This window comes from Toxotes jaculatrix, chromosome 18 (genome assembly GCF_017976425.1).
Source record: "Toxotes jaculatrix isolate fToxJac2 chromosome 18, fToxJac2.pri, whole genome shotgun sequence".
In the NCBI taxonomy this organism is placed as follows: domain Eukaryota; kingdom Metazoa; phylum Chordata; class Actinopteri; family Toxotidae; genus Toxotes; species Toxotes jaculatrix.
In genome coordinates this window covers 15,248,124-15,370,019 of record NC_054411.1, presented here as the reverse complement: position 1 = coordinate 15,370,019, position 121,896 = coordinate 15,248,124, and the positions used below count along the sequence as shown (strand labels likewise).

General features: G+C 40.8%; 1 protein-coding gene across 1 annotated transcript; it reads left to right on the top strand.

Moving 5' to 3' along the window:
* Window positions 1–7,241: 7,241 nt before the first annotated feature.
* Window positions 7,242–85,630, top strand: LOC121198458 (protein shisa-8-like). Its single transcript, XM_041062633.1, has 4 exons — window positions 7,242–7,807; window positions 42,653–42,768; window positions 76,005–76,121; window positions 85,134–85,630. Exons 1-4 carry the CDS (start codon window positions 7,242–7,244, stop codon window positions 85,628–85,630), a joined length of 1,296 nt encoding a protein of 431 aa, XP_040918567.1.
* Window positions 85,631–121,896: the final 36,266 nt, after the last annotated feature.

The following is a 121,896-nucleotide window of genomic DNA, read 5'->3' as shown; positions in this document are numbered from 1 at the left end:
TTCTCCTGTCTGCCTGCTTTCGATCACAGCCTCCTGTTTATCCTCACCTGCTTCTGTCTGCCAAGCCTAAATAAAGGTGAACTCTTGAACTTTTCATCTGTTTTTCTGAGTCGTGGATTTGAGTCCTTCCAAGTCTGAGGCGTGACGCTCAACCCCCCCCCCCAAGCCTACCAAATAAAAGTGTACAAACGTCACAGTCACAAGATGGAGTTTGTCATTTTGATTGGCTGTCAAGCTTCAAGAACTAAGGGTTTAAGCAATGTTCTACCTGACAAGTCGATTTGGATCATGAGCTGCCAAGAGTTTTGAATACAGTACATTTTAGCATGTCATCAGGTCTGGTTGAAATTTTGGCATAAAAGCTAAATCTCTTGTTGCTCATCATCAAACTAAATGGCAGTTTTAACAGCTGACTGGCGATATTGGATAGGCTGATTAACATAAGTCTAAAAAGACTTTATTTGTAGGGTAAAGCACAAATGAACACAGGGAGAAGAACAGAGTGTAACACCACTCCAAAGTTATCCAACCACCCCCCCAAAAAAATTACAACAGGAAATTCACGATGTCTCTATCAAACTGACCCACATTGTCTTACAGCGAGGTTAGAGCAGGGCCCTCTTTTCACAACAGGTCTTTTCCTTTTTTGGTCTGACATGAGGAATCGACAGGGTGAGCTCTTTGTGTACTTTCGATTGGAGAAGGAAAGCTGAGAGGGTTACAGGCAATGATGGATCACAGTACAAAAAGTGCTACAGCCAGGAATTAGACCCAGCTGGCTGGGGGGGGGGGGGGGCTTCATCCACAAATTAAACTTTTATTTAAAGAGCTGCAACGATGAGGCTCGGGAACATCTTTCAGCCTTGAGTGAGACAGTGTTACTTTCAAGAACTTTTTATTTTTGTCTTTAACCTTTGAGAAATCCTTAGATACAAATCTGTATCTAATGATGGACAGGCTGGAATTGTTAGCCCATGACTGATACCAATATCACACCAGTACAGTAAATATAAAGCTGCAGCAAGCAACCGGCTAACTTAGCTTAGTATTTTGTTGCCTGACACAGTGATGTCCTGGTGTCTTAGAGAACTTGAGAGGTGGTGGTAGCATATTGTGTTACCTCTAGACAAAGCCTGGGTAGCTGTTTCCAGTCTTGTTCCAGTCCGTGTGTGTGTGTGACGGTATTAATTTAAGTATGTGTGTGCCCGCTCCCAATCAGTGACAGGTATACGATGTCTGGCCCTGCAGTCAAGGACAAGGGTGTAGGACGGTAGTGGCTCAAGAAGGTGCTGAGCAGGGTAATGAATAAGAAAATAAAAATAAATAAATAAAACAAAGCAAAACGCTCTACAGCTATAACTGCAGACATCCATCAACCGTACAGATGTTGTCCAAGTGTTATAGACCACTGTAACCCTATCCCTTGAGCTATTTCTTTCACCCTTTGCTTTACTTGCCTTCATTTGTCCTCTTCATTTTTTCTATTCATTGCTCTCACAGTTTTACTTATTACTAAATTATTTCATCTTCCATCCCTTATTTTGCATTCTTCCATCCCTCCCCTTCTCCCTCCCCTTTCCCTCCTGTCATGGCCTTGTCTGACTTACCCTCATGTAACTCCAACCTTTTCCTCCTTGTTCGTCTCCATCCTGAACTAATCTATAATGAGTGACAGTCAGAGAGGACAGGAATGGTGAGCAGCTATAGCGCGCGAAAGGAAGTGACACAGAGTGAGAAGAAGCAGGCACTCCCACGAGGCGAAACAGAGTAGGAGTGACAGGCATGGCGTGGCGTGGCGTGGCACATGCGCTGGAAAATGAGAGACACAGCAGACAGTTTGATGAGAGGATTGGAAGATGACAGGAGAAATGGAGACAAAGCGAGGAAAGGATGGAGTGAAAGTTGAGAGGTGACATGGTTTGAAGTGGCAGTGGAGGCGGCAGGTGACATGGATGAAGACAAAGAATGAGTCTGGCTTTCAGAGTGTTTGACCTCCTTCAGTTTTCTGGAAGGGTTAGCGGGAAAGGAGGGGAGAGTTAAGGAGAGGAAATGAAGGTGGAAGATGAGAAGAAAGCAGAGGAGAAAGGAAGGACATGGAACCAAAGAAAGGAGACAAGTGCCAGAGAAAGGGGAGAGAGGCAAGAAGGAGGAGAGGATGGAAGTGGAGAGAGGAACTGGAAGAGAAGAGAGGAGAGAAAACATCCTGTTATTGTTTTACTGTATATGTCTCACAAAAATCCACCAAATACAGCCACCTGCTTTTAGCTGGAATACAGTAAAAGATTTCAGAATCAATAATATTTGCCCCCTTCAATCTGATAATTCCACAACAGACAAACGCTCATAAATGTAATGTCTGATATAGGCAACATCTGATATAGAACCTGTCCACTTCCAGTTTACATCTGAATACAGATATTTTTGTGACATAAACAGCTTTGCCTCACAACCCTAATATTAGCACACAAAACTACAGTGAGATGTGCAGGAGACAGAGAGAGAGTGTGTGCTATTAGACCACAGTCCAGCAGAAAAAGAGAGATAGTGAAATGATTTAAGACAAATCTCACATTCAATCTGTACTCTCTGCCCTCCATCTCTCCCCCAGGACTCCTCCTCCCATTCCATCTTTCTGCCTCTCCATTTCATCCCTCTTTCCTTCCCGTTTTGCTTTTCAGCCAACACCCTTCACTCCACTGTTGCACTGCCTCTCTGAGCATTGAGGTACTGTCTTTCATTCACAGCAACTTTGATTTCTTTTTCTAAATGAACGACCTGTTTTCCTTTTGAGAAAATGTGCTGAGGATACTTGTATAGTGTGTATTGGGATGCATGTTTCCTTGCATTTTGTAAGCGTGCATGTATGTGTTTTCTTGACATAACTCCTGATGCACTTTGCCAAACATTTTAAACAAATTTAGGCCAAGAGGCTTGGACAGAATACAAACCGCGAGCAAAGATGAGCTGCAACAGGAAAAAGCAACAGCAAAAAATACACAAAGTGTGGCTCAAAAAACAAACGGGTCTGTAATGACCGAGTGTGAGAGAGTGAAAAAGAAAACAGAGTGAGGAGAAATAAGAGAGATAAAACAAGAGATAGTGACAAGGAAAAAAAAAAAAGCTTTTAAGCTTTTATGCAAAAAAAGTTTGAAAAATGAATATTTAAGTTGAGCATTATGTCAGCCACTTAAAAAAACAGAATAAAATATTGAGCAGCATTTCCTTTGCTGCTTTTTTTCCCCTCCTCTGTTTCCTGATGAGGGTCTGACCATGAACGCCCGGTTCATGGTCAGACCCAAAGGCACCACTACTTCCTCTTATGATTATTTAAAATCTAGTTCACATCCAACATTTTATCTGGGATTATTCAAAATTCATAACAATTTCTTCATCTCTCTACAGTTGCTTTCCTGGGAATTTGGTCTCTCACACATTTTTCTCTGAATAATATTCCCTCTCTTTCTCTCTGGGTCTGATGTGTCACTTTCCCTTGGGATAGCTTTTCTTTTTTTTCCCCCTCATACCTGTCTGCACTTCCTTCCCTATCTATATCTTTCCCTGCTCCCTCCTACTATCCCTCTGTCAGTTCCTATTCCTCTTGCTATCCCCATGGTTCTTAATCCCCCTCCCTTCCCTGCGATAATTCCTCTCCTCTTTCCCTCCCCCTGCTCCTCTCTGTCAAGCCCCTTCTCTCTCTCCCCCTCTCCTTGGCAGCCCCTCAGCTGTCCTCCTCTCCTCTCCTCCCCTCCCTCTCTTCCTGCCTTCCTCTTCCTCTTTGTTTATCTCACTCTCGCTTCCTCCCTCCCTCTTCCTCTCCCTCCATCCATCCCTTTGGTCTCTCTCTTTCTCTCTCTCTCTCTCTCTCTCTCTCTTTCTCTCTCACCCCCTAAATCAGCCCCGATAGACTGCAGCACCACACATGTTCCAGGCATGCTCAAACAAAGAAGAGGATGTGCAGAGGTATTAGCTTGGTAATTACACACAGGCACAAATGCAAATGACTCACACACACGCACAGATACACATACAAACATGCATCATACATGCATGCCTGTACGTTACAACCCACTGCTCAGTCAGCACTAATGCTCTTATTTGTGGGACTGACAGGCATTTTGGGAAAGGAAAGTAGCACAGAAGAGAAAGAAGCAGAGAATCAGGGGAAGGATGAAAGGAAGGGAGGATAAAAGCTTAAAAATAACGGGAGAATGGAAAAAAGAAGGTATAGGACAGAGGAGGCAGCCAAAGAAAACTGAAAAGGTTAGATAGTCAGGAGGTAAAAAAGAACAGAGGACGGGAATGGAGGGAACATGAAGGAAAAAGGACAAGGAGTGATAGTCGGGAGCCAAAAACGAAAACACAAACGTGGGACAAAACTGAGAGGAGAGAGTGTCAGTGACACATGATGAGGGGGAGAGGAGGGGAGTGAAAGGGAGAGTCAGCAAGCGCTCATTTGCCCACAAAAGATGAGGGAGTGTGTCTGTGTGTGTGAGAAAAAGAGAGGGGAGGAGTGAGCGAGAGAGGGAGGAGTGAGCTGGGAGAGGGAGGAGTGAGAGAAACAGAGAGAGAGAGTGTATGTGTGTGTGAGACATTGTCATCCAGTCCTGCCAGAGAACAGCAGCAGCAGCAGCGCGAGCATCAACAGCGGACGGGATTCAGACGCACTGAGCAGACCGAGGCAGCAAGGAAATAAGGGAATACACACTGATGAAGAGGCAGCAACAAAGGGGGAGGATGGAATAAAAAAAAAATTAAGCATTTTATTGCTTCTCCTTGTTCTTCCCACTTCTGTTTGGATCATCCCACAAGCAGAGCACCAGTGAAAACACATACATATGATATATATATAAAATTCCTATACATATATATCAAATTATGCCTGTTTTCAAAGAAGCTGCAGCCGGACAAGGACTGAATTGACAGCAAAGTGAATCCATTGCATGAAAAAATTGGGGAGATAATATGCAGCATTTGCTTAAAAACTGTTGCATATTGATGCTTTGAGATTTTTTTGTCCATTTTTGCTCATTGGGAGAAAAAAAGACAAAAAAATACATTGATGCCAATGGAAAATTTGAAAAACTGGCAACTGAGTTGTTGAAGCAACAACAATCTCAACAACAACAAAGAGCTGCTGCTGCAGACAGTCCTATATTTCCAAAAGGGGGCTTCTTTTGAAAACAGGATATTTTTTGATCTGCTCTCGGTGCCACACTGCTGTTTGGCTGTCGCATCTCCACTTGTCTCTGTCGTCCGAATGGGCTGGGGGAGCATTATTCCAACGGGGCTTGTGCAAGTGCGCTGCTGAAAGTGCAGAGGGCAATCCACAGGCTCTCTGACCCCCCCCAAGCTGATATTTCCTCAGGGCATGAGAGGAGAGGGTGAGGTAAGTTGTGGAAGAGAGAGAAAGAGTCAGAAATATCAAAGAGAGGACAGATTGAGGTTAAGATCAGAGTGTAAACAAAGAGACGTGATCAAGAACTGAGCCGAAAGCAAGGAAAAGGAAACGAACCATCAAAGAACAATCCGTTCTGTGGGACACTCCACTCTGGTCAAGTAATTCCAGCACGTTTCTCTTTTTTTTACAGCTTCTATTGGATGCAGCCGCACTAAGACATTAAGTTCACAACATCAGCCCTCCCCCCTCTCGCTCTCTCTCTCTCTCTTTCTCCTCCTCTCTCCACCCCTTAGTCTTAGCACTTGTAGGGCAGGACTGAGCAGGCTGATAGACAGAGTACCCAGCTGGTGTCCCGGGTCTGTCAGAGACCCTGGGATCCACGGGGGGAAAGGAGGGGTTTCAGTGGAGTGTGCACGGAGCAGCAGCAACAGGAGACCTGCACACGCCGAGCACAAAAAAGCCATTGGACTCCTTGTGTGTCACTTAAAAGGTACAGAGTGACACTGACAGAGCACTGTCACCAGGGGGATTTGAGCTGTTTGTGAATGTGTGTGTGAGAGTGTGTGCGTGCGTATGTGTGCATGAGAGAAAACACGCCTCAGGAAATAAGCATTTTATTGCTTCTCCTTGCTCTTCCCACAAGAGGGACGCTTTTGGACTGTAATCACCATAGGATTTCAGCTTGACAAGAGCCTGGAGTAATGTTTTAAAGAGTACTGAGCAGCTGTTTTTACCTGTTGGGTCTTTGGCTGGAAATAGGAAGGAACTATTCTCTATAATCTTTACAAAATAAAAGCTGAATATTTAATATCACTCATAAAGACATCAGGGACTGAAAAACTGGAACCACACTTCACAAGGAAGGAGTCACATTCACCAAAGTGGACCAAGGTGGCAGTGAAAAGATGCCCACCACAAAAATAAAAAAGCTTCCTTTGAACAGTGACACTGAGAGTAGGAGGATGATAGATGCAAGTTAAGCTCTGAGAGGGAGAAGTGGCAAACACCGCACTCTGGTTAGACTTCTTCCTGGACATCAGAACTGATTTGACTCCAGACTTGAGCATTGTAGAGTTGTTATCCACTCGGGAATATGTGTCTGTCTCTGGAGTGAGAAGCCTTTCATGTGGAAGCCTGTGACTATCTGTGAGTTTGAGAGGAATCTGCCTTCTTTTTCTGCTAGTGCCATCAGGAAACCAGAGTTCTCACTTTTCGCGGATTATTCATCCACTCAGCGGGGGAGCTTATTGCTAGAAATGCCAGAGGCAAGTTCATTCGTAGGTAACACGCCCTCCTAAACTGGATTCCCTCCAAGCCACCAGATTTGGATTTGTCTACAACCGCCTCTGCTGTCTGCTCATGACATATGGCTTTGTGAAAGGTGACATTTCCTGAATTTTCGAATATTTATTCACTTTGATACACACACACAAACACACACCTACACACATACAGTAGACTGCCAGGGACTGTGATGTGTCTGTGCACGTGAGCCCCTGCTCACAAGGGACTCATTCACTCCTGTTAGAAGCACGTTAAAATGGGAGATTGATTTCTTTCACTCACTTGTTCCTCTGCCCTTTGACAACAATTTAGTTTTCTGTAACCGTATGTGGCAACACCAATTGAAAGCATGAATATAGGCTAAAATCCCTCTATTTGTCTTAACTGCTCAGTGTTTTCTGATACCCAAAAGATTGTGACTATAATTTAAAGCTTTGGACGTTTTTAACTTTCTTTCTTTCTTTGTTGTTCTTTTAAACCTAGGAGCTTTAATTTGGGCCTCTAATTAACAATTACACATCAGCACTGAACCATCACATGACACTGGAGTAAGTTCAAGATGGCCGCCTCCATGCATCCACTCTTGATAAGCCTCTTGCTGGCTGTTCTCTTGGGTTTGACCTCTCTGGGTGGACTGAGCTCTCGGCCCTCGGGTCAGGCTTTGGCCCAGGTCTCCACCAACAACCAGACAACAGAGCCCTCCGTGCTACCAGAGGCTGCCCTGGCTACGCCCACACCAGACGCCGAGGACCAAACAGTTCCAACCAGCGGGAACCGATGCTGGGGTTACTATGACGTCATGGGCCAGTGGGACCCACCCTTCAATTGTAACGCAGGAATCTACCTGTTCTGTTGTGGTTCCTGCTTCTACCGCTTCTGCTGCCAGTTCAAGGTTCACAGTTTGGACCAGACTTCCTGTTCCAACTATGACACACCTGTGTGGGCTAACACCGGGAGACCGGCGGCACCTGTCACAGAGGTCCACGAGGAACCAGACCGGGATCGGACCCACATGATCGTCTATATTATCTGTGGAGTGGTGGCCATCATGGTGTTGGTCGGGATTTTCACCAAGCTTGGGCTGGAGAAAAGTCAGGGAGGACAGACTGACATGACCAACTCCAGGTAGGAACTGAGAGAGGTGGATGGATGATATTGATATTGATACTGGGCACAGAAGCTAATGGATGTGATCATGATTGGCAGTTAGCTTAGCTTAGCAAACATGAGACTCTGGAAGCAGGAGAAACAACCTGGAGTTTTACACAAAGTTATGTACCAGACTATTTTTTTGGCCAGGTGTCCTGCAAATAACACCCTGTTACTTAGCAACGTTTAGTTTTTACACTTACCCGTGTTGCATAATCAAACACTGATATATTGCATGATAGTCTGGGAGATTTAGAGAGAGCCAGGCTAGCTGTTTCACCCTGTTTCCTGTCTTTATGCTAAGCTAAGATAACCAGCTGCTGATTCTAGCATCATATCTGTCCTATAGATATGAAAATGGTATCAATCTCCTTATCTAACTCTGGGCAAGCAAATAAGTGCATTTCTTAAGTCCTTGTCAACAATCAATCAGCTCATTTAAAAACATGCAAGAAGCTCATTAAAAGCTTTGCATTTCAGATCAACTTCTAAATTATCAAGAGAAGGGTATGAAATATTAAATTCCTCCATCAATATCTGGTTACTAAACAATAAAATTTCCCATGACAAAAAGTAATCACATTACTTCACTGCCACTCATTAAATTACTTTTGTGACTCAGCCCAGCTCCATCCAAAGTGCTTTCAAACAACTCCAAAGCCACTACACCCCACGTAACAAGTGGCCAAACTCTGTTTGTTAATGTTAATGTTAGTCCCTGGTGACTACACGCAGAGCACTCCTTTTGAAATATAGGTTTTCAGGTTCCAGGTTGCATATCACGTTAGTGTCTCTGTGTGTGTGTATGTGTAATATGTGTGAGTAGATGCCTGCATGTGTGAATGTACTTGCATGCGTTTTTTTTTCTGCATATGTGTGAGAAGGTCACCAGCTGGGTAATGAATCAAGTGTCTGAATCACAGTGAGGTGGTAATGGGTGTGATGTCTGTTTGAAAGCATGAGGGAGCAATGGACATAGCGACAGAGGGGAAGAGGGGGAGCGAGGGCCGGATGGAGGTCAGGCGGTAGGATGGAGATTCAAAAAGGACAGATGTCAGGTGATAGTAAGGGAGGAAATTGTGTTTTGTGTTGTGTTTTCTCTGTATTGGTATAGCTATTTCACATTGATGGGTGATTGATTGCTGTGACACAACTATGACTGTGGCAATGTGCGGCCTCCAGTGAACAATGAGAAGAGAGAGGGTGGTTTTTGGAAGGGTGGGATATTGAGCGGATCTGACTGGAGGGCAGCCAACAGCTAATTCTAGTACAGAGAACATGGATGTGTGTGTGTGTGAAGGGGAAAGGGAGTGTGTGACCGGCCAGCCTATCGGGTGTTAAGAGTTGGGCCATGGGGGCTCCTTTAAAATCCTGTCATTACAGGATCTCCGCTCAACCTTCCAGGAGGAAGATAGCAATGGACATCAGCACTCATTAATGTTATCCTGCACTGAACCACCCATAATACGATGAAAGCTGGCAGCTCTTGGCACATTTTATCCCCTGAATAAAATGAATATGTGAATTTTAACCCTTGATTCAAGAGATTGCTGTGGACATGTTTCTGATTTGTAGTTAACTGTCTTCACTAGATGCAGGTCGTACTGTCAAAAGAAATGTTCAGCATTTGTCTTGAAGTTTCCCAGGGGTGACGTGTGTATGCCTCCAATCAGCAAGACAGATGTTTGCCAGCGTCTGTCCTGCTGAAGTGTCCCGGAGCAAGACACTGAAACTCTACTCGCTTGACCATTCACTTTGACCTTCCTGGATGAAAACAGTTTTTTGTTTTCTCTTCAATTAAATAAACTATGAAATATATAAGAATTATTATTATCAGTCATTTTAAAATTCAGTACAAAATGTACTGCAACAGGGATACAGAGAATTTCTCAATAAATTTAAATGTTTGTAAATCAGAAATTACCGCACACTGTTACCCAGCAGTAAAAATTAAAACAGAGAGAATTTATTACAGTGCACTTGTGTGGATAATAGCAAACATGCAAAAAGGTTTATTTTGTTTGCTTTCAATTTTTATTCACTAAAAATTTAATTATCCATTGCATGATCATAATTTCTTCAACAGAACGTAATTTACATGCTCAAAATGTCCCATTGCTTTCTGAAAATTCTGACACGAGTATTAATAATTCCCCAGAATTGGGTGGCTGGTTCCTCAAAGTGCATGACTTTGACACGGGAAACTGTGGTTCTCATCCTGTACCCAAAGCTGGTTTCTTTTCACCATGATGGTGATGTTCTGATCATTTTAACCAGGTAGTTTGAGTCACATAAATTTAACTAGAGCTTAACCTTTGGAGTTGGAGTAAATTGTTGTTGAAATGTTCATTGACACTGATAAGCAACCTGTTTTGTCATTTTGGCAGTGTAAGTAAGGAAAACTTTGAAGTACTTGTACTTTACCTGAGTGTTGCCATTTTATGGTACTTTATACCTATACTACTTTACTGCATTTCAGAGAAAATATTGTACTTTTGCGCTATATTTATTTAACAGATAAAGTAAGTGGTTTTGAAGGTCGATATTTGAGAATGCTTGATGACGTTGTTAAGTTGAGTGGGATCATGGGAATTGTTGTCTTGACCAGTCGTCAGAAGAGGCAGATGTTAGGCAACATCTATGAAAACACTTGTCTGGGTGGACTACATTGTGGTATTGTCACTTTTCTTAAACAAAGGATCTCAGTACTTCATCACTGTATTTTAGAATGAAGATTTGTTGACTATATTTGAGTGTTCATACAGATGCAAATATTTCATGTGTATGCTAGAGTTTTATGAATCTGCTTCATAAACAGAGAAAAGAGGAACCCCAGGGGAGCATTTTTTTTTTTTTTTTCCACTGATAGGCTGTGAAAAGGGTCAGAGACAGAGTGACGACCATAAGGCAGGAGAAGAGAGGAACAAAACTGAGTGTGAGAAATACAAAGAAATGCCAAGAACAAAGGGATGAAAGAAGGATGCGCTGGGGAAAGTGAACACCAAGATGCTGCCGGACTCACATTTGTTTACACCTGTTAAAGCAGCTGTGTTTGTGAGAGAGAGAGAGAGGAGACAGAGACATTGTCACAAGAGCTAAAGCGATGTGGCCAGAGCCCAGTGAGAAAAGGGCCTGTGAAAGGACAGTGTGCTGAAGCATTAAGAAATGAGACATAAGGTCGAAGGGAGAAAGTTATAGTAGGAGGTGCTGATGAGTGAAGGACTAGGCTGTTATAATTATGCTGATTTGCCATTGAGAGCTGTGGGTGACTGGTTAGCTCTGTGACCAGGCACCATGGATAATGATTGTCTGAGCAAGTCTTCCATAAAGTATTTAAAAGACAGTTTCACTCTTGAGGGCTTTAATAGAACACCTTTGGACTGATTTTATAATGACTTTTACTTTTTTGACAATGGGGGTTGTCTCAAACCAGATGAAACACACGTTTCCTGTTCATTAGCTGTAAGTAGAACCATTAAATGCCTAAAATCCCTGCTTTAGTTGCCTAAAGTGTAAATAAAAATCTTCATGACTAAAAAAATAAAAATAAAACTAGAAAGTAAAGGTTATTAGATGTGTCCAAATGTGCTTGGGAAAGACAAAAACTCTGACTTTTGTTTCTGTAGATGAGCCCAGGTGATACTGTTTATCACTTTATCATTGCACTGGCAGCACATTTTTAAAATTCATTCTCAACCTGCATACATTTGACAGTGAGACATTTTTACCCATCTGTGAGTGGGAAAGCGTATGCGTGTCCGTGTGCAGTCATGTGTGTGTTTGTGCCCTGTGTGTGCACTCAACATATAAATCCAGCCATAAAGCTGCTAAGGTGGTAATGCGCTGAAACCTCAGGTCAGGCAATCACAACAGGCAGCGGCGCAATGATATATAGCACACACACACACACGCATATGCATGCACACACACAAACTTCTCATTATAACTGTACCGTGCCCCTCCTGTGTCCCCTCCATTGCACTGCTTCTCACCTCCCAAGCGGCTGTTTGTGTTTTTGTTTTGCTCTCAGTCTTTCTGCTGCTGCTTCTGTTGTGTGGAAACTACTGCAAAGCAAAATTAAAAATGAATTACATCCTTTGATACGTGATTCAGTCGTGGGAATTAATGTGGCGAATCAAGTGTTTGGCTGGACCGCAACAGCAGGGGCCAGCCCATAAAACAGGAATGTCTGTCTGACTGAGTGACTGACTGAGTGAGTGAGTGATGAAGTTACACCATTGGTCGGCCCGGCCGAGTGCTGGAGTTTCCCAATTGGCTGCTTCTCTTTCAATCTGAAGTGGTGGTAGGTAGGGGTAAGAGTGTTAACAGGCAGTTTTCCGACCCCTTTAGCAACTTTTTTTTTTCCACTTAGCAACAAATCTAGAGACTTTTGTAGAAGAGAGTCACCAGTATTGCCCAAGAGTGCAAGGTTGGGCTTTCCCTCTGCAGGGCCAACGCTCTTCAGTTGTAAATGTGCTTCTAACTTTCTCTCTAGGGATCATTTTACAATTAGTGCAGAGCAGGAGTTTGGAAATGACTTGGAAGCGACTGGTGGTTGACATGGCGTCTTAATCGGCTGCATTTCAGTCACTGTTTCATACTTATTCCACTGACTGACAACGGAAAGAGAAAAACAACATTATTTGGGAATTTGTTTGTAATAAATCACTGTATATGTGAGCACAGAGAGTCGGAGAAAAGCAAACAGATGAAAGGAAGCCATCTTGAAACAAATATGAAGTGGTGACATTATGAATATGCTAATTAGTGTATTAACTCAGCAACATTTAACGGCTTTTTGAGCAGGCTTAGAAGCTGTTGATAGCGGTAGTTTTTAACTACGTCCTCAATTTCACACATTGACCATATGTTTTGACCTAGTCAGCTCGGCTCATGATAATACTGGACTGCTGCTTCATTGAAGGTGAAGAGGGAGTAAAAAGGACGAGGACATAGGCAAGGGCCATTCAAGTTTGAGTATAGCGCAGTAAACAGGAGAATATAACCACAAATGCTTCAAGCTGACATTTTACATCAGTGAGGCTGCAAAACATTTAGGAACAAACATCCATAACATGTAAACAGGTGCCAAAACTCTCAGTGCAGTACCAGCGTGATCAGGGACGCCCTGCTGTAAAACCACCATGCACACTGCATTAATGTGATAATCAGAGCTGGAGAAATTAAAGTGTTGGCCAATAAATATTGTCCACAGAAACTTTTATAAAATACAACTGTAAAAATAGATTTAAAGAGCACTACTGAAAACACAGCTGCTGGTGCATTAAGTAATTTAAAGACAATAAAACAATACTTTACAGCCAACAGCATGAATAATCTAAATGCCAGGCATGAATTAATGCTTGGCATTTAGATGAATTAATGTCAAGTGAGCACAGCTTGAACAAACAGGTAAAGAAAAGCTTTTGATTGGATTGAAAATCTAGACACTCTTGCACACAGATGTGTACTTGATATATTACATGAACACATGTCCACCTACCACATCACATGCATGTCATCATGGCAGAGCCTGTATTACCATTAACTGTGGACAAAAGTAAGATCAAGAATTTAGTTTGGTATAAAGCCGTATGTTGATGGAATAAATGATTTTCTTGAAAGTAAAGGAAACTCAAACTATTCCTGTAAGATGCAGAGGTCACAGGTCAAGTGCTTTGTACACACACACTCTGCACTCCCACTATGCAGCATAACGTCCCTCTTATTCCCTTTAACAGCGTTGTGCCACTTATCATAAGTTATTCCATTGAAGAGCCATGTGTTCAAGGGCACAGGCGATTGAATGACCCACTGGGGATCTAAACAACCATTTCCATGGGCCATTCTATTCCTTTGCTGTATTGTGTTTCATCAACAGTGCTCTCTATTTCCGTTATTGTTCAGCCACAGTGGCGCTTTCCATCATTGCCTGTGACAGGTGTTTAGAGCCAAGAGATAAACATGTGCACACAGCTCTGCTTTTCCTCAAACAGTTACAGCGGTGGCCAGATGAACATTTCATAGTGGGCTGTGTGGTCCAAATTATGGCTTTTGTGTGTGTGTGTGTGTGTGTGTCATAACTTGACAATGGGAACTTTAGTTGTTTTTTCATTTAGAACAAAACTTATCACACAGCATGATTAAAAATATCAAATGCAAAGTGAAGAAAATGACTAAAAAATCAAGATCAAACAATTCCTCAAATTGATGTTGCACATCACAAAGAAACTCATCACTGATGTAAAGTGTGTCTTCAGGCGTCTAATTTCACCTCTATTGTTGGAGCTGTTGCTATTCTCACCTTGCTTTAACGAGAGCTCGTGTATTTTAGCAAAGCAGTGAGTCTCATTTGTGTTGTTAAGCTAACTTCCTCCCTCCGTGCTCATTCTGAACCCAAAATAAACTCTTTGATGCTGCAGCAGCGTGAAGAAATAGACTCTGACCCTCCCAAAGTGCACAGTTAACTCAAATCAACGAGGAACTAACTATTATTATTGTTTATGCCTTTTATTAATCTCTCTGCACCTTTAGGGAAAGGGTGTGAATATTTTCAGCCCGGGCTTTATTTTCGTGCCATCACAATGTGCTGAATATTTCATCACTGACTTTACTTTGCTGGCATCTCTGCTTCTCAAAGCACACTCCAAGTGCCAAAGTAATCTTTGGCACTTGGACTTTAAAAGCGATTAAAACACACATTTTCAGCTCAGTGCAGCTACTTAGCTGACTGTTGGCTTTCACGCAGCAGCCTGAAAATTTTCCTTCATGCCTTTTACTTGTTGGAGCACACATGTCCAAATGAAGGGTTTAACAGGGTTTTAACCAGCACCGTTGAGGTAAACAACTCAGAGAAGCAGCACTTCAGTGTAGGACGTCAGGTCAGTGTGTTTTATCCTTTATCCTGAAGATCACACCAAACCGGTCTGTCACATCCAGGCAAAGCAGTTCCAGTCTATTCAGAGTTTTATGGTATTCACTTGGCCACTCTAAGTTGTAGCATAAATGGTTGTTTGTCTCTTTATGTCAGCCCTGTGATTAGACCAGCGACCTGGTCAGGGTGTACCCCGCCTCTCTCCCAGAGACTGCTGGGATTGACTCCAGCCCCCCCTCCTCCGTGATAAGAATATAAGTATAGAAAATGGATGGACGGCACCAGTCAGCTGCCTGATGAGCACTTTTACATTTGATCATTTTTAGTACTTTTGACCACAGTACCTCTAATACTTGTGTAAATAAATGTGTTTGTAATGGAGTATTTTTACACAAGTATTGCTACTTTTACTTATTTAAAAGGTCTTTTAAATACAGGATGTACAGGCAAGTTCAGGTGTCTTTTTACATGCGTGTCCCATAGATGCTGCTGTATCAGTTGTGTTATGATTGTAACTCCACACCACACCTCAGTGCAGCAGAGCTCAGCGAGGCAGATTGCTGCAGAGCGCTGAAGTTCCTCAGCTCAACTGTTGCTGCAGTGGCTCCACACCACTCCAGCTGATCTCCATACTTTCTATTTTCCCCAGCCTATCCCTGTGCACTATATCTATTTATTCTCCCTCCTTCCTTCATTCGTTCTGTCTGCCGTTGTCATATTTCCCATTATTTCCTCTCCTATTTCTTCCTTCTATCTTCTATCTTTCTCCCCATGATCCCTTCTGGGGTGTCTTCGAATGAAACACTGCATGTGCCAAAAATCAGGCTGAAAGTTGTGCATGACAGATGGTCAGATTTAAGAACAAAAATGGCAAGATATTTTGCTAACGATTTATTTGTATGATCCCTGTGGGCACTTTAAAGCAGTGAGAATTGGAATTGGAAAATTCGATGATAAATTGTAATCCTATGTTTAACAAAACATGCACTCTTATTTCTTAAAACGTTAACTTAAAACATTTCTTAAGTCATCAAAGTACTAATATCACTACAGAATGTATGCACTACATCATAAGTGCTGTGAATTGCTCTTGATTAAGCACATTGCATTTCAAAAGCTGAACTTCCCCAACAGTAGTTAATTAATATGACTACTTGTGAGAGAAAAGAGGATGGGATGTCTTTTTCTCCTGTGATATTTAATGTTAAAATTTTATTGAACCGAGCTTGTGGAGGGTTTTAGAGATTAGAAAATACGTTTTTGCATACTAATGGTTCCTGTATGAGAAAAATCCTGCAGAGCAAAAGTGTCATTTTCACTCCTCAAAGTAAAAGTATTCTGTCCTCCAGCTCTCTCTATTTTTCTCCACCAAAAGTGTAACTTATTCTTTAACCTTTCCCACATCTTCCCCTTCTCTACAGTTATTTAAATAAATTTCAGAAATGCAACTGCCCATCTTGCAAACTCTTGCAGTTTGCAGCTTCCTCTTCTCCTCTCATCTCCTCTCTGCTTTGACTTTAATTTAGTTTCATGCCAAAGCAGCCAGAAAAAAGCTCCAAAAAGTCATGCCTCCTCTTCATCGTGCTATTTCTTCTTCTTTTGATTTTCATCAAAACCCATACAGCCCAAATTACCAGATATTTTCAATATGTCTTGCATAAGATAAGTAGCTTAAACATCGCTTTTCAAACATTTCACCTCATGTTTGAAAAGGAGACAAACTGTTGATAAATGAAGTGTGATTCCTCCACAACAAGGTGTTTATTTTCGAGCAGAGCTGTGGGCTGTTAACAAGGATCTGTGTCACTTTTGACTTTGCGATTTAGAGCCACTGTAGGAGGTTTGTGGGAGGCGCCGTTGTTAAAGTGTGTGAATACATTCCCCTCCACTCTCCAGTCAAACAAAGCTTTGCTAACTCCTTTTAAAAGGCCAAACTCTGTTGACTGTGTGTTACATTATCTATTTTGGTAGCTGTCCATGAATGCGTAAACTTGGTTGTGTACTTGTGTGTATGTGTATAGTCTACATGGAGATGGGAACATGCCGTCCTACGTGGGCTCCATTTTCACTTCAGTGATCCCGGTAATGGTCTTGTCCCGGTGTAGATTGACGCTGGTTCCAAGTCGCCCTGACAGAAAATCAACTGCTTACATGTAGCTGTTTGCTGGAGCGCGCACAGTAGCAGGCATTACCACTGTCTGCGTACTGTAGCTGGTCATTTCTCCATCTCCTCTAGCTCACCACTTACTCAGCTTTCTCATGCCTTTCCATCTCTCTCTCTCCCTCTTTCTATCTATCTATCTATCTATCTATCTATCTATCTATCTATCTATCTATCTATCCTGTCTATCTCATTTTTATTCATCACCATCCCACCATTCTCAGCTATTATGCATTTCTTCATTTCTTTACAATCTGCCCTTCAACCTCCTGGTTCCTTTCATCTTGTAATATCTTTCTGTCAGTGGATAGAAAAATAGTGAAATATTTCACCCAAGTAGAACAGATGTAACCTGAAGCAAGTAGAGTATTCAAATAATTAGCATGATCCTATTAATGTTTTTATTTTTATTTTATAGTTGTAGTTAATCCCACAATGCAAAGTGCCACAATTACCGTACATTTATACACCATCAGCAATGACACACAATGATGATGATTAGTATGTGTCTGAAATCTGAATTTACTGGTCACTACTGAGCAGAGTAGTGAATGCGTGAACCGGAGAACTGGATGTGTTGTCTCCACTTAGCCTTGGTGGCAGTTTTTCACAATGGCCACCAGTGGTATTGCTTAAAAAAAAAACTTGCAGCCCCAGAAGCATTGTCCCTATAGATGAACATTATAAAAAAGAGACGTCTGTAAAGCTGTCGACAGGAAACAAACAACGACAAACAAGGTCGGCCCAAATTTTTTGCATGTCCGATATTCCCAGTGTTGAACTTGATGTGAAAAATAAAAACAGTTTTATTTTGCAGCCGTGAGCAAATCCTCTCATCGCCATGAATCCGTTGGAATAAAACTGATTTCACTGTGAAATTTCGGCACTGCTGGTGTGACCAGACTTTATAACTGATCGTTATAACAAAGCGCATCTGTACTACCCGTCGCTAAACGCTCTCCTCAGTAATCATCCAACGCTTTTTTATCATCGTTCTCATCGGTGTATCTGCTGATCTTGACAGCACTGTTGCAAATGAGGAACAACAGGGTAATACAGCTCTGACTCACCACAGTGCACACAGTAATTTCTTACAGATTGTTATCGATAACACTAAGAAATCAATCGTTTTTCTTGGTTTTCCTTTTTACCTTGCAACGTTCAAACCAATAAGTTGTGTTGCATGTGGGTGCAAGTTTGTTTTTCCTCTCTTGCTTTCTTTCCCATCCTTTTTCCCTCCTTCCTCTGTCCGTCATGACTCTTTCATGTCTTAGTAACCACCTGTCAGCTCTTATCTCTAAACACAATCACATCTGCAAGAAAGATTAAACAAGAGAAAGAGATGTGTCCCCTTTGCCATTCACCTTCCTCTTTTCCCCTCATCCCACCATCCCTGCCTGTGCTTCCATCTATACCCATTCCTTTTCCCTATAGTCCAGAAAATAATTACCTGCTAGCTCGTATCGCCCAAGCCATCATACATGTTCAGTATTGTGCAGGAACAGAGATGAAAAAAAGAGGAAGATGAGTGTCGATGAGGGAAAACTCAGAAGGGAGAAGAAGAGGATTTTGCTTCTTTACTTTGCTCTCTACTTTCATCCCGTACCATCATCCTTGTTCATGTTCTGTTTGCTTTTCATATTCGTATGCTTGTGCTCGTCTCATTCCCCATTGGTCTCTTTCTTTGTCGCTTTTCTCTATTGATCCTTCCTTCTGTCTCTCCACTCTTTCTCCCACTCAGTCCCATTTCTTCTCCCAGCTTTTTTTTTTTTGGCATGATAGGAGAACACACACTGTGAAGTATGTAAAGCAAACACAATAACGCATAAAATCTTGTTGCGATAGGCGGCACAGTGCAGTTCCTATGTTGAGACCAAGCTCCCCAGTACGTTCTCACCATTTGGGCTGAAAAGCTGGGTTATTCATTCTACTTTTGCAATCAACCTGATATTTACTTAATCTCAAAAACCCGGTAAAGAACACACTGTGGCTTTCAGTATAAGAGGCAGATTGTTATTAGTTTGTTTGTGGTATATATTATATATTATTGTAATATCATATATATATTTATGTTGCTATGTCTCTACAGTATGAGATCAAAGGTCCCAGATGTGGCCATGTGCGTGTGTGTGTGCATGCATGCGTGTGTGTTCTTGCTGAATATTGGTGGTGTAACATTCCCCAACAACTGAGTAGGTCTGTGGTCACACTGGATTTTTGATACAAGTCTCCAGAAGCTGTAACACACAAAGAGCTACGTGGTTGGATTTTCCTGACTGGAAATTTGCATTTGAATAATAATAAAATACTGTAGGGTTATGTCAAACTGGTACACGATAAATATTATAATCTTTTGGAACAATGTTATATTTTTATTCACTAAGTTTGTTATTACAAACTGGTCTAAATAAATGAGCAGAAGAAGAAGCGAGCCATGAATCAGTGTGATACCAAATTCAAAAAGCCAAATACCTAGCTTCAGTTTGCATTTTAATATTGTTTATGTGAAGGACAGAAAAAATAAATTGTACTATGTGACCACTTTGAAGTTGTTTTTCCCTCAGACTAAACTCTTTGAAGGGATGAAATTGATAATAGACTTCTTGACTGACTCCTAGTAAAAACATAACAGTCAAAGTATTCCAGAGAAAGATCAGTTCAGTTCTGTTCAATGGTAATTCACTGATACAGAACAGCAAATTAGATTATTAGTGTTCCATCGCAGCTAAATGGGGGTTTAATCTGTATGTTGGTGGTGTAACATGTCATATGATGGATGAGACTGCGGGGGTGCAGGGCCCACAGTCAATAAAACCTCTCTATGATTTTGTCCTCTCCTCGACTCCCTTTAACCCCCCCCCCCCCCCCCCCCCCCCCCCCCCGCCCCCCCGCCCCTCCACCCCACCCTCCATACTCACAGAAATCACACATCCAACAAAGCAGCATCAACAACAACACCAACGCAGAGCTGTGCGCACCATTTGCACATTTGCAGTCTCAAAATAGAAGTTTTCTGTTTTACAAAAGGCGGCAGTTAGTTCAAAACAGACTGGAAGAGCACAAGATGTTTTGAGGGAATAGATGTTTTTGCATAATAACAAACATGTATCTGATTAACACATACTCACCCTCTTTCTCCCCTGCTGTCTTTCTCAGACACACACAGACACACACATGCACATACACACAGAAACATACCCACTCTTTCATTATGCCTAAAAAATTAATTTGTTTGTGCTGTTTTGCTTTTCACTCAAGAAAAAAAAAATGCCTGTCCGCTATGTACCCCCATCTCTTGGTTAGACACACACACACACACACACACACACACACACACACACACACACACACACACACACACACACTAAAGCTACTGGAAGCTAAAATCTGTAACTTATTATGTTGTCTCCCTCTACCTTCCAAACTAGTCCTGTTTTATGGATTTTAACGTGTGATTGGTTGCAAATACATCACTCAGCTTATTTACTGCTGTCAACCAGCAGCAGACTCATTGCAAGTGTTTTATGAAATGAAAACACTTCACCAAAGAGTGTAAAAGTGTGGATGTGTGTGTGTGCTAAACAGAAGCAGCAGCAGGGTAAACTGTATCTCTACTATCTGTGTACTGAACAGGATTGTATTTGTTCTTTGCACTCAGGATTAATAACACGTTGTTTGAGCTTTAATGAAAATCAATCAGGATCCAGCCCTGCAGTTACAACGCATGATGACACTATCATAGTACACAAGAGCTACTGTGTTGCAGGAGTTGTGGTGTCGCTGCTCTGTCTGTTGAGCCAACAGCACATATTAGATTCAATATGTTACCTGCATCTTCCTTCTAAGTACTTTGGAAGCCTCACATCATTGCTGGAGAAGTGCCCAGTTTTCTAATACTCTGTCTGTCAACTCTTTCCAGTTTTCATTTTGTTTATATTTTTTCCTGCTGGTCACAAGGATGCCAATGTTGTGTCAAGTGCTGTCCTCAATTTTTGCTTTTGTGCACAGGTGAATCATGCATTTTTGTTGTGTAATCCTCACAGCAATTATGCAATACCACCAAATATAAGTGCGACCAAATAGTGAGATAGTGAGACTCTGTTTTGTTTTTGTTTTTTTTTTACATTAAAAAACTAGAATGTCTTTTGTGTATGCAAACTTTGCTGCAAGTGTTTAACCAAGTGCCTCAAACACTGTTTTAAAAAGTCAGAGATGCTGAAAACTTTTGGAACAGGACTGAGCTCAGGGTCAAAAACTGCCATTAGTTTGAATGTGAATGGTAGAGCACGCACGCACACACTCAAACGTATGCACACTCACATCTGGCAGCAGTGAAGCAGTCGATATGTGTGTTCTAATTATACTGATGTTGTTTCAACGTTTCAATGTCAGCGTGACGCAACACTGACGGTAGCCAAGGGAACCCTGTCACTGCGAGGAGGGTGGAGGAAAAGAAAGAAAGAAAGAAAGAAGGAAAGAAAGAAAGAAAGAAAATAGCAAAAAGATGGACAAGAGAGCAGGTGAAGAATGAGAGAGAAAAAGAGATTTTAATGTCTTGCCCTTGAGCTGGAGTGAAAACAATATAATATTCCCCACGGGTGGCTGTGAAATAACACAGAGTCAATGGAAAATGACAGGGGAACTCAGATATCTCATCTCGACATGACAGCCATGATGGTCAAAATACAGCTCACCTGATCCATCCGCTCCTCCCTCTCTCCAGTCATCTCGTTTTCAATCCATCACTTTCATCCCCATTTTTACGCCTCTTCCCCTGCTTCCCTTTCCTCCTTTTCCCTCCTCTGTTATCTTCCTCATAAACTCTTCAGCCCTGCCCCTCTACACTGGTGTCCAACCCCACATTACTTGTTAATATGTCAACACTGAGGAGCTATGATTTGATCCAGTAATATTTATATATGGCTGTAACTTTGGACTCATCCTGTGGCTCTCAGTCAGTGACCACGCTGCATCCTGATGTCTTTAACACATATATGCTTGTCTAAATGCTAGAAATGAAACACTTGAACCTGCTGTATGCAGCCAATTAAACTGATGACCCCACTGTTTAGAGAGACCACCCTCTAACCGATCATCGACAGACTCTGGTGCCCTCAGGCTCACTGGCAGGCTGCTCGGAGGGTCGCAAACGGACATGTTAAATGCTGCTTGTACTGCAGGTCCTGGCCTGAAAACGTCCAAAAAGCCAGCACTGGAGGACTGAAGGGCTGTAAAAGGAACATAATCTAAAAAAGGCATGTCTGGAACATACTCAGGCTGCAGTGTGTTAAGCCATTTGAAAAGAATTGGCAAGTTGAGAGGGAAATGTTTTTCAGACTGGGGGATGTTATTTCTAATACATTTACAGCAAAAAACAAAAAAACAAAAAGCTTCTTAGTTAAAAAAAAAGTCTAGTTTTACTTGAATTAAATGCTGGTATGGATTCTGTTAGTTAAGCTGTTGCCAGTAACTTAAGCCCTGTTTTATTTTTAGTCAACATTTGTCTACAGTTTGGCAAATTAGCTATTAGCAGTTCCTGTCTACAGTGTGCCCATGGGTGTCCAGACAACTGTCACTGAGTTGCTTTGATACTGAAGAAAACATAAAAACATGATGATTCTCAGGCAAATTCTGGAGCAGAATTTTTTTTTGTGGTATTTTTTTTTTTTTTTCCTGAGGTACGACTCTGAGAAAGAGTGAGATTTTTGAAGCAAATCAGGCGAAAAGGGTTTTAACGTACCTTAAATACCAACATGAAGTGTGTGTCACAGCCAGCGTTGCTGCTCAAACTGCTGATTGTGTTGGTACACTGGCCAAATCAGTGGGCCAAACTACAATAACCAGACAAGAAATCAATTACTGGGAAACTTGGCAGTGGTTACCACACTAAAGAATATCCGCACGGGTATGATGGCTACAGAAGAGCTCATAATGTTAAGGTTGTTCAGTTGTGGTTTTACAGAGGCTGATATGAAACTAGCACTTTATAGTTCAGCTATGGCTCAAGGAAACAAAGTCACTTCATGTGCACTGCTCGCTCTTTCCTTCCGTCCTTCGTCCTCAGTGATGGAATAAAAACACTGGTTAGCACTAGTCCCCATAACCAATGAAAGCATCCCTGTTTCCCAGTGCTCAGCTGCGTTGTTTAACCACACAGGGTCCTTGCACTCCTTCCGAAAGTAGAACACGAAGGCACAGAAACACGGTTATGTAACACAGGACGAGAGAAGAGGGAGTGAGAGAGTTTGGGGAAAACAGAAGCAGAGAGCTTCAGAGGGGGAAGCAGAGAGCACAAAGATAAAGCAGAGAGAGAGGTGGAAAGAAAATGTGACAAATGTGAAAGAGGTAAGAGATAAGCTCACAGATGTAAAGAGAGAAAGACGGAAAGCTGAATAGAGAGAACAGACAACGGTGGTGCATTTAAAACAGTCTTCATTATTATGAGTGAACATAGATGAAGACAAGTCAGTTCAGGCTGTACCTTCATCGCAATATTTCAACAGATGACGACAGATGTTTTTTGTTTTTTTTTAACCTCTACATTCATAGAGGTTGTGATTAATTGAGTTAGATTATGAGAACGCAAACTGACTGTATTCATGTAAACATGTCCCCCCTGCTTTAAAGACACGTTAGAGCATTTGCCTTTCAAAATGACCCAAATTAGTGTTTTCTGATCTGACTCCGTTCTCAGGAAGACAACTACAAAACCTGTTGTTTATCAGTACTTTCTCAAATGACCCATATGACCTCTGCAAAAACACTGAATTGTTTTTTTTTTTATCTGTCATGTCTATGATAAAAGTTTGGCAACCAAAGCTACGCTTCCAAAAACTAATGTTGACTGTTGGTAGGAGGTGGGATGTGAACCACAGTTTATAGCAGGGGTGTCAAACCTGTCCACAAAGGGCCGGTGTGGCTGCAGGTTTTTGTTCCAACCAATGAAGAGCACACAGTTTGACCAATCAACTGTCTGAAGACTGAGATCAGTTGATTAAATGAGTCAAGTCTGGTGTGCTGCTGCTTGGTTGGAACAAAAACCTGCAGCCACACCGGCCCTTTGTGGACAGGTTTGACACCCCTGGTTTATAGTGTCAAAGTCAGACACTCCACTGAAACGTCACTGTAACAGCCTGGACCGCTTTAGGCCTTATTGAGAGACCTGCGCTCATCTGCAGAATCATCCACTGTAGCCCAGCCTCTTCTTCCCAGATAGTCAATAGCATTATAGTGAATATGTGAGTGAATGCAGCCTCTGATTTGCCCAGTGCACAGGTAGCTGCACTAATGTTAGATGAGCAGGAACAACAGGGAGGGAAAAAAAACTGGTGAAACGTCTTCAAGAATCTAAATCAAATCCAGTTGCCTTTTAACTGGTCCCTTCCAGTTATACTGTCACCTGGAAAACTGAGGATCTTTAAACGTAGGTCGTTTTAAGAATTTGAACAAATGATCATTGCTGTCGTTTTTATCAGAGGACAATCACTAGCCTGTTTGCCGCAACAGGGAGTATCCAGGACAGCAAGCGTGACCGCTTTGACCTGATGTTGTTGTTGATGTCTCTCTTTGTTCTTTTTTTAATCTCTTTTCAGCAGTTGAGAACCATTTAAGGGTCAAATCAGTTCTTTATGTGTGTGCTGTGGGATTTGATGCAAATCATTAATTAACAGATAATGATGTAGAAGTGAGGAAGCCTGAGATGATACAGATGACTTGAACCTGCAGCGCTATATTTACTGTTGTGTTTGCCTGCCAGCCGGATCAGTGTTTTCCTTAAGGGATCGAACCAGTGTTTTCTCTCTTTGCAGATGTAAATACAATGCACTCATCCCAGAAACTTTAACTCATCACATATGCAAAGCTGTAGACACACAAAATCTATTTTGACAGAGCTTAATTCTTATAGCAGCTGCAATTTTGTAAAATAAATATTAGAGAAAAGGGATTAATAGGTGATGAACAGCCAGCCCTCACGTAACCTTTCCCTCTGGCTTTTTTCTAGCCACACCATGTCCGTGCCCCTCTTTCATTTTTTCTTCTCTCCTCTCATTTCCTCTTTCATAACCTCCTTTTCTCCTCTTTTCACTGCTTTTGTACCCCGTCCTTTCACTCCCCTGTTCACTCATTCATCAGTCTATTGCTCTCTTTTCCATTTGGTGTGTTTATCAGTGAGAAATGTATAGAGACATTTACATTCCAGACACATGCTTCCTCTCCTTCCTACTGTTGTACAAATGAGTGTGATAAATCTTAAGAGAGAGGAGGATTGCTGTATGTGCTGCATACATATTGTGGTAGAAAGGAGGAAGACCGAAAACCAGATATTCACTGTTTCAGTGAACACTGCCAGCTCTGGCTGCAAAAGCCACCTTTACGTATCCACAACATGTGATGACATGAGTTTAGCGTTCTGTCATGACAGCTGATGGTGGAAAGTGACAATATGTAGGAGAGAAAGAGGGATTTTAGAGGATTTTAGCTCTCGCCAAAGTGTGGAAATCAGATGTATGTAGGCCTGCATACATTTTCGTGGGTGTTTTCATTTTCAACAAACATTTTTTAGTAGCTCCTGGCAAGGTACTTTGAATTTCCAGGTTCATTTTGCAGTACGGTCATGTTTTAGCCATGCTAATGGCATGGTAATGTCGACCAGTTCTGAGTGGCCTGAGAGTAATTTTGCACATAACAATGGTGTATGGCGTTCATCAACTTGTAATGGACATTTTAAGACCTGCAGAAGGTAAATACCTCTGTGTACATACCTTTTTGCTGTTTCAGGAAGATGCAGTGTGTTAACATGAGATGCTCATTTCATTTCGCAGATTAGCATGCTGACAATATCAGCACATATTTCAATGTGTCAGCAGAATATAATATTATGAGTTGCTAATGTGCGTTGATGTATTCAGTTAAAGTAAAGCTAAAACTAACTTGGACAGTAACTGAGAACGATATTGCATAATGTATGCAATATCATAAATGTGATTTAAATATTTGTTTTCCTCATTTAAATAATCTTATTTTAATTTTAAGTGCTAATTATATGTGTTATGTTTGCAATTCGTTAAGGTTTATTTGGAGTTATTAAAGGGGTTTTATAAAGGGAAGTAGTTAAAAATGGTTATTAAACATAAATGTTCAACTATTGTGCCTAACTGTTAGCTATATGGGTCAGGTGGTACAATATACCATTTTTGGTTTTGCTTGGTTATGGTAATTCCTGCCTCCTACCTCTCATTCAGTTACAGCAGGTAGCGTTAGACATTTTGCAATGAAATATAGAAAAAGGAATGTTAAAGAATCATTTACTGTATGCAGCACTGTGCATTAACTATTCAGTCTCTTGTTGAATATGATCATCATGGCAACGGGGAGAGCGATTTGCCATTACAGAGCACTGACATCCCACAGTGCAAACTGAAATGGCTTTTTAGGCTACAGTGACAATTCAGCTGTCTCTCCTCCCTCTCTCTTTTGCTGGCTGACTTGTCTTTTCCCTTCACTCTTCTTTCTTCTATCCAAGGCAATGGGAGATGCTTTAAAAAAAAAAAAAAAGAAGTTAGTTTCAAATGGCACTTTCTGACTGCTCTTTTGACAGTCCTCCAACACTTCTGAGAGAAGAAAAAAATAAAGCAGAGCAGCTACCATCCTGCATCATACTCAAAACACTACGCAGTGTCAGCAGGAAGAAACGGTTACAACATGATGGTGCAGGGATCTGTAGTTCTCCACCACAATTTACTGTACATGAACATGGTGCTTCTGCTTTTTAATGCAGTCTGATCTCTGTTGTCATCTCTTTCCTTCTCTTCAGAGTGCATGTGGTGTGTGTAATTGCGCGTGTGTGAACTGCATATGTACACGTTTGCATCCATGTAAATGTGTGTTTTATATTTATGAAAGACCCAATCAGTAGTTTTTCATCATTTAAACTGACGATAACATGCCCTCAAAGATTTAGGCTTAGGATTTATAGGCAGGGGGTAATTTTGCATGTTGCTCAAATGATTGCTTTTTAAAATAACATTAACCCAGTGTTTTTATTACAAACTTACATTTAGCAATAACTGTTGTTCAGTAATAGTATGAAATATATATACCAGTCAATCAAAGTTTGTGAGTGACAGCAGACAGACGCTTAATCCTGTGTTTTGAATGTTGGTGGTGGGACACCAGTCTGCAAAGTAATTCAGCCTCTCTTTCATGTGTCAGGAGACCACGGCCTGTGTGTGTGTGTGTGTGTGTGTGTACTGCAGCTTCATCTGTGTGAGTACAGGCATTAATTTACTCATGCACACGGGCACTCGACATATAATGAAGCACTTTCTGCAGTTTACATCCCCTCTGTCTGTGTGTCTATCTGTCTGTCTGCCTCCATCCATCTCCAGGTGACGAGCATCCCAGCAGCTTAGCTCATGCTAATATCTCCAGTCATTAAGTAGATTTATGGCCCTGCTTTTCTCTGAGAGCTATAGGAACCTTTCGAAGACTACCAAGCAATGCTCGTTCTCCCTACGTATGTCTGCTCGACCTGTTTTCATGAGAGAGAGAGGGGCAGGTAACAGCAACATGTAGGGAGGGAAGGGAGCACAGCACACACATGCAGCATGTTCATTTTATAACTGACTAAAATCCTCTCAGTTTAATGTTCAGTTAAATAAATGAAGTAAAAAAATTAAATAAATTATTTAATCAAGTGAATAAAATAAATCTAAGTTTTAGATTAAAACAGCGTGTGGCCTACTGTATTTACTTAATCAGAATACTTGCGGTACATTAACTGGACCATACCACTGCTGATATATGGACCTTTTTCATCTCTTTAAGATTCAAAGATCTGCCAGTAGCAGAGAATGGCCTCTGCTCCCCTGAGGCCTTAGAACGCCATGCACGTGTTAGCATAATACATACAAACAATGCCATACATGCAAACATACACACTCATCAACAACAGAGGGCATCCTTAGCATCCTTCGTTAGACCCTCCTTTTCTGATAAATTCCCACGACTGTCAAACTCTATACATCCCTGGGTTTTAAAGCACAGTGTATATTAAAAGTTTGAAGTCTCTGACCCTAAAGTGGGATTACCCTCATGACATCATCAGGGTTATTTTGTGCACCTATGAGTCAAGACATGATACACCTGTTTCCATAGGTTGAATAGTGAAAAATAAACTGATTTTCATGGGCTAAATTGGTGGAGTGTCCCTTAAATTTCTGTCTAAATAGGAACTTGTTTTTTTTTTCATTGTTAAAATGTTTGTATCATAAGAGCGTGACTTTTACCACTGTCATTTACATCGCGTGCACCGACGTAATCCACGAACACAGGCAGGATTCTGGGGACTGTATTCACATCATGACGCAGATAAGTTGACCAATAGACTAGTTGCCAAAAGACTCTCAGTGTATTCCTTAAAAAATGTTTGTACAAAGACAAGCCTGCAGGTTACTGCGAGCTAAAACTACACATCAACACAAAGCAACAAGCCAGTGAGAGAGTGAGGGGGGTGGTGGTGAAGGAAGGGGGGCTGATTCTGAGAATACGCTACAAGTGTGTGTGCTTATATGTGTGTTTCTGTGTGTGTGTGTGTAAGTGAATCAGAGGGCAGTTTGTCATGTTGCTGCTCCACATCCCTGATCCAAGCTGACAGGTGAAGCTAAGCGCAGCTAAACAGCACACGTAACAGAGAGGACGAGAGAGAGGGAGAGAGAGAGAGAGAGAGAGAGAGAGAGAGAGAGATGGAGGGAGCAAAAGGCAGTCAGGAGGCAGCGGAGATAAGGAGAAACCAATAGACAAAAAAATGGAGAATGGGAGATGAGGAAAGAGGGATGGACATAAAATAAGTGAGAGGAATAGAGGGATGGGGAGATAGTCGTCAGTTAGAGCCATTAAAAAGAGAAACAGCAGACTGGAGGGGGAAACAAGCAGAAGCCACGGTGGAAAGAGAGGGACGGTGTGAATTTGAGCAAAATGGAAAGCATGGGAGAGGCCGGAGTTTAGATTAACCGGTTAAAGAGATTGATTAATTGGCATTTTATCAAAAGAGAGGACAGAGCAAGTTAATTTTTTTTATACCATCACTCCATTAATCTGTCCCTGCCTCTTTTTATTTTTTTCTCTTTTCCTCTCCCTGTGGACGTGTGTGGGAACTGATTGAACATTTAACTGGGATTTTTTTTTTTTCTGAGCACATGAAAATCGAAATGAATTATTGTCCACTGAAGGTGTAAATTGAGTGATTTTGGGAACAAGACAGAAAAAAAAACAAAAAAATGGAAAAGATAGAGAAGAGAGGCAGATGTGCCAAAGAAGAAAAAAATGTGTATGCTGCAAATAGACAACGAAGAAAAGTGTTGAAAATCATCCAAAGAAGGACACCATCTATATCGAGCTCCAAAATGCTTTGCAAGCACTTCTTCAAATTACATTTTCGCTTTCTTTGTGCCCAATGGAATAACATTTTAATCCATTTTTAAATCCAGAAAAAGTGAGGTAAAGTGATTGTATACAAGAAAGGCAAAGAGCAAATAAAACTCTTTCCCAGATAAGTGAAAATTTGTTAAATTGAAAATGGTATTTAATCTTTCTCAATATCACTAAGAAGAGAAGAAGACAAAAGAAACCTAAAAAAAATTGAAAATGGAAAGAACACTATTCTGGAGGACGGACGTAGACAGAGATCAAAAAGTGAAATAGCACTAGTGAAATAGACAACCTCAACACTTCTGAGGAAAAATGGACACATAAAAGAAGATGTGGACAAAGACAGAGGTTGAGAGAACAAATAGGTGGGAGGTACAGAGACAGAGGGAAAGAGAAAGAAAGAGAGGAGTGTGTGGATGGAATTAGAAGTAGTCACGGTAGACAGGTTTACAGATTAGAGTCAGTGATGTGACCCACCCTGCAGGTAGGCTACGCACTCACTCTTGTGAAGGGAAAAGCTGAGTTCAGACTTATTGCACGTATGTGTGTGAGTGCATGTGTGTATATGATTTCATGACAAATGAGGAACAAGAATTGGCTGTGAGAGTTGCTTATCCATTAGTATATTATACCGCATTGTCAGAGTGTCCTTGTGCTTTCTGTAGGTGTGTGTGTGTGTGTGTGTGTGTGTGTGTGTGTGTGTGTGTGTGTGTGTGTGTGTGTGTGTGTGTGTGTGTGTGTATAAACCCTGTCACACACTACATATTGCACATAGTTTTGATGTCTGTGTATGAGGCTGAACCTTGAACTGAATGCAGTGTGAAGGGAATATCTGTGTATGTGTGAACATGTGTTATGAGCTAAACACAGGTTGACTCCCGGGCTCCCACTCCTGTTGTGTTGCACTCTGCAAAGCTTTTTGCCGCGTAGCTTTCTGTTGCATTACGTTGCGTTGCATCAAATTTATTGTACTGCGTGAAATAGAGTGGCACTGAGTTGTTTTGTTTCATCTGTATGAGCAGCAAGACTACCGTGATCAGATGAGGGTAATTTTGTCTGTGGAGATTAAATACAACAAGAGAGAAAAAATAATAAATATGGATAAAATACTGTATATATGCAGCTGCTTGGCATCAGAAAACACTGTAAGACTGTTGCCAAACTTCTGGTGCTAAGCCTGGGCATAGATTTGGGTACGGCCAGTAGGGACATCACTGTCAGGGTGTTGCTGAATTGTCTCTTGTCTTTATCCATCTAAAAAGAATCTTGCCATTTAAATTATTATTGGTTAGATCTATGCGTTAATTATGAGTTGCCATGTTATTGTGTTTTTCTGCAAAACGTTATTGTGATAAAGAGTGAAAGGCTTTTCGACATATTTAACTACTTCAAGCTGCTTTAGGCATTGTTGACAAGCTGCAGCCCAGCAGTAGCAGTTGTAGAGTTGGTGATGAGTAGTGGTGAACAGTAAGTATTTATAGTTTAAAGCTTTCAAATGTCTGGTCAAAATTAATATCAGTTGACATTATGTTTAAATTTCAGTGGCTTTAGCTAATTTGTGAGGAGAAAATGCCTCCAAAAGCAAATTAAAGACATCAGGCATCATTTTTAAAGAAGAACTGAAGTGTAAGTAACAGCTGAGCTCAGCTAATATGAGTGCTCTGTTATCAATCCAAACATTTATCTTCTTTGAAATTAGCTGGAGAAATATTTACTATTCAGTGAATGGATCAAGTTCTTGCTGCATGTGGGTCATTAAGACATGAACATTACTTATAAAGTAAATTAGCCACAGCTTGTCCAAATGATTTGTTTGTTAATGTCATGCATCATTTTATTGTGAAAATCCTCTTAGCCCTGAGGTGCACAGGCACACAGACAGGTGAGCTGCAGGCTCTCAGGTAAGCTCTGATGTTGTAGTGATCCTGCCTGAAGATCCCACTGGATGAGATTGAGCATCACTGTAGCTCTGTCATATGATAATACTGCAGCTTTAAAGCAGCTACAATTGATATTTTTATCAAATGATTGTTACAAGTCTCTCATAATGACGAACCCACAGAGAATTATCACTCTGCAGTTTCCCTCAGCTCAGTGTTTTAGCTTCTTTCAGCTCATTGTTTTAATTTTCCAGTCTTAAACTTTACTGTTTTAATTCACTTTCCCACACTTCTTCCAACAGAGTTGAGCCAAAACAGCTGCAACATGAAGGACTGTTCTTTTGTGGTTTAGAAGATATTGTGACCCTCAGACTGTTAAACACACTTGGGTAAACTAAACAACCACATCTTCATTTATTAACTTAACATTTTGATTTTGATTTTAACCCAAAAAACAGCTTAATGACGTGTTCATGCTCTTGTCATGAGAACTTAATATCACAACCGTGACACACACAACTAGCCATCGGCTGCCGACTGCAGCATGCACATTTTACACAAAAATAAGAAAAAGTGGCACAAAATGGGTGAACGCAATGATGTAAAGTTGAAGTCCTGCAGAATTTCCCATGTGGGAGACATGGAGCTGCCACATGCTGGCGCTAATACAAACTGCATCCAGAATGTGCACAGTTAAGATCTTCCACTCCTCCATCCATCCTGTTGTGTTCTTTGAATTGTGTGTGTCGTACCTTCCTGAACAGAGCAAACAGTGCCCTGGGTGAATGACCATCATAATGGCCATGCCAGTGCCATGTGTCAGTGCCTGCGGTTGTAATCCAAGGTTACTTAATTACTTAATTCCCTAGTTCACACACTGCTAACAACGTTTACTAGAGCCTGTCACAGTGCACAGATGATAGAGTGCTTTGGTGTTGTTAATTCATCAGTGCTGCTTGGACCACAACACATTTACTGTACATGACATATACACAGTGTGTGTTGGGTCCAATTGGGTGCATCCATACAAATCAAAAAGGGGTGAATTGATTATTCATTGCCCCTGTTGAAGGGGTGGATGATTGAGATGTTGACCCATCTGGGTAAAATCAAATGGCTATTTTAGTTTACATGTACTGTTATATTCATACAGTTAATTAAACTACAAGTTACAGTCTCAACACTCCGGCTATGAGTTATGAAAAACTAATTTCAGCAACATAATAACTGAGGCATTAGCTCATAGATGCAAATATTAATCAGACTGCAATCTATTCTGTTTGATGGAGACCTGTAATGACTTCTCCTACAACCCCCCCCCCCCAATGAAGGGTTCAAGCTGTGTAGACAGTAATAGATATCTGATAAAACTGATCAATACCTTTCTGTCTGTCTCGGTGTAATGATGGACGATGGTGAGATCGTACTGAGCGTACTGAGTACCTATATGTCATCAATAATGTCAAAGGCTTCACAGGGTGATGGATATTCTGCCGTCAAACGTGTCTGATGTGCGTCTGTGTGTGTGTAGGTGTATTCATGCATGGGTTATGTGTGCGTCACACTGATGAATGTTTGAGAACAAATCCCTTGAGGAGAATGAATCTTTGTGTGTGTGTGTGTGTGTGTGTGTTTTGTTGTTTCTAAAATAAAGATGGCCCAAAATAATGAGTGCAGGCAGTGACTCAGAGGTTGACATATGGTATTTTTCTGTGACATCATCTTTAGCAGCACCACAGTCTCAGCACTGAGATCCTGCCAGCAACTGGTTCATGCTTCTTCCAGCCTGCTGGCTTTGAATTTTTCTCTTTTTTTTCTATTTAGTTGCCTTTTTAGTACTCTGTTCACGTATGTTGATACATTAAATTACAGCTGCATCGATTAGTACCATATATTTTTTAAAAATGCCATATATTTATACATTTCTGCCACTCAAAACAAAAGATTTGTTGCTTTTCTCTGTCATATATCATGGTGAACTGAAAACAAACAAAAACTAGACATTTGAAAACGTCACCTTCAGCTAAGCAATTTTTTTCAGTGTTTTATAGCAAAACGATCAATTGTAAATCATGCTGCAACTTCGTAGGTCACACAAGAATTCAGTGCATAACAACAGTCAAGGCATGAGGAAACAAAACAATGGCTGTTTGCCACTTGGCAATGTATGAGAATGAGGGAGTGCAGGAGAAAACATTTGACCCATCTTGACACAGAGTTTAACAGTGTCTGAGGCTACTTGCAGGGTTCCCTGGTACATGGTATGCTGCTGAAGTGAAATTGACATGCTCAAATATTCTGCACTCAAAACTGACTTTTACTGAACCAATGATATTTGAATCATCTTTCTATTGATATTGATATTTATATTTTGATCGATCTTAAATATTGTCTGTGACCTTAACTTATATTGAATGCAAATATGTTGTTCGGTCCAAATGAGATGCAGTGTTTTGGAATGAAACTCTTCCATTGTGAGGTTATATACATGCAAACACACGATGAGAGGCTACGCATGAACACAAACAGGCCCTGGCACAGCATGCACTCAGCCATGCCAAGGGACATTATTTGGCAGCTGTCAGCTCTAATAGGAGTATGGCAGGGTGGGAGACAGATCCAGGCTCTGTACCAAGCCTACAAGGGTGCAGTATCTGGCAGCTACAGCATATCTGCTGTGTTTGTGTGTGTGAGCATGCATGTATGAGTGCATGTGTATGTGTCAGAAGGACTGGTGTATCAGATCCCCGCTGAGACAATGCTTACTACCGCTTGTGCCACTACAGTGTCCGTTTAGCCTACGATCTATGTATGGGGATCTGGTCTTGTGTGTGTGTGTGTGTGTGTGTGTGTGTGTGTGTGTGTGTGTGTGTGTGTGTGTGTGTGTGTGTGTGTGTGTGTGTGTGTGTGTGTGTGTGTGTATGTGTGTGTATGTGTGTGTGTGTGCCTCATTTCGACAGCAGTTGTGGGATAAAGTGCAGTGAATTACTGATAAACAGAGACTTCACGCATTGGCTCTGTCATTTCTTAACACAACTAGACACAGGAATGGAGGGAGAGATGAAAAGACAGATAAACTAACAGAGCGCACACACACACAGATCACGCTGCATCTGAATATCCGCCTGCCTTCTCCTCTCACTTACAAAGGCTTTAGTTTGAATTCTGGCTCAAACAGCCCATTCAGAGGAAACAGCTTTGGATCTCTATGAACTTCAGATTAATTTACATAACAATCACGCACTTCAAAAAAGCTGCAGAACTGCTCATTGCAGCCAACATGAAGGAGAATGGAAAATCATGATAATCATGATTATAGTTAAGTATTTTCCTAAATATGAAAAACAAAACATTCGAGCACAGTATGTAATATTCAATAAGTAGAGGGAACATCAGATCATTTGGCCACAAGGCCATAATGGAGTGTTTGTTGTTGTTCTTCTTCTTCTTTTTCTTCTTCTTCTTCTTCTTATTTGTTTTGGAATCTTACATTTCTAATTAATTTTTAGATTTTTAACGAAGGACAGAGAGAAACCAGCCTCCGCATGGTCATAAACTCTCAAACATCCTCCCGCATTCCCCATTCGCTCATTTTTTTACTTTTACTTTTTTTACTTAGGATTTTTTTTTTTTAAATCACTGGTAAAAAAACACACAAGACACATACCCAAGCAATTCCCACACACTGTAACCTCTCTAAATTACCACCCATGAGAATTAAAGGGTGAGTCACTCCTGTGGCATCAATTAACTCCCTCTTGGCAGAACTGTAGGTAGGAGACCGGCAGCTGTGTGTGTCTGTCTAAGCGAGCTGCCTCTGTTTAGTGTGCGTGTGCGAGTGTGTGTGAGCAGCATCTGTATTTTTGCCTTCGTGTAGGTTGGCTGGGTGGCACAACTATAGGTGGCAAGCAGCATAACACACAATTATACATCATTGCTGTCTGGAAACAGTGAGGCTATATCTCTATGCTCAGTTCCACGCTAGGTTACAGGCCCCTAGAATCATCTGTGGGGTGCCTTGTAATGTAAACTAACCTGCTGTGACAGTGAAGAGTGATTCAGATACAAAATACTGTGGTGTAGACCCAGGGGAGTAAATGTGTTTGCCTGTATTTGTTTATATGTGTGTGTGAGGTATAATACTGAATGTCTTATTACATGCCCGTGGGGTGTTTTTCTCACTTTTATTTTTAGCTCAAAACGCTCTTTGACAATTGAAAAACAAAAGTACACGTTTAGTCATACAACCAGGACAGGACCACTGCAAGGTTGTGTTACTCTAACAAACACAAACTGTGGTTGCAGCAACTTGGTTTCAGGGTGTGACAGTGTGACTCTGTTTTGGACTCTTGTTTGGTTTCTTTGTGTTTCTGCTTAGTGTTTCCTGTTTTATTTTGAAGTTACATTCCTTGTGCATTAGTTATGATGGTACTTCCTGTCTGTGTTTTCCCTTTGTGATTGTGTCCTCTGCCTTGATGTGTTTCACCTGTTCCCAGTTACCTCTGCCTCCTTTGTGGAAAGCCTCTGTTCCCTTCTGTCCTTGTCTGTGTTCATTTCCCCTTGTTTCTGTGGATTTCCTTAGTTTTTTTGTTCATGGAAGAGTTCCTTGATTTTCATTGAATTTATATCACTCTTGTACCTGGATTCTGTTCGGCCATCTTGTCCTCCTACTTCACCGTAAGTTTATTTAAGAGTTGCTACATTTATCCAGACTGCCTCTGCATGTGTCTGCATTTGGGTCCAGAAATCATTTAAATTGTAAGTGTTTGACTGCATGAATTTAAAATTTGACCACAAAAAAAAAAAAAAAAAACTCTTGTTGGGAGTTGTATGCCATAGAAAAATGAGTTTGACCCAAACAACTCAAATAAATTGATTTAAATTGTATTGCCCAACTGACATTACAAATGCAGGTTTTCATGCAGCTGAGGGAGGTTGAATTTTCTGTAAGCTACTACAGCGGTTCACATGGTAAATTCAGTTTAATGTGCATTTGCAGAGTTTTTCTTTTTTTGGAAATTTTTTTTATTCTAAATTCTCTTTGAAATTTATTCTTTACTGTCCTCCTGATTGATGTTGAGCCACCATAACAAAACCCAAAACTTTCGGAGGCAGGCTGCAAGACTTTAAATGTAAAAAGTCTGGAGGAAGTGTGGAGTTGCATTCATGGTAGCTTAACATCATTCAAGTAAAAACACAAAGTCGAATGTCTGACATGACTCTTGCTGTGCTGAGGCAACGGACATTATACTGAATTTATCAAGACAGCAGGTAATAGGGGATTGGAGATTTGAAGCATTTCCCTTAATCAGTAGTCCACCATGTTTACAATCAATAGTCAGTTAATCATTAACAATTGATGAGATGCAGTGGTCCTTTCCCTTTAATAAAATGTTCAGGCAGGTCCAGTAGCACTCAGAAACATGTATATTTACGAGTTTTTTCAGTTACTATGTGATTTTTAAAATCTCAACTCACTAAAAAACAGCAGCTTACTTTCATTTCAACTCTTCTCTATTTTATCATGCATGTCTTACACTCAGATGTTTTTTTTTGTTTTGTTTTGTTTTTTGGCTCCTTGTAAACCAGTAATCTGTCTGATCAAGCCTAGACTGTGTAGCCTGGAAAACTCACATGCAGGAACCAACAATCTGAGCTACCACCTTATATCCCCTGATACTTATATACCCTAGGACAAAGTTCTTTCATAAATACTCACAGGGGCCATACACCTCTCTTCATATAAAATTTCCCTTTTCCATTCGAATGGAGAACATTTTAAAGAAAATAATTTAAAGAGGGAGTTTTTGCAGCTTTATCTTTCACAAAAAACATGCTTCAGAAAAAAAAGACATTGCTGAATTGTCAGACTCTAATCAAACACCACATGTTGAGAAGGTTCATGCTGCGTGAATATCAGCGCGGTTTTCAGAGGCTAATCGTGTTTCCTATAAACGTATGAATGATCACTAATTGCGGACCACAGAAAAGATTCCACTGTGGTAGATAGCTGGCTCCGTTTGAAGCAATTACTACACATATTAAACTGCTTCACTGGAAAACGCACTCATGCTCAGTCAGTGGGCTCATAAGGATTTTTAATTTGTCACTGTTATCAGTTTGAACAGCACCGTGGCTGCTGCTGACTTTTTGAAGTTTATATGTTTTATCAAATCAAATTTTGGGGGATACCAGGAGTAGCTTGGAGTGTTTTGTGTTTTCTCACTCTTTAATGTTAAGCAAGTCTCAGTTGGGACAAAGCTGAGCATGTGCTGCTTTAAGCCTGTCAAATCGCCTGGAGATGTTTCTTTGGAGTTTTCCAGAAGTTCCACCAATCCTCACGGGAGTGAAACCCTCTGTGATGGATATTTCCTGCCTTCTGCTGATTCATTTTGTTTGAGAGTTTGGAGAAGATCAGTCTCAGAACATCAGCTTTTATTCATTATTTAGTTCATATCCCGTCTTGCAGGGGAAATGGATATTTTTTAGTAATTTAACTGTAAATGAGACTGATCCATGGCCTTTTGTGAAAGCAAACATCATGAAATTCATTAACAATATCCAATCTATACAACAGCATTTGGTTTTAACAACAGGGGGCTTTTCATATGAAGGAAGCTGACCCAACTTTAACAAAATAGCAAGAAATAAAAATGAGAGAAAAAAATATTTAAATAGATGTGATGAGCAAAAAAAAAACAGATAAAAACTGCAAAATGGACAGAAAGAGAGCGAGCAATGGATGTTACTGTACTTTAAAAGTCACAGTTAAATGAAACATGACAGACTGACTCATATGATGATCCCAGCAGTTTGACCTCCTGAGGAAAAAAAAAGCATATTTTTTGTGTTTGTCATACTAGTAGTCATAGTCACAGTGAATACACACATATCCATCAGTTATCTACATATACCTGCTCACCTGTGTAAGGTCACGGTGGACTTGAGCTTATCCCTGCTGGCTGAAAGGTACATTCAATACTGTGCTGTCCAGTGGCCAACTGTTTTTTGTTTTGTTTTTTTTAATTATTTTTAATTTATAACATGCTCATCATAAGGGGCACTCCAGCAGTTTAGTTGTTTTACACTTCGACGACAGGGCACTCACAGGAGAGGTTTTTGAAGAAATGGTCAGAATTTTTTTCTCGGTGAAAATGCCGAATACAGTAAGACCCTAACGAACAGAGAACTAGGGATTCGACACAGTTTTGAACATTTGATAAATTCATATGAAGTAAGCACATGTGTGACAAGTTGCCATTTTTCTCACTAGTTGCCTTACTGGTCTAAGATGTCTCAAAAATAATTTGGTAGTAATTTATTGTCTGATAGTTCTGTGTTTGTAATTTTTCCAAATCCACCCAGTTTGCAACTTTATACTTTACACATTTCAAAGAAAAGGTTGGTTTAAACTTTGGACATAAGACACCTCAATTTGCATTATGTCCAGATTTTGGACAATGAACTGAATCACCTGTAGAATTAAGTAGATATGTCATATGTACTGTATGCATTGCAACTGCTGTCCTCATTCATATCTGTACTAGTGTGTGTTGTTTGAAGTGCTGCATGTCAACACTTTCCGCACCCCCTGCTTATCATGAAAGAGCCAGATTTCCCTCGGCATATAGACTGGATGGATGCTGGGGTTTACACAGTATTTGAATTTCCTTGCAACTTAAATGATGAAGATTTGCATTTTTTTCATACGTTTTAGGCATTTTAGCATTTTAGCTGTGCCTTTTCCTCATGCAACTCAGTGTAATGGTAGAGTAAGTTGTTTGGTTACCAGTTCTGTAGACAGCTAATCGTTAGCAGAGGGGAAAAATCATGTGACCCCAGAAGCATCAGTTGCAAAGATGATAGAGGTAAAAGTGGTTTTGTAAATTATGACTTTACTTTAAATTATGTAATTTATAGTTTGAGCTCCCACCCCCTCTGTGTGTGTGGGTGTGTGTGTGTACATGAGTGTGAGTGTGTGTGCTGGTACTGTGTTCTGATTTCACCATATCACTCTGTATCATTTCAACAGTGCTAATATTGCAAGTTGGAATAGTTTATGTGACAGTTTCCTGAGGGAGGGGGAAGAAAAAGGGGGAGGAAAGGCTGAGAGAGAGAGAGAGAGAGAGAGAGAGAGAGAGAGAGAGAGAGAGAGAGAGAGAGAGAGAGAGAGAGAGAGAGAGAATAGAAATTGGCCCAAAGGGTGAGGGACGGACCAGAGAAAACAATGAGAGGGAGAGTGCAAGACAGGCATAATCAGAGGGCTGAGAGGAGAAGAGAGTCAGAGATGGAGGGTTGAGGAGGCGATACAGGGAGAGATAAAAGGCTCGTAGCAACGAAAATGACGAAGGGCAAGAGATAACATGGGGGGGTGGGGGGGTGTCGAGTCAGACGCAGGAAGTTGAGAAGATTAGACAGACAGGATTAGAAGAGGAGAGAAAGAAAGAGAAGATGTTTCCAGGGAGATAGAGGGTGTAGAGAACAACAAGTACTCAACAATATTGCTCTTAAGCATTCTGCAGGGGACGAAGGCAAGAGACACAGAGCGGGTGGTGGGAGGGGGAGACGAGAGAGTGACGGAGATGCAGCTTCAGCTCACTTTATTACCATTGTGTGTGTGTGTGTGTGTGTTTGGGGGGGTGGAAGACAAATGAAGTAGAGGAATGGAAGTGGACAGATATTAATGAGATGAGAGAGAGAGAATAGATTGACTAGCAAGCAGAAAATGCAAAGGGCAATTGAGATGTATGTGTGGGTACAGTCTGTGTGTGTTCCTGTAGCATGCACTGTCCATATCATTCAGTTTGTGGAAACATTTATGAGTATTTATTAATTTTGCAAGTCCTATTTAAACTGTCAGTGTCCTAATTACCCCGTGGAAGTCACTACAGTTTCATTAAATCTCAACTTTCTGGTTTTACTGCAAGAATAAATTTCATTACTGACCTTGTACGTATTTGCAGGGTTTTTTTTCTGCCAGAATAGAGATGATGTGTCAGTCTCAGCAGCAATAAACTTTTCCCTAACATTAATTTATCCTGGAGAGGTTTTGCTGAGCTGAGAGTTTTTCTAGCAACACTCTGCTTCACATTGACACCAGGGAGCTGCCCTCTACGGCCACAGACGACTGGCATGTCGCTGTGTAGCTCCACTGGAGCAGCTGAAGATTGCTTAATGGCACCTTCAGTGAGAATGTCAAGGGAAAGGAACGAAATACCAATTTAATTTCATGTTTTTGCTACCTGATACATTTCATTTTGTGCTTTTCTGTGCGGCCCTTTAAAGTCTCCTCCCTTCTCTGGTGAATGCCCACATCTTTTAAACCCCACACGTCCAGTTTGTCGCACATTATAAAGCCAAAATATAATCTTGATGGTATCACCACTTTCTCAGACTTGACAAAGCTCCTCCAGAGTCACAGAACACATTACACACCTGCTTTCACTGGGTTTTCATGTGCAAAACTGGTGGAGTGCCCCCTTAAGTAATTGTATGTTATACCTTGATATATGGGGATTGCTATGATGGAGTCATAGGCATGAGGCCAAGTGCCAAAAGTCATCATAGCAATGTCAGAGTTAGAGCAGGTTCCATTTTGTGTTCATGCTGTTTTATCCTTTCATTTGGGAACAAATGACACAAAGACACCTTCACCAAGGTACATAACACTTAGTGCCTTTTTGCCGGTCTGCTGTGTTTGATTGCATTACATTGTTCATGTTTTTATGCTTACTGCTCTCGTGACCACAGGCAATCATTTCACTGCGGGCTAATAAAAAGACAGTTGCTCCATTGCATTTTAGAAGGCTGTGCCAAGGTTTCAACAGCGAGATTAACAGTGAGGAAATATTCATGGGCCTCTTGATAGCAGCTCTCAGGTCACAGCTGATTTGTTGACAATGTTGCTGTAATTTCTTTGTCAGTGGTGACATGGTGATGGTGAGCTTTTACTTTTAGTCCTTGCTAATATGTGCAAACACTGGAAAGTTTATAAAACCAATTAGAAACTTTGCGGTCAACACTCTAAAAGGGCAAGCAATATCACTTGGATTCCATCAGGGATGTTTGTCGTAGCAATTAAACTGCGACCACACATATGGCACTGATGCAGCTTTGTGTGAGACAAATCAGATTACCATGGCTGAGACCACCACTTAAAAACCTTATTTGTCCTCCACCATCCTGCACAGAATATCAAAGAGAATGGATCTGCTTCAGCTGAAAGATCATAGTCCTGAGTCCAGAGTCAAACCTCAATGAACAATACACCATGCAAAATCTGAAAACATTTGCTGGCATAAGGATGCACATTACTGTAACATGCCCCTGCTTCTTTTTCAAGTTATTATTTTGCTGTTTAACAAGAAGATTTGATTGTGTCGCTTTTTTTTATCAGTCATAGCCCCCACAGGCCCATTAGATGATCATTATTAACCATTTATTTCTAACACTTGTAAAAACTAAACTAAACTATTTATTATTAGTTTTTATTGTTAGCTGTCAGCTTTAAGCTCATTATTTTTCAGCTGTCGTTTAGCTGTGATTTAACTGTTTATCCATTAGGCTCAGATATCAATGTCGACATTTTATGCACTACTTTTAGTAAACTGCTTGAATTATTTCAGCTAACTGTGTAGAGGTCTTTGCCTGTTTGATAGTAACACCTGAACATGTGGTGTTCAGGTGTTACAGCTGGCTTAATGTCTGTGTGTATATGTTTTTTTGTAGTTATTGAGCTATTCCACAATCTTTCCTACCCCTGGTTCAGAGTCATGGCACTAAATGTAAGAGATTTAAGTAGAATAGTGTCCACTAACTACCTTCTATCTGATACAATACACAGCCCAAGTCTTTGCTTACAGCTGCAGGTTCTGTGTGCTCCTGCATAGTTAAGTCTATACGCTGGAAGGCCATTTCCTGCCCGTGTTCCAGTTTTGAGGAGGCATCAGAACTTGTTCAAAGGCATCAGACAATAAAAGATGGCAAGAGGGGATGTTTCTTTCTTTTTTTTTTTTTCTTAAATAAATGATTGACGCATCCATTTGGCAAACATCCAGAGACTCATCCTTTTCATCCTCGATTCCACTGCCTTGAATTTAATTCGGAGCCTTTTCTGTTTGGGTTTGTGTTTTACAGAGATGAACAGCCATGTGTCATACTTGTCTTTATCCTCAGGTAGAGCTATTAAGATGAAGGCCGATTTTTCATATTTTTAATAATGGATTTTCACATGAACGTGCATCTTTTATCATCCGTCTCAACTCTTTCCCATCACGTCGATCTAACACTTTCCCTTCGGTCCTCTTTATTTCTGCGGTTCCTTTCACTCATTTGCCTGACGCCACACTCTTTCTCGTCCCTATGTGTTGATTAGCATGAGTATATTTGTGAGAGCTCACAAGGTTCTAAGCCTTGACTACTTTTCAGTTTGCATGCAGGATGTGGTAAATTTGCATTTTTTTTCTTCCTCCCTCCAGGACTCTGACGGAACTCTTGAAGCAGCCAGGGGAGGCAGGAGCAGTGGATGGAACCGCGGTTCATCATCCTATAGGGACCAATGGCATCTCCGCCAGGTCGCTACGCTCCAACAATGGTCAGTCTTCAATATGTGAGTCTATGTTTCTCTATGCATGAGTTAGCATGTAAGCGAACTGAGCTGATGTGAAATGACAGACAGAGGTTTTTCAGTTGTGTCACAAATAAGCAAATCAGCCACAGGTTGTGCATTTATCAAGGTCCTATTGAAAAAGCTATTGTTTTTTTATTTATATGCTGTATATGCTCTATAGTTTTATATTTGTGTAGTTCAGATCAGCAAAATTAGCCGGCACGTCTTAGAACGATGGTTTCCCAATGTTTTTTGTCAGACAACGCCACAGTTACTCAAACTTCCATTTTAGCTGTTTTGTATTATCATTGATATCATTATTATATTATTTTACACTATCTGTAAACTGCCTTTCAAGTATTTATCCATAGATTCTAAATTAACCGTTAACCATTTGTCAATACGTGTAGCTAATCATATTTCAACTACCTATTACTTTAGGCTAACTACTTCTCCATTACTTTACCTAACTGTATTTCAGCTGTTTATCCTTTAATTTTAGCTATTAACCATTTATTCACCACCTTTAGCTAACCTTTTGGACTTGTTTGCTTGATAATTAGTTTTCACATTCCTTGTTCTTCAACTGTGTGTTTTTAAATTCAAATTATAATTTTTCACAATTAATTTTTTTACAATATTTCCACAAACTCTCTGGTAACTGCAGAAATGCAACCTTGGGTACGGGTACACCCTGGTTAGGATTCATTGTTTTAGAGCGATTTTTAGAGCGATTAAGAAACAAAGACGAGAATTAACTGAGAGGTCTGGGACAAAGCCTTAAAATCCACTGTGAGACACTGTCAAGATCCCAGACATGCACATTGGCCTACTGTAAATTTACTATATTTCTCCACCAGTACTCTTCATCTCACACCGACTTTACCCAACACACACACATAGGTGTCACTCTCTGTTGCTGTCTCTCTGTCAGACAGATAAACACACACACACACGCTCACATGTGCCATCCATGGACGAGGAGGCGCAGGGACAGACAGGTCATATTTAATTAAGATGTAATTAGCCGTGTTCCAGCTCCAAAACCACAGTGGGAACACTGAGTGACCCATCTGTCTGCCTCTTTCTCTAGATGCTCTGACCACACACACACGCACAGTACACACATAGACACACACACATATACATACATGCTCAATATAACCCTGTGCTTCTTCAGTGCATTGAGGCTCAAATTAGTGGACATACTTCCTGAGGGCTCATTTGTGACAAGAGTGATGGCATGTTTTAAAGGACAAAGGGCCCCGTTGCCTCATAATTTTGTCCCCGTCCTCAGGCACGGCAGAAAAAATGCGAGCTGTCCTTTAGTCCAGTTGTGTCTGCAAACAGGTAGACTTCTGTTACTGCGTAGATAAAAGCCATAATGAAAGCCATATGACATCAATTAGCATGACTCAAAAGCACATATACTGACATAGATATCAGCTGTTCCATATGCTCTGGTTCATAAATTATTCAAGTACAATATTTCATTTTTATTTCACACTGTCAAACACATGCACATACTCACACATGCAACATTTATCCACACATACAGACAAAAGGAAATTGCTGAGGCTTTTTCCCTTTTCTTTCATCTACCCTCCATTGCAATAAACAAGTTTTTGGCCTCCTTTTCACCCTGTACTGTGCTTATTAGCACTCTGTTGTCTTCTGTCTTGCTTTCCCTCATTCGTTCTGTTTCTTCCCCTGCTATTAAATCCCTCCGTTACTTCCTCTGCTCTTCACCATCATTATCTAGTCAACCTTTCTGTGCCATGCATACGCGTTTTAGTGCAAAAACTACATAGTATGATAGCATTTTTTTCTTGGCCTTGAATAATTTTTGTATGAGACATGACTATCTTTGGAGTTTTTTTTTTTATAAAATAAAACAAGCAAGGAAATAACGGAAGGAGGAGTGAGAGAGGTGTCAAGTAAGGGATAAACAAGGCGGACATATGGAGGAGAAAGTGTCTCTGTGTGTGCTGGGGGATGAATGGGGGGTACAAATGACAGTCGGGGCCAAAGGGATGAAGCCATCCTGATCCTGCTGTGTCAGCCGTCTACACTTAATCACCTCTTAATTAAACACATTTAATCCTCCATGCCACTTAGACAGAGAGAGAGAGGAGAAACAGAGATGAAAGGGAGTGACGGGGACAGACAGGAAGGAGAAAGGATGGTAGACAGATGGGTATAAATGTAGATGAAATGTTTATCACTTCACAAGTTAGAGTAAAAAAAAAAAACTTTTCAGAGGAGGTTGTGGCTGCCTAAGCTGTTCTGTTTCTCCATGATGTGAATTTTGAGTTTCATCCAAAAGATTCCAGGCAATAGGAAAAACTTTGTTACACCACTTGGTCCATTATTATTTTGTGATTCAAACTTATAGTCAACACCTACAGTAAAAAAGCACTTATAATGAGATAATGACAACAATGTTGTCTTTTAATGGAAAAGGCATGTAAATTGAATGTCTAAACTAAAAGCAATTTGTCACCTAGAAATAGACTCTGCACTGTAGCAGGATTGAGCCATGATGTTCAGTTAGTGGGTCCACCACAATGGAGTTTTACAAACATTCAAGGTCCCAGAGGATAAATCCCACTGGTTTGACATTAGCATTTTGCTTTTTTTTAAAACTGATTTTAAACATCATATGGGTGAGGAAATTCAGTCACATACAGCACCATGTATCTTTAAACATCTTGAATCCTGTCTGCAACCTTTACTACATATTAACTTTTTTATTAACATATTAACTTGTCTTTTTCTGTGCTGTGGATTTTGAAACGAAACGTACATTTGTAGTACAGTATTAAGTAATAATTGTTGTTAACTCATGTAACAGTGGTCCTTAGCTTTTCTTATTTATTTGGCCACATGCTGACTTGCCTCCAGTGCAGACATAAATGCACTTACACAATACAATTATGATCAGTGCATTGCCTTTTAAAGTAGTTTCTCTATATTAAGACTGTGGGCTGAAAATACCCATTATTTGAAAAACAATGCAAATTTCATTAAGATTTAAAAAGCACGAATGCCTTCCCCATTCACTGCAAGGTAACAATGCACAATATACAAGTTTGCTCTACATGTGCTGTGTATTAAAACACTATGTGCATCAATGCACTGTGGCTTGCAATAGACCGTAGCTGCATGAGTTAGAGAGCAGTGAGAGACTTGAGTGCGGCTGATTAGGATGAAAATACACCGAACAAGTTCTGAGCCCGTTCCCTAATGAAGACAGCAGCCAAATCCTCGTGTTTCCTCTCTGAGAAAAGAATGATCTGCCTTCCAATCCTCTACAACTCTCCTGCACTCATTTTCAAAGCAGATATATTTTTAATACCATGTAAGAGATGAACTAAGGGATAAAAGTGGTAAGATGTAAAGTCTAGGGCTGGCAGATTTGACAGAGAGGAAAGTGGGAGAGAGTGGGGAAAGAGGAAAAACACAGTGAGGAAAAGTATTGAGGTCATGGCGGTTACAATGACTGAATCAATGAATTCCGAAGACAGGAGTTTTGGTGTGGTTATAAAGGACAACTGATATGATGGAGAGAAAAGAGAGGATGACGGGTTGACAGAGAAGTTACTGAACAAAGTCAAAGAACAAGGTAATGGGGAGTAGAGAGAGAGACAGGAGGGAGGAGATGAAAATGAGATGAGGTTAAAAGAGACATACCTTAACAGTGACATTACCGAGAGGGGGATCAGGAGGACTAGCAAGCGAGGGAGGGGGAAGAGAGGGGGACAGGCGGTGAAGGTAGAAAAGTAAAGAGACTAGAGATGAAAGGGAAGTGATGGTGACGATGAGCAGTGGGTGTGTCTGTGCCAGGAGACTGAGGGGATACAAGGAAGGAGTTTTGGTTAAAAATGTCAAACAGAGGGAGAAGAATAAAAGAGTGAGAGAAAGCTGGAGAAAAGAAAAGACGGCAGGAATAGAGAGAAACGACAGGAGAGACAACATGCTGCTAGCTGCGAGGGGGACAGCTGGTCAGATGCTGCTCTGCTCTGCTCTGGTGTGTAGAGCTGCCCTGAGGACAGACACCCTGCTCTACACACAAACACGGATGCACACAAAAACCGGCTCATACATGTACATACACATCTCCACACACAATATGCACATATTTTCTGTATTCCATATATTCATAAAGTTTCATACAGTGGTAAAGGACGTGTGGAAGCAAGTGAAGAAATGATGGGTGAGATGAGCAAACATTTGAAGGAACAACAGAAGAAAATGTTAGAGGAAGAAAAAAAAAGGAAAAGAGGGAGGAAAATCTCCACAGACGAGGGTAGAAAGAAAAAACAAGGTGCATGTAAGTGAGACAGTGAGCGACTGTAAGTGAGAATGAGGAGATGGAGAGGGTATCAGGCAATGGGATGTAAATAAAGTGTGGCAGGACTGAGAAAAGAACAGATGGCGGGGAAGAAGAGCGGGAAGGAGGGAAGAAAGATGGAAAGCTGGGAATGCGTTCCCAGATCACTTATAGCTGATGTCAGCCATGCGAGCATTGCATCTAATTGCAGCGCTGACTGCAGCATAGAAATTCATCCTCCTTTGTTTTGGCAAATGTTTTGTCAGGTGGTTACGGCACCGCTGAAAACAGCACGGACTCGACAGTTTTTCCTCCGCTGGCTTTGCAAGGATTTCTCTGTATTCAGTTAGACTGGAAAACCTCAAACTGAGGTCAAACTGAGAAAAAAATTTATCTTAAAGCTGCAGAAATATCTTTTTTTCAATCAACTATGTTCCATTCAAAATCAAACTAAAATCCAATTAAAACTAAAATTAATTTTTGCTAACAATCAGTATTTATATCTTTAGTGTTTCTTTTAACTTGTTTACTTATTTGGTCAAAAGTGTAACTATAAATTACAGTTTTGACTGTAATTTATTTTTGTAATTTAAAAATAATAATAATTTAAGCTGATAAACTCCTGCTTTCTCACATACAAACCTAACAGTACAGTGTTTAATGTTTTAAAGGAACAAATGTCTGAAACTGCTAAAGGTAAACCCCAAAAACCTTGTGTCCCATTTTTCAGGCTACAGGGCCGTGATCTACCACCAACTCTCAAATGTCAGTCAAGGTTTTATTTTCTTTTGAAAAACTAAAAACAGTAGCCACTAAAGTTTATAATTCCTCTCAAATTAAAGGTCAGGAGAGCTAAAATTTCAGTTTGACTTTAAGCCTCACCGTGTAGAAATGTCATTCAGCCACTGCAGTGTAACCAGTAGCTGATTAATTTCATGGTTACATATATGTACACTGAAATACTCCTACAGGTAACAATTATTGCACTGATTGATTCAACTACAGGCACATTAAAAAAAAATGGAGCCTAACCTATTTGTTATTTCAGCTTCCATTTGAAACACATTGAATGATGATGCCTCGGACTGTCTCATTAATGCACACGCACACGTGTACTGCTCTATTCAGCAGTTCTCACAGGTAACCTTCAAAGCAGCAATGCCCCCTCTGTTACAGAAGGGAAAGGATTGAGTGGGGTATATCTGAGCTGGGCGGACTTCACTGGAGGTCTTTTCTCATACAGGGAAGGATTTGCATTTGTGGGGCATAATTTGCATGTTGCTGGCCTGCGAGAGAGGGAAAAGAGGCAGAGAGAAATAAAAACATCAGAGTGAGAAGGGGAGGAAGGGCGGCTGAGATGCAGGGACATGGAAGACATAGAGCGGGAGGAGAAGGAGAGAGATGAAGTGAGAGAGAGAGAGAGAGAAGGAATGTGTGTTTGATGCAAGGAGAGGCGGCCAGAGAGAGGGAGAGAGGAGGAAGAGGGAGATAGGATCAGTGTGACATTGAAATCAAAACAAGGAAATGAGTATCATGGGAGCCTGCCTGTTAAGTGAAAAGACGTACTATAGGCAGAGGGTTGGTGTGTCTGTCTGTGTGTGTGTGTGTGTCCAGGCGTGTGAGAGAGAGTGTTTGTTTACATCTGTGCGCCCTTGATTTCTTGTGGATCATCACTACAGTGCCACATGGGGCCAGTGCCAATTATATCTGCATTGAGCTCGTCAACGACAACCCACCAGAGACCGAGAGAGAGAGAGAGAGAGAGAGAGAGAGAGAGAGAGAGAGAGAGAGAGAGAGAGAAAGAGAGAGAGAGTGAATTAGAGCAAACGTGTTAAGAATATGTTAGTATGAGCGTATGGTCATACGAGCATGAAAACATGCACTCAACCATGAGCGTGCTGCACAGTTTGTTCATCAGGTGGCCAACTTGTCTTGTGATCCAGTTGCGGTCTTGCCCTTGTGTCTGAATGACTGACAGGACCTCGGGTCTCCCTGCCAATCCGTTTGTCGTTTTATGGGAGCTTTGGAGCTTTAGTCTTTAGACAGATCCCAGCATGTTAACCCCATTTATTCAACCCAACGCGATTTCTACTTTAATATTCTGTTTTCTTACTCTTCTTCTCCCAGTCTCAGTTTTCCTCATCCTTCCATTTCTCCCCTTTATACTGAACATTATTTTGAATGTTGCTGACCTTTGTGTATTCTCTCCTGCCTTTTTCTGCTTGAGTTGAGTTTCTTCCTCTGGGTCTTGGTTTCCTTCTCTCGACCTTCATATGAGCCTTGAAATAATCTATTATTGTCTGACATCCAGAGGAGAAATGTGAGTCTTCATTTCCCCTCTCCACATCAACTTCAAACTTCTCTTTCTCCCTCTGTCTCCCCCCACCTTCACCCAAACTATGACGCAGCCAAAACCACTGAAAATCTAAAACACCTATAATAAAAGTATGTTTTTGTATTTCTTAGTTACAGCTTCTCCGCTTTTTTTCTGTCATCTCCGTGTCCCCTCCCCTTCTGTCTCCCCTCTCTCCCCTCGTCTTTCTTTCACTCTCTAAATCATAGCCTCAGTGTCTGCAGACAGAGCTGTCTGATCCCTCGTTTTCCGACTGAACTCTAAAGTCACCCAGAAATGATCACAGAGCTACAATAAATAGACCTGATGTTCCTTTTGGTTGTTTTGGGGAGTTCAAGAGTTGCACTGAGTTGAAAGCAAACTTTTGTGGTTTCAGGGACAAAACCTAGTGGCAGGATGATGGAATACAGCGAGAAGAACACAAAAAATAAAGCTTTGAGTTAGTACAACACAAGCTCACATTTTATCTCCTTTCATAAAGAAAACTAAGATCATTCATAGATGTAATGAAAATGAAAACAGATCTCCACATTGTACTAAAAAACAAAACAGAAAAAAACATAGATACAGACTTTAAAACACGAATGCAGGACATTAAATCACTGGAGAAGCGATCGCATAGACATGAATGGTCCCTGCTCTATTTATCCAAATTCTGTGAAGATCTGTCGCCACTGCTGAAAGTCAACCAACTCACAGAGGGGAACTATCCAGAATAGGCTTATTAAGAAGCCAGGGCAGCGGCAGATAGCAGCTTTTGCGAGCCACCAAAACAATAACTGGGACTAACAAACAGGCAGACACAGTCACGCAGACCGAAGGAAAAGACAGAGGGTCAGCGACTTGATTGGAAATATTGGATGCTCATAAATACTTAATGCAAACTTCCAAGTCAGTGCATTCAGTACAAATACTGATGGGCATAGTGATAGAGAAACCAACAGAGAATTATGCCTTTAGAGCGACAGAAGTGAAATAAATGTCATACTCAAAGAAGTTGTTAGCTACTTCAGCATCAATTTTTAAAACACTTTTGACATCTAACTTTTTATAGAGATAAGGCAGTTGATGTTTGACAGCACCCACTTATGCTTCTTTCGTATTTTTTATTAATTACTTTATTTACAGATTCATTTGTTTTTTTTATTTTACGAATAATTTGACAAAAGTCTTGATGATTTTCTGCTGACTGATCTTATTTCTACTCATGAATGTAAAAGATGTCCACCATCATCTTTTCTCTTGTTGAGGGTGAAGTTAATACACTTACATTAGACCCCTGCAGGTACTGCAGAGGACGTGTGTTGACAAATGTATACAGCATGCATAAAGGAGAGCGAGCGTATCTTCAGGCCTGTGTGTACTGTGTCTGAGTGTGTTTGTGTGCTTGTGTGTGGGGGTGCATTGATCCAGTGGGATATTTTCTCTCAGTCATTTGAAGGACACCAGACTCCTGCTCTGCCGCCCCACGCACATACCCCCCACACGCATGCCCACACACATGCCCACACACATGCACACACATACACAGAGCAGTGACAGCCGTTGCGGATAGTGTTGACAGACGATTTATAAATTGCAGCTCAATGGAGACAAATGACGATGCACATTAGCAAGACACTGTCACAGCGTACAGTCTTAATGTGTGGGGATAGTGTATTACGCACGAGTCTGTGTGTGTGTGTGTTTGCTGATGTGTGTGTATTGGAGATGTCAAGAGAGGCTGTGGGAGGCTTTGTTGTGTCTGTCACCTCCTCTGCCTCCAGCCATCCCGAGGGTCAACCATTATGGATTGACACATTTTTACACATTCGACCTTAAAAATATGGTTGTGTGAGTGAGTGAGCGGAAATGTGTGCAGCATGTGATTGCACTTGGTAGTGTTCATTAATGCTTTTTTTTTTTTTTTGTCTGTGTCTATTTTCAAAAGATATGAGATCATCAAGCCTTTTTTATTATTCTTGTTAGGGTCTTGTTAGGGTTTTTTAGACCTTGGGGTTAAGGAGATGGTGAGAATTGTGCCGTCTTTCAGTGTGCATGCATGCAAAGGCACTTAGCACTACTTTATGAGCAAGCAGAGGGTGCCATTTTTATGGCAGGAGCAATGAGCGAGGTAGTTCAAAGGGAGGATGTGGATATCCATGGATGTGAGGACCGTGTGAATGTGTGTGTAAATGCGAATATCTGTGTGTGTGTGTCTGTTGGATACTGATATGAGCTGCTGCTGAGCCCCTGAGTGAGGTGCAGTGCGTGGCTATACATTAAATGGCCAGGATTAGCTGCTGCAGGCTCACTGATAGTATTACTGTTATGGAGCGACTGGGAGGGATCGGGCTCCATTTTGGCTCTGTTATTCTGTCATAATGAGGCATAACCCCTCTCATAGAGGACTCAATGGTTTCCTGGTTAATGCATCAGGCCAAGGGTAGCACTTGTGCTGCTGACTACCGGAGAGGGAGGGATGTGTGTGTGTCTGTGTGTGTGAGAGAAAGAGAAGGGAGAGAGAGAGAGCATATGACAGAAAATATGCCTGAAAAAAAAAATATATTTACAGTAAGCAGACAGTCTCCCATAAGCAGAATATTGTTCTGCATTTTAAAATTTGCCTGCCCGCTAAGTTAAGTTAATGCAATCTAAAAGTAAAATGATTTTAAAAGATAATATTTTCATAGTATTTTTCTGTGTAAAATTCAGAATATACACTAAAAATCACCAGGTTAGTTAGCAAGAATGCAACAACGGGTTAACTTTACTCCATACCTGTGGGTAGAAAACCACCTGAAACGTGTATGTTTTGACCTAGTGTTATTTTTATTTTTTAAATATGACAGTTGGCTTATTTACCAAGAGTTAGAACAAGTTCAAGTTTTACCTTAAAGGTGCCCCACAGTGAAATATAAAACTAAATATAAACGAACAGAAGTTATAACTACACTGACTGTTACTCACTAAAACATGTTGCGTGTTTCCTTCTTGAATATATTTCCTTCCTCATAAAACGTGCAAGTATCTTAAATCCAGTATTTACATCCATGTTTACTTGCTAGCTGTCTTCTTCTTCTTCTTCCCTGTCTTGTTGGTCCTTTTTCACCACCTGTGGGTCGGTGGAATAGTGAGAAACCACAGGCAGGGTGCGTGCACAAGGAGGCAAGACAAACGAAACAGGAATACAGCACAATGGTGCTACTAGGGGTCTAAAACCCCACAGGAAACCATTAAAACTACCATAAAGGTTTTATCAGCTATACAAAACCATGTTCACATGGTATTATTGGAGCTACAGTGTGTAGCCATACTATAGTTTGGATAAATAACCCAACAGTAACATAAAAATAACAGTAACACTGGGTCAAAACAACTCCTTGTCTTGCCTGTGTGTGTTGTGTTGGTGCTATATTGACTCAAGCCGGGTCAGTTTTGAACCAGTGATTTTTAGTGTTATATAAATGATATAAAGTACATTGTACAGAGTATCAAACATAAAACCAGGCTTTATTGTGATTATGACAGGATAGGGCTGCAGCTCAGCATGACAGCAACGCCTTGTGGTATTTCTCAATCTGACACAGGCTGATCTACCCGCATGCCACGCAGGCGCTTCTTCTCTCTTTGCTCCACACTACCCTGAGAGTCTGTACATGTGTCCTGCCATGTTCCCTGTCAAGTAGAGTCATTTTCCATAATCAAAGCAACAATCTTGTACAAGCTCAATCTCATAATTACAAGCTTAGAGATGATATCAGGCTAAAGAAAAAAAAAAAAAGCCTTGTATCGCCACGAAGGATCCAAACTGACAAAACGCTTGATTGTTTTCATTTTCAGTTTGGTCGTAGAAACTACATCATACAACAAAAGGCTCAGTGCTGCAGCCGTGAAGCATTTTCGTCACTGATTGGAAAATAAACTGTCACAGGAAGATTAAAGGTGCCAGGTTTTCACAGGACGTAACTGGTTCATAAGCACAACTTCACAAGTGAAACCAATATGAAGTAACAGAGAAGGATGTGCCTTTGATAACAACGTCTCCTTCTGTCTGCGAAGGTTGCTCCTACTGTGAGCTTAAATTGATGGTAGTTATCAGTAAAGAAACAGTGGCTGAGCTGGTCTCTGCATGGCAGCTCCATGTGTGTGTGTCTGTGTGTGTCTGTGTGTGTGTGTGTGTGTGTGTGTGTCTCTCTAAGCTAAGCCAAACGATGGTGTAACATATCTGATTGAAATCAGTCTCACAGCGGCAAGCCAGAGCTCTTGGAAAGCAGCATGGGAGTCCTTGGCGCGCACGCTCACACACACACACACACACACACACACAAACACACACACAAACACACACACACGCACAGAAGAACAAGCAACCACAATGAGCAGCACACACCTAAAGAGTCACAAACACACAAACTCAGCACACATGTGAGCACGGCATATAAAAATGACAACAAATACACACATTCTCCCTCTCTCTCTCTCTCTCTCTCTCTCTCTCTCTCTCTCTCTCTTTCCTTCTTTGTCCAGCACACAAATACACACTACACACAACACACAATGCCACATCACATCACGTCATTTCAGAGAGCGTGTTTAACCTAATCACACTCAGCCATGCGTGAGCCTTAGAGGGGAAGTCAGGTCTGTTATGACAGCTGATGTGCTGTGTGACGGCCACAGGGTTTAGAGAGCACCGACCTGCAGTCTGCTTTTAATACACACACACACACACACACACACACACACACACACACACACACACACACACACACACACACACACACTGTGGCTTCAAACACACATGACCTGTGCAGGATGAAAGTGGAGGCAGACATGTGGACAGACAGGAAGGAAGCCAAACAGACGAGACGGCAAAGCAGACCGAGTGACTAATTTTATGGTTTATTTCCATATCACTAACCTGCGAGCAGACGCGCATCAGGGCTGCAGCTCCTACATCCAATCAGATTGGTCCCATTAAGGGAGATGTTGTTGTTTATAGTTTCAGCATTTTCGGTGATTCAGTGTTTACCTGTGGGGACATAATCGTATTGAGATGGAACCTGCATGAGTGGGAGTAGGAGTCATGTTTACCATTTTGACCATGAGTACAATCACTGTAAATATTTCTGACAGAAGCATAAAGTCTGGCCTGAAAAGAAAAAATCTTACCTTATTACAAGAATATTATGCCACAGAAATGTGTGATTTTATCAATAAAGACCAGCATGAAAAATTCTTAAGAATAACAAGAAGTTAAACTAAACTGCAGTGACAACACTCTGATCAGGTGGCTTTTGCTGATTGTTTATTAACTTAATTTTTTGGTTTCCTGGCCAATTTTGGTCCTCCAAGAGCTTAGTAATTGAGTTTATTAAATGTGAGTAGTGTTGGTCAAGTTACTTTACTCATTACACATCATCCAGTCTAAAGTTTTCTTTAAACAGCTCCAAATCGTCCACACCCGCACGTCGCATCTTTTGTATTTAACATGTAGAAATCGAAAATAAGATCCTGTAACTTATCAAGCAGACAGTCCTACAACTTGGAGATATTTATTGATGACCTTGTGGATAGTTTATCCTCTGTAATTGCAAAAGTAAGCTCTCAGGAACATGGTTACACACCCTTCAACTCCCGAATGTATGTGTACCAATGGCTATCTTTTGCCAAATAAGCCAAATGTGTTTAATTAAGGCTTAATGGCTCTTTTTTTTTTTTTTTTTAGTTCAAATGAACGAGAAAGCTGAAGAAGGAATAAGAAACGTTTTGTTTGTAAAGTCATCAAATTTACAAGTCAAATATCTACCACGCAGTTGTGGCCAAGAGACTTCAAACTTTAAACCTCTGAACTTCACAGTTGCTGTATTTCTCTGCCTTTATAAAGCAATATTGAGTTGGGTTCAGCAGTGTCATAGATACTACAATAGTTACATCAATCACTGGAATAGAAACAGACCTTCACGGTACGCACGTGTGTGTGTGTGTGTGTGTGTGTGTGTGTGTGTGTGTGTGTGTGTGTGTGTGTGTGTGTGTGTGTGTGTGTGTGTGTGTGTGTGAGAGAGAGACAGACAAGGTGAAATTGTCATGTAACAAAGCGAAGCCATATACCACTGCCAGTATACTGCTGTGTAAGTGACAGATATCATTTATCTAATAGCAGCGGAAGGAGAGAAGCACTCTCATTCCCTCAGTCACTGTCACACACTCACAAACACACACAATGTCATACTTTTGTCACTATTAAAAACAAAATTCTCTCTTGATTGAATCATTAATCCACAAACATTCACATAATCCCACGTTGGACGTCATTCAAACTTCCCCCTGCCCACTGACTGTCATGTTGTTTTTTATACAGCGCTCATCCTCATCCCAACACTCTCGCCATATGTCAAAACACACTGCTGCAATCCCAGCCTGCCAAGTACAATCTGCAGCACAAGGACGAATCGAGGCATCATTTATACCTCACATTAAACTGATCTGCATCTGGATGCCATTTGGATAATTAGTCATTTTAAAGCATCCATGTATTCTCATCTGGAAGTGATAGGCATCCGTACGGTTCTGCTGCCATTCTGTCCATGTTGTGATGAATTCTCATTTTTCATAAACACTCTTGAATCCAGACAGCTAGGAGGGAGAGAGGCACGTGATCCAATACAAACTAACTTGGTTGTGGTCATGTCCTTGCTTTATCTCCTCGCCTATTGCTGCTTTGCTGTCTGCTCTGAAACATGGTATATTAGTCTTTTTCTGTATCGTTGTCCACCTGTCAGTGTAACCACGCATGCTGCTATCAATCATAAGGCTTCTCGGTGCCTCCAGGAGAAAGAATTGCTCCACTGTCTTGTGAGTAGTGATGTTTCCACCTGTGTTAACAACATTTCATAAAACTACATTTATGCAGTGAAGTATGTTTTGCTTAAGTGAAAGTACCTGTACATCTATGTAAAAAATATTCCATCATAGCTGAGTTATTATCAGGGAAATGTATTCAGTTTCAAAGAAGTGCAGGAAAATCTCCCCTGTGACTGGTATATTATTATATATGGCAGTATTAGATTTTTAATACTGATGCAGCCATGTGTACGCAGAGGTTTACTGTAGTAGTAGTAGTGAAGCTAGTTTTAATTTATTTCCACAATTACGTACTTTAGTTCAGTGGTTCCTAATCTAGGGGCTGGGCCCCTCCAAGAAGTCACAAAATAAATCTCAGTGGTTATGAGATGATGAAAAGGAGAGTGAAGGGGAAAAAAAGCTTCTGTTAGATAAACATGTATTAAGTTTTTGGACTTTTCTCTAATCTTTGCTTTTTGTGACATATTGGATGCTTTTATCATTTAAATGAAACAATCAGAGAAATCATTCTTTGGGGGAACTGCTAACAAGTCCCAGATTATTTTAAGCATGACAAGAGGACCCTAAGAAGACGCTGCTAACATTATCTGTCAAACCTTAACTGTCACATAACATTTGGCCCCTGAAAAGTATTGCAAGGAAAATATGAAACAGTCGAATTTGGAAATACTCTAGTAAAATATAAAAGGCCCTTGAACTTGTACTAAATTAGTGCTTGAGTAAACAGTTTAACATAATTCAGCTTATTGTAGGATGTGTTCACATGTTGGTTTGTCTTGTTTTATCTTTGTTTGTGTTGGTAAAGAGAAAAAGCAGTTTAAAAAACTTATTCATGCATCTTAATCCAGTCTGTTATTTTCTGTTGTATCTACTCAGATCCCAGTGCTTAACAACAAGTATGTATGATTTTAAAAAATTCACTTCAATTTTTATGCAAGCACTTTCTTTCTGCGAAATAAGGGGCAGCAGTCGGGGGGTGGGAACTACCTGTAAACACACGCTGAGAGAATCGAATTGAACTCTGTAATTGTCGCAATGACCCGCTGCAGTCACACAATAGAAAGCTGCACTGTTGCTGCTGCTGGAACACCGAGACGGAGGATTTGTTAACTTTTCATCACACAACCATATTTAATGTGCATTGAGGCGTTCCTGCTTGTGCGTGCGTGGCAGGGAACGAGTGGGAAGCTGAAAGAAAAAAACAATAAATAAATCACAGAAAGGCAGATGACGAAATAGCGAGGGAAGGCACAGTGCAGTGTGGTAAAGGTTGCAGAGAGTGACAGAGAGATAACGTAGATGTTGGGGGGAAAAAAGAGAAAAAGAGATGTTGAGGAATAGTGAGGGAATGAGATAATCAGACAGACAGAGAGAGGAGAAAGACCAACGGAGAAAACAGTTCCCTGGTGACATGGCGTTATTGATCTTAGCTTGTTGCTTAGCGAGAGTTTCTCTGAGATCAGGGTGAGCACTGACACAGCCATCACAATGCATTATGGGGGATCAAAGAGGGGCCAGCGTTGGCCACCATGCAGGAACTGACGCCTGAAGGGGAGGAAGAGAGAAGAAGGGGAGAGGAGAAACAGGAGGAGGAAACACACTCTGCTAAACCAGATTTTCCATCACAGCCTGTCATTCGCTGTGGCATCTCAATCGTTCACATTGGCACAGGAGAGACGGAGGGGAGGGAGGATTAGAGGTGGCGAGGAGAAAGGTGATGGTGAAAGTATGAGAGGGAAAGGAAAATTAGAGCATGAGAGGGGGAGTAAAGGAGTGGTAGCTTAGATGCCAAAAATGAAGAGAAAGTGCATTGTAGCTGCGCGCTGTGTGTGTAGGTGTAGGTGTGTGTGTGGGTGCGTATTTGTCTGCTCACAGAGGCATATGGGTGTGCCTGAGTGTGCGAGGGATGATGGCAGTAGGGTGACGATGAAGTGAGAAACGTGGTGGGACTCGGGGAGTGAAACTCGAAAGAGAAAGTGAGAAGGATGAGAGGTAGGTAAGAGAGCAGTTGCTTCCAATAAAGAATAGTATGTTGTACGTGTTTATGCGTGGAAGAAAAATCTGTTTAAACCCTTCTTCTCCCTTTTACTCCTCCTATTGCTCTCATTTATCTCAGGGATTGTGTCTTTGTTTTGTGTTCTGTCTCTGACTATCCCTCCATGCAGTGTGTGAAATGTCAGTGGACAGCTTACATGTTGCTGGCTGCAGAGTGAGAGAAATGTCAAGCATGGCAAAACCGCCCATGTATGTTATTATGTGTGTGTCAGCATATAAGTCAGGCAACAGCAAGACTCTAGGCATGTTACCATGCAGCATACATGTGGAAGAAATATTTGATACTGTATGTTTGGGGTTGAAATAAGAGACAGGGAGGAGGTAGGTTAGTTACAATAACATCAGGTTAAGTCTGACGTTAGTTTTGGGTTTGTGTTTAGGCTCAGCATTAAAGTAAGGTTTTTAAATCAGCCTGAAGTCCTCACAAGTACATACTGTCATGCATGTGTAATTTTTGTGTTGATGCCAAGTGTGTGTACGGCTGAGCTTAGCACAGCCACGTGACCCCGTGCAAGTGTGTTTTATAGCACACCCTGAGGTGGTACACTTCACCCAGCCCATCTCCATCAATAACAGGCTGACTCACATGTTACAAATGTCAAAGTCCTAACCTTGGCATATGAAGTCACTACTCTTCCTTATCAGCTTGCTGGGATATTTTGGAAGGTGTGGCAAAAGTGAAATTGATTTATATATATATATGTGTGTGTGAATTTAATATGCATATAAAGGAGGCGACACATGTGAAGCAGTAACCTTCAGACCAGCGGGGAAAGTCAGGGCAGTGAAAATATGGTTGTAAGTGGAGAAACTCAAGTCACTTAACCTCTACTTGTTCCACTGGAGCCAATTTCTCTGCCCACTCTGTTTGTGTTGGACGGCTCTCAGGAGTGACTGTACCAAACCTTATGAATGAAAATGAGCAAAATGTTGGAAAAGAAGCTTACAACCATCCCTCAGCAAATAAAGGTCAGAGTGTCAGGAACAGGTCACTGAGCTCTGAGAGTGGATAAAAACATGCATAATCTTATTTTAAAGTTTTTTGAAGATATTGTGACAATCTGGGTTATATTTGGCACATTAATCCAGATTTTCCATCAGTGTTATACCTGCATGTTTGGAGTGAGCAACCAAATCAATCCATCAGCTTCTGGATCCCAAACTCTAATATAACAATCCAACATACTACACAGTAGGTTGTGTGAAGACGCTTGAAAAAAACATGGAATCATGAATAAAAATTCTTCTAGAAGTTCTTTGACGGCTTTCAGTATTGAACCTTCTGTTTTTAAGAATGGAGAAGTCATTCATAAAAGTCAGAGCAAACCATTTCAGCAGTCTAGCTTATTTTTAGTATAGTGGCCTACATTTCACACTACCTAAAGGATGACAGTGCATGGAGAGAGGGGACATGTAATTATTCGGAGGTGGCTAGACCCTTATGTCCTCTCATCCTCCATTCTCTCTCTTTCTCTCCCCTCTTTCTCTCTCTCTGTCTTCTTCTCCTTTCTCTCCCTCTAAGGGGAACAGACAGAGGATTCAGCTGCCAGAGTTTGACAGAATCCACAAATCACTGCCTTTGGCGGGAGCAAAAAGTGGGGTAGGGACAGATATGGGGGGAGGAGGAGGAGGAAGAGGTATGGTGAGAAACTGGTGGGCAACATGGAAAGTATTTTTAAAGGTGGAAAATGGAATATAATGGGGCTGTAAGAGGCAGTTAGAAAATAAGTAATGCATGGAGTGGTTTCTAACTTTCTAAAGTGATGAGAGGATGAGTGAAGTGGAAGATGACAATACTGGAAATATGAGTACAGCATTAAAAAGAGGGCAGATTGCTTCTGTGAGACAAGGCAGCATCTGGATGCAGTGATGTAAATTTCTGTTCTTTTGTCATCCTCATGTCATCCGTTTCTCTTTCGAAGCCATCTGCTCCCTCCGTTTCTCTTCATGTGCTGCTTCTCTTCTCTCTCTCTCTCTCTCTCTCTCTCTCTCTCTCTCTCTCTCTCTCTCTCTCTCTCTCTCTCTCTCTCTCTCTTATCTTTCTGTCTCCCTCATGCCATCACACCTCTACCCCGGCATAAATCACAGGCTTTCCCTTTCTTTTCTTCAGTCTTCCCTTTGCTACTCTCCATTCTTTCCTCCTCTTGTTCCACCCTCTCCACAGGGTATGCAGCAGCCAATTAGCAGTCTGTGCCGAACATGCTAACGGCCCTCACCCGCCCACCCCCAACTCTACAACTCAGCTCCCTTCCCAGGTGGCCTTTGCAGCACTGACCCAGTCCAGCATGTTAATCGGGTATCAGTCAGAACATACCAAGATGGAGGCACAAACAGGGAGGTTGGGAGGTGGTGGTGGTTAATGGGAGTTGTTGGGATGGAGGGTGATTTGAAGGTCAAACACAGTGCGCAGTGCATGCACAAACACACTCGCACAGAATCTGTCTGAGAGTGCGTCTGTGGAGCATCAATCACAGTTAGACATGGTGGGTGGGCACACAAGCAAGAGATTCACGCTTTAGGAAACACAGAGAGGAGCTGGCTCCTGATCTGACAAGACAAAGGGACAGAGGGAAGGAGCGGCTAAGTGTGTGTGTGTGTGTGTGTGTGTGTGTGTGTGTGTGTGTGTGTGTGTGTGTGTGTGTGTGTGTGTGTGTGTGTGTGTGTGTGTGTGTGTGTGAATGACCATACATGTGTGAATGCGCACAGTCCTCCCAGGTCAGGCAGTCCACGTGACCAAGGTGTTTGTGTGTGTTGCTTCTAAAGTATGTGGCAGAGGAGTAATAACAGGCTCATTCAAGCGTAAATCGTTTCTCACAACAGTGGCTGTTAGTGTTGTGTTGTCTGCTGCTCTGAGGTATTGGTTTCAAATCTTTTGTAATATTATTCATAGTATGGTAAAAGACTGAAGAAAAACTGCTGTGGTCTTATTTTACATTTTTCTTCTTCTGGCACTTCCTTATTTCTAACTTACCTCCTTAACCACACAGGTACATTATTGTAAATGTAGATATTGAAGGACACTGTGCACTATGCTCACATTTTTCAAACATTTTGGGAAATGTTTTTATTTGGTGAGAAGATCGATACCACTCTCACACCTGCAGTTAGCTTAGCTTAGCACAAAGACTGGAAACTGGGGGAAACAGCTAGCCTGACAAAGTCCACCTGTCAGCACCTCTAAAGCTCACCAATTAACATTTTGTAGCTTGTTTGTTTAATCTGCATTTTTTAAAAAAAAGATGTAAGAAACTGTTTTGTTTGTGCTTTAATTCTAAGGAAGCAACCCAGGGGAACCAGCGGAAATATCAAATTTAAAGTGATAGTATTCAACATTGATTCTAACATTATTGATTTTAACATTCATATTGTTCTGAAGGTTTTTAAACTAAAGTTTGTTTCACTGGCTCAAACATATTATGTTGGATAACAGTGTCACCCTGAGAGTTAAAATTAATACGAGACGACAAAATCTGTTTTTGTGTCTGTGCTGGAGTCATCCTTCACCCTCACTTCAATCAGTCAGTGTCACCATCTTCTGATACAAACTTGCTAAAGGAAAACTACTTTTTTAGCTCACTACCACGACCACTCAAAGCATTAGACATTACAAACGTTACATCAATCCTCTGGTCACCCTGGGTGCTTCACTACTGCTGCATCATTTTTTCCTGCACTTCCAAGGGCAAATGCTGGAGAAACATACAGAACAGACTCAGGATAAACGCTGGGTAGGATGGTCTCTGGTGGTTGCATCTGTGGAGGCTTTAAAAAACTATTCACATGATTTAGCAGTAAAGGAAAATGCACGAGGAGATGAAAATCATACACCATACACCCTGTCTTTTGTTACCGACATGGGTGTAATTCTGTGAGGCCGTATGATCTCTTTTTTTCCACACTATACGTTTGCACTTAATATTCTTGATCAGTCAGTCGCCTTTTGCCAAGTGTTGTAATGGGAGGTGTTGAGTGAAGGACAGTGTGTGTTGGCTGCGGCGTTTTTATGGTGCTGTGTGAACTCAGTGAGCTGAGCGATTCCAGTGCTACTGCTGCTGCCTGGGGAATATGGATGAGATCACTCCCACACACACACACACACACACACATACAGAGTACGCACAAAGAACCAACCTCACAAACAAAAGGGCCGACATGCACCTGTGTGTGTACATACACGCCCAGAGAGGAAAGCGTTTGGTCTTCACACACACACACACACACACACACACACAGACACACACACACACACACATGCACACACACGCACACGCACACACATGCACACACACGCACACACACAGGGGAATTACTATGATGAAGTATGTGCCGGGGTGGTTAGAGAGAGTAGCAAGGCATATCACCTCTACAATCACATTACAGGCCTGCTGCAATTAGTCAGGGAACACCAGCACAGAGATGAAAAGAGGCAGAGACAACTAGTATGAGACATACACACACACACATTACTGCAAACTAATACCCACACCCCAACATAGATACATGCAAAGGTGTATGGCAGGTGGATGAGATATAAATTTAGTAGCACTTTGTACAGGGTCAATTGAAATGTCCATTATTTTTTTATTAATTAATTGTCAAAAAACAGTCATAAAATAGAAATCCCAAGTCAGGGGTTTAGCAGTTCCTTAAAAGTTTTTAAAAGTCTCAAATTCAATACTTTTATGCTGATAGGTCTTAAAAATTGATTCAATTATGAAGCTAACTTTACTTTTATAAAGTTTCTTTAACTTTAGTCTCATTTTTAAATGTGGCTATTTTGGTTCGAAAAAATATTTTTCACATTGTAACTAAACTACAAAAGGAAACCAACATGGAACCATGAAGCCTGGTCACAGTTTATCAGAGCACACAGAGCCAGCCTGTCAAATGTTTAGTACTTTATCTTGATCAGCAACTTCAATAATACATTTGTTAATCAACTAATCATTTCAGCTCTAGTTCAGGTCAGGAAGGTAAGGTGTGTGTGTGTGTGTCCGTTCACACACACTAGACAAAATGGTGTGAACATGTCCAACAAAAAATTAATGTTAAAATACATACATTTAACATATGTAGTATATAATTATGGTCAATCAATGGTTAATAGATCTCCCTGTTTACTTGTAGCTTTTCTCCTCATTTTATTGTCAGTTTTCCATAGAGCACAGAAGATCACACAGCTGATCAATCTACGTCTTTTTCCCACAAGTCAGAGGAAATGTGTGTATGTGTGTGTGCTGAGTGTGTATGCGTGAGCATGACCATGAGTGGAGCTGTGCCCATACGAGGCATTCATGTGTGTGTTTGTGTGCGTGAGTGAACCTATTTGTTCTGACTGTTGATGGTTGTCCAGTAAATGAGGAATATCCCGCTAACGACTAGAGAGTCACTCAGCTCTGGATAAACTTGCATATACACACACATACATCAGTATCACTGTCATCAACAGTTACACATCAAATTATATCACAAGAGATTGCGCTCACTTCAGGAGCCAAAACTATTAAAGTGACACTGAGTAAAGGCAGCTCTTGTGTAATAATAGAACATGCATCTATACATACACACACACACACACACACACACACACACGCATATACTCTTCTCTTTCCTGTGTATCACTTTCACATCACTTTCCAGCTCATAACCAACCGTTAGTCGTTTATAGTTTCTTCCACCTTCTCTGTCTCTTCCTTTTTTCTTTTTTTCTTTCTCACTGGTCTGTATCCTAATTTTTTCTCCTTCTCTAAGCCGAGCAGCAAACTTATTAAGACACTTCGCCATATCTCTTTCTTTTTGTCTCTTTTCTCCAAGTTCTTTCTTTTCTCCACCTCCAGCACCCTCCCTCTAAGTCATCTTAGCCTCCCTCTCTCTTCTTCTTCTATATCTCTTCTCTCTCTTTCATCCTTTATTGCATTCCTTTGGCTGCATCAAAGGTCTGTTCAGTAATATTTCATAGAGAAACTAATATGCATACCCTGTGCCCTTTCTTCCTGCCTGGATGCATACATAAATAATTAAGTCCATACTTGATGCTCTTCTTTCACACAACCTGGCAGTGATTGGAGGGAGATGTCAAACTATGTGAGTGTGTGTCCTCACTGACCTTGACCACATGTGTCCTCTTTTTAACCCTCACTTACTGCAACAGCTACATGCTGATATATATATATAGTTGTTTTCCACTCCACTGCACATCAAACATTTTATATCGAACATTTAGATTTAATATTTTGGGGTTTTTTTTCTTGACTTTAAGAAAATTTTAACTTGTTTTAAACTAGTATTTATATTCAAAAATATCTATTAGTGTTAATAGTATTATTCTCACCTGCTGGATTTTGTTTTATTTTATTTTTTTAAGTGACACTGGTCACATCTTGTTGCTGCATGGTCGTAAGTTTGGGTCCAGACCTGCAGCTAATGAAAACAAAGAGTTAAACAATTTTTATGGCCCTTGGACAGCACTTAAATTAGTGAAAAGAGACGTAGCTCCCCCAGTGACAGAAATGTGTAAGGAATTAGATTTAATGGACAATACTGTGTGTATCAATTAATTTTTTTTCCTCTCCTCTTTTATGGGTACAACATTAGCCCCAGGCCGCAACTTAAATGGATTTATGGATGAGGAGAAATAGGTCTTTAATCTCCTTTGTCAGGCCTGACGTTGGCTGTGATTTATACTCCTGTACAAAAGATCAGACAGACCAATAAATAGTACACATTGTGTCTTCTTTTTAGAAAATAGAGAATCTGATTAAGCCCTTTTTAAACAAGTGAAGAGTAAGACATAGGTTACTCCATGTTCCAGTGTGTGGATGGTAGGTAGTGAAGAGAGCTGTCCAGAGAGCTGTCCCCCCGCCCCCCGAAAAGCATAACAATGTCATAAACCCCGATAGTTGATGATTGATGATGAGTAGTGCTTCCCTCCTCTCAGGCTGCATACAGCCCCAACAACCTGCAGCAGCTAGGTAAAGCAGACTGTATGTAGCCTGAGAGGCAAAACCCAGGGGGAAAAAGTCTCCTCGGCACTTTTCTGCACGGCTCTCTGCGGCTCATTAAGCTGATTGCTCTCAGCGCACGGTAATGACTGAAGGCAACTCAGATGAGTGCATCAACATTTTTATCAATTCAGATCTTCTCACATCTGGATTTTGGCAACTGGACAGCCAGAGGTCACAGTTTACAGAGACTTTGGTGAAGAGTGGAAGAGCGTGTGTTGCTCATCAGTGCCGGCTCATGCAATGTGGCAGTAATGCAGCAATCATGTAAAAAAAAAAGACTGCAGATTTTCTGATAAGTAGTAATGTAAAAATACTGAAGGACCATCATGGTTTGATCCTCTTGTAGTGAGCCTTTGAGTAGGGTTTCAGAGATTTGTGAGTGTGAAGTGAAGCCCTGGGGGCTGCTTGGCCTCTGTCATGAAAGGGCATGTTCAACACTCAGATTAGCTCAATAATTCACTAGTTCTCTGCAGTGACGCACACATGTATAACTACACCAACAAGAAAATACAAGCACACAGATCTACAGATTGGTTATAATTAATTCATTAGTTCTGCAGGTGGAGTGAATGAGAAGCATGACTGAAATATCTCTACTCATCACAGAGCTTTACAAAGCTATACAGTCTTTTAGAACATGAAATGGTAAAAGAGATAAAATGAGTTTTTTACATTCTTTTAAAAAGCAGCTTTTTTCAGGGATTGCTGAGGGATTTGGAGGAGGAAAATATCTTTGTGATTTGATCAGATTTGTCTGTGAGTACAAGTATATGTCTGCACATGTCTTGATATTTGGTCTGGAAGAGGTTTTTATTTAAAGTGGGAATTATTTTGGGAAGTTACCATGGTCGATGGCTTCAACACAGAAGACTGCTGTTCATTTTTCATTGCAACCTTTACCATCCATAGTGTGTCTGATCGTAGAACTGATTTGTCAACAGTCAGTTGAAATGGTTTTGGAAGAAACAGATGATCAGTGTTGACCGGCTGATAGAGGCGTCAGATAACAGTTATAAGTGATCTTAATGACGATACATGATTGTCTGAAATGTGATTTTAAGACATGAAAGAATGATAAAGGTTGTTGATTGTGTGATATCTGTCACCAATTAGCCAACAGATACAAATGGCCCTATGTTGTGTGCCAAACCCTGATGTGGTGTCTGAAGCAACTGTTGCAAAAATGTTTTGTCATGAAAAATTCATTCAGGCAAATTAGTTGAATGTGTGAGACCCAAACTGAGTCCTGTTGCATAACGAGGGTTTTTCTTTACCTCTCCAAATTTCTGCAGCTGTTAGAGGGAACTGGAAATGATTATGCAACACACACACACACTTTCAGAAACACAAAGGGCACATGTACTGATGCACACAAACACAGGTAATAGAACGTAATAGATGTGAAACACTTAAAGTTATAAGATTGCTCACAAACACTCACAAAGAGCTTAAAAAACAAAAAAAATACACACAGAAAACACCCGTAAATGTCTGTGGGTTAGTGAGTAAATTTTACATGACTGTGCAGTACAATTACCTCTTTTGAATAATTGAATCCTCAGAAGTTAAGAAGCGCTGGCCAGGGGTTTGCTTTGTTGTTCCTTCAAGAACAATTAGAGAGAGGAAAATGAGGGGAGGGAGAGAGAGAATGAGTCACGGTGACTTTGAGGGGGGCCAGTGGGACTTCAGACGCCTGTCAGAGTTAAAGAAGCTCTGTGTAGATAATGAAAAAGAAATAATGGAATAAAGAGATTCCCTCACACTCTTTGCTCCACATTACATAACACACACACACACACACACACACAAATGCATACGCCCTCATGCACACATGCACCTACAAGCACTAATCACTCAAACACACTTTGCAACTACAACAACAGGAAGTCTACATGTTTGTATATAACAATGTTATGACTGAAGAAATGCTTCCAATTAATAGTCGGTTATTTTTACCCGTTGTACAATGTTTAAATTATGACTGACTAGACTAGACTAGATATAAGAAATCTGCATAAATGAGGATCTAGAGTGATGTACTGTTTCCATAAGACATAAGGGAGTAGGAAAAACAGAAGCAAGAAAAACAATAAAAAGAGTGTACAAACCATGACATCAAATGAATGTAATGAAGAGGACAGATTATAATGAAATAAGAGACTCTTCCCATGTAGAGAGGACACAGACCTGTATTATGGCTAATGACTCTGTCCATGGTGCTGAAAAGAAACGCATTCTCTTAGTGGGACACTTGATGGTTCTGTCCATGGTGCTGAACAAAAACTGCTCTATATTCAGGGAAAGATGCAAACCAAGAGGGACATTCTCAGCTGTTGTGTGGTCTTTTCCTCTTTCCCTTATCTGTCTTCCATCTGTTCGTCTCTCACTCCATCTCCCCTGTCTCTTTATTCCTATTCATTCTATCTTTCAAGCCCATGTTAGTGACATATCATTAATTGCGTTTACATAATCTACAGTAATCTGGGTTTTGAGTTTTTGATTTTCCTTGGGCAGTATTAAATGTACTTAAAGCTGAGCTAATCAGTATTTTAATATTAAAATTGGATGAAATGAGTATGTGTATCATGAAATCATTACTCCTAATGACATGCTACAGAGAATTATCACCAGACTCTGTAGTTTCCTTCTGCTCTGCTGAGAATTTTAGCGTCTTTCAGATCATTAATTTCATTTTACGGCCCATAAATTTGCTGTTTTGGGTCAGTCTGATTGATCTCATTGGCTTCATATTGGCCACATCAGCCAACCAAAAAAAAAAAGCATTTATAAGCCTTCAAGCTACAATGATTAATGGATGAAATCGCTAATGTGAAAGGTGTCACTCCAGGTGTCAAACACACAGAGAATTACCATGGGACTCTAAAGTTCCCCTCGGCTCTGGGGAGCATTTTTGCATTTTATTTTTTATTGTCCTTGTTTATGACCACAGCACTCTGGTAATATCTCCGTCGGATACCTGCCCATTCCCAAATCACAGATAGATGAATTTAGCAACTTGCTGGTGAACGTAGTTAGCAGCTAGAGCCAGATATTTGTGGTTGGTGGTGATCAAAACAGAACTAAAAAGTTTGTGCATCATGTTATTAGTCAGGTGTAGCTTTCGACATGTAAATGCAGGAAAAACATGATATTTCCAGATGGTCTCTGTATGAAGGGACTGTCCATGAGACTCAGATTGTAGGGTGTTCGCAGTGACTGTGCCCTAAAGATACAGTACATCACACCATGGCTGGACAGGTTGTTTGAAATAGAGATAGATATAGGAGATAGAAAGTGGTGTTTGTTTTCAGCAGTGGTTTAAGGTGTTCACAGAATGTCCTGAAACAATAAGAACACTCCACTTATCTGAAATCAGTTTGTGCTTATTGTGTCTGCAACCTTGTTTGGGTTAAGGTCATCATAAAATTCTTCATTTGTTTTCCTTCCCTCCACTTTTCTACCTCCCCTTATAAATCTGTTTCTCTTCTACATGCCCTCCCCAACCGTCCCTCCACTGGGAAAATTTTAAAAGCAAAAGGGTCTGTCCATCCCCATGTTTGTTACAAGTCTGTGTGTGTGTGTGTGTAGATGTATAGCGTTCCACTGTATTATGTAAAGTGCTGAGCAGACAGGCAGCCAAAGTTCAATGCATTCAATGTGTGGGCTAAAGGCAGAAAGTAATGGTGTTATCCTGGGATAAGCCCTCGTTTACCCTGCAAATAGAGTGTATGAAAGAGAAAAAGATGGGAGGGAGGGGCTTCCACATTGGAATCAGTGTACTGAAATGACTCCATTTAACACACAAACAAAAGACTATGTAAGAGAGGACTATGGAATGAACAGGCGGTGCAGCTACTCTTTCTTGTCATTTCATCAGTCGGTCTTCATGTGTCTGTTAGCATTACAAAGTTATGACTAGGAAAAAATAAGTGATTAAAAAAATGTTTAATGTAGTAATCGAGACAATTCTCTGATAAAAAGCGTCTACAAATAAAAACTCTTAGAACTTTTGTGTTTAAAATAATATTAAATTACTGGCAGCAATTAGCAAGAAAGATCCTGTCGGTCATTGCACAGTAAAGCTACTGTAGAATTAGCTACAGTGGTTTTTAGCTTACTGTAAAGGTAATGCTACAGTTCATTAGCAATATTGACCTCAATGAATGACACATAAGACAATGAATACCTGTGACTCCCCACCAGTCAGTTAGAACTGAAGAAGCCTTTTGGGTGAGAGGTGAACCATCTTGCCTTTGCATAGCACTTAGTGCCTTTTTTTTTTTTTTTTTTTTGGACTAAACATGTTAATTTTCCCTAATTTCAGACAAGGACTTAGCTCTCACCTACTTTAAGTGTGGTCCTGGTCTGAGAAGCCACAACAATTCACTCTAATAAAACTCAATATAGGGAAAAAGAGGGAATTTAAAAAAATTAAACCCAAATTACTTTCATTGCAAGACAACAGATGGCTTGCCTCATACTCACTGAGAGAACAAACACGTAGGACAAGAAGAGTTTCAGGGAGAACCAGGTGACTGGGAAAGGAAGGAGGATGGAGAGAGGGGAGAAAGGAACAAAGTCAGCTACCGAAGCGGGAAGAGGCAAATGACAAGAAATTCAACAAAGAGAAAGTAGGTGATATAGAGGGAAACAGGCTGGTATAAAGATAAAAATACACATGGAGAGAGAATAGCAGGAGGGAAGACAGAGGACAGGAAGAGAGCTCAGCTAAGCAGCATCTGCTCACACTCAGTGGATGTGTTGTTTGCGTGATATAGAGGGACTACAGCGTGTTATACTCCACAACACCTCAAACAAATGTTTGCGTGTATCTCTTCTACTGTAGCACACTGAGACAGATATTAATGCAAGAGGCCCATATGTCACACACATGCCACCCACTGAAAGCATGCAAGGAGAGAGTAGGGTAACCTCACACACCTGGTTGTGGATGTATTTTCTTTATGTTTTGTAGTGGCAGCAGAAAACAGTAAAAATCAAACAGCATAATATCATAAAGTCGCAGGTTCATATTAAACTGTGTTACTACTGATGCCAGTGTCGTGATCAGTTTTTGTGAAATAGGTGTAATACAACAGTCACACACTGACTAAAGGTGCTGAAAGGCTGGCTTAAAAACACACAGTAAAACCAACAACTGAGAAATGAAAATACACATTTATAGCTTCTAAAAGCCTTGAAGAAACTCTAGACTTCCTGTAGCATCATGTTGTCCATAGCACTAAATAATACACTTAGGAAGGGATTTCCCAGAATATCCCATGTGCAAACGATAGTGGAATTATTTGGGGTGGATAATCATGTATTTGTCTGCTGTGCAGTAATTTGTAGTTTGCACAGAATTAAGTGCGTTAATAAGTGTGTTACTGATGCTTATAGGTGCTGGTTGGCAGATTTTTATATCTCTGGACAGAGCCAGGCTAGTTTCTTAATATTTAGCATACTGACATGAAAGTGGCACCAATCTAGCTCTTGACAAGGAAATGAATAAGCTTATTTCCCAAAATGTTGAATTACTCCTTTAAAATAAAATCTCGAAATCAAAATTGCTTGAAATTGTAGTTGTTAAACTCTTCAGATAATACTGGTTAGGTGCAGGGAGTTAGGATGCATGTATGACTTTGTTGCCTCTTCTCTGATAATTTAATCTGCTTTGCATGTTGGCAAACATTCAAACCAATGCCATAAACAGCTGGTGCATGACTTTAGGAACATATATGCTTTGTTTCACACTAGAAAATGTTCTATCCCTAGTGAAATCAGAAGACAGTTTTCCAACATGTGTCATAAAGTAAACTTCTCCCCTGACCTGTCCTGCCCTCTCGGTCCTTGTTTTTTCCTTCCCTCTCCTTCTCTGGTACACTTACATGAAACGATGTGACATATACGCCACTTGGCTGTTCATCCAGTGTGCCCTACAGTTCCATAAGTGCACTCATGTTAGCCTGCGTGGCTAGCAGGACTCAAACTCGTATCCCTTCTAGTTTTATGCTGTATGCATTAAACAACACAGGATTCTCCTCTCTCTCTCTCTCTCTCTCTCTCTCTCTCTCTCTCTCTCTCTCTCTCTCTCTCTCTCTCCCTCCCTGCTACCCACGCCCACTCCCTCCTCTTTGCTTCTGTTTTCCTTTCTTCCTCTTTCCATCTCTCTCTCTCTTTCTGTGTGTGTGTGTGTGTGTGTGTGTGTGTGTGTGTGTGTGTGTGTGTGTGTGTGTGTGTGTGTGTGTGTGTGTGTGTGTGTGTGTGTGACAGTAGTCATGTCAGAGTAAGGCTGGCTGAAGCCCTTGCAGCAGTCAGCCTCTTTGATGTTGAGCCCTGCTGAATTAGGCCATCACCCAGCGGTGCTCTGCTGCCTGCCTACACACACACACACACACACACAGTACGCTTGCAAGCACACACATACAAACAAAAACAAATGCGTGCTGGCAGGAAAGCATGCACATGCAAAACAAAGTATACATGCTGCTACTCACACAGACGTAGCGGGCAAACACACATAAGCCATGCAGGCCCTAAATAATATGCACTAAAACAGGTCCACAAAACCTTTCCTGTTCTCTGTCTCCACTCACACATTGTGAATTACATTCATACACTGTAAGTCCTCATTTCCTTCTCCGCTCCTCTTTAATAAACATAAATTTGAATTCTTATGAGTGCCTCTCCTCTGAGGCCTCTATACTATAGCACATCAAAAAACATGCACATACTGACGAACACACACACACACACAGGGAAAAATGTAGGACATTCAGAGAGAATGTATTCAAGAATACAGAATACAGGGAAGGGAATTTATTCTCTTTCAATCTGCTCTCTCCCGCTCTAACAGTATGCTGGTATGAATGGTAACCAAAGTGACTAAGGCAGGAAGCCTCTTGAATTACACATAAAAACAGGCTGGTGACCTGACATTTCATAAAATGAACATGATGTCTTAAAATGAAAGAATACACTGCACAAAAAGGAACTATAACTCTGCTATCTTGAGTTCAGTTCCCAAATCATATGTAGAAAAATATTTCACTACCCTGGGTGAGATTGTCATGTTGAGTGGATGTTTTATTTAAACTAAATCAAAACCTTCCCCTAACATTGGATTGAATTATTACGTGTAATGTAAAAGGAGTCGCTCACAGTGACAAAACTGCAGAGAATCATCACTCGACTCTGCACTTCTTCTCAGCTCTGTGGAGCTTTTTAACATCATTCACCTTGTTGTTTTTGTTTTTCCGGCCCACAGCTTTACAATTTTGTTTCAATTGAGTAGATCTAAAAACTGCCTGTATGCTGCTGCCCAGCACCTGCTGTGCTGTCAGCACTGTCACGGTGAACATGCAGCTAAGTCGACGTTAGCGCTTAGCCCAAAGCACGGCTGTGCACAAGTACAGCATGCAGAGCTGCTAAGCTAGCATGGATGAATAGACTCTTAGTCTTGTTCAGACCTAATTGGCACACCACCTCTCCCTGAACCTGTTTCACCCATGGAGAAATGACCTTTTTTGCTGCAGTGAGAACAGCAGTCTCTCTCCATCTTAAAATCATGGGTTTAAAGCTGATATTCATATAACTTGTGATTTTTCTAGAGAAATAAGTGGAATAATGAAACAGTTTGAGACATTCAGCAGTTTTCATCTGACAAATTCACAAATAAGCCAAACCATCTGTTCCATCTCCAGTATTCCCCGTCCCATCCAATAGGCTTGTTAGCATGACTCATTAAGTATAAAAAAAGACAACAAATGGTACTCACATCACTACACAGCATACTGTAATAACAACAAAATCTCTCTCTCGCTCTCTAACTCTCTCCCTCTAACGCTCTGTGCTCTCTGGTGGCCAGGAACAGCCCTGTGGTCAAACTGGAAACCGGCCAGGGATCTTTCCATCAATTAGTTGATTTTTTTCCCCCCGTCTATCTCTGCCTTCAACTCTCTCTCTCTGTCTTTCTGTTCTTCACTCTATCTCTCCCACTCTGTTTGTCATATTATTTCCACTGTTGTTGGCTCGCTAGATAACGCTTGAGAACCTAACATCCGAATGTAGGGCACTTAAAGAGCAAAAGCTATTTCTTTCAATATGCTTATTAAATAATCACTCAAAAGATCCCGGAAAACTAACTTCAGCTCACAGGCGATTTGTGACATGTTTTTGTTTATTTGATTGGGTGGTTAACTGAAGGTCATGCACCTTTAAATTTCTATCTTTGAAGTGTTGGTGATGATGAGTGAGTGAGGAGAGCAGGTGGCACCAGCGCTTCACATAAGATAATAACAGCCCACATTTTACACACACACACACACACACACACAGCTACACACGCATAAAATTACAACACACAGTTGTGCCTCCCTGCACTCCATGCCACACACAGCGTGTCATCACTGCATATCAATTACACGGGGAAGAGAAGATCTATTTCTAATTCAATCAGTCAACGCTGGTGTCACATCCCTCGCTCTCTGACTTTCTCCCTGCCTTGCTCGCTCTCTCCACCTCGCTCTCCCATTTCCCCCTCACTTGATTCTCACTGATGCGTCTCAGTCATCATGGGGCTGGTGGACGCGGGTGTTAGATTTGTGTGTTTGTTTATGCATGTGTGTGAGAGTGCATTTGTACTTTTTATTCCCCGCTGGGACTTCTGGGTGAGACAACATTTTTGGGAAGTGAGGTAATCCTGGCCTGACCTTGTTTCTTCAGAGCGAGAGTGCATCATTCTTAAATTAACTTTTATCCCTTGTTTCTGTAACTACATAAGACCACTGAGACTGTTTGTGTCATCTGATAGTGTTTTCAAAAATTAAAACTTTAAAACTTTCTTTACACTTTATGTAAAAATGTCACTTCCTAACTACATTTACTAAGCCTGAATCATCAGTTTAGCCTAAATGATCCACAATATTCACCACTTAGTCACTGACTTTGTCTGTCTGCTGTTTGCTGCTGGGCAAGTGGCGAACAGTCAGTTTATCAGAGCTTTTTTGCTGAAAACAGCAGAAAACTGCTGCTAGAACAAGGTTGAAGAGAGCAGAGAGGCTGAATGTAACAATCACCTGAAAGATGCTGGGGAAATAAAGCTCTGTAGAGTTGAGTGAAACTGCAGTAAGGTGATATTTTTCTGTGGATTTATGACACCTTTTAAATGACACATGGTAATTTTATCCATTGTTAATATGAAAGAAAAATTTTCCATGGGGTTCTGGCCGCCACATCAAAAAAGTCACAGAAAAAGTCTGAGTGTCGCTGGAAACCCAATATTTACATCAGATAATTATTTTCAACGTGTTGTGGACCACACGCTTCACATCCAGCCTCTTCAGTTCCACTCATTGAATTGTCGATATATCATCAGGTGCCTTATACAAACACACACGATCAATGGCAAAATTACTAGAATTACCAGGATATTGACTCTCAAAACCAGAGCCTTAGTGCAACACTGTGTATGAATATTAGCATCACTGGGACCATTATAATTGCAGTATTGACATTCAGGTGTGCCTCAAACAATGATTAAGACACAGACGCTTATGTCAAAGAACTGACCACTTACAGCAAAGATGATTGATCTTACTGAAGTTTAGTTAAACTTCAGGGGAAGGTTGTGGTGTTGACATGAGTGTATCAGCAGAGTAATGAAATCTCAGGTTATCACAGTCATGCTGTACACCTGCATGGATATAACTGGATCTACCAGGATCACCTGATCAGTCATCCAGTGATTGAACCAACTCAAAGAGGAAAGGGTAAATCTATGACCTGAAAAATAAAAGCTGTACAAATCATCAGTAAGAGATTGCAAAGTATAAATGAAAGCAATATAATCTACTTAGTTGGATTTTGACACCAAAACATTCTTCAAATTACCTTGTTTTTCTTCTTCACACGTCTTGTTTAATGCCATAAAGTCATACTGTGCATTATTCATAAAACCCAACTCTGTGACATGTAGCATAAAATTCTGAGCTGCAGCTGCATGTCTTTACAGCAGCAGTAATATAATCAGATCTGTCATCTTTAATGTTCAGTGTAATCTGTTGGAAAGAGGTATACACACAGTATCTGTTTACATATTTCGTGCGGCATTACGTTTGTGTGTTCTTTAGCTTGTCAGCTGTCTTTGTGTGTACTCTAACTGTAGGCCTATTTTAAGTAACGTCTGCCCCTGCTCATCTAAAGGCTTTATGAATATATTTGTTATTTTTAAGCAGAAACATTATGTAATGAGGACCGATGCACAAATGGTTATCGAGCCTCAGCTAATCATTACATCCGCTCTCCCTAAAAGAGCTTAACTAGCATCTTATGTCACATTCTGGATACAGAGTACAAACACTGTGTTTAAAGACAGACCAAATGCTTAAAAAAAAGAAAACTAATGTCATCTTAGGTCAGACTCAGTCTTAAAAGGCCCAAATGTACCAGAGTTACAGAGGACTTACTGGGGCTCTTTTAATTGTATGATGTTGTTACTCCCTCTCGAGAGTATTCTCGTAACACTAACTGATGGAAACATAAAGTGACTTGGATTCTCTGTGGCTGACTTTTCAGCTATTTGTTTAATCTTTTTTTTCTGTCTCTGCCTGTCTCTCTCTCTCCCCCTTAGATCATAACCATTTGAACAACGCAGCCTTGTCTCCCCTGGGTCCAGCCATGGCCTTGTCTCACCCCCACAACAACCTGGGAATCGGCTTTAACAAGTACACCTCGCTCAAGGCCGTGGGTGAGTGGGTTTACACACACACGCACACAGAAACGCACAGACTACATGGAGAGATAAACCTTTACAATCCCAGGTGTGTGTGTTTGAATACTTAAACATGCTTATTATGCAGAGTGACCCATAGTATGTGAAAAATGGATTAAACTACTGATGTGGACACAAGAGATACAGAACACGAGCTCACTGTTCAGAGGTCAGTGAGGCCAAAGACTGTACAGTATAAACAAACCTGAATTAGGATGATGGAAGATACAGCATGGCCACATACTGATGCACACTCCGAGAGGCAATGCGGTTAAGTGAGAGCAAGCGCCGCATTAAGATAATGGATTTTTTATGAGTCTGACTCTCATCCAGCCATGTTGGATCATGATTCATGCCTGAGTGCTGCGACTTATTCCTGATTTCCTCGACCTCAGTGTGACTACATGTCAGCAGTCAAGATGTAAATATTACGACCACTCACAAGAAAGGCAGCCCATTGCCCCGATTTCTACAGTCTCCCCTTCCCATGTATGTGTGTCCACCAGTGTGCATATATCACTGAGATCCAGTATAAAAAAAGATACCGCAGGTGTTTGAGGGAGAGAAAAAATTTGGCAAAATTATATTCTTTAGCACCATGAAACCATAAAATATACAGTATAGTGCTGCAGTAGATGTATAGCTGCAAGTGGATGCTAAAATACAAGACTGGAAACACAGTATCGCGTCAGTGTACTCTTTTATTTTGTGTGCGTGAACCAAATACAATGTTTACTTAAAAGCTGTCACTGTTTAGTAAGAGATTAGCAGCTGTGTGTGCAGACAGAACACACACGCACACAACAAAGACCCACAAAATGTTGAAAACACAGCATGAGTTTGGTTTCATTTTGTCATAAACAAGCATGTGTTATCACACTTGTCCAAATTCTCCCACAAAAATAAATTAAATTAATGAGTTACACAAACCAATAGACATATTTATATACTACCATACTATGTGTCATGTATTAGACTCTTGACTAAAATGGGTCTTGAATCTATGCCAAACAGCACAGAACTGTAACTTCATTCAAAGTCAAAGACTGGTGTTGTCAGTCAGATCAAACTGCAAAAGTTAGTACACACAGGTAAGATGAGGGCATACATTCACTGCAGATGATGACACAACTTGTACACGAGTGGTAACTCAAGTGTTTCACAACATGAAAAAGAAGATTTGTACATGTCTTTTTCTAATAATCATACACGGCCTGAACTTAGCGTCTTTACAAATCATATAAAAAGTACAAACAAGTGCACACATGACACACCAACACACACACACAAAATTAGTTAGATTAGTGGGCGGTGAGTGACAGTAGTCTGGACAGCAGTAGAATTAAGAAGCAAGTTCAGGCTTGAAATTTTCCTTCTGGCCACGCTGACACACATGCACACACTAAGAAAACACATACATAAGCATACACACCATGTCCTCCAACCACACACACAGACACACACACTTCTCCTTAATGTACAGGCCCACACGAGGAGCACAAGCGAAAACATGTACAACACACACACTCACACACATACAATCTATCATCTGATCACTGCAGACAGATAAGGACACAAAGACAATGATGAGGAGCGACAGCTTGACACATGTACATGTACTGTTCATTGGCACAATATGCAAACGGAGACAGTGCTGCCCATCACGGCTGAAGAGTATCAGACACAGAAACTAAAGAGTATGAGACATCCAAAGTTTTGAAGGACTAAGCCGCTCTTGTTCTTGTTATTTGCTGTTCTTGTGCCGCAGTTTAAATTAATAACTGTGGCACATTTACTGCTCAAAATTCTTAATATTTTTGAAAGAATTGGACCTTGATTTCAGACAAAAGCGGGCTTCTCATTTCTAGCCAACAACAGTCATTGCTGGATCCATGAATTGGTTGAAAGTACTGTTTCCAAATGACTTTTTAATGTTTCTTTGTGTTATAGACATGAAATAATGTTACAGATAAAACATGGAAAAATGCAAGATCAGGCTGTTACTATATTTTGTTCTAATATACACTTTCAGTGTATTTTCACTTTTCACATTACAAGAGAAGAAGTTTTTCAGGGTGAAGATATTTTTGGTTTTGGAAGGGCTTGAAAAAAAAAAAACACCACCTTCCAAACTTCAGAAGGCACAACACATCAACATATGGAGAAACCCAAACTAAGCCCTCTTGTGCATGAGTTACGCTTGCTAATCTACATTTAACTGGGAGTCAATTAAGTCCTGCTTTGAATTCCAGAATAGAAATATTTTAGGTTTTAGTAATCATTGCTGAAAAATGCTGTTTATAAAAATCGCAGGTGGGAATTGCAGCCAGTAAGAAATGCAAGTGATGACTTCCTGCAGAGGCTCTTTTTCTTTTTTTTTTTTTTGGGAGGGGGGGGATTTTCATAGCAATCAGTGTTAAAATAGAATAGAACAGGACAGAATTTTCAAACAACACAATAAAGATAAAAACTGAGGTAAAACAAGCTGAGTAAAATTGACTGAAAGGGAGAAGAGCAGGAAAGGGAGACGCTCATCTGATTATTCTGCTCAGTGAGTGAGAAACAAAGGCCGACTGCAGCAGCAGCATCCCCCCCACCACTGAACGATGAACGTCTGCCACATATCACTGCAAAATACTTCAAAACAACAAAACCCTCACACATTGAGGTGCAGTGCTCCACTCTCTCCTCTCTCGACATCGACGTATTCAGTTCTGTGTCTGTTTGATGACACACAGACGATGAACTGCTCCTCTTTGTGCCCCACTGTTTGGTATCTGCCCTGTTTTTGTTGCTCTGTCTCTGTCAAATACGCACAGGTAAACACACTCTTCTGTGTTTAGTCTTCTGTCCCAGTACAGTTCTGGTGTGCCGCACTTTCTGCCATCAGAGACACATGTTCTTAATGATGCATCCAACAACTAGCAGAACACACGCACAACACACTGTGCATTCTGTCACACGCTTAAAAACTGTTCTGCTTTTATTGTCTCTGTCGTCAGCTGTTTCTGTCTGTCTCCATTCATGTCCGTGCCCACATGAAGACACACATGCCATTTCCATCATTTGGAAATGGCATTTAAAAAAAAAACATTAATATAAGATGGAAATTTTTGAAGTGTTTAATAAGATGAACGATCAACCGACCTCTTTTCTTGACCATGTACAGTAACCAAATTCAGTGGGCATCAAAAATTTAACTTAAACTGAAGGACTTGTATATTTCACTATAAAATATACTCTTTATGTTAAGCTAAGCTAACAAGCTGCTGACTGTAGCTTCATACGTGCCATACAGACATGAGAGTGGTATCGATCTTCTCATTTAACTCTCAGCAAGAAGGCCGTCGTTCCCATCCCCACCCTCCCAATTGCTCCATGATAATCAGTATTTGAAAAAGCTCAAACCTTGAATAAGCATGTTTCCTCAAATGTCAAATAATTCCTTTAAGCATGAATAGAGCAATAATGTCATAAGTTTTACCACCTTGTTGTTTCACTTTCAGAAACCAGCCGCCTATTATACACAGAAACATGAATGTGCTCACAATCCAATCACTTTTTCACACATGCTTATCAGTTCTCTTGCTGAGCAATAAACAAGCCACTGGGTGTAGAGATCCTGGCTGCGTGGACAAAGTCATGGCTAGGACACACAACAGCTTGGATGGGGCCACTGACCATTTGCCAGGTGAAACAGCAGGGATCTGGACCGAGCTGCACCGAAATCTTAAATACATTGCAGTGGTTAACAGCTCATGTTTGTTTTCTAAAATCTTGCATACAAAGCAAGACACAAGAGGTGAAATGGTAAAAAAAGGGATGCAGTATGTCGAAAAAGAATTAAAAGAACAGAACAGAGGAAAGGCAAAACAGGTCAAAGAGGTTGAGAAACTCTGTGACAGCAAACCTGTGCCAGGTGTAACAGCCGTACTCTGGTTCAAGCAGCTGTCATGTGCAGTATCTATCTTAAATGCAGTTCTGAAAGGAGTACAGGTGGACTGGCAGAGAGGAAATGTGGGATAGAGATGCTAAAGGTTAGAGAGTAAGAAAGGGAGAGGACAGAGACAGAATGAACAAACAGAATCTCAGAGCGAGAGAAGGAAGGAATTAACTTAGAGAATTTAATCCGGGCTGGCACAGCAGCCGTGGAGACAGGCTCATAAATTGTTCAGTTTTGTTTTTACTTATTAACTTTGTGTTCATTTGGGTGTCATGGAACTTGGAGCTGTTTTCATTGAGGAAAAAAGTTTGAGAATGCGAGCAAATACTTCACGTGTGATTCACAGGGCTCAGCCCAGGTTAGTCTCCAGCGAGCGTCAGGTCTGCGGGAGAGAGGAAAGACAACATAAGACAGAAGGTGGAGGGATTTTCAGGAAAAGAGTGTGAAAGGCTCAGTGCCAGGAAGCTAGGACTCCAAGTTCTGGGCCAAGACAGCCTGAAGTCTTTAATTAAAGTCTAACGATCCAACAGTCTGAGCAATATTGGAGATACTGTAGAAAAAGGGATGTGAAGTTAAATCATTTTCAATGTTTGTATAAACAAGATCACCGAAGACTATGTTTTTAAAAAGTCAGAAAAGCCTAAATTTAAAAAAAAGAAAAAAGAAAAGAAAAGTAAATAACATCTTAACAAGCATGATGCATTACTTCACAGGAAAATTTTCATGGAAACAAAACAAGCAAAACAAGTAAATTTATCCACAGACTCACTGAGGAGGTTTTTCACTTGTTTTAGGGGCAATACTTTGAGACTTAGTGGTGAGAGATTAAATGATTAGATATTTCTGTAGTGTGGTTGCTGCATATTTTAGTAAGTGCTTCAGGTCAACGAATGGGTGAATTAAGCATGGGTAGATTTTTAAGACTACATGAACTGGAGTGATCTCAAATTCCCCAAAAGATGGCTTTGAAGATGAAGGCGTAGCGCTCCTCTAACCTTCACTGGTTCAAAGTTTTTGGGGTTTTTTCATGTTTGCACTTCAGGGTAGGGTTCCTTTACAGGCAGTGATCAGTGGACTACCTGTGGAGACCAATGAGGAAAAACACAGCAATGTGGTTCTTGTGGTTCTTTCTTCACTTTATAGTGATGTGAAAATGTACTGATTTGAGGAAACATTTTAAGTTGTGAGTTTGTGGATACTCTTGCAAGATGTGATGGTTTGTTGCAGGGAATTTTGTGCTTTTGCACCTTTCTTTATTTCAAACTCCAAAACCTGCAGGACTTTTATACTCTGTTATCAAAAGAAGTATAACCTGCCACCATGCATTGCTCAGAATACTATTTTAAATTCCTGTCGATATCCTAAAGTTTCCAAAAGTACAAAATATTTAAGTCTGAATTACAGAAATGCGCATCAAGTGGTGCAAATATAGACATCGAATATTTAAATTTGATGTAATGCTGCAGCTATAAGAACATGGCATCTGAGGTTTAAATATTTCATTTACTGTAAGACATCATAGCAATTACAGAACACACTGTGGAAAACATAGAAAAAGAGGAAACATAAGGGCAAAGTCGAGTGTTTAATAGGTTTAGGGTGCAGATGTGGCCATATACTAATGAGGCCAGTACATTGCACATATAGTCCACAAATTATTTAGGTCAGAAAGGAGAAAAAAAAACTAAAATTTAAATAAATTCTTGTGAATTTACAGGTTGTAAACTGCTTCATATACAAACATAAAAGTTATGACATGGACAGAAGGAAATGATAGAATAAAACGGAAATGATGGGTCACATGCTGAAAACCACCATAAAGTGTAGATTACTTGAGAAATAACTGTGTTTAAGTTCTTATTCCATTGGGACGTGTGTTAAAATGCATTAGTCTGAGCAGGTTCCCCCAGAATAACTGCTCAAACATAATTAAATGGCATTAAAAATAGACCAAATAGAATACAGCATGTTGTCAAACTCTGAAATCCTTCAGAGGGCCCAACTTATGCAGTTATAATGCGGTGGCCCAGATTGGGCCCACGGGCCTCGCTTTAGGCATGCCGCTGGATAGAGAGCAAAAGCTGATGTTGTTGAAGAGTATGAAATAAATGAAATACAGACCGAAAGAATGGAAAACAACAGAAAGCAAGAGAGAGCACGAGCAGATGGAGAGTCTGTGAAACGGAGAGGAAGGCACATAATATGGTCACAGAGGACTCTGCTGTCAGGTGCTCCTGCTGGCATCATGTGTGGAAACACTCAAGTGGACAGCAACAGCAGTTGTTCGGGGGGAGAAAGGGTGTGTTTAATTCATTGTTTCTGTGCTGTCCCAGATTTTCCCGCCCTGTCCAGAGATTTGGACCAATTTAACTTCAAATTCTGTCACTGTACTGTAGCTTCAGCTGCAGTGAGGGATACTGTGCCCACAACAATGAGTGTTAGTTCCTACAAAAACTGTTAAACAGAGAAAACACATCTATATTCAAACATTTTTCAGAAAAACTGACATGTTCTTCAAACACAGGGTTTGTACAGTAATCTGCCAACATATCTATCTATCTATCTGTAGCAATGACGCTGTCATCCAATGGGTGTCTCCACACCACTGTGACGAACAGGCAGCTGAGAGAAGCTGCCTTTCTCCACCACCAGAACGTCACACAATGGACCCACATGTGACGCACTTTTACTGCACAGACACATACATATCAAGCAGCTTATTCCCTTTTCAACAAGCGATGAATGTATGTAAATGTGTTCTTTGTTGTGGGTTTCGTATACATACGAAACCCACGGACACACACATGCAGACACACACAAATACACACAAATCTTCAACTCGTTCTTATCTTGCAAAATTTAAATGAAAGCAAATCAGTTCCTCTATTCTTTCCCTCATTCCCAGTCATCAATTGCGGCACTTTACTGCTTTCTAAAGCTTTCTACAGCAAAGCAAAAATATGCCTCGTAAAATAAGCTACTTTAATTGCTCTGCTATTTGAGTGATTAAAGCGATTAATTTAATTATTCTGTCTCTGTTTCCCTTCAGGTCTCTTATATCCCCTTCCACAAGTCCACAGCGCAAAGAGCTTGTCTTGTTATGTGGACTCATTTTGATAACTGATCGCATTTAGGGCTAACCTCATGACAAATGCATCGCATTGCCTGTGGCTGCTGCTTTTAATGTGAATTGCTGACTCTGCCACTACCAATAAAAACCACTGCAGAGAGAGAATAATTACTGACTGTAAATAGATTTAATGGCTATTGCAGAAATAATACTGATCATAAATAGTATAGGAAAATTGGGTCTGATTTCATGAAAATCTTGAGGATTACAGCTTTAAAGACCTCCAGCAGCATTCTCCAGTGGGATGGAAAAGCATGGGATGCAAAATAAATTACAGATTATCTGAAATCAGCTGCTGTCTTGCACCATCTTGCTGGTCAGTATTTAGATCTGCATGGACAGGTCCTCTACCTTATCCAGAAAAGTGGACAGTGCAGGTAATTTATATTAATTTAACATCTCTCATTAATAAAACTAATTTCTACATTAATAAATCATTAAATGTTTAAAACTGAACCTAAATTTCAGTTTCTATGTCAGGATTCAGTTAGGCTTTGTGATAAACTACTATTGTTCACACAACGGCTCTTGCGTTCTTTTTGACGGTACGTTGAGAAAATCAGGATTGTATTTAGTATTATAAGTTTTACTGAGGGAGCGAATAAATACCAGCAACTCTTTCTCCTTCCTCAGCAGCTGCTGTTGCAGTACCCTGTAGTAACACAATGGACCCACATGTGAAGTGTTCAATAAGCAATTATCAGACTGTGATAGCACTGGACAGTTTTCTGACATGTGTGAATGTGAAACTACTCCTCCAGGTGTTTTTCTCAAAATACGAAAAACAAGAGGGGGCTCTCAGTCATCTCAGCTAGCATAACTTATTAGAAATTAATAAGCAGCAGGGAAAAAACAGGCCTCTGCAAAGCTCTGTGATGTTTTGTAATACCGATCAGGCGTACAGTACAAGAGGACAACCCATGCATGCTAACACAAGAGTTTACATTCCAGAAATTGCAAACTCAGTCAGTCCAGTGGTGCAAATATACAGCAGGCCAGATATGCTTTCATGGGCTTTTGAAGAGTTGAATTTATGTTTCAGAAGTTCAGAGATCATATATGCACCCAAACACACACGCATGCATAAACATCCCAAAATAACCAGCCACACTCACTGACAGATGTTATGAGGAGAACAGTGAAGCAGTGAGAGAAAAAAAGCAAAAATACAGATGAATGTTTTGCTATTTTTCTCAGGCTCTTATTTCTCTCCAGGAAAAAAGGACCAATAAAACGGGGCCAAGCAAACAAGGTTGTTAGTGTCTTTAGGGCAGAGGGTGTATGAGGGATGGGCAAGGGGGGGGGCGTTGGAGGGGCAGTGGTTATGACCGAGCAGCAGAGTCGAGTTCCACTCAGGGATCTCGCGCTAATCTGACTCGACATGCTGAACCCGGTCTATTTTTACTCCCAACAAATCTCCCGTTTTCCCGACACTCACTCATACTGTTTTTTCCCTTATTTTGGTGGTTGTTTTCTCTCTGGTGCTGTTGGTATTTTTAACTCTACAGTCAGTGCGTAGACAATTCAGTCGAATAAATATGGTCCAAACACCCACATCGTAGTGGACACACACACATACAGTACAATACTGTACAACCAGCAGGATTCACCTGCTTCAATAATTCAATACATTTTACTCTAATGAAAACATAATTATGGTTCACCAGTCCACTGTCCACCATGAGCATCTAATGATAATGAGATCCACTGTTGGATAGGTAAAATAAACTTCCTACTTTGCGCTGAATAATAATGCTGTTTATCATTATGATACTGTTGTTATAGCTTTGTCAGCTTCATACACCACTGATTGCTTTTATCATTTATTGTCTCAACTTCTCAACATATAATTTAACCATGTCTCTGTCTTGTTTTCCCCTCCTCCCCTGTTTTTCTGCCTCCACCCATTATCCAGACACGGCTACCAGAGACTACTACAAAAGCTACCCAATGGTGGATTACACCCACCGCCAGTCCCCTCCTACTTTCCAGCCTATCAACTTCCATCCCAAGGACAAGCCCTTCCTGCCACCGCCTGATGTCCATGCGCCACTGGCCATCACCATCAACGCCTCCCAAATCCCCAAGCCTAAGATATCCAAGACCAATACCCACCCTCTCACCTCCAGCTCAGCCTTCAAAGCATGGGACCCCAGTAAGAGTCATGCCCCGCACCCGGTGGCCTCCCACATGACCCTCCAGGGGCAGCAGCATCACCCCATCCAGCAGCAGCAGCATCAGCCGCTGCACCAGCCCAACAGCCGTCGCCAGGCTTACTCCAACAAGAGGCAGTTCAGCATCGAGACACTGCCCGAGCTCTTCTCACAGCCGCTGGGCTACGGCCATTCACCACGCATGCACCCCAAGCACAAGGGACTGCCCACCAACAGCAAGACCGAGGTCACTGTCTGAACATGGGTGAATAGACAGAAGAGGAGACAAAAGAAACCGAGCGGAGTTGTAAGGGAAATCTTCAGATATCTTTTATATCCACAGCCGTCACGGCGAAACGGGGGCAAGAAATATCGTATCTGGAATTTTTTTAACTCTGCATTTTCCTCATCATTGTTGACAGTAATACTAATAATGTGAGTGATATCTGTGAACTTTCAAGACCACTGGATCAAAACATCAGCAGCAGCAGCAGATAAGCTGTGAACCTGGTGGATTGGCAGGTGTGGCTGTGACTCTTTGAACCCGACGGCTCTTCTAAATAATTGAGCGGCTTCTCAGTGTGTTGGCACAGCTCTGTCCTCCTTCTCCTCTCAACCCCCCCCCCCCCCCCCCCCCCCCCCCCCCTGCACCTCAAAGACACCACGCGCAAATGTTCAAATCCCACACACAAGACACTATTTACTCCAGAAACTAACCCAGACTCCAAGGCTGTCTGTGAGGCCGGTAGGGGAGTGTTTCCCCAAAGACTCTGGCTTCCCATCAGCAGAGACAATGCCATTGTGTTGTCAGCTCCCATTGCCCTCCAGCCTCCGGAGAGTGAGATATCAGCCTGGCAATTTATACCAGGGAGGATGGTGGGGGGGCGTTATTCATCTCATTCCAGGGGCAAATGAGATGAGAAGGATCTGAACCATGTGCACACACATACACACACATACTACACACTTGTCAACAACTACAGGAGGTTCCCAGCAGTGTCAGAGACCACTGCCACACAAACAGACACACACTCTTGTCTCTCCACACACAAACTGGGGGAATTGAATAAGCAAGCTCCCTTGTTGTAGCGGTTTGTTGAGCAGCTAATTCCAGCCACCATCTATTGTGTTGCTGCAAATGTTTACCTCTAAAGAAACCCCAGGATGTGTCATGATGCCTAAAAAAAGGGGGGGGGCAAAAGAGCTCACGTATCCAGAAAGGTCACTGCAAAGTCATTGCATTCTCGCGCTTTCTCTCTCTGCTGCACGCTTAACAAATGAGTTGTTGTTTGTGTGAGAAAAAATATCAGCCAATGCTGCATGTTGGTACATTTGGTCATAACAGGAGGTGAAACTACAATATGTGAGTATAGACTACATACGTCCTCCAAAATCCACTTTACTGTATTCTGGCAAAAGACACATTTGTTTGCAAAAAAAGCTGATTTCATAATCAGACCCTGATTATTAACACTATGATGTGTGTCTAGATGTAGGAAGAAAAAGCAGTGATGTGTTACTGGGACACCTTTTCCCCGTATGGCTTCCCTACACACAGCTGCTTGATGTATGTGTTTACTGCTACAATACTAACATAATCTGAGAGGCTGAAACCACTTGTCAGCGCACTGCAATTTATTTCACTCCCTGTTAATGAAGTACTTTAACACCTGCAATGAAGGACTGCTAGCACCTAAACAGAGAGCAGTCCCTGAACTGAATCCATTCAAACACGGCTCGTTTCTCTGGAATCAAATTGGTCAACTCGTGATTCTGAACTTGGACACAAAATATTTATTGATATAGCTGGGCTTATAAATGCATTACAGAAATGTGATCATCATATTTATTTGGAAAGCTGTAGGAGACTCACATGCAATGTATTTTGTGCCCCATTACAGGTTGTTTTCCTTGAGACCTTGTTCACCCAGATCTCTACAATGGAGGTGGTGAGTGTAAAGTTAGCACAAAAAACATAGAGTCGCAATGGCAGTCTAGTGGTTCAATAATGCTTTCAGCCTTTGAACGCCCTTCCCTCCACATCACATATTTTCTTCTCCATTGTACAGAACAGTCTGACTCACTGATTGAATTCACCTTCATTTGTTATCATGAGGACACAAGCTATGCCGCAGTGCATATGCCTGGCACATGCTACAGCACATCAGACAGGTGGTGGAACCTAATCAAACAGCAGTGCTTACCAGAGTCACACACTATTTAGCACTTTTTCTTGCTCACTCGCTCTTTCTGTTGCACTGTCTGTCCCTCTTCCTTGGGCTCTCTGTCTTTCTTTCACTTTTTCTGCTCCCTAGCAGACTGTCATCTACCCCCCAACCTCCCTCTGTGCATCCATATCCACGGAGGATTGAGCAATGGGTACTAAGCACTTGCCTGGTTTTTGGTACCCGGTGCTCCAAGCTGTTCTAAACCATGATATTCTCTCTGGGTCCTTTCAGCGTGTGTGCATAAGTGTGTGTGTGTGGGTGTGTGTGTGGTTGTGTGTGTATGGGGGAGAGAAGTATAATTAATGACAGAGTCAGTCACAGCATGGCAGGCTCCAGATTTCCTCCCTGGTACACCATCACACTCGCACACATGCAATCACTCACACATAGTATGATTACACTCACCACACAGACAGAAGGAAACACACACAAACTTGCATCCACAAACACAGACAGGGACATGAATGACCAGATGCTTTGCAATATATTATGCACATCTGGAGATTTTCCATTGCCAATAAGCTACCCTTAAAAATGAACCAAGTGGATTTAGTGTAATAGGGATTTAAAATTTTGACTTATTTATTTTTTTTGTTACTTGCAAGCAGAAATGTCAATCAGCCAAATTCCCCAATTTGCATCTCAATTTTATAAAGCTGTGCATGTACACAAGCAATTAAAATGAGCAATGGAGTAAAACTTTAACAAGAGTGAATAAATTAGTAATACAATGCGTGTTTGTAATGCTGCAATGGCTTCTCCACTTTACCTCTCCAAGATGTGAAAAACCTGTTAGGCAAGCTGTTGGAGTGGTGCTCGGAGCTGCTGGCATGCTTTTGTAATAAGGGATCAGCAGAGAATGGGGATCATGAATACAAAAGCATCAGTGGGATATGCATGGTGTGAATATGCATCAAACGCATCTGCGCTTATGCTCTCGCCAGCGCTGCAGTGTACCATGTTGCAGGAGGTTTCTTTTCCGTGGCTCCCCTTTCTCTTTGACTTTTATTCCCACGAGGTGCCACACTTTTAGTGGGTCACTTCATATGAAAAGCTTTCTGGCCTCTAAAAGCCCTACCAAAATATTCTGTGGGGTCTGTCCTTAATCACTCGGATTGCATTAGAGGTTGAGAACAAACGAGGAATGACAGCGAGTAAACAAGCAATATGCGTCAGTAAAGCAATAAACGCCCAAACGTCCTCACCCTATCTCTCAGTCTGTCTGTCTGTCTCTGTGGAGCCTTCCTCGGAGTTTAGGAGTGGATGCTAATGAGGGTGCGGGTGTTAAAACCAAGGGGCTCAGCAAAAGAATGGGCTCTGCAGAGGGCTTGGAAACAGATGAAGGAGATGAGACAGAAAAGAGGAATGGGGTTGCATGGACACAGCCGATATGGCAATGTTTGTTTTTCATTAAGATTTGTCCGGGTTGTCTAAAAAGCATTAATTCTGGGTTTTATCTCTCAAACAACCAGCTTTTACAATCATTCTGTGACTGTAGCTGAAAAGGAAAGTTGGTCTTTTCTCTGAATTGCACAATTTCGCCGTCAAAGCTATTGTTGTGGTTGGGTCTTGGAGCAACGGGACTCTTTCGTACTCCTAAAACATCGGCTCTGGGGTAAATGCTACTGCTAACACATAGCACTGGATGTTTAATACAAGGGCAACACCAGAACCAGGATTTACAGTTCAGGAGTGGAGTTCTTCATAACAAATAGAACCTGAGGACAGGCTACCAGCAAAGTTAAAGCGACTGACAACTTCTTCTCAACTTTCTTCACATTCTGTTGGCTGACACCATTCACAATGATTGGCCGACAGAGTTTAAGCGAGCACTGTGAATGGCTCATTCTTCAGTATCCTCTTGCTCTTTGGGAGATCTACATCAGAGGTGTCACAGTAACACGAAGAAATCATGATGATGTGCTGGAAAACAGTTACACCTTTTCATGTTAATTTCCCTGTGGCCAGACATCAAGGATCCAGGATTTTTTTTTCTTTTTCTTTCGATGCTGGATGGTCTTCTCTGACTCCCTTCGGGCAAAGCGGTGCCTGGAAAAAAACAGCTGGTGAAGCTGAATAAATCAGACAGAAGAAGCCTCTGATGAGCCACAGTTTTGCCTCTGTCATGGACAATGTAAATACTTGAACACATGCACAAACATACATGCACATACACAGGCAACAAGGAGCCAGAGAGGTGTAACACTAATTATATCTTCCATACAATGTCCACAACTTTGTGGAACAAAAACAGGACCAAAAGCCTTGAATCAGGAGAAACTGAGTACACCTAACTGATGCTTAAACATCCAAAACAGTGAGAATGCTGAGACTGCTTTGGATCATCAGCTTAGAGTGGATTTACTCAATCTCTCCTGATTATCAACAGACTATGGCGTCGCTTGCTCATCTCAGAGCTAACTGACTGTTGTTTGTAAAACTTCCTCTATATAAAAGAAACAATGCAAGTATTCTACCGCAGGTTATCTGAATGCAACCTGGTAGACATACTTGGGCTCCATGATCCCTAGCAATATATAGATTATGGTGTATGGTTCTGTTGTTTCTTTGTTTCCTGTCGGTTTGTTTGTTTTTTGTACTGTGTTTTTTCAAGGATTGAGCTCCTGTCAAAAACAAGAAAAAGAAAAAAAAAGTTCATTTGACCAATGGAAAGTTATAAGTGCTTCCAGATTTTAGACTCATGGCTGCGCACTCTTCAGCCCCATCCCACTCCCCTACCCTTTCTTATCACCAGAGGATGTCATTCGTTTAAAGCTTGTGATCTTTTGAGTTACATTGTATGGCATACATGCATACATGTATTTAATGTTAAAAAATATTTCATTGTATCCAAGTGCTTTGCCAACACATTAGCTGAAAGACGAAAGGAAGTGATTCAGTGATTTCTTGTACAGCTTTTGCATCTGCAAAAAAATGAAAAAAAAAATCATGCGTTGTTTCATGATAATTTGTAACAGGCAGCAATAGGCTGCCTTGGATTGCTATGTATTGTGTATATATGTATGCTGTACCACTTGTCTGCTGTGAAATTTGTTGACTACTCAGCTTATATAAGGGCTTTTTCTAGATATAAAAGCAGACTGGGCAATCTGACGTCACTCTCTGTAACAAATTTCTCTATAGGTTTTTTGGTTTTTAGGGATGAAGGGATATGACCTGAATTTTCATGCATACAAAATGCTATATAAATAAAGTTTTGACCGATTGAAATGTCTATAGGCACTCATACAACGCTGGCCCATGTGTCCTGTTTGAATAAATCTTTCAAGAAATATAGTGCTCATTTGTCAATCGTACCTGTGTGTACTGGCTGTTTCTGTTCAGACATGGCACTATCTGAAGAAATCTAAAGAAAAAGTTTATTTTGTCTTTATCAAAATCTAGCTAACCCCATTTATTACTTGGAGGAATAGCAGCATTTTGGTAAATATGCCTTTTCACTTTGTAGCCAAGAGTTAGATGAGAAGATTGAGTCCTATGTCTCCTATGTACAAGAAATAGGAAGCCACATCCAGCAGATGGTTAGTTTAGATTAGCATAATGACTGGAAACAGGGGGAAACGCTAACCAGCAGCTTCCTTTAGCTTCATATTGACTGTACAGGTGTGAGAGTGGTATTGATCTCATCTAACTCCCCACAAGAAAGTGTGAAAGCATATTTAAAGAGAAAAAACTACTCTCTGAAATACTTTATTATTACAATAACAATTACTTTCATTGGGTTGTGTGAAGTTCATTCTACATTCAGCTTTAATGTGCTTCATTCAGTGTTTAAACACATTGAAGTTGATATTATATCAGTCTTTAAATTGCCAAGAACAGACAATGTGACATCCTGTTGAGACATTTGCAGCAAATAGTATAAAATATTTTAAAACATCAATGGCAAACATCAGTTTTTGGTGTCATGTCTAAACTCATTATTTTAGTGATGCAGTGCAGTCATTCAAATAGAAACAGACACCAAAAGTAGTCTGACCTGAATGCAGACACCTCATGTAAAAACTTTATCAAGCTCAGGCTGGTTGGAGCTTGTCAAAAAGCTTCCTGGGAAATACCGAAAAAGTGTGACTAAAAACAGGAAGGAGGGAGAGTGGGTTCAACACCAGGGTAAATTACAACACAAAATACCCTTTTAAAGCAATGACTGCCGCAGACTGATAATATAAACAAGTACAGGATTATCCAAGAATGAAGGTTTCCCCCAAATTCTTACTAACTAAATGGCTGCGACAACAACACTCGTGGCAGTGTGAGCATGGAAACTGCCACGTCTTACAAAAGATCTGCTTCAAGCTTTCCTTTGACCCAGTTTGGGAGTTCCTAAGCTTGATTTTCTGCTCCCAGGTTGTTTCATATCAGAACCCATCAAAACACAGACAAAACAAGTCACTAAATCTACCAAAACTCCTCATCCCTTCACTTCACCTGTGTCGAGGTGGATCGTGTGAAGCTAACAGCTCTCTCTTTCTTTTGTCTTTGTCTTCTCTTTGTCATACACAGCCTAAAGTCTGGGTCTCCCAGAGAAGAGTGTTGCCACTTAATTTGTTCTGACATCATCTGGGATTTGACTGGATGTGTTTCCTGTGGGTTATGAGCGAGTTGGCGGTGTGTGTTTTAGAGCCCTTAATAAGTGTGTGATGTCATCCAACAGCACGTAAAACCTTTTGCGTCGCCTTGTTTCCTGCAGCCTGTCAAAAGATCAGCTCCTTTTCCGTGCACGCACACAACCACACGTGTTAGAGGTTAAAGCTCAATGTTAATGCATTAAGACCAGTAAAAAGCCAGATTAGTCATGTAGCAAGTGGCGAGAGAGATGATTCACTTTTACTGTACTGTACTTTGTAGCAAAATCATAATCAAGTCTGGCCACTGTATTTAACTGACATACTGTAACTAATGGTTTCGTACATAGCGTAGCGACATCTTTACAGCTGGATCAATAGATAAAAAAGGATGTCTGGCGCAATTAATTTTCCACCTACAGCTTACATCAAACATCTTTTAGATGAAAGAGTTAATTGGTTTTGACTTACATAATATGATTTTCCATTTCTCCAGCAATAAAGACACATTGTAAATTAGACCTTTAATTTTTTTTGAGCTGGAGAAATGTTACGGAACAGAGAGAGAAGGAGAGACATAAAAAGAGAACAAGGAGAGCATTGAAGTGTAGAGTTAACAAGAGAAAGTGATTTGACCTCTAACAGTATTGTGGTGTCTTTATATTGACCATGTGTACATGCAAACATTAGAGTAGCTAATGCTGTCCTTTAAGCACATGGCCGAAAGAAATAGAGCAAAATATGCATATCTAATGTGCAAAAAGTAAGCACTGTGAAGAAGATGTGACTAAAATGAGCACAGATGTTTACACATGAGGACACACAGCAGCGGCGCGATGTAGAAAACAGTGTCATGTTTATTGTACATGCAAACAAACAATGTCAAATTCCTGCACAAGCAGTCAACAACCCCAGCTGGAAGGTAAAAGAGGATATATGTCACTGAAGGCACATCTAGGCTTATGGAAAAATGGAGTGGGACGACGCTTTGGATTTTTCTGACATAGCAAACCTCATGATGATACACTTTCCTGTTGGTACTCCCAGAGGCTTAAAAGACAAATTTGCAGCCTTTCTGCATATTTTATTTCAAAGGCTTCTTAAAAAACTGCAAGTATCCTTTAATATATCCCCTGAGTCCATGCATATGCTCTATATGGTAAAGTCTTGTCCCTTAATTAATTTTCATCCAAGTAATTCAACCCATTGTAACAAATGTTCACATTTATTTATAAATATACATTATAAATATACATTGCAAATTTACAATGAAAAATGCAAGATTTTTAGTATGAGTAAAATACAGTACTGAGTAATGTGTAATAATGCTTGACAATAAATGTAAGATAGAAGGTACTGAGATGTTTATCGGATAGAATGCGCCCGCTGCCTCAAGGACGACATTTTGAGTTTGTCTTAGCAACTGGAAACAGCTGTGCAAGGATGCAACATACTGCTCTGTGTGTGTGTGTGCGTGTGCGCATGCGCGCACGTGCAGGCAGGACAGTGGGCATCATCTCCAGCTGTCATAGATGTCACAGTTCATTTGTGTGTCTCAAGGGCTTGGACCAAATCCATCACAGAGAGCAAAAAGCCAAATGCCACGAACCATATCTACAATAATTCTCTCTCTCTCTCTCTCTCTCTCTCTCTCTCTCTCTCTCTCTCTCTCTCTCTCTCTCTCTCTCCCCCTCTCTCTCACCCATGGTGGGCATCCTGGGGCACAGTACCAGTGTATAAATGTTCTTATTCAGGTCAGAGGATACTGGAATATTGCATTACCATTACTTATGCAGCGATCCCACTAATACCAATGCAGAGACTCTGCTGCAGTTTAACAGCAAGAATGAAACATCTCAGTGACCCTTCAGTGTAGGGCAATTTTCAGCAACATCATTGTTATCTAGGAATTTATTACACAAAATTGTAAGATTCTTGATCCAATCGATAAGCCTCTTATAACAGCAGACATTTTGACTTTTCATTAAACAGTGGCTTAGTAAGTCACGACAGCAAGCCAGCATTTTTCTCAGGAGTTGCTGAAGACCAAAACAGAGCTTAAAGGAGAGTGAATATTTTAAAGTACACAAACTCAACTTACTTCTTCAACTGTTGTTCGACACGGAGACAGACAGTCAGATGAAGATCAACTGAGAGAAAAAAAAGAGGAAATCAAGACACATTTAATGTCTTATGGTGTGTCCAGCCAAAAATATTCCTCCCATTTCAATGTGGAGGAAACACTGGCATTTTACCAGCCCACCTTTGTGCATTCTACCAATGAATGGATTTTAACCAGCACCTGACAGAGCCAGATAAGACAGGAGCTGCCAGACAAAGCCACTCACTGCAGTCGATAATGACAGGGACGGCAAAGATACACACCAAAAAGCCAGAGGAGGAGAGGAGAGTGAAAGAGGGAGGAACAAGGAGAGGAAATATCCCCTCTCTGAAGAAATATTGTCAAAAAGAGAATGAGACTGTGCTAGATAATACCAGGAGAAGAAAAGGGAGGACAAAAGAAATCTTAGAGAAAAGGGAGATGACATTTCCAGCTGCATGGGGAGAAAGTAGGCGAGAGGCGTGCACATTTGCAGCAGAACTAACAGAATGGCACATAAGCTGTGGAGAGAGAAAGAGCGCTAGACTGGCAGAGGCAGGAAGAACCAAAGGACAGCTTTAAGTCTGGTGCTGCAGGAGAGAGACAGGCAACCAGAGTGAGCAGCGGGAGTGTGGAGGTTAATCCAGCTAATGCTGTGGTCGACTGGGGAGTTCACAGCTTGAAAAGGGGCCATGGAGAGCTGAGGAAGTGCTTACCCTGGTGGTTCAATGGGCTAAGTGACATGGAGAGCCAAAAGCATGTGGCTTTTACTTGTTTCTTTTCCATCCAATGGCCAGTTCACTAAACTGTTTATTGAGTTTCTTTTTTTTTTTAATTTGACATTTTTCAATAAAAAATTACATAAGAACATCTCTCTGTGTATAAAATATGCCTCACTTGTCTTCTAAAGTTGGTGATTTAATATTAATTTAACACCATAAAGAATATTTTCTTGTTTAATTTCCCCTTTTTTCCTTCCTCTTTTGTTTTGTCTATTCAAATCTTTATGAATGGATTGTATCTTGATTTATTCAGTTTTGAATATAAGCAATATAAGCCTGAATATGCTGTCAGCTTTGATTAGTTCATAAGCTGCTGAACATTAAAAAAGAAACTGAACAGAACTGGAGCGCTTGAATAAGAGTTAATAAGAAGTATCAAGGTAATAAGATGTGTGTAGGGCAGGGAATTATAATCACAGGGGTAACAGTGTGACACTGAATATCATCAGGGACAGAAGGAGACAGTCAGTTCATGTGCACACGGAAAGAAAGACGTACACTGGTGCACACCAACACTAATGCTGGCTTTTTACCATATTCACACACACACATATTCACTCTGTGCTCTTTTATTCATACAACATGAAGTCATTAGCATATCATTTTCTCTCTTTCACATTGCTCTACATCCCAAAGATGTCTTTCTATTTCTTTCTCGCTCTCTAATCTTAACTCAGTAAGTTCTCTCTCTCTCTCACACACACACACTCTCACACACATACACGCATGAATCTGCACGACAATCTACACACGACAGCTCCATCAATCTGGTCAGCTCTGTTATCCACACATAGTCGAGAATGTAGCGGGCTGAGAATATAAGTTTAGGTGCATGTGTATTGATGTATGAGTGTGTAACTGTACATAGATATGGGGTAACCCATACGTACCTATGAGGGGTAACAACACTGCAAGTATTTCTTGAATTACTGATTTAATTTAATAATTACAGTGTACATAAATATTATGATCAAATAGCAAGGCAGGATAAATGATGTTACAGTGTTGACGCTGCCATTGATAAATTCAATAATGACGTGCATTAGAAATTCCAACCAGGGTTATGGACATTACTTCTGTAGTGGAAATGAAAGTACACTACTATCAGAACAAAGCACTGTAAATGAGAACAAAGGGAAATAACAGAAAGAGTTCAGTCAGAGGCCAAGCTGAACACAAACAGCAGACACACTCCTTTAGACACGGCTGGTGCATTTGTTGCAAGCTAGCTTACGTAAATTTGTTATCAACCTCATTCCCTCCTTCTCCCCTTTGACCTATAGGTATAAGCATTTTATTGGCTCCCCTTATATAAAATATTTAAACCATAATTTATTATTTATTTAGTTTGTAAGAGTGGCCCAATGTATGCAATGCCTACTAACATGTTCATTGGTATTTTCATCTTTGACTGTTTGTGCTCTTGCATTTCTGTGTATAGATTTCAATCCATGTAAATCAGTTTTGAAACGGATGTGAATGTGAAGGAAAAGGTTGAGAGAAGCAGCAAACTTTCCCTATAGGGACAAAAACAGGAGGAAAGAGATATAATGAAGAGAATGGCTGAGAAAAGCGAGGAAACTCAGAAATACAGTGAGATGGTTGAAACTGCAAAAGTGGGGATGGATGTGAAGGATCTGGCCATATGGTATTAAAGAGTTCGTTAGAGCGCAGGGAGAAAGACAGAAAATGAGGAGAAAAAGAGGAAGAAAGGGAAAGGGAGGGAGAAAGAGGCGGGACAGTAAGTGAGATGAATAGAGGGAGAATAGACGAGAAATAGAGAGAAAAAGATCAGGTGAAAGATGGAGAGCAAGAAGGAAGGCAGAGTTCCACAGAGATCAAGGTACTATTAGATAGATGTCCTCCCTCAATCTGCTCCGTCCACTGCTTCATAAACTCAATTAAACTGCAGGCCTCCTGAGGAAGAACACTCTCTTTCTCCATTTATCTATCTAAATCTCACTCTCCATCCCCACCTCTCTAATCTGGCGGGAAATCTGCGCCACTAATTCTCCAGCCTTTCCCTCTTCAACAGCACACCCTGTCTCAGTTGTTGAGGGCAATATAACAATAGGAAGGATACAGAAAAGATGGATAGATGGGGATGGGGGCACAGAGGGGTTAGGAAAGGGAGGAAAAGATGGATAAAAATGAGTAGGAGCTAGGGAGGTTAAAAGATGGAAGAATGTCAGTAGTTGTCAATAGTGAAGGTCAATAATGTCAATAGTAGTGTGTGTGTGTCTGTGTGCATTTGTGTGTTTGTCTGTGTAAGTCTATGTGAGTGTGTGTGCATCTGTGTGTGTACTACCCAAGCAAACTGTTTATCAACCTTTGAGAAAATATTCTAAAAGTTACTGTGGCTGTCAAGTTGAAAAGGTTAAAGACTCTGTGGAACAAAACCTGGGATAATACCTTATAAAGATAAAGGAGCGAAAATAAATTATGAGGCAGGACAAGGACCGACGACTGCTTCCACAAAGAGGTGGGAAGTAAGAAGTGCATGAAGCAATAGCAAGTTTAAAACAGTTAAGTAGACTGACAAATGTGACAGTGTCCCCAGATGACCAGAAATAGAGACTAGGCAAAAAAGTGAGTGAAATGGGATGGAGGAAAGGGACGTCTAAGAAATAGCAAACAGACAAACTAATGTAACTAATGTAATGTTAAACAACATTTGAGAATGAGAGCTTCTGTCCCCCTTTGGATACTCTACAGTGTTTTGAGTGCAGAAATCCTTAAGTGTAAAGTTTCACAAGTTAAGCTATAACTGTTGCTGTAAATATTTTATTCCTGAGCAAGCAGAATCCTCTTGTCATGGCAAACCACACGATCATTTATCCAAAGAATATCTTTTGAGAGAGTCTGAGACAGACTTTCAGCAGTCATGAACGAGTAATGATCTCACAGCCATTCTGACACATGAAAAAAAAATCACTTGTCTGAGCTTTTTGCGAACATTTTTCTTCAGAACACTCTTCCACACTTAACTTCCACTTAAGTTGTAACATGAACAAAATTTTGTTATGCAACCAAAACATATTTCCCACACCTCAGTTTGCTCCCATCTGCTCCCAGGTACTGTTAAATAGGCCTGTCGAGTTTTTTTGTTCTCGCACAGCAGTTTACAATGATAATGGATTTAATTTGGACATTTTTTGAAATCATGGGTCCTTAACTCATAGAAAACTTCTCATTTTTAACCATCAACTGCTGATTTTCCTGGCTGAAACTGTAGCTCCAGGAGTTAATTTGGTAAATTTTGTCTGTTTCCAAAATCCCTCCCTTTTTACAATAAAGTGCACTACAGTTACTGCTATTTTACTTTTACTTTACTACATTGAGGTGCTCTATAGCTGACAGCGATGATGCAAATTGACGATGAGTACTGTTGACCCATGGATGTTTCAGTTATATAATATGCACCTTAATCATTAGGTCACCAGGGTGTCCCAGATCTTTTGTTTTTTTTATCAGACACTGCACACTGCACACTGTTTCAGTGTTCTTGGTTCTGCTTGCTACGCTGTGACTGGACTGTTTGGTCAAGGGGCATTAGGGAACAGCCAGTTTTAAAGAGCTAGAGATGACAAATTCTAAGTATACTGTTGTATAGCTGCTCAGGATGGATGAAACTAGCAGCTGGGTCAATAGAAAGTTTGAACGTTTTCTCAGATGTGAGCAAAGTGCCACGAAGTCGAAGTTGACTTTACAGATGAGCTGAAACAAGTAGCCCTGAGCAACTAAGTGACAGCGCAGCCAGCGAAAAGACAGGGAGGCACACAGAAGAAACAGAGAACTGAGTCAAGAGAATGAGAGGAGGGGGACACAAACAGAATTAGATAGAGGCACACAAAGAAACAGACCTGAGGGGAGGAACATGTACATACCATTTTTGGGTGTATTTTCATTATTCAACATTTCTTTGGCTGTATCTACTGTTGTTGTTTGTCACATCTTCCTTAAGTCTTATTTCACCTTGTTTCATACTTCATACAATTTGGTCTAACAGGGTATTTCGTTTTCTCAAATCTGCTCAATTCTTATTTTAACGATCTTTTTGTTGGCTGTAGACTTTTGCTACTCGTGGCTCCGATGTGGCATCTTCCTCCCAACTGAGATCATGAAAGACTGATCTTTTCAGAGAGAGACAGAGGACAAAGAAATAAAAACAGAGGGAGAATTGTAAAGCAGGGAGTATACAAGGCTCTGAGCTGCAGTATCTCCGACTTTGTATTCTGCTGCTGTCAAGTGTTGTAGTTTTAATTGGAGCCAAACTCAGCACAACACAGCAGTCGAATCCTCTCAACCTGACCCCAAAACAACAGATCAACAGATATCCCAACCCCCAGGATTCATTTAGTCCCCACACCAATGCTGATTATGTGTTTCAGTGTGTGGTATGTAGGGTATTTATGTGTACTTGCCCACTCTTGTAGCTGTGTGTTATTTTACATACAGCATACATACAGTATAAGTTTGTTTGCCTGGTCTTTCAGAATAAAACCACCCTTCCTTTAGTTTAAAATATGTTCATCTGTATGTTTAATGGCGGCAACAAATGCCTCGGCATTGCTGTTTCTCATTCAGCAGTCACAAAGACAGTTGAACTGAATTGATTTAAACTCAGGTAAATGGGATCGAATTGTTCACTGTGGCACAGGGGGAGAGGCAGGCCAACTAACTGCAAAGCTGAGTGTAATAAATTAATTCAGCTGCTCACAGGTGCCAGATGTATTGCCAAGTGTGGTTGATTAAAAGGTGGGTCCTGCATGGGGAATCAGAACAATGACTCTTTGTAAATCTAAATGTAAATCTAATCTGACGTACCATGAAATAAAAGAAAGCACTTTGAATGGAGAATGTGTGGAAGAAATTGGTTTATTAGGGGCCGGGGTGTCTACAGCAATTAAACGTTTAATTAACATTGGGAAACGTTCCCCTTAGGACTCTATCACACTGTTAAGCTATTGTTTGTGATGTGCAGTGCTTGCCAAGTTATTTTTTGATGGTGTGTTGGCTTTGACTGTCTCCACTTATCTATTCAGCTGAAGCTATTGTGCATTTATATTTCAGTCACCGACTTCTGACATTCACAATGTCATTTGACACATGCTTTGTGCTTATTCAGTGTAAGTGCAGAGAGCTGATGTGAAAAATCCAAATCCAAAACTGAGGCCAAATCTACAATCATGCAAGCTGTTGCTCTGATGATAAGGTGAGTGGACACATTGGTATTTGTACCTTTGCTTATCTGTTGTCAGGTAATACTTTTCTGTGGGTTCATCACGACAAGCGCCCCCTCGTGTAATCATTAGATCCCTTGTTAATATATAACATTGATTCGAGCAGCTTTAATCTCAAGTCTCCATGATGGTTTATGCTAAACAACAATATGGCTTGAAATCAGACAGCAGATGAATTACATCAGGCCGTACACAAAGCTCTATGATCTGAGTGAAAAGACATTCATCTACTAGAATGTTCTGCATTTCTGTTGTTGTAAATTCTCTAGCTTTTTGTTGAATTCATGGTGAGAGGGAGATAAAAAAAACTTTCCACTTCTCTTTCAATTCATTTTCAGCTTGAGTACAACCCAAATGTGTGTGACCTCAGCAAACTTCCAGCATAGCTCAACCCCACAGTCAGCCTGAAAAGACATCTAATCAGCAAAAGTAATTGAACTCATCTGTGGGTATGCAGTGCCTTAAGTGTTTTTCCAATAATGTTGGTCAAAACTTGACACTTTATGGACATGACTTGTGATTTGTAAGAAACAAAATCAAAACATCCGATCGTTCTGTACGTACCCAACCAGTTTGCAATGTATCTGTTTGTCGTGTCGATTGTTTAGCTCTTGTCTATAAGACAGCTACTGAACTGAATCACTGTGGAAGGGAGGTTAGTTATTGTGGAGAGGGAACACAAAAGCTTCAGATGAAGCAGATAAATGGTGGTAATTGAGTGGAAAAATTGCAGCTCCTACAATGGTGAGAGATTTTAGTGGTGCAGTGTTAGATCAGTTCAAAGTGACACGAAGAGAGTAGTGATGGAGAGTGGCAGGATGCAATCATAATCTCTGAGTGATTGCTCCCTAATGATTCGTATTGTGCTGTATATTATATTTATAGCTCTGTATGTTAGACCAGAATGAAAGGATTGGGTATGTGTTCAAACTGAATAAAAATAGGAAGGCTAACTGTTTTCCTTTGAGGAAGATGGATATACAGCTAATGTTTAACATAAGGTTTACCAGAATTTGTTGTGTGAATTTAAAGTGTACTGACTCCATGACTACATGATAGAATTCTGAATTGTTTCAACCATTTTAGCAGATGGCATTATGTGCAAGCATCGAATTAAATTTGAGCTAATGTTTCCATTTCTAGTTTTCTGTTTGTGTGAACACGAATCACAATAATTTGTTGAAGCATCTGCAGTCAAGCAGTGGTCCTTTTATCTACTTGTTCCTTTTTTATTTTAATTACTTAAGATGAAAAAAATGGGTTTATAGGGGTATAAAGTTTACCATGTTTGCAAGCCTAATTTAGTGTGTAACATTTGCTAATGTGGCACACTGAAGGGAACAGGGATATCTGTACCAAATTTCATGGCAGTCCATCCAATAGTTGTTAAGATATTTCAGTCTGGACCAGAATGGTGGACTCATGACTGGCCAACAGGTACACTGACACTGCCATGCACAGAGCTACGCCATGCACAGAGCTACGCCATGCACAGAGCTACACTGCTGACTATCAACTGGAACACAGCCACTTGAGATTTACCGCTAACTTCAAGAATTTAAGGCAGGTTTGCGACTGGAAGTTTCAGTCCCTATGACGGGTACAAAACTAAATGAGGTGTGTTCCTACCTCTCAGTAAATATGATTATTGTTTCCTAAAAGCGGTGCACAGAATTCCCAGCAAATCATCAAGCATCAGCAGGTATATTATGAGTGTGAAGTAAGACAGTGCTGGAGGTGCACACTCAGCAAAGCTTTAGTGGAGAAATAAAAGTTAACATATGGGAAGAAACGTTCCCAGAGGACGCTGACTGATTAATTGTGGTTGAGTACCAGGTCAGGTCAGAGTGAGTGAATACCAGACAGACTGAGTGGCCTGCTACCTGATGACTGACTGCTTTACTGGCTGGGAGTGAGGTACTTTACTTCCAAAGAGTTAATTTAAAAGATCACACACACAAACACACTCTACTTTCAATATTCAGCTACACACAGCCAAGCCCCACTCTGTATCTGTGATAAGGCTTCCATCATTAAACTCAAACACAAACATACACACACACACTCACACACACACACACACACACACACACACACACACACACACACACACACACACACACACATGCACACACAAAGACCAAGACAGAGTAATTATGGATGTGTCCAATCACCATGAATTTCCTTAAGTTTAATTAATTTTGTGCAGTAGGTCTTGGTTCTACCTATCCATCAGGTTTTATGTGCTGTCTGCCCCCCACCTCTCCATCTCCTATCATTTCCCCTTTAAAGGAGATGTATTGATTGGGGCTTGTCTGCGTTTTATGAAGTAGTCCAGGGCACTTGTCTCTGTTTTTCTTTCTTGTATATCCCTGTTGTTCTGGCGCTCAAGGCAAGTGGAATTTGACTTGACACTGCCGTAATGAAAATTGAAGTCCCTTGATGTGAACTGTAAAATCTGGCCTTAAATGATATTTGTTTTTGGCAGAAAGAGAGCGAAGAAATTAGGCATTTAACAATAAGATAAGTCTTGTTTTTTTTACACCAAGATGTGATAAATGAGGTCAACAAAAGGTGTCAAGTAAGTGATCTATGAACAGCTGTGATATTTTTTAATTTCCTTTGTTATATTTCTGCTTTCCCAGGCTCCCATTCAGGATCAAATCTGCCAGCGAAGTGTTTCAACAAAAAGAACTGCGAGACCTTCTGCGGCATCCCAGGTGTGCACATCATGGCAGATGACATGATAATATGATGCATGATGAAGTCATACAGAAAGTAATGGAGAGAGCAAAGATAGCAAAGGTGAAATTCAACAAAGACAAAATCCAGTTCAAAGCTGACACTAAAATATATGGGGCACGTCATTGTGGCAGAAGGACAGAGGGCTGAAGACACAAAGATTAAAGCAATCATTGGCATGCAAACCCCAGAAGATAAACAAAGTCTCCAACGTCTACTGGGAATGACAAAGTTCCTGGCTCAGTACATACCAAACGTACATACCTAACCCATTCATGGGATCAGACAAATTATTACTGTGATTAGCAGTGATAACAGAAGTCATACTAATAACAGTAAAAGTCAAATATAAAAATAGATAAAAGCAGTAACAGTGGCAGATTTAGTGGTCAGCAATTGCAATTGCAGCAAGTGCAGTAAAAGGGAAAAATGTAAACATGTTATTGTTTCTGAACAAAAACCTATAAATCTGTGGCTCTAAACATGGGGACAGGGTTGTGAATGACAGCCAATAGTAGTTTTTGCTTTTGTTTAGCTATTTGCAGTTTTTTTTATTACTGTTGATTTTACTTTTCACAAACAATTGTGTGTAATGCATGCAAGTTTATATTATTATTGTGTTGATGTTATTTTGTTATATTGTTGTATTTATATATTGATATTATATTGTTATTGTTATTGTTTCAATTATCACGAAAATTCAAATTTTCAATTTTCATTCGTTTGCATACTACATTCACCTCATAAATTATGACGCATTGATCCGCCCTACACAAAAGTAGATAAGCTGCTTTTCTGAGTAAAAAAGTATTGATATTGGTATGGGTATCAGCAGTACTGGCCCTGTATTTACTTATTTACTAAATATTGCAGTATGGCACACCCCTATTGGTTTCTATGTTTTTTTCGTAATACATGACCTGAGATTTAATGGTCTGGCCCAGTTAACACTGGCCAACCATTAGCCAATCAGAGATGAGGACCCACCTGGTTGTTAGAGGGGTGGGACTTAAAAATGGCCAGGTGCAGGCCGGGAAGACGCCAGAAATAGGTGAATATGGAGGCGCTGTTTGTGAGTTCATTCAAATCTGTGAAATAATGTTCATCAGGTGAAGACCCGGGACTTTGAGTCAGTGTGTAACCTGATAAAACTGGACGGACGCTGAGCCGTGTGTTGGAGCTGGTTTCAGCTCGTAGTTCAGCTAAACCACGGTACCACTGAGACCAACACGCCGTGACCGAGTCCGCCATTACCGCGCCGATTTTGGAGGAGAGGAGAGCGCGTGTGCGGAACACAGACTTCCACCGAGTTTCTGAGTATGGAGACGGTGCGAGCACACTGAGGGAAACAGAGCAGGTGTATCAGACCAGGTGTATCAGCCTGTGAATCTCTGTTCTTCAGATGATGCAACAAAGGCCTTTCCACCCTGTGAGCCACAGACGCCACTTTCTGCTCACGCTCGCGCACACAGCCTCAGTGCGCGTATCGCCATCGCACTGCTCACCTTGGACGGACGGCTTGGAAACGGCTTTCTGCACTTTCTACGAAAAGTGAGTACACACAATATTTCAATCCACGATTTCAGGCAAGCCCCAACGAGCGCGCCAACGACATGGTTCCAAAGACAGTCACAGTTTACAGTGCCATGTTGCGCTCGTGCCACCTGTGGTTATGGTTTAAGGTGGAGCTCACCTGCTTCTGTAATAAATATTTCTTAAGTCTTGGTGGTTTGACAAATTTAAATTCTGGACCGTGATGTGGTTCATGTGGTAAAGATAAAGGTTGAATATGACACACGGGACAGCGCAGCCGCACAGAGATGATTAGGCCTCAGCGGCCTCCTCAGTTCAGGTTAGTAAACCTGAAGAGTTTTTACCCATATAAACATTTATTAGTTATATTACAGTCCAGCTCTGCAGGTCAGTGCGCGCGGGCTGTGGCTGTCTGGAGCTAACCTGCTGCTTTGGCTCACAGGTGCAGCAGCGGCCTGGGTGAAGGTGAACCTGAGGGCGGTGGATCGCGCTAAGTGAAGCTCGTAAGGTAAAAATACCGTCATTAGTTTTACTCCTTGAGCAGAATTTAATCAATAAACAATATTTACAGATTGTGTAAGGCTGCTCAGTAAAGACAACATGCTGCCGATCTCTAAACCACCTACAGTCAGTCTGAAAATCTTCATCTTTCAGCTGCACCACAGTCATCCTCACTTACACATCACAGTCTCCAATATGATCAATAACTATGACAGGAATGTTCCATAAGGTCGATCACAGTAGAAGTTATTTCCTGATCTGTGTGTGTGTATAAAGCTTCACGCAGATGGGTTTATATTCAGTAAACTGATGTCCACAGAGTGTGTGACAGAGAATGTTGGACAGGATCAGTCCACTCCATGTCTTCACAGGTGAATTGGCTCTGACCTGCAAACTCAGACTGAGCTGGTTCTTCTTCTTCTTTCAGGTCAACAAACAGATCAGCATGTGAAGAAATCAACTAATTGTAAGCGAAGTTTTTATTCTGCTGCTGGGGTGTGTTTGTGTGTGTGTGTGTATCTCTTGCACACACGCACACATGCACACATGCACACATGCGCACACACAGACACAAATGCACACACACACACACACATGGCCACTGTGCCAATCTGTCTCACCCTTTTTTTTTCTTTCTGTCTCACACAGACCATGCCATAATTATTTGTCCGCCCGACCATTTGCCTGTTTGTCACACTCTCTTGCGCACTCACTTGCACTCTAACCCTAACCCTGACCCTGACCCTCTCAGCATTGTAGCGTCGATTTTGACAACGTTGGATGAAGAGGCTATACGAGGTATAAGTTTCATTTCTTTGATGCCGGGATGTCTGGCCGCCGCGCCATAACTTTTCCTCCTAGAGAATTTGTTCCTGTCCATCCAGTGTGGCTGCCATCGGATGTCTCTCTCTATTGGTCTGTTGGTCGGGCGGTTGTTTGTTTGTTTGATTGATTGTTTGATTGTTTGCTCGACGATTTTGACTACGTGGGAAGAAGAGGCTATACGAGGTATACAACGTTCACTTCTTTGATGCTGGGATGTCTGGCCGCCGTGCCATAACTTTTCCTCCTAGAGAATTTGTTCCTGTCCATCCTTCCAACCTGGCTGCAGTCCATCCATTGTGTCTGTCCAGTCTTCAAGAGGTATGTGGTATTTGCTCTGCCACCGTGCCATCACTTTACCTTGTCTTGGCTGCTGTGCCAGTCTCTGTCCTTCTTTCTCACACATAAATACACACAGACTCACACTCACACCTCTGTGTCTCTCCCTCCCTCTAATCAGCCTGCTAGGGGTTGATCTTGGGGCCCAGCAGTGGGGCTTTTTAGCCCCCTAAAAAAAAATAGCTTTATTGGCAGATCAGACCAACCTAAACACCAAATTTCCAAAGCAGACAGATGATTGGCAGACTATACAGTGATATGTCAGCAGTTATGTCACATGACAAAATGCTTCAAATAAGACAAATTAACTTTAACTTGTGACCATAGTCACAAGTGTGGAAGGACAAATAACACAGGCAGCTGTTTAAAAGAAAAGAAAAAAAAAAATCAGGCATTTTCATAAGTCAGACCCACCTTTCAACTTTCAGTTTGGATAGTTAAGGTCAGGTTAGGGTAAGGAGCTAAGGCATTATGCTTCAGTGTGTCCTCACAACTGAAGTAAGACAAGAATGTGTGTGTCATAGGTCTATTTTATATAGAAGTGATTACCGTTGAGGTAAAAGGTAGAGTGTGAGCAAGGAGCCATCTACAGCCGCCATGTTGGTGTGCTCGCTGTCTGTATTTTAGTTTAATCAGAATCTGAATGTTAGAACTTTTTTATTTTTATTAATTTATTTTTACTGTCTTCACATGTGCTTCCCTGTAAAAATTTTTTTTAATCTGACGACGACACAGTTAAGGTCTCCTTCCAGTGCTTGTAGGAACAGAGTGAGGTAGACATTTTGAAGTTTGGAAACGCCATAAATTCTGCTTAAATGACTCTGTAACTGCTGTAGTTCAAATATGAGTGAACTGAGGCCTTACTCTGTGGCTGAACTTCAAGTGATGGCGTTATTCTCTTTAACCATGCTGTTTACTTTTACATTGTCTGTTGCACACATTTCTCCAAAATTATCAGTTCTCTGTCCTTTAGCACCTTTTCCATTTACTTGTCATTTTATTTATTTTACTTTAACTTTACATATTTATGTGTATGGAGTTTTCTTATTTTGTTTTCATAGTTATCCTTTTCTTTGTCATTGTGAAATTATTTAACTTTGTCACTTGGATGAAGAAAACCTTGTACTATGTAGTGCTTGATCATTTTATTTATTTATTTTTTATTTTTTATTTCTTACTTTACATTTAGACTTTTCTGTCTCTGAGCCCAAGACATGGAGCTGTCAACCTGTTGATATGATTAGTCTGCAAAAGGTGTAAAGTGCAGTAGGAGACATTAGTGTCTTCTCAGACTGTCTCCATGTATGTCAGGACATTGGACTTACTAATTACTGCATAGCCTCTGTGGAAGGGTTTGCAAAGATAACAAGACCACGGCAGAAGATGCTGAGGAAGAGTTCCACATGTAATACAGAACTGGAATGTGATGAAGTTTTGACATAATGGACTGATGGATAGATGACTTAGGAGACTCCCAGAAGACTTTCCACCCTGCAGGGATGGATACACTGGACTCTTCCACTACAGTTTGTGAAAGCAGCAGACACCAGAGTCAGGAGACGTGACAGAGCGGCAACCAAAGGTAAGATCTGAGGTTTTTTTGAAGGTTAGCTTTGGTCCATTTGCTTTTTACTTACTGCTAATGATTGTTTTTTTTCCCTTGTGTTTTAGTCATATGTCCAACCTTAAGGAAGGCTGGAAGGGGAATGTTGTGGCCTGACCTGATCCACCAATCCCTGGACACTGCTTAGATCTCCGGACCTCACCTCTGAAGGACTGTTGCAGCCCACATTGCACAAGTCTGGAAGATGCTCTTCAAACTACAGGACACAACCAGGAAGTGAGTCTGCTGCATCCAGGAGGTGGATGTGCTGATTTTCTTCCTACTGAAGCTCAAGTGCTGATTAAGTACAGACTGCGACCATTTATTAACTCTGTTGTTGGAACCAAGGTTTTACCAGCTCTTCACTTGTGATGCCTCAAGACGACACAGTCTCAGTAAAGTGCAAACCAAACACAGCTGGATCTGTGATGTTGGCTTTCTCAAGTGGTTATTCAGCAAGGAGATGCTTGAAGAAACAGAGTGAGGAAGACATGTTGAAGTTTGGACAGACCATAAGTTGTGCTTAAATTTCTGTGTAGCCCCTGTAGTTCGATTATGAGTGAACTGAGGCTTTATTCTGTGGCTGAACCTCCAGTGATGGTGTTACTCTCTTTATTTGTGCTATTTACTTCTACATTGTTGGTTTCACGCATTTCTCCCAAATTGTCAGTTCTCTGTCCTTTAGCACCTTTTCATATACTTCTCATGTTATTTATTTTAGTTTAACTTTACTTATTTTTGTACAATTCTTTTTTTTTTTTTAATTTTGGTTTCATAATTATCCTTTTTCTTAAATTTATTTGTTATTGTGAATTTATTTAACTGTCACTTGGAGGAAGAAAACCTTGTAGTCTGTAGTGCTTGATCATTTCTTTTGTCTTTTTATTTTATTTTTTTATTTTTTATTTTTTTCTTACTTTACATTTGGACTTTTCTGTCTCTGAGCCCAAGACATGGAGCTGTCAACCTGTTTATGATTAGTCTGCACATGGTGTAAAGTGCAGTAGGAGACATTATTGTCTTCTCAGACTGTCTCCATGTATGTCAGGACATTGGACTTGCTAATTGCTGCTGAGTCTCTGTGGAAGGGTTTGCAAAGATCACAAGACCATGGCAGAAGATGCTGAGGAGGAGTTCCACAGGCAATACTGAACTGGAATGTGATGAAGTTTTTACATAATGGACTGATGGATAGATGACTTTGGAGACTACCAGAAGACTTTCCACCCTGCAGGGATGGATACACCGGACTGTTCCACCACAGTTTGTGAAAGCAGCAGACACCAGAGACGTGACACAGCGGCAACCAAAGGTAAGATCTGAGGTTTTGTTGAAGGTTAGCTTTGGTCCATTTTTACTTACTGCTAATGATTGTGTTGTTTTTTTTTTTTCCTGTGTTTTAGTAATATGTCCAACCTTAAGGAAGGCTGGAAGGGGAATGTTGTGGCCTGACCTGATCCACCGAGCCTGGAGTGTGATGAAGTTTTGACATAATTGACTGATAGATAGATGACTTTGGAGACTCCCAGCAGACTTTCCACCCTGCAGGAATGGATGCACTGGACTGTTCCACCACAATCTGTGAAAGCAGCAGACACCAGAGTCAGAGGAAGTGAGAGAGCGGCAACCAAAGGTAAGATCTGAGGTCATGTTGAAGGTTTGGTTGAGTCTCTTTGCATTTTACTTATTATTAATATTGGGGTTTTTTTTCCCCTGTTTTAGTCACATGTCCAACCTTAAGAAAGGCTGGAAGGGGAATGTTGTGGCCTGACCTGAACCACCAAGCCCTGGACACTGCCTAGATCTCCGGACCTCACTTCTGAGGGACAGCAAGCTGCTCTTCAAACTACAAGACATGACCAGGAAGTGAGTCTGCTGCATCCAGGAGTTAGATGGACTGATTTTCTGCATAGTGAAGCTCAAGTGCCAATTAAGCACAAACTGACCATTTATTAACTCTGTTGTTGGAACTGAAGTTTTACCAGCTCTTCACTTGTGGTGCCTCAAGAGGACACAATCTCAGGAAAGTGCAAATCAAACACAGCTGAATCTGTGATTTTGGCTTTCTCAAGCAGTTATTCAGCCCATGGATGATGTTTTATGAATGCATTTAAAATCTGTATTGGCATCTGAGATACATTTGTGATCACATTTTTTGATGTTGAGTAAAATTGTTAGCTCAGTAAGTTGCTAAGTTTTCCATCATTAATCGTGGTGGTACACAGGCGGGCCTGATGTAGATGGATTGGGGATCCTCCAAAGTAAGAGTTGTTGTTTTTTTGTTTGTTTTTTTAAATAGTATTCAGCCTGTGTCCTGAGCATAGTTGCATTGCTGTCCATTAATCACCACCCAAATTTTGATAGAAGCTTTATTGTACAGGAAGGGTGAGTTGGACTTTGAGGTCAAACACTAGCTTGTCTCACTCTGCCAGGTTTCGTTCCAAGGGGAGACTGGAGTAGGGCCTTTCTGGGTTGAAGTAGGTGTTGTGAGGAAAAGTTTTGCGATTCTTAAATCTTTTGGCGTCGGCACATAGGGAGGCCTCCCGACAGGGGAACTTTTCCCGCCCCTGTAAAGCGCTACGTATCGTCAATCACGGACAAGATTCACTGCAGTATCAAGCGACGTGGGGTTATTTGGGTCAGGTTTAAGTGTAGGTGGGTTCGTTTCTTTTGTTTTCTTTTTTTAAGTGCGTGGTGGACAGGGTAAGGGAAGGAAGCCTGGAAGAGAGACGACTCATAGTTCAGATGACTGTAAAGATGCACCCAGTTTGGGTATATTAGCTTCATTTTCAATCTAGTGGTGATGATGAACACAGTGACCACTGTGAAAACCTAATAATACAGGCTATGTATTGTAGTAGTACTGCTAATCTTTATAAACAAATCTGAACAGAGTGACAGCCATATCAGAAGGCAAACCTTAAAAGATATTCACAGATGGTAGAAAAACCTTTCACTATGTTTCAAAAACCATGTCAAAGACACTAGAGGGGAAGACACATTTAAGGCCTTTTTCCAGTTTTTGAAGGAACAGAATGAGGAAGACATGTTGTTTGGACAGACCATAAATTCTGTTTAAATGATTCTGTAACTGCTGTAGTTTAAATATGAGTGAACTGAGGCCTTATTCTGTGGCTGAACCTCCAGTGATGGTGTTACTCTCTTAAATCAGGCCATTTTCTTTTACATTGTCTGCACACATTGCTCCCAAATTGTCAGCTGATGCTGTCAGTTTTCTGTCCTTTAGTGCCTTTTTCATATACTTGTCATGTTATTTATTTTGGTTTGACTTTACATATCTGTGTGTTTTGGTTTTTTTTTCTTTTGTTTTCATAGTCTTTTGTTATTGTGAATTTATTTAACTTTGTCACTTGGATGAAGAAAATCTTGTAGTCTGTAGTGCTTGATCATTACTTTTCTGTCTCTGAACCCAAGACATGGAGCTGTCAACCTGTTGATATGATTAGTCTGTAAAAGGTATAAAGTGTAGTCGAATACGATCGTGTTTTCTCAGACTGTCTCCATGTATGTCAGGACATTGGACTTGCTAATTACTGCTGAATCTCTGTGGAAGGGTTTGCAAAGATCACAAGACCACGGCAGAAGATGCTGAGGAGGAGTTCTAAAGGCAATACTGAACTGGAATGTGATGCAGTTGTTAGTTAATGGACTGATGGATGGATGACTTTGGAGACTCCCAGCAGGCTTTCCACCCTGCAGGGATGGATACACTGGACTGTTCCACAACAGCCTGTGAAAGTATGTGAGCGCAGCAGACACCACAGCCAGGGGAAATTAGTCAGAGGAAGTGAGAGAGCAGTAAGCATAGGTAAGATCTGAGGTCATGTTGAAGGCTTGGTTTAGTCTGTTTGTGTTTGTGTTTTACTTATTACTAATATTGTTTTTTTTCCCTGTTTTAGTCATATGTCCAACCTTAAGGAAGGCTGGAAGTGGAATGTTGTGACATGACCTGATCCACCAAGCCCTGGACACTGCCTAGATCTCCAGACCTCACCTCTGAAGGACTGTTGCAGCCCACATTGCACAAGTCTGCAAGCTGCTCTTCAAACTACAGGACATGAGCAGGAAGTGAGTCTGCTGCATCCCGGAGGTGGATGGTCTGATTTTCTTCATAGTGAAGCTCAAGTGCTGATTAACCACAGACTGTAACCATTTATTAACTCTGTTGTTAGAACCTAAGTTTTACCAGATCTTCACTTGTGATGCCTCAAGAGGACACAGTCTCAGAAAAAGTGCAAACCAAACACAGCTAAATCTGTGATTTTGGCTTTCTTAAGCAGTTGTTCAGCCCATGAATGATTTATGAATGCATTTAAAATCTGTATTGGCATCTGAGATACATTTGTGATCACATTTTTTGATATTGAGTAAAATCATTGTTAGCTCAGTAAGTTGCTAAGTTTTCCATCATTAAATGGTGGTGATACCCTGCAGGGATGGATGCACTGGACTGTTCCACCACAGTTTGTGAAAGCAGCAGACACCAGAGTCAGGAGACATGACAGAGCGGCAACCAAAGGTAAGATCTGAGGTTCTGTTGAAGGTTAGCTTTGGTCCATTTGCTTTTTACTTACTGCTAATGATTGTTTTTTTTCCCCTTTGTTTTAGTCATATGTCCAACCTTAAGGAAAACTGGAAGGGGAATGTTGTGGCCTGACCTGATCCACCAATCCCTGGACACTGCCTAGATCTCCGGACCTCACCTCTGAAGGGCTGTTGCAGCCCACATTGCACAAGTCTGCAAGATGCTCTTTAAACTACAGGACATGACCAGGAAGTGAGTCGGCTGCATCCAGGAGGTGGATGGACTGATTTTCTGCATAGTGAAGCTCAATTGCTGATTAAGCACAAACTGGCCCTTTATTAACTCTGTTGTTGTAGCCAAAATTTTACCAGCTCTTCGCTTGTGATGCCTCAAGAGGACACAATCTCAGGAAAGTGCAAACCAAACACAGCTGGGTCTGTGATGTTGGCTTTCTCAAGTTTTTATTCAGCTCATAGATCACTTGTTATGAATGAATTTTACAGCTGTGATTTTGTTTTTTGTTTAGATTCAGAAACAAACACAATCTTCTTTATGTGTGTATCAGAGTCAGAGAAACTGTAATATTCCCTGGAGGAAAATTCTTTAGTTATAATCAAACTCCCAATTGAAAATGAAGAAAATGCAACATAGTATTCAGAAGAGTTGGAAGACAGAAGTAAGATAACTTTTTTTTTTTTTTTAGATAAATTTCAATTAAAAATAACTAAACTACTAAAATAGAAAAAAAAAACTGCAATATCCACCCCTTAGAATATATATATATATATATACCCCAATATCAAAAAAAATAAAACATGTTAAAATATTTACATATGTACAGTATAGGTCTGCTGTATATAGAAGTTATTACTGTTCAGGTAAAAAGGTAGAGTGTGAGCAAGAAGACTGATGACTGGTTTAAATGGAATTATTGATAGGACATTGCTGTTCTGATCTGATGAATTGGTTGTAAATGTGTTTCTGATGTTGGCGTTCTCAAGCAGTGATTCAGCCCATGGATGATGTTTTATGAATGCATTTACAATCTGTATTGGCATCTGAGATACATTTGTGATCACATTTTTTGATATTGAGTAAAATCATTGCTAGCTCAGTGAGTTGCTAAGTTTTCCATCATTAAATGGTGGTGGTACACAGGCAGGTCTGATGTAAATTGATTGGGGATCCTCCAAAGTAAGAGTTGTTGTTTTTTTTGTTTGTTTTTTTTTTTAAAAATAGTGTTCAGCCTGTGTCCTGAGCATAGTTGCATTGCTGTCCATCATCACCACCCAAATTTTGATAGAAGCTTTATTGTACAGGAAGGGCGAGTTGGACTTTGAGGTAAACACTGGCTCGTCTCACTCTGCCAAGTTTTGTTCCAAGGGGAGACTGGAGTAGGACCTTTCTTGGTTGAAGTAGGTGTTGTGAGGAAAAGTTTTGCGATTCTTTTGGCGTCAGCATATAGGGAGGCCTCCCGACAGGGGAACTTTTCCCGCCCCTGTAAAGCGCTAAGTATCGTCAATAGTGGACAAGATTCACTGCAGTATCAAGCGACGTGGGGTTATTTGGGTCAGGTTTAAGTGTAGGTGGGTTCGTACCTTTTTTTTTTCTATTGCGTGGTGGACAGGGTAAGGGAAGGAAGCCTGGCAGAGAGACGACTCAGATAGCTCATATGACTGTAAAGATGCACCCAGTTTGGGTATATTTGCTTCATTTTCCATCTAGTGGTGATGATGAACGCAGTGACCACTGTGAAAACCTAATAGATGCGTCAAGTTTACCAGGTTGAACAACAATTAATTTGCTCCTTCTGAGCTACGTGTTATTGACATACTTGAAATGAGACATTGTCATGGGCTGAATTGAAGATAAAGTTGTAAGGATAGCAGGCTTTGTATTGTAGTAGAACTGCTAATATTTATAAACAAATCTGAACAGAGTGACAGCCATTTCAGAAGGCACACCTGAAAAGATGTTCACAGATGGTAGAAAAACCTTTCACTATGTTTCAAAAACCATGTCAAAGACACTAGAGGGGAAGACACATTTAAGGCCTCGTTCCAGTGCTTGAAGTAACAGAGTGAGGAAGGCATGTTGAAGTTTGGCCAGACCATAAATTCTGCTGAAATGATTCTGTAACTGCTTTAGTTCAAATCTGAGTGAACTGAGGCCTTATTATGTGGCTGAACCTCCAGTGATGGTGTAACCCTCTTAAACCAGGCCATTTTCCTTTACATTGTCTGTTGCACACATTGCTCCCAAATTGTCAGCTGACACTGTCAGTTTTTTTGTCCTTTAGTGCCTTTTTCATATACTTGTTTTCATAGCTGTCCTTTTTTGTACATTTTTTTTGTTATTGTAAATTTATTTAACTTTGTCACTTGGCTGAAGAAAATCTTGTAGTCTGTAGTGCTTGATCATTACTTTTCTGTCTGAGCCCAAGACATGGAGCTGTCAACCTGTTGATGTGATTAGTCTGCAAAAAGTATAAAGTGCAGTAGAAAACAATAGTGTTTTCTCAGACTGTCTCCATGTATGTCAGGACATTGGACTTGCTATTTACTGCTAATTACTGCTGAGCCTCTGTGGAAGGGTTTGCAAAGATCACAAGACCATGGCAGAAGATGCTGAGGAGGAGTTCCACAGGCAATACTGAACTGGAATGTGATGCAGTTGTTAGTTAATGGACCGATGGATGGATGACTTTGGAGACTCCCAGAAGGCTTTCCACCCTGCAGGAATGGATGCACTGGACTGTTCCACAACAGCCTGTGAAAGTATGTGAGCGCAGCAGACACCAGAGCCAGGGGAAATTAGTCAGAGGAAGCGAGAGAGCAGTAAGCATAGGTAAGATCCGAGGTCATGTTGAAGGCTTGGTTTAGTCTGTGTGTTACTTATTACTTATTTTGGTTTTTTTTCTCCATTTTAGTCATATGTCTAACCTTAAGGAAGGCTGGAAGGGGAATGTTGTGGCCTGACCTGATCCACCAAGCCCTGGACACTGCCTAGATCTCTGGATCTCACCTCTGAAGGACTGTTGCAGCCCACATCGCACAAGTCTGCAAGCTGCTCTTCAAATTACAGGACATGAGCAGGAAGTGAGTCTGCTGCATCACCGAGGTGGATGGACTGATTTTCTTCATAGTGAAGCTCAAGTGCCAATTAAGCACAGACTGTAACCATTTATTAACTCTGTTGTTGGAACCTAAGTTTTACCAGCTCTTCACTTGTGATGCCTCAAGAGGACACGGTCTCAGAAAAAGTGCAAACCAAACACAGCTAAATCTGTGATTTTTGCTTTCTCAAGCAGTTATTCAGCCCATGGAAGATGTTTTATGAATGCATTTAAAATCTGTATTGGCATCTGAGATACATTTGTGATCACATATTTTGATATTGAGTAAAATCATTTTTAGCTCAGTAAGTTGCTAAGTTTTCCATCATTAAATGGTGGTGGTACACAGGCAGGTCTGATGTAGATGGATTGGGGATCCTCCAAAGTAAGAGTTGTTTTTTTTTTTTAAATAGTAGTCAGCCTGTGTCCTGAATATAGCTGCATTGCTATCCATCATCACCACCCAAATTTTGATAGAAGCTTTATTGTACAGGAAGGGCGAGTTGGACTTTGAGATCAAACACTGGCTCGTCTCACTCTGCCAAGTTTTGTTCCAAGGGGAGACTGGAGTAGGACCTTTCTGGGTTGAAGTAGGTGTTGTGAGGAAAAGTTTTGCGATTCTTTTGGCGTCGGCATATAGGGAGGCCTCCCGACAGGGGAACTTTTCCCACCCCTGTAAAGCGCTAAGTATCGTCAATAGTGGACGAGATTCACTGCAGTATCAAGCGACATGGGGTTATTTGGGTCAGGTTTAAGTGTAGGTGGGTTCGTACCTTTTTTTTTTTTTTTTTTTTTTTATTGCGTGGTGGACAGGGTAAGGGAAGGAAGCCTGGCAGAGAGACGACTCAGATAGCTCAGATGACTGTAAAGATGCACCCAGTTTGGGTATATTTGCTTCATTTTCAATCTAGTGGTGATGATGAATGCAGTGACCACTGTGAAAACCTAATAGATGTGTCAAGTTTACCAGGTTGAACAACAATTAATTTGCTCCTTCTGAGCTATGTGTTATTGACATACTTGAAATGAGACATTGTCATGGGCTGAATTGAAGATAAAGTTGTAAGGATAGCAGGCTTTGTATTGTAGTAGAACTGCTAATCTCTATAAACAAATCTGAACAGAGTGACAGCCATTTCTGAAGGCACACCTGAAAAGATGTTCACAGATGGTAGAAAAACCTTTCACTATGTTTCAAAAACCATGTCAAAGACACTAGAGGGGAAGACACATTTAAGGCCTCGTTCCAGTGCTTGAAGTAACAGAGTGAGGAAGACATGTTGAAGTTTCGACAGACCATAAATTCTGCTTAAATGATTCTGTAACTGCTGTAGTTCAAATATGAGTGAACTGAGGCCTTATTCTGTGGCTGAACCTCCAGTGATGGTATTACTCTCTTAAACCAGGCCATTTTCCTTTACATTGTCTGTTGCACACATTGCTCCCAAATTGTCAGCTGACGCTGTCAGTTTTTTTGTCCTTTAGTGCCTTTTTCATATACTTGTCATGTTATTTGGTTTGACTTTACATATCTATGTGTATGGGGGTTTTTTGTTAATTTGTTTTCATAGTTGTCCTTTTTTTGTAATTTTTTTTTGTTATTGTAACTTTATTTAACTTTGTCACTTGACTGAAGAAAATCTTATAGTCTGTAGTGCGTGATCATTACTTTTCTGTCTGAGCCCAAGACGGGGAGCTGTCAACCTGTTGATATGATTAGTCTGCAAAAAGTATAAAGTGCAGTAGAAGACAATAGTGTTTTCTCAGACTGTCTCCATGTATGTCAGGACATTGGACTTGCTAATTACTGCTGAACCTCTGTGGAAGGGTTTGCAAAGATCACAAGACCACGGCAGAAGATGCTGAGGAGGAGTTCCAAAGGCAATACTGAACTGGAATGTGATGAGGTGGATGGACTGATTTTCTTCATAGTGAAGCTCAAGTGCCAATTAAGCACAGACTGTAACCATTTATTAACTCTGTTGTTGGAACCAAAGTTTTCCCAGCTCTTCACTTGTGATGCCTCAAGAGGACACGGTCTCAGAAAAAGTGCAAACCAAACACAGCTAAATCTGTGATTTTTGCTTTCTCAAGCAGTTATTCAGCCCATGGATGATGTTTTATGAATGCATTTAAAATCTTTATTGGCATCTGAGATTCATTTGTGATCACATATTTTGATATTGAGTAAAATCATTGTTAGCTCAGTAAGTTGCTAAGTTTTCCATCATTAAATGGTGGTGGTACACAGGCAGGTCTGATGTAGATGGACTGAGGATCCTCCAAAGTAAGAGTTGTTGTTTTTTTTTTTTAAATAGTAGTCAGCTTGTGTCCTGAGTATAGCTGCATTGCTGTCCATCATCACCACCCAAATTTTGATAGAAGCTTTATTGTACAGGAAGGGCGAGTTGGACTTTGAGGTCAAACACTGGCTCGTCTCACTCTGCCAAGTTTTGTTCCAAGGGGAGACTGGAGTAGGACCTTTCTGGGTTGAAGTAGGTGTTGTGAGGAAAAGTTTTGCGATTCTTTTGGCGTCAGCATATAGGGAGGCCTCCCGACAGGGGAACTTTTCCCGCCCCTGTAAAGCGCTAAGTATCGTCAATAGTGGACAAGATTCACTGCAGTATCAAGCGACGTGGGGTTATTTGGGTCAGGTTTAAGTGTAGGTGGGTTCGTACCTTTTTTTTTTCTATTGCGTGGTGGACAGGGTAAGGGAAGGAAGCCTGGCAGAGAGACGACTCAGATAGCTCAGATGACTGTAAAGATGCACCCAGTTTGGGTATATTTGCTTCATTTTCAATCTAGTGGTGATGATGAACGCAGTGATCACTGTGAAAACCTAATAGATGCGTCAAGTTTACCAGGTTGAACAACGATTAATTTGCTTCTTCTGAGCTACATGTTATTGACATACTTGAAATGAGACATTGTCATGGGCTGAATTGAAGGTAAAGTTGTAAGGATAGCAGGCTTTGTATTGTAGTAGAACTGCTAATCTCTATAAACAAATCTGAACAGAGTGACAGCCATTTCAGAAGCTAAACCTGAAAAGATGTTCACAGATGGTAGAAGAACCTTCCACTATGTTTCAAAAACCATGTCAAAGACACTAGAGGGGAAGACACATTTAAGGCCTCGTTCCAGTGCTTGAAGGAACAGAGTGAGGAAGATGTCGAAGTTTGGCCAGACCATAAATTCTGCTTAAATGATTCTGTAACTGCTGTAGTTCAAATATGAGTGAACTGAGGCCTTATTCTGTGGCTGAACCTCCAGTGATGGTGTTACTCTCTTAAACCAGGCCATTTTCCTTTACATTGTTGCACACATTGCTCCCAAAGTGTCAGCTGACGCTGTCAGTTTTTTTGTCCTTTAGTGCCTTTTTCATATACCTGTCATGTTATTTATTTTGATTTGACTTTACATATGTGTTTTTTTTTATTCTTTTGTTTTCATAGTTATCCTTTTTTTTTTCATTTTGTGTTGTTTTAAATTTATTTAACTTTATCACTTGGATGAAGAAAATCTTGTAGTCTGTAGTGCTTGATCATTATTTTTCTGTCTGAGCCCAAGACATGGAGCTGTCCACCTGTTGATAATAGTCTGCAACAAGTATGAAGTGCAGTAGAAGACAATAGTGTTTTCTTAGACTTTCTCCATGTATGTCAGGACATTGGACTTGCTAATTACCGCTGAACCTCTGTGGAAGGGTTTGCAAAGATCACAAGACCACGGCAGAAGATGCTGAGGAGGAGTTCCAAAGGCAATACTGAACTGGAATGTGATGCAGTTGTTAGTTAATGGACTGATGGATGGATAACTTTGGAGACTCGCAGCAGGCATTCCACCCTGCAGGGATGGATACACTGGACTGTTCCACAACAGCCTGTGAAAGTATGTGAACGCAGCAGACACCAGAGCCAGGGGAAATTAGTCAGAGGAAGTGAGAGACCAGTAAGCATAGGTAAGATCTGAGGTCATGTTGAAGGCTTGGTTTAGTCTGTTTGTGTTTTACTTATTACTAATATTGTTTTTTCCCCCCTCTGTTTTAGTCATATGTCCAACCTTAAGGAAGGCTGGAAGTGGAATGTTGTAGCCTGATCTGATCCACCAAGCCCTGGACACTGCCTAGATCTCCGGACCTCACCTCTGAAGGACTGTTGCAGCCCACATCGCACAAGTCTGCAAGCTGCTCTTCAAACTACAGGAAGTGAGTCTGCTGCATCCAGGAGGTGGATGGACTCATTTTCTGCGTAGTTAAGCTCAAGTGCTGATTAAGCACAAACTGACCATTTATTGACTCTGTTGTTGGAACCAAAGTTTTACCAACTCTTCACTTGTGATGTCTCAAGAGGACATGGTCTCAGAAAAAGTGCAAACCAAACACAGCTGGATCTGTGATGGTGGCGTTCTCAAGCAGTTATTCAGCCCATGAATGATGTTTTATGAATGCATTTAAAATCTGTATTGGCATCTGAGATACATTTGTGATTTGTGATTTTTCTGATATTGAGTAAAATCATTGTTAGCTCAGTAAGTTGCTCAGTTTTCCATCATTAAATGGTGGAGGTACATGGGAAGGTCTGATGTAGATGGATTGGGGATCCTCCAAAGTAAGAGTTGTTGTTGTTTTTTTTTTTTTTTAGTAGTATTCAGCCTGTGTCCTGAGTATAGCTGCATTGCTGTCCATCATCACCACCCAAATTTTGATAGAAGCTTTATTGTACAGGAAGGGCGAGTTGGACTTTGAGGTCAAACACTGGCTCGTCTCACTCTGCCAAGTTTCGTTCCAAGGGGAGACTGGAGTAGGACCTTTCTGGGTTGAAGTAGGTGTTGTGAGGAAAAGTTTTGCGATTCTTTTGGCGTCAGCATATAGGGAGGCCTCCCGACAGGGGAACTTTTCCCGCCCCTGTAAAGCGCTAAGTATCGTCAATAATGGACAAGATTCACTGCAGTATCAAGCGACGTGGGGTTATTTGGGTCAGGTTTAAGTGTAGGTGGGTTCGTACTACTTTTTTTTTTTTTTTTTATTGCGTGGTGGACAGGGTAAGGGAAGGAAGCCTGGCAGAGAGACGACTCAGATAGCTCAGACAACTGTAAATATGCACCCAGTTTGGGTATATTTGCTTCATTTTCAATCTAGTGGTGATGATGAATGCAGTGACAACTGTGAAAACCTAATAGATGTGTCAAGTTTACCAGGTTGAACAATAATGATTAATTTTCTCCTTCTGAGTTGTGTGCTATTGACATACTTGAAGTTGAACACTTGAATCCAAACCCTGGAGAAACTGTCTGAAAACGTGCTAGTATCTGTGTTTTTTTGTTTTTTTTGTTTTGTTTTTTTTAAAAGGAAATGGTATCTTTAAAAATAAATACAGGTTGAAGTGAAAGGATTTCTTTTTCCCTTTTCTGCTATGTTTCTTATGTAATCTTGTACTTAGTATAGTGTTTAATTCTTTGTATTGTCTTTTATTTAGTGCTCACATTTTGGCAGTAATTTGGTCAGTTTGGTGTCATTAACAGGATTCAATTTGCAAGAACTTTTTCCATTATATAGTGAATAAGGTCAAACTGAGTCGATTCATATGACATAAGATGTGATACCAATATGACATAGTGCTGTTGTAAGCAGCTATTGTTCATTCAGATTGTTGCTGACTGTCTTAAAGCTGTATTTTTATCAAGTGAGTGATTTTATGAATGAATTTCAAATCTGTATTGGCATCTGAATTATGTGTATGTTTAGCAGAAGAAACCATAGAAAATTATTGTTCTAACTTTAGGTTCTTATGATATGGGCTATTCTGCTGTTTCCAAGGTTACCATCCTCAGTTTGTACTTTGAGTTTGGTATTAGCTGTTATTGTGCTCTCTCCTGATTGTTAGCTGATGCTCTGTCAGTTCCAGTCTCTGGTCAGTCTGTGTTTAACTGCGATAAGTATGTTCACGATATAACTGTGATGTAATTAGCCACCCAAAGTAATTTCTTCATATTTTATTGAATTTTATTTAAATGTTTTGAGGTGGTCTGAGTTGGACTTGACTGTGAGAAAACTGTTGTTGTGAGGCCAGAAACTGCATTTTGTTCTCTTTGGACTCAAACCAGGAATAAACAGCATCCAGAGTCTGACTGTGAAGCAGAACACAGCACGGTGTTGTTGGGACTGTGCAACTGTAATAAAATGAGAGAATGACAGATCAGTGATGTGCACAATGATGTGGAAAAGAATATTTTCATTTGTGGTTTCAGCAGGCTGCCACTTTCTGTCAATGATTGTAGCCAAGTTCATTTTTCACCCCCAAACATCTTCACTGACATCTGTACAACAGAATGTGAATTTAACTCTTCAGCACCAAATACAAACCTGTAAACATGTGGTCAGAC

Excerpts from the sequence above, each read along its gene's own strand:
- LOC121198458 (XM_041062633.1), top strand. The coding sequence starts at position 7,242 with ATGGCCGCCTCCATGCATCCACTCTTGATAAGCCTCTTGCTGGCTGTT. Across the intron at positions 7,808-42,652 it reads ACTGACATGACCAACTCCAG|GACTCTGACGGAACTCTTGA; the intron begins GTAGGAACTGAG and ends TCCTCCCTCCAG. Across the intron at positions 42,769-76,004 it reads GTCGCTACGCTCCAACAATG|ATCATAACCATTTGAACAAC; the intron begins GTCAGTCTTCAA and ends TCTCCCCCTTAG.